The sequence below is a fragment of the Corythoichthys intestinalis genome, chromosome 6 (genome assembly GCF_030265065.1).
Source record: "Corythoichthys intestinalis isolate RoL2023-P3 chromosome 6, ASM3026506v1, whole genome shotgun sequence".
Taxonomy (NCBI): Eukaryota; Metazoa; Chordata; class Actinopteri; order Syngnathiformes; family Syngnathidae; genus Corythoichthys; species Corythoichthys intestinalis.
The window spans coordinates 33,853,260-33,997,438 of record NC_080400.1 but is presented as its reverse complement, the minus strand read 5'-3'; the positions used below and the strand labels follow the sequence as shown (position 1 = coordinate 33,997,438).

The following is a 144,179-nucleotide window of genomic DNA, read 5'->3' as shown; positions in this document are numbered from 1 at the left end:
TTTAAAAATAATAATAAAGCAAATGTGACACACAGAAGGGCTTGCTAAAATTTGTTTAAATATATTGTTCTATGTAAATCAGCCAAGGTAGCCCCCCGCATTTTCACCACACCAAATCTGGCCCCCTTTGCAAAAGGTTTGGACACACCTGTTTAACTGATGATCCGTAGACGAGGCCAGCTTCTTTCACTTGGTTCCAGCTAAATATTAATGATGGTGGAAGAAATAAGCATCTTGAATTTGAAACTGTATGTTGTCGGCGATTAGCCTCGCAATGATCTTAATTGTGGTTGTCAGCCCAAAACCCTCTAAATATACTGTATATTAAATGGATCTTACCAAATATAAAGTGACTACCACATAATCTGTGGTGATCGTTTGGTGCCCAGTTTTCTCGTCGAATTGCAGCAGTCCATCTCTCTCTCCTCTCCGGGTCTCTCGGAATACGGTAGAAGTTCAAGTCTCTCCGTCTATCTTCTCTTTTACGGCAACCAACCGCCACACACGCCTTCGCCATTATGATTATTAATGTTAACGAGCAGAAAACACGCCATAATAGGAGGAATTTACGTAGCGGTAATGCGTAAATACGACGACCTGATGGACAATATGGCGTGGAGGCGTGGTTGTGACGACATGTGAGTGGGGTCTATACCCTAACGCCGATATTAACAACACTGGTAATTAGTCTTATAATTGTTGTAGCATTCTAATAATGAAAAAGGTCCTATAACTTACATCATTTTTTTTGTTTCTACTCTAAAGGGCACTTGTTTCTTGTTATTCAATTAAAAGTAACCAAACAAAGAGCAAAGCACACAAGCAAATACTTTTTGTTACTTGCTAAAGTACAATGGGCCCTTCTGGGGTATTCTTAGGTCTCACATAATATATTGATAACTCACAATGCAATGAATCGAAAAGTACATAACAGACAAATTAACAGTCTAGGATTGTTTCCAATATTGGATACGGATCAACAAGGAACAAGTTGTTCCCTCCCCCATCTGCCTTCATCATTTCCTCAATTCTCCACATTGCTCCCCTAGAACCTTCCTTCATTAAAACTCACTACAGGGTTATGAATGAGCCTGTCTGGCCCACCACGCAGCCTTGAAAAGTCCAGTTGGTTCCTATTACAACCTCTCCTTGAGTGCACGTGTGAGTGTCTGAGAGCAAATTAGTTGTGGTGGGAGGAGAGAGAGAGAGAGAGAGAGAGAGAGAGAGAGAGAGAGAGAGAGAGAGAGAGAGAGAGAGAGAGAGAGAGAGAGACGTAGGGGTGTCATCTGACAGAGGAGTAACAGGTTCTGGTTTATTCCTGGCAGGTGATGAGACCCAGAGTTCAGGTGCTGCCATGGCAGATTGGGTGGAGAGGAGCAGCCGTAAGTAGGTGGACAAGAGCGATGTAACCTTCATTGATAGGTGTCGCTATCACCCTACAGGACCTCCAATTCCTTTTTTTTCCTCATCCCATCTTTTTCTTGCTCTAAACCACTACTCTTGCACTCCTGTTTCTCCTCCATCTTGCACCTCCTCGGTCATTCTTTTTTTTAATTTTTACTACAGCCCTGCTATTTTTCTTTCACCAGCCTTCAAGTTGCTATTTATACACTTATTTATTTATTAATAAATAAGAAAAATGGTTGCCATTTTTTTCTTGACCAAGAGCCAAATATGAAGATAGGATGTTGAGCTGGGCTACAAGCCAGACTTTTTTTTTTTTTTTTTTTTTTTTTTTTTATGAATGTGTATAAATCTTGGGTAGTTACCAACAGGGAGATATACTGTCCCATTGTCTTATTGTGTTGGTGGTTGGGCTACAGGGTGAAAAATTACACTACTTATATCATGCAAATAAAATCCTTTTGGCATATAGTCAGCCTTGATGAAGTATGAAGACGGATTCAGGTTTTAATTAGCATTGCTTTTAATTACCGGTAGTGAAAATAAAGCAATTACAGCCTTAATGCAGGTTATTTGATCATATGCAAATTAGAACATCCCTTTTCTTGCAGAACATAAAACCAACCCCCCTGTTCAAAACAATAACACTAAAACGAACAAAAAAATCGTAAGCAATGGTGAAAAAGCATGATTATGCACATCTAGCCGGGAAATGTGTGTCTTAAATTCACACTAAAAAGGTTGCCCAAAATGTCTGGAAAATAGGCAAAATTCATGAAAAAATTGCACATCTTTTATTCATATTCATTCATTCATAATGTCTGCGTTAGAAGAAAGACTCATGGGGTGTCAATCATTCATCAAGGATTTACGGATAACGTTTAACGTTATTGCTTTGAAAGGGGTCATTTCCCGGGTACCAAGGAAAGGTCAACGCGAGGTAGCAGGAGTATGCTCGAAATAAGTATTTAGTTTGCTCTATAGGGTTCTCTGATTGGTTGTTTTTGCTCTGTTGCAGTTTTTATTTCAGATTAGGGGCACCAAAAAGCAATACTTTTAACCGATCGCCATGTTCTAATCTCAAGTCATAGTTTGTTACTGTATATCAAATATGTCAATAAGTGATTCTTATTTTTTGATCGCAAACTTCCCTTTGTCATAGTAAACTTGCTTTGAAATCCAAGACACTGGAGGTCACTCAGCATCTCAGAATGCATTGTTTTCGATCTTAAAGCTTTACCATTTTTTGCTTTTATTTATTAGTTAGACAATGTGGTTTGAATTGTGTCCACTCATATATCGACCTCCACTGCCAGCCCCACTTTGTATTCCCAGGCCCCAGTAAATCGCCTCACTTACGTCAAGGTTTACTTTCTCATGCCCTCCCAACAACCAGACGGCCACCAACACCCCCTCCACACAAACAGCCTCCCCCTTCTTTCTCCTATCACGAGAGCCTACACTCAGAAATGCAACATATAGCCCCCCAGCCCCTAAAAAACTGCTACACTGTGCAACACATATGCTTCCCATTAAGATTTTTTTTAAGCAGGCCACCTTCTCCTGCTCTTATTCACACACTTTTGTTCCCATACATGTGTGTACAAACACTAGGAATACAAATCAGAGTATTCATGAACACGTGTATTCCCCGGCTGTACCCCTGAACATTCTTTTTAATTATCTCCCACGTAATCAATTTTCCAACATAATGTAACTTAATAGCGTGATGACGGTAAATAAACAGGAAGATTCATTAAAAATTAGAAAAACGAGTATTGGAAGATATTTTATCTTGACTTTTTGTTTTTACTTTTGGGATCTGAATCTGTAGTAGAGCACCCTGAGGACTTGGAAATAAGTGTAGAAGGAGATATTCCACATTTGACCAGTAGAGGTCCTCTAATGACACTTAAGGACTCCAGGAAACAGCACTACTTTTTAAATTTTCTTCAGTAAAAGCAGATATGGTTTAGCACTTAACAGTTTGTGTAAATAATACTAAAACAAAATGAAAGATTCATTGATTTTTGGCCAGTCATGTGTTTTGTTGGTGGTCTGTCCCTGTTCTTTTTCACCTCTTGGTAAATGATGTCAATTGGGTAATGCAGTACACAACTAGAAAGAGTAAATGGAAATACTTGATAATATTTATTATTTAATCATTAAGCCACTGTTAATGCTATATTTTTTTAGGTCACTGCAAAGTTTACTGTGAGATGTTTAATTCAATTACATTGTAGACTTTGTTGTACAAGCAACAGATGCGTGTTATTTTTGTTTATTTTTGCTGAGCTTTGGTGTCATTTGTTAATGCCGAAATACTTGCATGCATCTTCAGATTGTTAGTAATACACAATAGCAACCAGAGATGAAAATGATAGCACGTAAGACTCTGCGGTTAGCTAAGCTGAATACCCCTGAGTTAGAGATTGTTTTTTTTAAACCAACCCGCTTGAAGGTGTGATGTCGGAAAAAGAGAGAGAGAAAAAAAAAAATGTTGCTCTTGCAAAGAGATTAAAAAAAAAAAAAAAAAAAACTCTCATCAAGTGTGCGGTTCAAAAATCAACCAATACTCATCTCAGCCAAATGTTCTGTTTGACAGCTAAAGTAAAGACTTAGAGACAGTTGGAACTTTCTTACCGAAATGGTTATACTGCAAAATTGGCATTGTTTCTTTGATCCAAAGAACTCAACTGATTATTGTATTTAGTACACTGGGCCTAGAGTTATTATTCTACTGCCCAAACAGGCGTTCATTGTTGTAGGTTATTTGTGCCACTGGTAGAGTATCCTGAAAAGTCAACTGGGCCGCACTTTGAAGCTACAGTGGGGCAAATAAGTATTTAGTCAACCACCAATTGTGCAAGTTCTTCTACTTGAAAAGATTAGAGAGGCCTGTAATTGTCAACATTGGTAAACCTCAACCATGAGAGACAGAATGTGGAAAACAAAACAGAAAATCACATTGCTTAAGTTTTAAAGAATTTATTTCCAAATTAGAGTGGAAAATACGTATTTGGTCACCTATAAACAAGCAAGATTTCTGGCTATCAAAGAGGTCTAACTTCTTCTAACGAGGTCTAACAAGGCTCCACTCGTTATCTGTATTAATGGTACCTGTTTTAACTCATTATCGGTATAAAAGACACCTGTCCACAACTGAAGTCAGTCACACTCTAAACTCCACTATGGCCAAGACCAAAGAGCTGTCACCAGCCAACACCAGAGACACCAGAAACAAAATTGTAGACCTGCACCAGGCTGGGAATACTGAATCTGCAATAGGTAAAAATGCTTGGTGCAAAGAAATCAACTGTGGGAGCAATTATTAGAAAATGGAAGACACACAAGACCACTGATAATCTCCCACGATCTGGGGCTCCATGCAAGATCTCACCCCGTGGCGTCAAAATGATAACAAGAATGGTGAGCAAAAATCCCAGAACCACACGGGGGACCTAGTGAATGACTTACAGAGAGCAGGGACCACAGTAACAAAGGCTACTATCAGTAACACAATGCGCCGCACGGGATTCAAATCCTTCACTGCCAGACGTGTCCCCCTGCTGAAGCCAGTACACGTCCAGGCCTGTCTGCGGTTCGCTAGAGAGCATTTGGATGATCCAGAAGAGGACTGGGAGAATGTGTTATGGTCAGATGAAACAAAAAAAGAACTTATTGGCAGAAACTCAGGTTCTCGTGTTTGGAGGACAAAAAATACTAAATTGCATCCGAAGAACACCGTACCCACTGTGAAGCATGGGGGTGGAAACATCATGCTTTTGGGGAATACCCTTTTCCCACGGGTTTTTTGGCCAGTAGGAATACCCCTTTCCCACTGGCCAAAAATCCCGTGTCAACCCACTAACAATCGGCTTTTGGTGGCAGTGGGAAAGGTGCAGCGACCCGCCTCGACCCATGTCAATCAACCTGCCAAGCGACCCGGGTAAAATCACCTCAGCTCTGATCGTCATGCAGTGTGAAAGCAAAACCCCGGGTCAACAGTCAACACCCTAATCTACGTGGTGACGTAGGCTCTTACGTGATGCGTCATAACAACATGCCAGTCGGCTCCCATTCAACACGCCCCACAACCTTAGTTACGTCAATGCTAACAGCAAAGCTAGTAGAAGAAGAAGAATTCAGGTAGCTTATGTTGTCTCAGCACAAGCAGAGTGTTGATCCTTTGCTGCATTTCGACCATTTTGAGGGCAGTAAAAAGCATGAAAACAGAGATCACAAACGGAAAGGAGGCTTCCATAATGCTCTGCATTGTTTACTTCCTTGAAATGAATGAATTCGGTCGCACTTTTCGACGTTGATCTTAGCGTGGTGACGTCACGTAACCTTACGCACGGCTGATGAGGGGTGGGGGGTTAGACGGGTGAAAAAAAAAAAAAAAAAGACACGGCTTTTTTTTTTTGTCAATGGGAAAGGTGCCAAATGCCAATTGCTAGTGGGTTGCATTGGCTTGGAAAAAACGCGCGTTGACCCACTAGTTTCAGTGGGAAAGGGGCATTACAGTGCTGAAGTTGAAAATTCTTGCATCATGCTGTACCAAGTAGTTGGGAGGTTTTTCCATGCATCCCAGCTTTAGCTGCAGAGTAACACTGTAGTACAATGTGTACTTCATGAGTTAGGTCACCTTGTCTTCAGTAAACATACGTATGTTATAATGCCCGTAGCCCAACCATTTCCACTGCAGGTGGTATGCAAGCATATTTTGTACCACTGACCAAATGTTCAGACACCACGGCACATTCTTTTATGCTGACGGGTTATTAAAATAATAGATGAATATGAAAAAAGCTGGATTTAAAAAGTCAGCGGTCGCACTTCTTGTAAAGCTGCAAACTCAAATACTAGTAGTTTGTATTGATAAGGTTGAGCAAAATGGACGGTACCTTTTATCCTGAACTGTGTGCTACATTCAATAGCTGTCAGCATTATATTTTATCTTTATCATTATCAGTTGCATGCCATTGGGAATACAGTACAGGGAAAACTTCATTATTAGAATATTTTTTTAGCATTTACTGCTATTATTGCAAATTTCCGTAAATACTTCTTTATTGAGACATGATATTATGCTAACTGTAATGAGGAAAGTTCCTTTGACACTAAAACATAATAAGTCATAGCCTTAACAATCTTTTTTTGCTAAATATTTACATCAAAAATGACTTTTAATACATTGAAATTGGCTCTTAGACTTGTCATGCGCATCCAAGTCAGGGTGATGAATGCCATCAGAATTGGGAAGGTGGGGATCTAGTTCCCAGGGGACCCATTTTAGGCTGACAAGATCACTATCTGATCTGTGTTTGACAAAGAGGGGAGCTAGACAGAGTAAAGGGGAAAGGAGTGAAAAACTTCTCCCAAGCTTTGACCTCTACCCTGGCTGAAAAGAGCAGCAGATCCAACTGGCCACATGAAGCTGCTCTGCATGGTTCTCACCTCCGCTGTTATTCCACCTCTCCGGTTACAGTTCCAAGCCCCAGAGGGTCTTTAACAGGGGGTCTTTGGGATCACAGGCATGCCTGTTAACAGCGCCGAGGTGAAAGGCCTTCGGTGCACACAAGCCGTGTGTCTTAAAGCCTTTTTGCACCAGCAACAGCCTAGTGTGAAAGGGCCCAGTGGCAATGCATAAAGACGCCGGCACCCATTCGTTAGCTTGATCAAATTTGATTAACGTAACAGCATTTCAGGAAGTAAGCAGTGCGGCTTTTCAATAGCAATTCCATGGGATGCATTTTTTAGGAAAGGTAGGGCTGTGCTCAATTCGAAGGGGAAATACTTCGCTTTTCAAAAATCACATACCGTAATTTAGTTTGTTTGTATTATTATATAGTGTTGCCAATGTCGAAATAGTCTGTCAACCTCTATTAAATATTTCCCACACTAATTGAAGAAAAGCTGATTTTACTTTCCAACACAGCAGTGGTTCCGAAGACAAGCCAAGTCATCAGCGTGGCCAAACATTGTTTACTAACCGGTGTGACGTAGCTGGAGGGAAACTTGTATTCATTCGTACCAGTACACAAAACTTGATACACTGATCACTTTGTGTGTAACGGTTCATGTGGATTTATTCAACCGGCCAGCTGATTGGCCGAGACGTTGAACCTTGCTGCTATTGAAAGGGACCGCTATTGCTCGCCTTCTTGAGCTTGTGACGTCATTAAAAATGGCTCCAAAGCGTCCTACACCTGCTAAATGCTCTAGCGAACCCAAGAAGAAAAGAAAAATGATAGTGCATGAGAAAGTTCAATTATTAGACATGCCTGAACTTGGCCACAGCTATGTGTCTGTTGCACGCCATTACGGACTAAACGAATCAACCGTTCGCTAGATAAAAAAAGCGAAAATCCATAAGACAGCCTCAATGTCGTTTTCCGTGGACACTAAGCGAGTTGTGACCCCTCGCAACACGAGAATTGTAAAAAGGAAAATGGACTAACAATGTGGATATCAGACAGTCGGGAATAGAAGGTGAGTCTCGATACAAACATGATTCGGGTGAAAGCCAAAGCGCTGTATGGTGGCCTCATTCCTGAAGCAGAATTGAATGAAGGTGGCGGTGATGACTATGACGAAGATGAACCACAGCCTAGTACCAGTGCTTCAAGTGAAGAAAATTGTGGTTTTGTTGTCAGCAAGGGCTGGTTCGAAAAATTCAAAAAGAGATTTGGACTTTGCAGCGTTACGTTGTATGGGGAGGCCTCCTCGGCGGACCATGACGCAGCTGTTTGTTACGTCGAGGACCAATTTCCCAAATTAATTGAAGAGGGTGGCTATCTCCCGGAGCAGGTGTTTAACATGGATAAGACTGGCTTTTTTTGGAAGAGGATGCTGTCCAGGACGTTCCTTTTCAAGGAAGACGTGAAGAGGCGAGGCTTTCTTTGCTCAGAAGAAAAAGCAACGGTCACAACTCCCCATCACGATGTACCTTGTGCGCAGGACACCTCCTGCAGAAGCTTGTCAATAAATCATTTTTACCTTCTTCATCTCCATTGTTCTGTAGCTTTTTCTTCATTTATCAAGATCATCAGTGTGGTGAGTACATTTTATTTATCATGTGCATGTTATTGTATATTAATATTGTATTTAAGTTTCAAACTAGTGTACCGTGTACACAAAAATATATATAAAATGTACTATACATAAAAAATATATATATCCTGTACCAAAGCAGCTGAACAGGACAGGTTAAAAAAAGAAAAAAATAAATAAAGAAATTGGGGGTAGCGGGTGGGGGTCGCGGGTTGTGGTAACCACGAAAAATGAGGGATCACATTTTCTACTTGCTGTTAGGGCCTCTGCCCCTCCCTCCTGAAACCTGGCCCACTTTAGGCAGGCGTGCATGAGTTTTTCTGATTACAGGTTGGATGCCAGACGGGTGGAGCGGCCACAGGTGCAGGCTATCACAATCAGCAGCCTTGAAAAAGCCAGTGGACGCCTCACCTCGTCGCCAGATCAACTCGTCTAGTTCCACTGTCAGTTGTATCCCGCCTTACTTACATTTTTGACTACTGTTCTCGGCTCACGATTTTTGCTTCTGTCCCAGGACCTGTTTGTGCACGCCCCTTGTCGGATCTCCACGCCTGATTCCCCCCCACGAGCTTTTCCTGCCTCACGTTGGTCTGGATCTCACCAGCAACGCCCGAACAATAAACAAGACCATTTTTGTTCTCACAGCCTGTCGTCCCGTTGTCTGCTTTGGGATCCTCTCCCATCCACGAACCCTAACAGTTTGATCTGGCCATCATGGATCCCGCGGACAACACAACCAGCTCGCCCCAACCACCCGATTACTACCGCAACCCCAATCACGTCATACAGGAACTCATCAACAAGGTAACGGACATGTCACAGGCACTTTTATCCCTCGAAGCCCGCTTAACACATTCCCAGGCACTCATGACATGCCGAGAGCCTCACGTTCCCGCACCGGCACCTTATGATGGCAACCTCGGTGCGTGTCGCGCCTTCCTGGTACAGTGTAGCCTGATCTTCGAGCAACAACCGCACACATACCACGAAGACAGAGCCAAAATTGCCTACCTGATAGCTTGTTTGCGGGGCGCCGCGCTTGATTGGGCTTCCTCATTATGGGAAAATGACTCGTCCGTGTGTGTTACATACTCCCGTTTCACCGAGGAGATGAGAAAGGTCTTTGACCATCCAGTCCGTGGAAAGGAAGCAGCCAAGCGGCTCATGTCCGCTCGCCAGGGGACTCGGAGCGTCGCCGAGTTCGCGGTAGAATTCCGGACGTTAGCGGCAGAAAGCCGTTTCAATGACGAGGCGCTGCAAGAAGTGTTCATCCGCGCTCTTAATGAGCGCCTTAAAGATGAATTGGCCGCCCGCGATGAACAGTCTTCTTTGGATGGAGTCATCAAACTTTGCATCAAAATTGACGCGCGTTTGCGTGAACGTCAGCGACAGCAGCTCGAACAGCCGACCCCCTTCCTCCTCGCTCAGCCATCTTCCCGCGGCCTGCTCCACTTCCTGCCCAGGCCACACACGTTCCACCCGCGATTTCGCCCCCTACTGTAGACGCCGAGCGAGTACAACTGGGGCGCGCCAGGCTGTCTCAGGAGGAGCGCACACGCAGGTATGACACCCGCCTATGTATTTACTGTGGGAAAAGTGGCCATTTTCTGCGTGGCTGCCCGGTGCGTCCTGGCTCGCCAGTAAAGGCACTCCTGGTAAGCCACATGTCTCACGACTCCTCTAATCGGCTCCAGCTCACCGCTACGCTCTCTTTGAGGGGCCTGTCACGCTCGGTTACTGCCTTAGTTGATTGCGGGTCGGACGAGAACTTTATCGACCACGAGCTCGTGACCCAACTAAGACTGACGACGCACCCGCTCCCTGTGCCCTTGAGGACCACGGCACTTGATGGGAAACTCCTTTTCAGCGTGGATCGGAAAACCGAGCCCATCAAGCTGCTCCTGTCAGGCAACCACCAAGAGGTGAGCACTTTCCTTGTCTTTGTGAGTCCCCGTACACCCTTGGTCCTGGGGTTACCTTGGCTCAAGAAACATAATCCCACCATAGACTGGACCCTCCCCAAGTTAACCTCATGGAGTCCGTTCTGCCACGTTAACTGTCTCAGATCTGCTCTAGTGCCGTCCTGTCCTGCCAAGAAGCTGGAGCAACCCGACCTGTCCACTGTCCCGAAATGCTACCACGATCTCTGGCAGGTTTTTAGTAAGGATCGTGCAATGTCGCTCCCGCCTCATCGCCCTTACGACTGCGCCATCGACCTTCTTCCTGGAGCTGCTCTTCCCAAGGGTCGGCTATTCAACATCTCGCAACCAGAGAGGGAGGCGTTGGAGAAGTACATCTCCGAATCCCTGGCCACAGGCACCATCCGTCCCTCCTCCTCGCCTGTCGGCGCTGGCTTCTTCTTCATAGGCAAGAAGGATGGCGGCCTGCGGCCCTGCATCGACTACCGAGCCCTAAATGACATCACAATAAAAAATAAGTACCCTCTGCCTCTCATGGACTCTGCGTTCACCCCCCTCCACAGTGCAACAGTTTTCACTAAGCTCGATCTGCGCAGCGCATATCATCTCGTCCGCATCAGAGAGGGTGACGAGTGGAAAACCGCATTTAATACGCCCCTGGGGCATTATGAATATTTGGTTATGCCTTTTGGCCTCACAAACGCCCCTGCGGTTTTTCAGCATCTAGTAAACGATGTCTTAGGGGACTTCATTAACCGTTTCGTGGTGGTCTACCTTGATGACATCCTGGTGTTCTCCCACACCCCCACCGAACACGAAGTTCATGTCCGTCAGGTCCTCCAGCGTCTCCTCGAGAACAGGCTCTTCGTGAAAGCCGAGAAATGCGAGTTTCACGTCGACGAGACCGCTTTTCTCGGCTACATCGTTGGCAAGGGCCAGTTGCGCATGGACCCAGCGAAAGTCAAGGCAGTCCTGGAATGGCCACGCCCCTCCGACAGAAAGCAGCTCCAGCGCTTTCTTGGGTTCGCCAACTTCTACAGGAGGTTCATACGTAACTACAGCAGAATTGCGGCCCCTCTCACAGCCCTCACCTCCACCACTACACAGTTCCGTTGGTCTGACAATGCCAGTTCCGCCTTCAGCGACCTCAAGGCCCGCTTCACCTCTGCGCCTATACTGGCTCCTCCTATCCCATCTCTCCAATTCATTGTGGAGGTGGATGCTTCTGAGACCGGCGTGGGTGCCGTGTTGTCACAACGGCGGCCCACTGACGGCAAGGTACACCCATGTGCTTTCTTCTCCCGCAGGCTGTCTCCTGCGGAGCGCAACTACAGCATTGGGGACAGAGAACTCTTGGCAGTTAAGTTAGCTTTGGAAGAATGGCGCCACCATCTGGAGGGAACATCACAGCCTTTCCTTGTCCTAACTGATCACAAGAACCTGGAATACCTGAAGTCAGCCCGGAGACTCAACCCGAGACAAGCCAGGTGGGCCATGTTTTTCTGCCGATTTAACTTCTCAATGTCTTACATCCCAGGTTCAAAAAATACCAAGCCAGACGCCCTGTCCCGGCAGTTCCAGGCCATTGAACCACCTGGGGAGCCAGCGCCCATTCTCCCACAGACCTGCTTCCTAGCCTCGATGGAGTGGGAGATTGAGGGGAAGGTGAAGGAAGCCCTTCGTGACCACCCAGACCCCAGAGAGGGCCATCAATCCGACCTCTTTGTTCCCGAGTCCATGCGTTCCAAGGTACTGGAGTGGGCACACGCGTCCCGCCTATTCTGCCACCCCGGCATCAGAAGGACACTGACCGTACTGCGCCAACGGTTCTGGTGGCCCTCTATGTCAGAGGATACCCGATCTTTTGTCCTTGCCTGTAATGTTTGCGCCCGTAGCAAGACATCGACGAAGCCCAGCTCCGGACTCCTCCACCCCTTACCCATTCCGAGTCGTCCATGGTCACACATTGCCCTGGATTTCGTCACCGGTCTCCCGCCTTCCAGGGGCAACACAGTCATCCTCACCGTGGTTGACCGATTCTCCAAAGCGGCCCATTTCATCCCCCTTCGCAAGATCCCCTCAGCCAAGGAAACTGCAGACCTGCTCACCAACCATGTGCTCCGCCTGCATGGCATTCCGGTAGACATTGTCTCTGACAGAGGGCCGCAGTTCACCTCGCAAGTATGGAAGGCTTTCTGTGCAGCTCTGGGCGTTGGTGTGAGTCTATCTTCAGGGTACCATCCGCAAACCAACGGCCAGTGTGAGCGTACCAACCAGCAGCTCGAAACTGCCCTCCGCTGTACCACCCAGGCCCATCCTAACACCTGGTGCGACCAACTCCCTTGGGTTGAATACGCTCACAACTCCCTGCCGAACGCCTCCTCAGGTATGTCCCCATTCCTTTGTTCCTTGGGCTACCAACCCCCTTTGTTTCCTTCACAAGAGCAAGACATTGCAGTCCCGTCTGTCCAGAGGCACGTGAGTCGTTGCGCCAAAGTCTGGGAGCAGGCACGCTCTGCACTCCTACGTTCCTCCGAAAAGTCCCGTGCCCAGTCGGACCGCCGCCGCACGCCTGCGCCAGTCTATGCGGTAGGCCAGAAGGTGTGGCTGTCGTCCAAGTCCCTGCCGCTGAGGACTGAGTCGAGGAAGCTCTCCCCCCGGTTTATCGGTCCCTATGAGATCGAGAGGGTGGTGAATCCGGCTGCAGTGCGCCTCAAGCTTCCTGCCCATTTCCGTATCCACCCTACCTTCCATGTCTCACAAGTAAAGCCAGTCGCCTTGAGTGCCTTGTCCCCCCCTGTTCAGCCTCCGCCGCCGCCACTGTCGGTCGACGGGGGGCCAGCTTATAGAGTGGAGCGGCTTTTGGACGTCCGCCGCCGTGGCCGTGGGGTCCAATACTTGGTGGACTGGGAGGGCTATGGCCCGGAAGAGCGGTCCTGGGTCCCGGCCCGGTGGGTGTTGTCCCGTGAGCTGATCCGGGATTTCCACCGCACCCATCCCGGTCGTCTTCGTCGGGCGCCAGGTGGCGCCCGTAGGCGGGGGGGTCCTGTTAGGGCCTCTGCCCCTCCCTCCTGAAACCTGGCCCACTTTAGGCAGGCGTGCATGAGTTTTTCTGATTACAGGTTGGATGCCAGACGGGTGGAGCGGCCACAGGTGCAGGCTATCACAATCAGCAGCCTTGAAAAAGCCAGTGGACGCCTCACCTCGTCGCCAGATCAACTCGTCTAGTTCCACTGTCAGTTGTATCCCGCCTTACTTACATTTTTGACTACTGTTCTCGGCTCACGATTTTTGCTTCTGTCCCAGGACCTGTTTGTGCACGCCCCTTGTCGGATCTCCACGCCTGATTCCCCCCCACGAGCTTTTCCTGCCTCACGTTGGTCTGGATCTCACCAGCAACGCCCGAACAATAAACAAGACCATTTTTGTTCTCACAGCCTGTCGTCCCGTTGTCTGCTTTGGGATCCTCTCCCATCCACGAACCCTAACACTTGCAGTGCTTGTTTGTCTTCGTAATGAATCATTTAATAATAGCAAAACTGTATTTGTGAAATAAGTATGGCCTTTAGGGCCAAAACAATTTAAATTGCCACGTTAATTAAATTGAAAACTGACCTGTCGCAACAAGGCTTCCCCATCACTATATGATGGATTACCAAAGATAAAAGTCAGCTTCCATTTAAATATGTGCATACATTGAGACTAAATATTCTGTGTTTGTTCCACACATTGTCCCGACCTGCCAATTTATCTTTTTGACAGTGAGGTGGTGTTCAGCTGGCTGAAATATCCATTATCGCGCCAACCGTCTCATGTAGCATATTTAAACCTGTCAAAATCAGTTCAAATGTGCGAAGTGATGTGTGATCTGTTGCAGGCCTAAACGTCGGGCGCTCTGATTTGTCCAAATTAGACTTGTCATCTTTTATCTGAGGATGCGCTTCTCATGACAACAATTATCTGTTTCTTCTCCCCAGGTGAGATTAGTCCTGGTCACCATTTATATTTGACTCATTGGCGTCACCATCTCATGGTATCAAATTTATAAAGATATAATGGGGGTAGCAAAGACTTAAAATTAGGTTGACTAACACTGGGTATTATTTAATTATAACGTTGTTTCAGATTTTGTACTTAGTAATAAACACTTCACTCTATTAGGGCATGTTGGCAATATTCAATTGGAGGTGTTTGTCCGGGATTTAGCCAATTTATTATTATTGCCAATTGAGAAGTATTCAGATCAGAGTTCTGATGAAGCATTGTAGTAACTGTAACACTCTGCTTTCTGTGTGTTAAGATTTCCTCTAGGAATTCCCTGGCTTTGGTTGTGAGGATGCTTCAGTCAAATTGGGCGGAAGTTTGCAGATTAACAGCCAAAAAGGTTTCTATATGATAGGGATGCACCGTTGACTGCACAAACTTTAAAATATAAGATGATTCATGCTTGCAAACTTCCTTTTGAATCACATGATATTTTACTTGTATTACTAGGTAGTGAATCTGTCATATCTGTATGCCTTCTCAGTTCTTTTTTCATTCCAGCATCTGATTCAGCTGGATGGGCGGGGCCGTTGCAACACACCTGCGGCGCATTTGGAGCGCTCATTATTTAAGGACTCCGGCCACAGTCTGCGAGTGTCGGACTATTGCTTGTTTGCTTACTACTTGCCTTGCTTACCGCCTGTGTGTTCATCGTCAGCCTTCGAGTTTCCCGACGTTCTACGGTCGTATTTTGGTTTGGTCATCTTTACACTAGTGCTCTTTTGGGCTTGGTAGTTAGATTCTTGTACTGTTATATTCATGCATTTTTCACGTGCTCCCTTTGTTGTACTGTATTATTATACTCGCGTTTATTGGCGTGCTCTCTCAGTTTGTTATATCCGCATTTTTCGCGTGCTCCCTTTGTTGTACTTTATTATTACACTCGCGTTTATTGGCGTGCTCTCTCAGTTTGTTAAACCCGCATTTTTGGCGTGCTCCTTTTGTTGTACTTATTAAATACAAACGTTCACTATTTCTGTTTCTTGGTCTGTGATTTGGATCCGCCTCAACGGCTTGCCGCTCACAACAGAATAGTCCGACCATATGGATCCCACAGACTCAGAAAGTATTCGACATGTGCTCGCGGAACACGGGCATATGATCAGCAGGAATGATCAGTCATTGCGTGCATTAGTGAATGTGATCGGCTCGCTAACTACAAGAATTGAGAATATGACGTCACCTGTACAGCCCGTTGACGCTGCCGCGGCGCCCGATCTATCCACCCCGTCTCCAGTGGGCTCGCCCGCAGCTTTTCGGGAGCCGTTGTTGCCACACCCCCATCGTTATGAGGGAGAGGCAGGTGCTTGCCAACTATTTTTGCACCAGTGCTCCCTTGTGTTCGACCAACAACCTCAAACGTTTGCGAGTGATAGATCCCGTGTAGCGTATGCAATGAGCCTCCTTGCCGGTAAAGCTGCAACATGGGCCATGGCGGTAAGCAACTCAAGACCCGCGATCCGTCATTCATTTGAAACTTTTAAGACTGAGCTCGTGAGAGTTTTCGATCATCCGGTTAAAGGCAAAGAGGCAGCCAGCCGCCTGCTGGATTTTTCCCAAGGCGATCTGACCGTAGCGGATTACTCTATTCAGTTTCGCATTTTGGCCGCGGAGTGCGGTTTCGAGGAAGCAGCACTGTGTGGTATTTTTCGGCGCGGGCTGTCTTCGGCGGTTAAAGACGAGTTGGCGGCCCGGGATGACTCATCGAATCTGCAGGAGCTGATTGAGTTGTCCGTAAATTTGGGTCATCGTCTAAAAGAGCGTGAGAGAGAGAGAGCTGCGGAGCATCGGGAACGTCGCGGGTCAACGCCGCAGAGCAGCCCGACGGCGGCCGGTCCGGACGGCTTCATCAAACCACCGTTGGTCTCTACGTCGACACGGAGGCCGGTACCGACGGGGAAGGAGCCTATGCAACTCGGCGGCGGACATCTTTCTGCGGCGGAGCGACGAAGACGGATGATGGCAGGCTTGTGTCTGTTTTGTGGCTTGCTGGGGCACCGTGTCGCCGCTTGTGACGCCGCCCCTTCGCATCGACTGGAATCTTCGTTGCCTGGGGCTCCCCTCGCCCGAGGGGGTACTAGTACGAGGTTCGTACAAGACAGCAATCCCTCAAGTGAGTTGCCTCGGGACGAGTTGAAGGAACAAAGAGACTCCCAAGGTGTGGTGAGACTGCAATTGCCGGGAGAAGTGTCGCACGGTGGGGTTCACTTTAGTTTTACTGCTCTAATTGATTCAGGGGCAGATGACTGTTTTATAGACCAGAGTGTTGTTGACGCGCTTAAATGTCCTTTAATAAGACTCGCTAGGCCCAAAAGGGTTTTAGACCTCAATGGGCGCCCTCTGGCGGACGTGAAGTTTATTACGCCCCCGCTCAAATTAAAGTTGTCCGGGAATCATTTTGAGGCCCGTAGCTTCTGGGTTATGCCGTGCAAATCGGCTCCGGTCGTGCTGGGACTCTCCTGGTTGAAAGTGCATAATCCTAATATTGACTGGGCGAAGACTCAAATAGTTGCTTGGAGTACGTTCTGTTATGCGCACTGTTTACGTTCGGCGTGTCTACTTCCCGGTCAAGAAAGAACTGCTACCGAGCCTGCTAATTTGAAAAATGTTCCCGCCGAGTATCATGATCTCCAGCGTGTATTCAGTAAAGAGCAGGCTGGTACCCTGCCCCCGCACCGTCCTTACGACTGTGCCATTGATCTGCTGCCCAATGCACCGTTGCCCAGTTCGCGATTATACAAGGTCTCTAGACCGGAGCAGGAAGCTATGAGGGAATACATATCCTCTTCCTTGGCTTCGGGCCTTATTCGCCCTTCGTCCTCTCCTTTGGGGGCGGGGTTTTTCTTCATTGGCAAAAAAGATGGGGGACTTAGACCGTGCATCGACTACCGGGGTCTCAACGAGATTACTGTTAAAAATAAATACCCGTTACCGTTGTTGGATTCGGCTTTCGCGCCGCTAAAATCTGCCACCATTTTCACCAAATTAGACTTGCGCAGCGCTTACCACTTGGTCAGGATTCGTGAAGGAGACGAGTGGAAAACCGCATTTAAAACCCCGCTTGGGCATTTTGAATACTTGGTCATGCCTTTCGGTCTGACAAATGCGCCCGCAGTGTTTCAGAGCCTCATTAATGACGTATTGCGGGACATGCTAAATGTGTTCTGTTTTGTTTATTTGGATGACATCTTAATTTTCTCCAGAAGCTTGCAAGAACATCGCCAACATGTCCGGATAGTTCTGCGAAGACTGTTGGAAAACCGGTTGTTTGTTAAGGCCGAGAAGTGTGAGTTTCACCGTGAGTCAATGCAGTTTCTCGGTTTTGTTGTGGAAAAAGGGCAGCTAAGGCCTGATCCAGCAAAAATTCAGGCGGTGGCAGAGTGGCCCACCCCCACCTCACGTAAACAATTACAACGTTTCCTCGGGTTTGCTAACTTTTACAGGCGTTTTATCCGCAATTATAGTATGAGGGCCGAGCCCCTTACCAGGTTGACCTCTAACAAGCGACCATTTGTGTGGTCCTCTGTGGCAGAGGCCGCATTTGTAAGCCTTAAACGAGCGTTCACAAACTCACCTGTCCTTGTTCATGCTGACTCAGATCTCCCTTTTGTGGTCGAGGTTGACGCATCGAGTTCCGGAGTGGGGGCCATCCTTTCCCAGAGGTCTGCAGTCGACCAGAGGCTGCACCCCTGTGCATTCTACTCCCGCCGCCTCAGCCCGGCCGAGGCGAATTATGATGTTGGCAACAGGGAGCTGCTCGCTATAGTCCAGGCATTGCAGGAATGGAGACACTGGTTGGAGGGCACTGAGGTACCGTTCCAGATATACACAGACCATAAGAACTTGGAATACCTTCGTGCAGCCAAGCGCCTCAACTCTCGCCAGGCCCGCTGGGCATTGTTCCTGACCCGTTTCAACTTCCAGATTACCTACCGTCCAGGGTCAAGGAACGGGAAGCCCGATGCGCTGTCAAGGCTCCATGAGGCAGCGGAGGAGGGGTCTTCAGAGGAGTCTATTGTTCCCGAGAATCTGATCGTTGGCGCCCTACGTTGGGAAGTAGAGCGTCTTGTGGAAGAAGCCTTACGAGGGGTTAGGGTACCTGGGGGCTGCCCTGCCGGCAAGTTGTTCGTCCCAGTTGCTCAGCGCGCAGGAGTGCTGAAGTGGGGCCACTCCTCGAAGTTTGCCTGCCACCCGGGTGTGTCCCGCACATTCTTCCTCGTTTCCCAGCGGTTTTGGTGGCCAGGCATGCGCAAGGACGTCACTGACTATGTCTCTGCTTGTTCCGTCTGTGCTCGGGGCAAGCCAGTCCATCGTGCTCCAGCGGGCTTACTCCACCCGTTACCTGTTCCAACTCGCCCCTGGTCACATGTTGCGCTCGATTTCGTCACTGGTCTTCCACGATCCAGGGGTTGTTCGGTCATCTTGACGGTGGTGGACCGGTTTTCCAAGATGGCGCATTTCGTCGCACTTCCCAAGTTGCCTTCAGCCCTGGAGACCGCTGACCTGCTGGTGACACATGTTTTTCGGGCTCATGGGATCCCGTGCGACCTCGTCTCTGATAGAGGGCCCCAGTTTGTCTCACAGGTCTGGGGAGCGTTCTGCAAGGCTTTGGGGGCCACCTCAAGCAAATCTTCGGGTTACCACCCACAATCCAATGGGCAGACGGAACGGGTCAACCAGGAGCTAGAGGCCGCCCTCCGTTGTGTTTGTGAACTGCATCCGGCCTCCTGGTCATCGCACCTCCCATGGGTGGAGTATGCGCGCAACACCCTTGTTTCCTCTGCTACTGGGAGGTCACCTTTCATGACTGCATATGGGTACCAGCCTCCACTGTTTCCTTCCCAAGAAGCCGAAGTCATCGTGCCATCTGTCCAGGTGCACCTGCGGAGGGCCCATAGGGTCTGGAGGGACGCAAGGGCTGCACTAGTCCGCACGGCGGCCCGCAACCGGCAGATAGCTGATCGCCACCGACGGCCCGCTCCAGTCTATCGCCCAGGCCAGATGGTCTGGCTGTCAACGCGGGATTTACACCTGGCTGGGACTTCAAAGAAACTGGGCCCTCGGTTCGTGGGTCCTTTTGCTGTTGATGCTGTGGTGAACCCTGTGACTGTAAGGCTGAAGCTTCCCAGCTCGATGAAGGTTCACCCAGTTTTCCACGTCTCTCTGCTCAAGCCAGTCTCCACCTGTCCCCTGAACCCTCCGCCAGTGCCTCCTCCTGCTCCTCGCGTAATCGACGGTGGGCCGGTGTACACGGTACGTGCCATTCTCGACTCAAGGAGGAGGGGTAGGGGGGTGCAGTACCTGGTCGACTGGGAAGGTTATGGCCCTGAGGAACGCCAATGGGTCCCCCGCTCCTGGATCCTCGATCCGTCGCTGCTGCGGGATTTCCACTCTCGTCATCCCACGAAACCAGGTGGTCCGCCAGGGGGCGTCCGTTGAGGGGGGGGTTCTGTCATATCTGTATGCCTTCTCAGTTCTTTTTTCATTCCAGCATCTGATTCAGCTGGATGGGCGGGGCCGTTGCAACACACCTGCGGCGCATTTGGAGCGCTCATTATTTAAGGACTCCGGCCACAGTCTGCGAGTGTCGGACTATTGCTTGTTTGCTTACTACTTGCCTTGCTTACCGCCTGTGTGTTCATCGTCAGCCTTCGAGTTTCCCGACGTTCTACGGTCGTATTTTGGTTTGGTCATCTTTACACTAGTGCTCTTTTGGGCTTGGTAGTTAGATTCTTGTACTGTTATATTCATGCATTTTTCGCGTGCTCCCTTTGTTGTACTGTATTATTATACTCGCGTTTATTGGCGTGCTCTCTCAGTTTGTTATATCCGCATTTTTCGCGTGCTCCCTTTGTTGTACTTTATTATTACACTCGCGTTTATTGGCGTGCTCTCTCAGTTTGTTAAACCCGCATTTTTGGCGTGCTCCTTTTGTTGTACTTATTAAATACAAACGTTCACTATTTCTGTTTCTTGGTCTGTGATTTGGATCCGCCTCAACGGCTTGCCGCTCACAACAGAATCATTGAGTTTGATGTGGTAACGACAGAGATGCACGGGATTAATTAATAATTATTTTTGTTTTTCCTTTTTCCATGTTTGCGCTTCAGCAACATGAGCCACACACACGCGAAAGGTCGTGGCAACTTGCCCCGGGAAATTGACGATCCCAGTCTTCACAATTAACCATTTACCCGCTGTGGCAGTAGGCCGCTAAAATCTAGCTGAAAGCTTGTAGGTTGGACCGTTACCTGGAGATCACCTTGTATTAAACGTTACAATTTTTTATCAGCAGTTTTGTCAAAATTGGTGCCCCCTGACGTTCTCTTATGTGAGCCTACGCCTACACTGCTCCGATAGTGTCCTTGTAATCTTATTGTTTACCATCACTTCATCCACCTCCAGCGCAACACTGCAGGGGTCTGTTCCTATTTATAATGGGAATAAGAGGGGGGTCTTTTCCTGTCTGCATTGTTGCTTTTTCCCACCTCTTCCTCTTTTCATTGATTGACCTCTTCTCTACTTCCTGTTTATATGATTCACCAGTGGTCATCCTGCGGGTAGTTTTGGTAAAGCATCTCAATAAATGAGAAGGTGGAGCTGCTGCTCTATGAATGTGATGTAGTATGAATAAGATGGGGTTCATCCCCGTGATGTCATTTCCACACAGCACTAAATGATTAACTATCTGGCAATATTTATCACATTATGTATTTTTAAATTACTGTTATATGTTTTTTGTGGCTAAAGAAGAAATGTTACAGGAATCTTTAGATTGTGGATTATTGTTTTTATTAGTCATTTATGATTTAGTTCTTTTAGTACTTCTCTATGTATGAATGTACATCGTACCTAAACAATGTATATTTAATAATGGAAATTAGCATTTATTATTTCTTGACTCATTCTGTAAAAATATCTGTGTTGAAATATAAAATCAAATTAAATGAGCTCATTTCTGAAAGCAAAAGTGCCTTGACTTTGTGTATTTTCATTGTAACCCAGAAAACTTAAGAGAACTTCAACGCACCCACAACCCCCATGCAAACTTTTGCACGGAAAAAAAACCACAAGTTAATTTTCTAAATATTTGCATACTACCAAGTACCTTTTATTCTTGTGCGTGATTGCCAAAAAATCAGTCAATTCTACTTCAAATCATTATGTCCCCTGGGAGACATTTTTATAGTTGAACAGGAACCAGCCCTCCCTTGTGGCTTTAACTCATCTGCACGTGTGGCACACTTTTTTCCATCATAATTTGTCTCTTTCAATTTTCTCCATTATAAGCAGCACATCCAATGACTTCAAACATCTCCAGGCGTCTATGTGATGTTAATAAAAACCAGCACTACATACTTGACTTTACTGTCTTGTGAATTCTAAAGATTTAGGTCCCCACTGAAGTGAAAATTGGAATGATATTACAAGAAAATATGGTTGGTATTTCATAATGTTAGTGTTTCTGTCCCCAAATACTAGTATTATCTGGGTGGCAAAAAGAAACCTTGACAAAATAACTTTTTTGTTCAAGTCTGACCTTATTCAATTGTTTCTTCATGACAATCTGTGTAATGACAATAGAGGCATCCTATTCTATTCTATTCTATTCTATTCTATTCTATTCTATCAAAAGTGAATTTCTCTGTGTAAAATATTTATGAAAATTTAGAAGTAAAATTATAGCATCAAAGTACAGAAAAACTTTTTTAGCAAATATGCCAATATTTTAACATAAATCTCGGCGAACACATCAGTCTGAAAAAAAAAAAAAAAAAACGCCATTTTTTTTTGTTTTTCAACGACACTACTGTACTGAAATTGGGGATGTAAATCAGGTCATACGAAACATTTGATTTGACCCACAAATTTGGATCTGGCTTCTGGTTTAATTTTACAGAATATAGGCCTACTGGCAGGGCCGGCCCAGACCATTTGAGGGCCCTAAGCAAAATAATGCCAAGGGGCCCATATTTTTGTTAAAATGTATTAAAATTGTAACTTTATGTGCATCTTTCTTGATTCTTGGTCTCATAACTATGTACACGACATTGCCAAGCATTACCTTGAATTGTACATTTGGGGAAATCATCATTTTGTGAAGAGGACGGCACTCCACCTCCAATTCAAAGATATTTTTCAATAGCTCCTTTGAATCATCCAAAGTACAAATTATGATTACATGGAATAAAATTCAGCCCAGGAAAAAAATCGTCAACAAAAACGTGTACTGTGGGGAGTGCGCAACTAATTAAGTACATTCACCGTAGGCTGATACATGGCATACTACTTGATAATAACGTCCGATATAAATGAAATGACTACAGTAGGACAGTTAATTTTCTCCAGGGTATTTTGCCGACTATTTTTATACCTGACCACACTTCGTTTAAGGTGCATTTAAGGGCCTCCCGGCTTCTGCGAGGTACGCCTACATTTGTGCAAACTACGCATGCGTAAAAAGGAGAAGCCTCATGTGTTACGTCATCGCCCGTGCAGTTTATCTCTGAAACGGAAACTCATTCCTAGCCCACGGAAAATTTCGAAATTACTACTCCTTCGGGACTGTCATTATTTTCTGATCACTGTTTTTTTCATGATCGCAATTAAACGCATCACACAGGAGCAAGAGTGGAAGGGAGAGCACGCTCTGCTTTTACATGCAGGCGCCGTGTTGTGATTGAAATAAATCTTTATAAAACAACGGAAGCCTGACATAATTACTTGGGAAATTACAATCAATGCTCAATTGCGCTCTCACCACTTGGAAAATAACAAATAGAAGCATATTGTGTGGCACTGAGTATATTTCCTGGAAGCAGCAACCAGGACTGGACTGCTTGTGCATAAAAGTGGCGATCCTGCTAGTGGCAACAGTTTTGACAGGCAGAAATGTCTGGGAGAAAAAACTGATCGTGCGCCTCTTTGCCTGGGGGTACCACGCAGGTCACTTTTCGGGGTTTAATTTTCCTCTACGCATTTTTATATACAGTACTCATGTTCGGTCGGCATTGAGTTGGGAGGGGCCAGTCCCGCAGCTGGCTGATCGGAGACAACTAGGGAGACGAGCTCTGTAAAAAACGCTCATCTCCACCTCATCCGCGATGGGAGGACCCCAAATGGGCACTGAATTGAAGTATATTATTGAAACATAGTTTGAAGGTTCAAGAAAAATGTGTGGAAAAGAAAAGAGCAGGAATGCCAAGTCGTGATCGTCCGCCTTCATTATTTATGATGCTGTCATGCCGCACTAAAAACAGCGACGGCATGACATCCCTTGCTGAGTATCCGAATGTTGTACGGTGACAGCAGTCCATATTAGGCGGCGCGTAGGCGGCAGGTAACATTACCCGCCTACATTAGCCGTCTAACAACTAATCCGGATAATAGGCATACTAGTATAGCCGACATGTGGTATAGTCCAAGTAATTACACGTTTAAGGCCATTATCCGTCCTAGTGTAGGCTGACAGGTGACAACTTGCTCGACTTTACTTGATTCGCTCCGGGACTTCGCCCTGCGGTTAACGGCAATTACCAGTACAGCATATTGACAAGCTCAGCTGACGACAACGTTCAAGTCTGAGTGTCTTGCACAACAACATCACCAACATGCTCGATTACCTTGATACTGTTGTTTATTTTCTTCTCAGATTTTCTTCTTCCTTCGTTTCACTGCTCCAGAAGGATAAATTATCTTTGACATATTTGTGCATCTATTTTCTAAGCAAGTTTGAGCACCAATCATCGCAAAGCAGGTTCAACGTCACTCACCAGAAAGTGGATGTTTGCATTGATAAACGGCAATGCGCGCCACATTATTCACGATGCTCTATTAACAACGTATAAAATGAGTTTGCCAGATTGGGGGCCCCCTAGTGGTGGCCCTAAGCAACTGCATACTGTAGTCTGCCTATCGGCTGGGCTACAGGTTGCCTACAGGTTGAATACCTAATTGGGGGTGATGGACTTTTGTCTGTGTAATGCTTGCAATGCTTTATTTTAGCCTGACCTTGAGCTATATACAAATTACATCTTGTTGGATTGAAAGGTGAATGGTGTCAGCGAGGATCAAATGACTTGATAACATTTGGTTGTTTATCACATTTGATTGACCTTGGTAACTGTAAAACCAAAGATGATGAGTACCTAACATCCTATGGATAAGGATGTACTCATGTTTTGGTACCTCCCTTTTATTTTGTCATCCATTTATTCGTGTACTGCTTATCCTTAAGAGTGCCACGGGGGTGCTGGAGCCTATCCCACCTAACTATGGGAAGGGGGCGGTGTACACTCGGAACTGATTGCCAGCCAATTGCAAGGCACATATAGACAAACAACCATTCACACTCACCATCACACCTATGGGAATTTAGAGTGTTTAATCAGCCCAACATGGATATTTTTGGGATGTGGGGGGGATGCCGGAGTACCTGGAGAAAACCAATGCAGGCACATGGGGAACATGCAAATTCCACAAGGCCGGAGCCCAGGATTGAACCCTTGATCTCAGATCTGTGAGGCAGACGTGCTAACCACTCCCCTGCCGTGCCACCTTATTTTGTCATCTGAACGTCAAAATACTGTGGTAAACCATAAATTATTAGCAGAAATTACATTTAGAGGAATGATTCTGCCTTAATAGGCAAGTTATCATTATCATGCAGCCAAAGTTAAGCACAATGGATGGTAGCAAGGGGTCTAACGCCAACATCATTCTCGTGTGAGGATCCTTGTCCTGACTAAGAATCAGCAGAATTCCATCAGGAAACATCTGGAGGCGGCTGTCTGTGCAAACAGATGTCGGGATGAGATAAGAGCTTTGTGAGTCAGGACTCAGCTTCCCACTTTACTATGATGGGGCTTCAGAATATCCAGGTGGGCTGTAGCCTTGAAGTAAGCAGTCCAAAGGTCCAAATAATCAAACCACAGCTTTTTTCCTCCTCACACTACCATCTGCTTGATTAGATGCTATAACCTGTGCTCCATTGTTCCTGCTTTCATTTTGATCCATTGTCCGCCAGACCCTCCAGAGACCCTCTTTATACAATGGTTTTACCTCTCCAGGTCACCATTTACATCATTTCCTACGATAGTTTCAACACCACTTGGGTAAGAAAAAAGTTCTTCATTGTTTAAAGCAAGCACCCATCGGAATTCAATTGCACAGAAGCATTTAATCACCAAGCCACCAAAAAAGCAGCACTGCCCATGTCATCATCATACAAAAATACTGCTGATGTTTTGCACAAATATACAGTGGGGCAAATAAGTATTTAGTCAACCGCTAATTGTGCAAGTTCTCCCCCTTGAAAATATTAGAGAGGCCTGTAATTGTTAACATGGGTAAACCTCAACCATGAGAGACAGAATGTGGGAAAAAAAAACAGATAATCACATTGTTTGATTTTTAAAGAATTTATTTGCAAATCATGGTGGAAAATAAGTATTTGGTCAATACCAACTGAGATCTGGAGACTGGCAAGGCCACTCCAGGACCTTGAAATGCTTCTTACGAAGCCACTCCTTTGTTGCCCCAGCTGTGTGTTTGGGATGATTGTCATGCTGAAAGACCCAGCCACGTCTCATCTTCCATGCCCTTGCTGATGGAAGGAGATTTTCACTCAAAATCTCTCGATACATGGCCCCATTCATTGTTTCCTTTACACAGATCAGTCGTCCTGGTCCCTTTGCAAAAAACAGCCCCAAAGCATTATTGTTTCCACCCCTGTGCTTCACAGTGGGTATGGTGTTCTTTCTTCGGATGCAATTCAGTATTCTTTCTCCTCCAAACATTAAAACCTGTGTTTCTACAAAAAAGTTCTATTTTGGTTTCATCTGACCATAACACGTTCTCCCAGTCCTCTTCTGGATCATCCAAATGCTCTCTAGCGAACTGCAGAAGGGCCTGGACGTCTACTTTCTTCTGCAGGGGGACACGTCTGGCAGTCTTCCCATCCTGGTGCAGGTCTACAATTTTGTCTCTGGTGTCCTTCGACAGCTCTTTGGTCATGGCTTTAGTAGAGTTTGGAGTGTGACTGACTGAGATGTGGACAGGTGTCTTTTATACCGATAATAAGTTAAAACAGGTGCCATTAATACAGGTAACGAGTGGAGCCTCCTTAGGCCTCATTAGACCTCGTTAGAAGAAGTTACACCTCTTTGACAGCCAGAAATCTTGCTTGTTTGTAGGTGACCAAATACTTATTTTCCACTCTAATTTGGAAATAAATGATTTAAAAATCAAACAATGTGATTTTCTGTTTTTTTTTTCCACATTCTGTCTCTCATGGTTGAGGTTTACCCATGTTGACAATTACAGGCCTCTCTAATCTTTTCAAGTAGTAGAACTTGCCCAATTGGTTGTTGATTAAATACATATTTGCCCGACAGTATGCATGTTTATATATAAACACACACATCAATATATATTTCCCACTGACACGGACCATGTTAACCCAAGCAACATCAGGTGGACTCTATCTGTATTGTGTTCTCTCATGTACTGAGGTAGGCTTGGCAGCATTAAGAGTCTTGCAAAAGGACCTTCGCTGGAAGGTGATGTTGCTCCTGGCTGGGATTCAAACCGACAATCTCCTGTGTATAATTCTGTGTCACTAACCACAGTACCACTCTGCTGATGTCAGGCCTGGGGTGCAGAGCCGTTCCTGACCAATTTGATACCCAAAGCAACATATTGGCTGGTGTGCCCTAGCAACAACAGCTGTTTTCCCCACAAATAGTTAAACACTCACATTCACACTGTACTTTTTCCACTAGCAGTTTGTGTGTGGAAGGTACTGGACTTGGCAAGCTTGGACTTGGTGCTGATGTGGATAAGGTGGCTATAAAAGAATGCCGTGGATGTACAGAGATGGAAGGAAAATATTTTAGAAGAGCATCTACAAAGAGAAAAAATGTGATGTTAAATTATATTAGTCGAATAGCTTTTGATTGTGGAACCAGAATGACATAACAATGATAACGCCTAACTTTAGCAGCCTACTGTACGTGACTTAATCAGGTGTTCGGATCCGGCCACTAACTTTGAAGGGCGGGCGAAGTTGAAAAATAAAAAAAAATAAAAAATCATGAAGCACTGCAACTACACAGGACTATCCAATAATATTGATTTAAATAATATATGATAATAAAAAAAATGAAATTGAATATTTTGTTCAATGAATGGAATCGACATTTTAATGAATTAACAACACATTTGATGGCAACTTTCCTTAAAATGGGAGAGGGAGCAAATTTAACCCACACTAATCAACAGCTGGCTGAATACTTAAAATATTTCTTAAAAATAGGCCTGGTTAATGATACAGTAGTTTTAAGTCAGTAAGTTTTTTTCATCACAACAAACCTCTGTCTTTTTCACCTTTATGCTGCTTTCTAAAATGCTACCCGGAGGGCTTTTGTCTTTTCATGACGTCGTCACTGTAACGTCGCTCAATTGCTGAGGCTAAAAATAACACCTTTAGGTAGCTCACTGGTCTGCATGGGGGTCAGTGAGATTAGCGAAATTGCAGGAAAGAGTGAAACGGGCAGAAGGCACATTAGAAAAAAATATTTCATAATTATTTAAAGACTTATTACTATATGTATTGTTGTTCTTTTTTTTATTGTCTTGTATATATATAGTTTTTTTTAATACTGCTATCGTCAAACATTATTTGAACATTTTCCTAGCTCGCCTTATGGACCGCACGGGTCTGCTGGGGGGAAGGCTGTGGAAAGATGGCCCAGCGACAGTCCTTCATCAAGTTACTGTGCAGAATATTAAGACAATTATTGTAATAATAACTCTTAATAGGGAACTCGTATAAATCATTACTTACCATTGATGCCGATAAAAATCCAATTCATTTTGACTGAGAAGGTTGACAGCAAATTGTAATTACATACTATATATATTACAATAAATATGATGTGAATATTTATTGTTTTCAATGGCAAGCATCGGGTTAAATATACTGTATACTGCATATATATGTACAGTGGGGCAAATAAGTATTTAGTCAACCACTAATTGTGCAAGTGTCCCACTTGAAAATATTAGAGAGGCCTGTAATTGTCAACATGGGTAAACCTCAACGATGAGAGACAGAATGTGGAAAAAAAAAACAGAAAATCACATCGTTTGATTTTTAAAGAATTTATTTGCAAATCAGGGTGGAAAATAAGTATTTGGTCAATACCAAAAGTTCATCTCAATACTTTGTTATGTACCCTTTGTTGGCAATAACGGAGACCAAATGTTTTCTGTAACTTTTCACAAGCTTTTCACACACTGTTGCTGGTATTTTGGCTCATTCCTCCATGCAGATCTCCTCTAGAGCAGTGATGTTTTGAGGCTGTCATTGGGCAACACGGACTTTCAACTCCCTCCACAGATTTTCTATAGGATTGAGATCTGGAGACTGGCTAGGCCACTCTAGGACCTTGAAATGCTTCCTACGAAGCCACTCCTTTGTTGCCCTTGCTGCGTGTTTGGGATCATTGTCATGCTGAAAGACCCAGCCACGTCTCATCTTCCATGCCCTTGCTGATAGAAGGAGATTTTCACTCAAAATCTCTTGATACATGGCCCCATTCATTCTTTCCTTTATACAGATCAGTCGTCCTGGTCCCTTTGCAGAAAAACAGCCCCAAAGCATGATGTTTCCACCCCAATGCTTCACAGTGGGTATGGTGCAATTCAGTATTCTCTTTCCTCCAAACACGAGAACCTGTGTTTCTGCCAAAAAGTTCTATTTTGGTTTCATCTGACCATAACACATTCTCCCAGTCCTCTTCTGGAACATCCAAATGCTCTCTAGAGAACCGCAGACGGGCCTGGACGTGTACTTTCTTCAGCAGGGGGACACATCTGGCAGTGCAGGATTTGAGTCCCTGGCGCTGCATTGTGTTACTGATAGTACACTTTGTTGCTGTGGTCCCAGCTCTCTGTAGGTCACTCAATAGGTCCTCCTGTGTGGTTCTGGGATTTTTGCTCCCCGTCCTTGTTATCATTTTAACGCCACGGGGTGAGGAGGGAGTTGAAAGTCCGTGTTGCCCAACGACAGCCCCAAAACATCACTGCTCTAGAGGAGATCTGCATGGAGGAATTGCCAAAATACCAGCAACAGTGTGTGAAAAGCTTGTGAAGAGTTACAGAAAACGTATGTCCTCCGTTATTGCCAAGAAAGGGTACATAACAAAGTATTGAGATGAACTTTTGGTATTGACCAAATACTTATTTTCCACCATGATTTGCAAATAAATTCTTTAAAAATCAAACAATGTGATTTTTTTTTTTCCACATTCTGTCTCTCATGGTTGAGGTTTACCCATGTTGACAATTACAGGCCTCTCTAATATTTTCAAGTGGGAAAAGTTGCACAATTAGTGGTTGACTAAATACTTATTTGCCCCACTGTATGTATGCATGTATCGTTGAGACCTGGCATCCGCATATGTGGACATCACATTTTGGGTCATGTAGTTTTGAGAACTTAATGGGCTAAAGTTTTTTTTTTTTTAACGACCAAATATGGTCACTTCCCCTGAAAAGGTTAATGCTGTGGTGCTGAAGTATATTTTTTTACAGGAATTATTCTCATATTTTTTTTTCCTGTATTTTTTTCATTGTATATTTGTATCATTCAATCTATCACATACATATCGATATCTGCCGTCATCACTCGAGAGGAAGTGACGTCCGTTTGCGCATGTGCAGTAGCAATCCGTCGCGATCCAGTAGTCCGTCACAATCGAGCAGTGACAAACAGCCATATAGAGTACGAGGCTAGTATGAGCCCTCAGTAGCGCCTTCAGTGATAGAGTAATGTGCCATGGCACTGTAGGGGGAGACTCACTTGGATCACGTGACATAAATAACTTGAGTAACCCTCGTACAATAACTATTGGGCCGCTATAGAATGAGAAAATGCAAAGAGTCAGTTTAGAAGTTACAGCAAAAAAATAGTTTTGTAATGTAATGAATGTAAGAGCGTTATTTCTAATATTGCTGACCACTGCACTGTACACAATGTGCTGGTGCGAAAGACATTTGCCTTTTAGTCTGTTTCCAGATCATAAATAGATTTAATAGTAGTACTTCCTCTTCTTTCTAGCAACATGCACGGTTCGTGAGCCTTTTCAGTCCTTTAAATATCTGATTCAGTGGTTTTGATGAATGTGCAACTATTTAATGTGTCTGTGCGGAAAGACGGGCCTGCGCTTTGAACTGGCATCAGTGTTTTACTGCAGCGTGATAATAGATAGAGACAATGCTTCTTATATACTTTATCATCATGACAGCTGTAGAGACGGCTCGCCTATTGCACGTCTCCTCCTGATAGAACTCTTGTTCTGAAGTGCTGTCTCACCATTCTCCTTCCTGAACCAGCCCTAAACTTAGTGTTGTAAAACTATTCCTTCACCTCCTACTTTACTTGGGTTGTAATCTGTTTCGTACATTTCGTAACTTATTTATTGTTGTTTTTTATTTATTTGGCATGACTTGATTTGTCAAAAGTGGAAGCCTGCGTGGTGCCAGAGTTCACCAACTGAATAACCTAGTGAGGTCTTTTCTATAACAAATCCAACCAATTATTTGTCCTGCTACCTAGCCATGCAATTATATCAGTCTTCTTGTACAACAGACATAGACCAGGGGTTAATTTGAGCCGGATCATACCAGTACATGTTCCAGTATCTCTTGATTGTGGATTCCACGAGTTCCGGAACTTTTTTAGTCCGATCCAGCACCTTTTGTGTGTTAAAATTTAAGATAATATAGGGCCGAGCAATAAAAAAGATAATCTGAGTCGATGATTCCGATAAATTCATCATCTTCATTTGTTACGCTGGCGCCCTACTATGAATAACGACACAAACCACTGCGCTATACAGAATGAAGCACACATTGAATAACACTGGAAACCACCACTCTAAGTCATGGTTGCCCAAACTTTTCATCAAGCGTTTGGGCTGAACAGAAAACAGTCGTTTTAAATTGTAACGCTTGCTAAGTAAAGCTTGGCAGCGAAAATAACACAGGAATCTTGACGCTTTTTACACCCTTATTTTAGTCTTCTTTCCGCCACCCTAATGCAAAACAAACAACAAGACACTGGTGGGCGGCTATGCAGTCCACCAATTGGCGCGTCGCACTGGCGCACCAATAGGAGCCCCGCGTTGACGCATAAATTACCGTGCCGATGACAACCCCGGTGATGCTACAATATAAGAACGTTTTTAAAAAATGTCCATCCATCCATCCTCTTCCACTTGCTCCGGGGTCGGGTCGCGGGGATAAAATAATAAGATGTATAAATACATTTACAGAACATATCACAAAAATTGCATGTTGTTTCCAATGTGCACTTTTGGTAAGCGGTGCTTTCAACTCCGAACCATAGTAAAAGTCAACACCGCGCTTCCTTTCTCTCCCCCATACGCTTACCCACTTCTTCTATGCCAAATTTACAATGCTGGTCACACTGAAACGGGACAGCGGCCCCTTGGAGATGCTGGTTACAATGTTGTTTATAGACCCTACTCACATGACGTCACAACCACGCCCCCGCGCCATATTGTCCATCAACTCGTCACTGTTGATGCATTACCGCTACGTAAATTCCTCCTATTATGGCGTGTTTTTCTGCTCGTTAACATTAATAATCAAAATGGTGAAGGCGTGTGTGGCGGTCGGATGCAATAACAGAGAAGATAGACGGAGAGACTTGAAGTTCTACCGGATTCCGAGAGACCCGGAGAGGAGAGTGACATGGGCTGCTGCAATTCGACGAGAAAACTGGGCTCCAAACGATTACCACAGATTATGTAGTAGTCATTTTATATCTGGTAAGTTGCATTTAATATATATTTAAAGGGTTTTGGGCTGACAACCACAATTAAGATCATTGCTAGTCTAATCGCCGACAACATACACTCAGACGTTGTGAATGAACTACCTGAAAATATATAATTATAAGGGGATAATAAGACAGTTGTCATACAATTAATTTACAATTTCACTATTGAGGTCAAAAGCCAAAAACTAAATTCAACTAGGGACAATCTGGAGTAGTGCTATCGCACTTTATATTATATATGTATGTAGTGAGAGTGCTATCGCTAAACCATATAAACATTAAAAGCCCTGGCTCCATTGACAAATGACATGAAATACATTAGACTTGACAGTGGATGTTAGCAAGAACAAAATATTTTGAATTGAAAATTTCGTAACTCACCTTCCCGAGCACAAGATAGATTCCTGCCGAATTTTCGTGGACGAGGACCTGTTTCACCCAACCAGCAACGAAGTACTTATAAGCCTCCAAGCTCTTAAAGTTTTTTCAAACTTTCGTGAGAATAGGCTGATTTTGTGTGGACAAGATAGTTGTAAATATCAGGGTAGCAGATGTCAGGCTTAGACGGCGAAGACAGCGGGTCGAAAAACATCGATTTAGGCATCAAATATGGATCTGGCGAATGGATAAACTGAAGCTTTTCCACATAACGCCTTTTATGCAACGCATCCAATGAGTTTACAGCGTCAGATAACACCGGGGCTTTCATGAATTGCTCTATAACTTGCACGACTAATTGAAAACAATGAGAATAGGTCTAAAAAATACGGACAATATGGCGGCCGGATACAGCGACACGTCATTTTGTGATGTAGGTGAGTAGGGTCTATAAAAATGTTGTGTCATTTGAAAGAGTCAGAGATTTGTTGATATGCTCAAAAGCTGCACCAACAAGTCAGCACCTGACATAAATTAGAAAAAAAATTAGGATCAAACGGTATTTCAACATGCCTAAAAGACAGACAAACGAGTCAGAAAAGCAACAATGACAACAAGGAATGTTTTGGACAACTAAATATGGTAAGCTAAATAGGCCGCCGTGCCAATTTTTTTTTATGTTTTACAAGTTAGACCTGTTGAGAAATTAATTGCTGACTGTAAGTCCCACCTGTGGTTATGTGGACAATTGCCCGTGCTCTGCAGAGTATAGCCTAAAAATTTTAAATTGTTGTCATAACAAGTGGGCAATTGCACGTTGTTTCAGCACCATTTCTGCTTATATTCCGGGACCTGTGTCCGTCTCGTCAACCCTGCGCTGTCATATGTACTTTGCGTTCCGGGTCCTTATGATTTACAAATTAAGCACTGACATAGACGATACCAAAGTCTGGAAATAAAATAACAATTGTTGTCAAAAAAGTGTTGCCAAATTACTTTGGGAAATTATGGCTGGGGTAAATTAAAGTTGAAGCAAGGAATAGTGCAAATAATGTGTACATGCAGGGGTGAATTCGCACTGAGACATATCTGCAGTGGGACTCCATTAAATCATGTACTAACAATATATTTTTTTGCTTGTATTTGTGTAATTTACAGGCCTTACCATTTTAAAATTCTGTAGTCACGTGGATTCATGTGTCTAACACTGTGCTTTGCCAAAGATTTCGTTAATTGAAGTTAATATTGAGTTTTTATTAGATTATTAGATATGGTTTCTTTTAAAAGGTTTGGAAATATTTGTGACGGCTAATCCTCAACTATGAAATGATTTTGCATACGAGACCAACATATACATTCTATCATTTGAAGAGTACATAATATTATTTGTTCAGAAGAGATTAGGTAAATGTAATCATAAATAGATACAACTCATGTTTTCCCATGGATGAAAAAACGACATTTCTTTTGAGGGGTCCTTAATACTTAAGTGTCATATTTTGCGTTTAAAATGATATTGGTAAATATTTAAGAATAAGCTATTTCAAAATGTAATCATGTTTATTCATTATTTCAATTAAAGCATATTTAAAAATAGTATAGTGATTCAGTGTCATTCAGTAGTGTTTTGTTTTGTTTTTTTTGCATCTAGTTTATGAGAAACTTGAGACAAATTTAACGTGACAGAGATGTTTTGTATTGTCCTTTAGAATGTGATTTTCCTGAAAAGTGTGAAACTTCTTTTTCCGTAAAATATATTGAAGACTTATTACACTTTTGCTGCCGGCAATGACACGCAGTGTGTTTCAGGCGATGGAATCTATTTTATTATCCACCTGCATTCTTATCTGAATTATAAGGATCAGAGCATTTTCATGGGAAGTAATGCCGAGGTGTTCAATTATTTCCAGACCATTTGGCACAAAGCTTTGAGAGCACCTTGCAGATTGTTCTTTTATTCACCTTATCAGCTTTTTTTTTCCCACCCCACACAAATGTTACTTTCATGAGGTGCACTGACTCAATCTTTTTTGGGCAAATACATAAGGAAATCCATCATCTTAATAGTGGTGCAGTATAACACCCAGCTAATAAATTGTACATGCCTCATATTAACAGGAAGTTCAGGTCTAATAGAGTGTATCCTCCAGGCTTCCTGTTAGGTTAACCCATCGGGACTAGGCTATTTCATCCTGCCAGCTTAGTGAAAGACCACCTCTTGGCTTCACACTTCGGAAATTGGATAAAACTATAATGCAGTCAAATAACACTCTGGTGTTCAGATGAACGTAATATGAGTTGTGCTTTATGAATTTAGGGTAGGGCTTTGATTCCTTATTTATTGGGTTCTATTTTCATGTAAAATACAGGTTTGCATTTGTGTGTTCTTGTGCCGGGCGAGTAAGCACGTTAGACTGGGTGTTAATAATTTTGTTGACTTCCTGTTTACAATATCCTTATTTCTACTTAAATAAAACATTCCCTCACTTAACGCCAATACACAGGGTGAATGGAGATCATCGTCGTCTGACAGGCGTCCAAGGGCAATACGCAGGAGAAAAAAGTCAAACCGTGGACCAGGCGAGGAGGCCGACCTTTGCCGATGTACAGACCGATAAAAGTGCCTCTCTGCCGGTTAGATGACAAATAATGGTGGGGGGGAGGTCGGAGAAAAAAATGACAAAGACAAGAACTGGGCATGTGACCAAAACATTTTTACAAAACCACAGCAAATGCACATGTATAGATTAAATAATGCTTTATTTACACACTGTAAGCAGAACACTTTAGAACCAGGAAGTGGCAACCTCTAGGCATCTTTCTTCAGGACTACTTCTGCCAGTGCACAAGCCGAGAAAAGTGCCTCTCGGCCGTCTAGATGACGAACAACAATGCAGGGGATGATGCAGGCTCATGGTGTGACTTGCTGGCATCGCACAGCAACCTATTTGGGAAGCTCTGTGTAATGCAATTGCCTGAATGACAACCAAGTACATTCAAAAGTATATTCTGCCCTGTTAACAACAGTTAAACTTTTATTTGTAAAAGCTATCAAACCATGACACAGTAACTATTAGCTATTGATCCTAAAAGTCATGACCTTTCAGTGATTTATTTACATGTTCGTCGTTCAAACTTACAAGACATAATTTTTTTTTTTTTTTTCGTTGTTCAATGTATACCAAATGTAACACATGCAACAATGTCACAACTATGTGGTGTTCTGTCTCATGATGAAAAACAAGGTGGTTCAATTCTCGCTCTGGCTGATTTTTCATCTCAATCCTTTGTTTCTCTTCTCACATTCAGGAGTTCTTATACTGTACATGCATGCGCACACGTGCACACACACACTGTAAGTCTGTATGGGTGAATGCACATAAATGAGCACCATTAACTTACAGGCTCCTGTATTCTCATTTGCAATGTAAGTCAGTAAAGGCTATTGATGCATAAATCTAGCATGATTCTATGGGAAAAGTATTTTTTTGTCAAACTGACATTTTTGGGTCACTTGTTTTCGTCTTTTATTCGTAAGGTTATTTAAATTATATTTAATTCCGTAACAGATGAAACAATATAGAAAATAAGCAATTTTCAATGCAGCATCCAATTTTCAGCTAAATTTACAGAACTGGAATAAGAGTGATTAAATCTAACTTCATATGACCATGACCTCTTTTCTTTGGGCATGTTTACTTTTTAGTATCTAAAACAATATATTAGGATGAGGATCATGATTTTGAATCAGAAGAGGCTTCCTCCTGGGGTGACGGCCATGCACACCAATTTGATGTAGAGTGTGGAATATGGTCTGAGCACTAATAGGCTGACCCCCCCACCTCTTCAATCTCTGCAGCAATGCTGACAGCACTCCCTGTAATGAGTCACATGACATTTTGGAGGGAAAATGACAAGCATTACTCAATTTGGACATTTAGGGATGTACTTATTTACTACAGAGGGTCCTCACTTTTGTTGCCAGGGGCTTAGATGTGAATTGCTATATTTTGAGTTATTTTGGGGGGGGGAATAAATTAACTATTATATACGCTGCACACAGACTACTTTTCATTGTGTCAAAGTGTCATTTTGTCAGTGTTGTCCTATGAAAAGATATACTTACAGTAAATATCTGCAGAAATGCTAGGGTTGTATTGACTTTTGTGATGCACTGTATGCAGGGGTGAAAGTGGGCCAGAACTGTCAGGAACGCAGTTCCGGTATAAGATTCAGGGCCGGAACGCAGTTCCGGTACAAGATTCAGGGCCGGAATGCTGTTCCGGTAGACAGTGTTTTGATTCCAAAAGTATGACTGTAACTGTCAAAACACGATGTAAAAAATAATAATAATAATGCTAAACTGCCACACATGCATTTAATCTCCAAGAATATAACAATCTACCAACATTAGATTTAAATACACAAGTGTTAACAACAAGCATAATAAAGTGCTTGAGTCGCGTGATATGTTTCCACCGATATTTATTATTTATTTTATTCCACGGATGGGATGGAGGTTTCCCCAGCTGCTGCAGTTATCTGAGTCTAACAATGATGAGTCACATCAATGTGCGAATGCACGCAGCAAACCAAAACGCCTGGACTCATTTATCCGTTCAATTGGCTGCATGTTTTCTGGAAAAAAAAAAAGTTTGTTGAATTGATGTGACAACAAAAGGGCAATGCAACAGAAAATGGATCAAATCTTTAAGAGCAAGGAAAGAGTTGAGCAGGCTTATTAATCATAATTAGTTTTATTTGCTCTGATGGTGAGGTTCAGAACATCTTAGCCGTCAATGTGCACTTTGTTCATTTATGTTAGGCAACTTATTCATTACCTTATGATTTAAAAAAAGTCAATGTTTGCGCGATCTTCAAGATATACTAGTATTCCATTTCACTCTGCATAATATTGGTCATTTGTACTTATTTTTCTGAATGTATGTTACTTATATATTTATTATTAAAAAAACAAAAAAACAAAAAACAAAGCAAAACTAAATGTTTACATTAATTTCAATATTAATAAATATCCTGTTCTTAAGCAGATAAATTGAGGTTTGGCAAAGTATGTGAGGAAATGAGGGTAAATGAAAATTAAGAGATGGAGGTTGGGGTTATTGCTGTTTTTGTTAACTTTTATTTTGCAAATTATTGGAAAAAGACAATTTAAAATAAAAATCAGTTTTTGTATGTGTTATAGAAATAACTGTGCCAAAACAGTTTTCTTTGCATTTCAGTAGTTTTAGGAGGTTTGACACCCCCCCCCCCCAACCCCAGATGAAAATAAAATAAATACATACATTTCTGGCTCAATGGCGACCTTCACGTCGGGGAGTTCCGGCAAGAAATTCTAGCCACTTTCACCCCTGACTATATGTCCCTACCGTCCCCATGCAAACCTACTTCATGCGGTCTGGCAACGCCATCCGGAAGAAGTAGACTTCAGCGTCATGCCTACGACTACCTGCGGTACTTCGTTTACCATTCCGCAGGTGGTGGAAATTGTCAGATTGATTATTATGCTTGCGAAAACCTATGAGGTCGTGAGCGCAGACAGTCTGCCATGGGCGTTGAGAATTAGGGGTAAGCTCTGGAATAGCTATGAAATGCAAGTTACAAGCTTGTGAAACAGTAATATTATTACAGTACTTACTCCTTTATTCCTTATACTGGTTGTTACTGGATAAGTAATATTTTTTACAGTAAGACGTTTCTTGGTAACAAAACTGATCATGATTGGCGATGGAAAGCATAAATATTTGTCAGTTACAGTATAACCTCTCAGTCATTGCCACTTGTGTTTCCAAATTGTGCATTGTGTTTAAAGCTTCCTGGACAAGTTGCGATAGTTGTCTGGTCAGTGACCCTCCTCATGCATACTGCATTTTCGAAGTGTTCTGCTGCTTGCACCTTCTTATCTCCACCATTGCCGCCCCCTCATCCTCATCTACAAACAAGAAGGGGTGACTAAGTGTGCAGAAAATGAAAGTGCTGCTGTTGTCAGTTAGATTGCACACACAGACACACACACACACAAACACACACCCCTGTAAACCCCCTCCACACGGACTCAAGTTATCGGCCCGTTCTTCAGCCTAGGGTTAAGAGGGTCAACTAGAAATTGTTTATTGACGTCGTATGTCAAAAATGTACATACATATTTATGCAATGTTGAAATAACTTTAACAATTGTAAAAACATGATCCAAGATATACACTGGAAGGACCGAATTTTTATAGGATGTTTGAATAGAAAATGATAAGTGGGCTATCAAAGCCACCTCAGAGCTCTGTGACTTATAGAAACTAGATATTATGGTGTCGGAAAGAAACCTCAAATAAGCAAAACAACCACTTTTTAGGAAACTTAAAAACAGCATTGTTGTTGAACCATTAATATTGCAAAATCAGATATATCAAGCCAAATTTGTACATACAGTACACTTCTTATTGGTCAATAATTTGTGAAATGATGTACTTTTATGGGTGGTGACTAGAATTAGCAATGGAGTATGTGAAAGAAAATTAAATGTAACCTAATTTGGATATGGTGTCTGAGGTTTTAGCTTTTTGCAAGTGATATAAACTGTAACGTACCCTGAAAATTGTTAGCAATGTGTTTTGAAAGTTTTTTCATTTTCTTCTGTAATTATTGAAAATAGTCATTTAAGGTGACATAGTAGAATTGTTGTCTTGTTTTGATGAGTTACCACAGGTAAAATAAAAAGACTAGAGAAGCAACATGTCATTTTAGTTGGCGTTCCCTTTAATAATTTCACATAGGCTATAGGTCACACACCGGGCCAAACTATAAAGAAAACTTGATTTATAGTCCGAAAAATACAGTGCTCATTTTGCCAGTCATGTTGTCAGGTACAACTCAAGCCAACATCGCGAGCCAGAAATAGCCGACTATCCTTAAAATCCTCACTGGGAGTCCCATCTTCTTACAGTCATTGATTGCATTGTTATAATAAAAAGCTCACAAAATGCTTGGTGGTTTGCAAGGTAAATTATATGTGTGCATTTTGAAATGTATTTGAACATATGACTCTGTGACCTATTATGACTTTGTGACCTATTACTTAAGAGTGGTCTCCTTTAAGAAAAAGGACATATGTTTTTTGTAGTGGCCAAGCGTTTTCAAAAATATTAGTAATAGTTAAGGGAGGAGTCCTGAATTTCTGCAAGTTGTCCCCCAGCTAAACCAATTTACTTGAACAGCTTTAACTGATATGCCTATAACATCAACATTTGTTTTCCAAGTAGACAGCCACTGTCCTTTTTTTTTAGGTCTTTGTGTTACATTTTATTTTACTTAGTTCTTTTTTTTTCGTCGTCATCCTTCTTCATCTTTAACAAGAGGAGGGAATGGTGAGAACAGAGGGGTGTAGCCTTTCCCAGCCAAAGCTCAGAAGATTGCTTTGGTGCTTTGAGCCCACCTCGGCCCCTTCGTGATGTGGGAAGACGCCTGGGAGAGCGTCCATGTTAAGGCTCCAAATGTAGCACCGCAACATCAGTCAGGCCAGGCCGAGCCCAGCTTGTGAAACACTGCTTGGCCCACTCATGTTTTCTTTGCATGTTGTTTCACCTTGGCTTCAGCTAAACAGCCACACAAGATGAAGGCTGACTCACTGAGGCTGATATGCACTAAGCACTTTTGGCTTATGTGTGGTTTGTCGGGGTGTGATGTGACAAAGAGCATGCTAATATATTAAAACATTCAACTGAACTTGTCTGAAACTTCCTAGTGTTTGTACATTCTTTGGTATTTTTAGTAGTGAATTTGATTGAACAATCCAACACTGGTAGCAAACTAAATATAATTTAATGCATTAGTTAATGCATTTTAAGACAATAACTAATGTTTAAGTAACAGTACAATAATTCATATAATCCCTTATTTAACATTTAGTAATATATTAATTAACATTAGTTAATGCATTACTTAATGCACAACCAGACAGTGACTAATAGTTTGGTAAAATTAAAAATATACTGTATATCGACCTATATAGGGTTTGTTAATTTAAGCATTTATAATCTCTTAGTTAAGGGGCACATGTGCTACACTTTACGATAAGGGTCCAAAACGACTTCAGTAATGGTTAATAAAGGTTAAAGTGGGGGGGCTTAAGCATTTATACATTCTTAATTAAGGGACACATGTGCTACACTTTACAATAAGGGTCCAAAAAACATTCAGTAATGGTTAAGGTTAAGTAATACTTATGAGATACGATCACGTGAAATAATACCATACACTCAAAAAAATGGGGTGTTAAACTGCAATTAAAAAATCATGGAAAGAATTTGCACCTGATAATATTGCTTTCCTTCAGCATTTAGCAATTGTGTCCTTTTAACTTAAAGCACACGTCTAGCCAACATTAGGCACTCATGTTCACCCCAAAATACATGTTGAACCGACATTAAAGAAAAACATAATTTGCACCAGATTAAAATGCTTTCCTTTAACATTTAGGAATTGTGTTCTTCTAACATTAAGCACACATGTTGAGCCAACATAAGGCACAACTAGGGCTGTCAAGTTCATCGCGCTAACGGGCGATGATTAATTTATTAATTAATCACGTTGAAATATTTAACGCATGCACGGAACCACCCACCCACGCATTACCGCAAACAGACTACAATGGCGCCGTTCTACATATATACAGAGCTAAGAGGCAGTGACAAGTGAGTGGAGTGGATACAGGCACTCATTTTGACCGTGCTTTTAATTGCCTTAAGCTTTGACATCTCTTCCACAACAATTATAACTGTTGAGGCAAGCAACGTGGGGAAGAATGACAGGCGTTGATCTTTTTCTTAACACCCTGCATCGTACACAACGCAGAGAAGATATAGTATTTGCAGCCACCTCACACAGTCATGGTTACCCACTTCCCATCATGCATTTGGGCAGAACAGTTTTGTCACTACATTATCATTTACTGAAAGCTCAACAAATACACTACATGGCAATATTTAGTCGCAATATACAAACTCACATTTATCCTTTAATAATCTATCCGTGGATCCCTTTAACAGAAAGAATGTTAATAATGTTAATGCCATCTTGTGGTTTTATTGTTAAAACAAATATAGTACTTATGTACAGTATGTTGAATGTATACATCCGTCTTGTCTTATCTTTCCATTCCAATAACAATTTACAGAAAAATATGGCATATTTTAGAGATGGTTTGAATTGCGATTAATTACGATGAATTTATTTCTAAGCTGTGAATAACTCGATTAAAAATTTCCATTGTTTGACAGCCCTAATTTTAACGTAAATGGCCGTCAATGGCATCAATTTACATATGCCTCAATAGAATCCAACACATTGGCATCAATAGTAGCGACATTCATGATAGTCAATGGCATGGACGTACATACAGTAGCTGTCAGTGGTATTGACTTACTTAGGCGTCAGTTCAATGTCAATGGGCGGTAATGGTAAGTGGTCAAAAATCACAACCACCTATGTTTTCCTGTCATTGAAAATGAAGGGAAAATGCTTGCCATTAAAAATGAATGGAATTCCGGTCATTTTGATATTTAAACGGTGCCGGTCGGTCAAACAGTTTGGAGTTTCCAGTGCGCCGAAAAAATGTGGATAATAAAATTATGAAAGAAAGAAATAATAATAAAGTTGAGGAATTTTACTAGCTGGGCCTGTGCCTTGCAAAGCCCCATCTAATAAAAAAAAAAAAATCACTTTTCACATACAAAATAATAATTAAATGGTGACTGTTATTGGGCCGGCCGGCTCTACCAATGAGGTGTCACTTATTTTTTCAGGGAGTTGGCAACCCTACCTTTAAATCTCGCGTGAAATGACGAGACTATTGCAATTAGTCGGAAAGATACATTAACATTATGTTGCATCAACATGATCTAATCTAGTTACTCATTCATTGTTCATGTTTATGCATGGACTGCATGATTTAATCATGCTCATCTTGGAAACATGATGTGTTCTTGCTGAAAATACACATTGTCTTTTAGTGAACTTTACAACCTACAAGAGTCATTTTTTTGAGTGTGGTTCTGCAAGACACCAAACCAACAAGCTAAAAACATGTACTGATATTTCAAGAGCACACCAAATTGATATTAATGGACATAATTATCTGTAACGTCAAATTTGATATTTTCTACCGCACATCACTATAGTTCTTTTAGTGCTTTCTTTCACAATTATCATGACAACCAGTATCACATAAAGGCCTGCTGCTATCACCCAGTACCACAGTAACATTTGTGAGTGAGATACTAGCAAAGTTAAGTGTCAGGGTGAGTAATCCCTTGGCTGGTCTCTGTGTGTTAAACTGGTCTCAAGCAGGAGGGTCTGTGTTCTGTCAAACCCAAGACAAACACATGCCCGCACTGCAGTTGCACATGCAGTTAAAACAACGTTCCACCACTAACAAGTGTGCAAAATTTCTCTGGAGGAAGAGAAATAAAGAGCATTATTATTATTGCAAGATCTTCGCACGACATCCCCAACTCATTTCTTGGGGGATGAGAATGAGGATTGTTTCACATCTTGTAGCTCTTCTGTCAAAATGTTTTCTTGTATATGAAGTACAGCAAAAAAAAAAAAAAAACATCTGGAGCTCCTCTGAACATACAAAGATAGCTAACGCATGACTGCAAAATGTTTACGTACACATTACTTACAAAAAATACTTTTTTAAAAAAATCTTTTTTAACAGTTCAGTCTCCATTTTTAATCAGGTACAGTGAAACCTCTACAGTTGATTGGCTTACTTTTTTTTATTCTTTAATATTATATCTCGAATGTAGCACTTAACAAGATGAGATCAGATATCAAATGAAAAGTTTGCACATTGTGCAGGACCTCTAGCCTACATACAGTAGTAACTTGTATAACTTTTCAGTATTTTTCTCTTTGATTTTTGGGGCCTTCTATTACCTTGATTTTTAAATTGAAAAAGTTTTAGAAGTATGACCACAACTGCAGAGGTTAGCATTCAACCTAAAACGTTTAAATTTAGTTCTCAATAAGAAAACTTAAAAATGTGCGTAATGTTCTTGACTGTACTGGACAACCAAATTAATGAGGGTCCAACCCTAGTCTTTCAGGGTATTTCACATATGATTTTAGGTTTAGGTTTAATTGGAAACAAATTATTGTAGGCTTATTACGATGCTACGATGTTGGGGCATGGGTCAAGATGAGTTTTTTTGTTGTGGGCTTTTAGTTTGTGAAAGTTAGTTGGTAAGGGTTTTTCTAGTGTAGATGAGGATAGGATTAACACTTGTTTGGTTTTGGGGAAATGGCTCAGAGGTTTAGGTCAGGATTGTTGGTTATAATTCAATGTTAGGTTGGTTTTGATGGCATTAGTGTACAGATTAATGTTTGTAGCAACATTACACAACCAGTAAAAATGTTACTTTTGCAAATCCCACGGGCTAAAATTGGGGTTAGAGTCAGACCTCGATTAAGTGTATTCCATCTATTTTTATACCTATCACATATTTTTTCCCAAATTTCATGTTGAGTACTAAAACATAACATTACATCACTTGAATTACATTTTTTAATTGAATTATTACAATAGACAATGGATTTCCCAAAAGAGGGACCCAATCGGGAGAGGACAAGATCAATTTGTGGGTAACGTCAAGTCAAAGCTGTCTATCTTCAATTGGAATTAAGGGGTTTAATAGTGTGAATGTTGATCTAATGTTCAAAAGGAGACTTTCAGATTGTAGGCCCTGCCACAGAGAATGCTTGACCACTGCTTCTAATAAACCTTACTCTAGGAATCTTTGAAATCAGATAGAAGCAGCAGCCATGGTTAGAATAAGGCAAGGTTAGACACAGAAATTCAAATTACCACAAAAAAAAAATCCACTGTTATTGGTAAGTGATAGTGTAAAACAGTAGCCCCTTGAGAAGAAAAAGATAGTAGCAACAGCCTGATTTTGAGCTTCCTTCCCATTGACCTCTGCCCCTGAACACTATTGGTTTTGTAGCCTTGCTCCTGCTGTGTTTGGTCTGATTTACTGTGCAGCACTGCTGACTCGTCTTCAGGAGTAATCCCGGGTCAGCGTGAGAACATAAATCTGTAGTGTACAAGTCCAAGAGAAGGTTAAGTTTTTCGACGTCAGTGGTTGTGCATTATCTATTTAAAAATTAAGTAAACAATATAAATTGTAATTGTACAGCTTCAACAGTGTGTTTCTGAATGTAGAATAAGCAGATGATAAATTATTGTGGCTTATAATTCATAGCCACCCAACTGTTCTTTGACCATTTAACAAAAAACATATATACACAACTGTAACTTTTCTTGATATGTGAAGCACTCACAAATATTTTTCTCCCACAGGGAATAAAGAGCAACTCCTTCTCTCTTAGTGAAGTAATCTGTGTCAACCTATGTCACTCGGGTAGGTTAAAGTTTGGTGGGAAAGGACAGCAAGACACGGGGTTGTCGTGGAGGCGTGCACAGCATGAATGAGCTATTTCTGTAGCACAAAACACAAAACGGAATAGTTTGTTTTTGGTGCGTGGAGAAACAGGCAATGTAGAGAGGAAGAGGTTGTAAGGGTACGCATGGAGAAGACTGGCTGTCACCAGGGGAGTGGGCACACAAGTGGTTAGGTTAACAAGTGACTCAGTGTCCACATCAACACTCTGGAATAGAGAAGAGGAAGAAGAACAGAAACATATTATCTTATTTAACTTTCGGGTTTTCCTGCTCAAAGAAATTAAGGAAAAGTGCTCTTCAGTTGTTATGCAACTGTGACTCATGTTTAAACCCTATAGTGAACCCAAGCAAGACAGAATACACAGTGACATGCCGAAGATTTACTGTAAACCATTGAACAGCTAACATGGGTGAAAATAAATGAAAATAAACAACTGTCAGCAAAATGGAAGACTTAGCAAAGATTTGAAATTTATTTTTGTGCTATTACAAATCTCGTGTTTTTTTTATTTAATATAACATATATATATATATATTAGTTTTTAATCGAATTAATCACAGCTGAAAAATTAATTACTCGTAATTAATCGGAATTCAAACCATCTCTAAAATATGCCATATTTTTCTGTGAATTATTGTTGGAATGGAAAGATAAGACACGCGACGGACATAAACATTCAACATACTGTACATAAGTACTATATTTGTTTATTATAACAATAAATCCACAAGATGACATTAACATTATTAACTCTTATTAATTCTTTCTGTTAAAGGGATCCACGGATAGAAAGACTTGTCGTTCTTAAAAGATAAATGTGCGTACAAGTTAGTTAGTAATTTTATATTAAGAAAAAGAATGTCTCCTTTGCCGCCCAAATGCATGATGGGAAGTTGGGCAACCATGACTGTCAGTGGTGGTTGCAAATGGTATACATTATGTTCTACGTTGTCTGCAATTCAATGTGTTAAGAAAAATATCGTCTCTCGCTCCGCCCAAATGCATGATGGGAATGTCGGGTAACCACGACTGTTAGTAGTGGCTGCTAAAGCTTAGGCCAATAAAAGGCGCGGTCCAATGAACACCTGTGTCCACCTGCAGTTCTCTGCCGTTTCGCTCTCAATGTGCTAAAACGGCGTCATTGTAAACTGTTTGAGGCAACACATGAACGAGTCATCCCGTGCATGTGTTAATTGGGTCAAATATTTTAATGTGATTAATTAAAAAAATTAATTACCGCGATAGTTTTGACAATATATAAAAATAGACAAATGTATTGGCACCCTCAGCCTAATACTTGGTAGCACAACCTTTAGACAAAATAACTGAACAATTGCTTCCTGTATCCATCAATTAAATTCTTAAAATGTTCTGCTGGAATTTTAACTATTCTTTGGCCAATTGCTCTAGATCTCTGAGATCTGAAGGGAGCGTTCTCCAAATTGCTATGGTCAGAATCTGAAAACACCTGAGAACATCAGCAATTAATACCACATGATTGTTTAAAGAGTGACTCACCAAGTACTCTCTGGAAAGTACTTGCAGAGTTATTTTATGTTGATTTTCACAGGCCACCTCATTATTCATGTGACTACTTAAAGTAATGGAGATTTTTCCAAAAAAGTCTATTAACTGGTCAATCATATTCCTCGTTGAATACTCTATGAGAAAAATACAACATATATGCATCTAAAATAATCCTAAATGATTTTATTAGCAGTTTTAACACCCTTTTTAGCAAGGTTTCTTGGGTATGTTTACATTCCCATAGCAACCAGTCCTGTTATTGTCCTACATCACAAGCGCTGCGTATTCGAGGAGCGAGAATAGGCGTAAGATGCACATTTCGAGCAGAGGACGGCCACCTGTTAAAATGTGTGCGTCCATGAACGAATTTAAGTACATCCATATGAGTCAGTGTAAAGTGCTTAGTTTTTGCCACTTTTATGGCCAAGATGACCGCACGTGCATGCAGCGTGCACTCGCACCCCCCCCCCCCCCCCCCCCACTCCCCCACCTTTGTGTTCATTACACTGCGCGAGTACTCAGAAGGGCCCCCATGTTGCTTGTTGCCTGGGGCCGCCCAGGGACCATTGCTACGCCTCTGGGAGTAGGTTCTTTGCCTAAATGGGGGAAAGAAAGAAAAGGAATTTCTTTAGGGAGAAAATTGCATTTGAATTTTGTATATAAAGACTCATTGTTATACTGGAACATAGAGTTAGAGGTTTGGGAGTTTCCAAATGTCTGAATACTAATTGAATTTAAGGATGCCAAGAACACAAAGGTCAACATTTGATGCCTCAATCTATTCAGTATATTTAAATGCTAATTTTTAATTTAATTTCTATTTTTAGGTTATAGCGTTTTTCTTAGAATTTTACTTTCCTGATATTTAGATCATTTTAATGAAATTAATTGAGCAGGATGATAGAAAAGCATAGAGGGGGGCTTTGGTAGCTCTTCATCGGGGGAATTCCTGTTTTACAGCAGCAAAGTGGATAGTATCAGGCAGCGTGCGAAAATAATAATATCCACTAATCAAAAATGCATGGAGCATTTTTACATCACCCAATGAGACAGCAAAATGAGAGTATACTGTATGCTGTATGTGCAGTACATTTTGTACTACACAGTACAATTCGAAGCATTAGAGTAAAATACTAATAAAATAATCTATCGTAATATTCTGTATTGTACTATATTGTTGGCCATAAAAATCAAAAATTTTAAACTCAAGTATTTAATCAGTATATCAGTATTTAATTGTGCCATGTTTGGACTGCCTCGACAAAATTCTCTACTAACAATGAATTGCATCGCTAAATGAATCATTTTTTATTTTGGTTTCATCACAGACTTAATCATAAGCATATAAGGGAATGATGAACTCTACATGAATGAAATGAAGTATGTATGTAATAAATACAAATCTGCAAAGATACAATAATACATTAATAAATAATGTACTGTAAAAGCACGTTGCTACAGTCCTCTATGCATACATACTACAGTATATGCAAAAGGGAATGTGAACAAAAGCATTTCGGCAAGCTATAGACGTGAATAATGAATAACATAATAACTGTACCCAGTTAGGAATAACAGCACTGATATAAAACAGAAATGTTATCAACAGTAGAGTGACACACCACATGTCAAGTCAAGTTCTTGCCAAACATGCTGTAGCATCACTCTGGTAACACTGTCCAGTGTGGAAGTGATACTTTTTGGTTTGGTCAATGGAGAAAGCGCTGAACACATTCACTTTTGGTGAATCGGAGAAGTGTCTAAGTTCAGGTGGTGGTCATATATACGTTCACAGAATTTACACATCTTTGAATTTATCTTTTAAAATTGAATGAATAAATCTTATAATGTTCAACACCTAAACTGTTCGGTTTCATTTAAGTGAACCTGTGTTGAAACCGCAAACTGTTTGTGATTTGCCCCACCCTAGAAACACACATTCACTAGGGTTGTTCCGATCTTTTTTTTTTTTGCTCCCGATCCGATCCCGATCGTTTTAGTTTGAGTATCTGCCGATCCCGATATTTCCCGATCCGATTGCTTTTTTTTGCTCCCGATTCAATTTCAATCATTCCCGGTAATTTTTCCCGATCATATACATTTTGGCAATGCATTAAGAAAAAAAATGAATAAAACTCGAATATACAGTATAATGTACATTCAACATACAGTACATTAGTACTGTATTTGTTTATTATGACAATTAATCCTCAAGATGGCGTTTACATTATTAACCTTCTTTCTGTGAGATGGATCCACGGATAGAAAGACTTGTGACTTTGTATATTGTGACTAAATATTGCCATCTAGTGTATTTGTAAATGATACTGTGGCCATCCCAAATGCATGATGGAAAGTGGAACCATGACTGTGTGTCGTGCTACCAATTGATATATCTTCTTTGCGTTGGGAAATACCTTAAGGTTTTAAAACAAAGATTACCACCTTGCTTCCCCATATTGCTTCCCATGATATCTCTATTCATAGGGAGAGGGATTGCAAGCCTTTAGCCAATTAAAAAAAGGCTCCAAAGGCTGCCAAAATTCACTCTACTCATTTTGCGCTGCCTTTTATCTCCTTTTATAGGTAAAACGGCGTCATTTCAGATTGAGCGCGACAATGAGTGAGAGGGTCGTGCAGTGCATATATTAAGCGCGTTAAATATTTTAACATGACACATTTTTTAACAAATTAATCTCTGCCGTTATCGGGATATTTTTGATAACCCTACCTTAAGCCTAAACTAAAGACTCTGGATGAGTGTAACATATTATGTCTGTAACGTTAAGTACAATTAGAAAACAATTTATTTAAAATATATATATATATATATATATATATATATATTTTAAAAAAAAGGCATGGCCGATATTTTTTTGCCAATTCCGATACTTTGAAAATGACGTGATCAGACCCGATCGAATGCCGATCGATTGGGACATCTCTACATTCACACATACAGTACAAATCCATACGCGTATACAGCCTCGCAACTAGATTTGACTGTGCAAATGATTATAATGTAAGCCAACATAATCACACAATAAGTGCATTACTAGTTCAGCACTATAGGAAAGGGAATTTTTTTAAAAATCGAGTCAAGCCAAAGCACACCACATAAACTTCGCAGAGATGTTTGCGTAACAGCTTCTCTCATGATAAGATTCTCTCATGGATGATAGATGGTAGGAAGGACCACCACTAAAGCCAGCAGACAATACAAGAGTGTCTTTCTTTAAAATTTCACATTTGAATCATATTTAGTTCATTGGGACACTTTGCAAACATTTAGCACATTACTGCTGGAGCACGATCACTGCTTTTGTCCTTGCAGCAATGACAGTTGGCCATCAATTTTGCACATTTCTGTTTCTGATCACAACGTAATATTAACAGTTGAACACTTTATATTCCTTAGTGACTGCCTTTGCATTTTATATTGGATGGACTGATAGGTTTGTCAACAGGATCAATGAACGGATCCATCTACATTGTAAACTTCAAACTCATTAGACAAACACTTTACTGTGTTGTTTAATGAGTAGGAGTAGGAGCAGAATGTGTTTGAAGTGTTTGCTTTAAACACTTAAGAATTCATCCTGCTGTTTTTGTCTGCATTCACATATTCAATAAACATAAGGGAACCACTTCCTATGGCAGCCACATATGCCGCTACCATTCTTCACTAATGAGGTGGCAGTCAGGTCCATTAATTTGTGGACATCAGTACAGTTCTCATATTTTTGCTCTAAACACCATAAAATTTATGTTATTTATGGTCCCTTTAAAAGTAAGGCCTATCCTGGGATACATATAGTGGTCATTTCTGTACCGTTCACTTGCTTTGGAAGGAATAAAATTCAAAATTAAGCTTAAAGTTTGAAAGCACATCTTGTACATTTAATTTCAAGTTCAGTTTAGTGTCAAAATGATAAAAACTGTGTCAAATCCTAATATACATGGCCCCAACCTATAGACTGGAGGGGAGTGGAACGGGGCAATGATTACGGTGATGAGTGGATGGATTAAAAGATGGAGAAATGGACGGCAGTTTTTCCACTAAATTATAATATTACACGCACACATTAATTATTTGTTATCTAATAAAAGCTAAGACTTGAGAATATTTGTTCTTCTTCAATCTCATTGTGTGTAAGTGCATGTTTTACCCCAGCAGCAGAGAAAGGGTCTTTGACGAACACTGATTGAAAGCAGATGTTGGCCAAAAGGCAAGCAAGAGAAGTAAATGTCTGGGAAAATTCTCAGGGCCAAGCCTTCTTTTTCTAGGTCCTGGCCCAGGCAGCCAATGATGGCTCAGCAAAGGCTTGACTCGAGGGTGAAAGAAGCCCTCCTACTGGATGAAGATGCAGATGTGGGCGTTTGGAGCAGATGCCCTGGGAAAGTTTCTATGTCCCAGTTGATTCTCAGCAGAAGAAAAGCAAGAACATTTCTTGTTCCACTGGAGCATTACCAATGTGTTAAAATTCCCCCTCCCACTTTAGTCCTTCAGTCCTGATTCAAGTGCTTTGAGATCTGTTTGAATGTCAGAGAATCTACTCTCTATACATGAACAATCCAACATTTTACAGTTCAATTGCATCATGATTGGAAATGTAAGTTCACTTACAGAGACATTTAAAACAAATGAAAAGCTTCCATACCTTTGCTATTTTGCACTCTCATCTTGTATTCTACATTTTCAACCCTTCACCTTTTCATTTTCTTTTTTCCTTGCCATCTCTCCTCTCCACTTTCACACTCCAGTTCACCAGTGGCCTCACCTGCAAACAAAGCCCCATTTTAGTCTTTCATTGTGCCAGCCTATTGTCTATTCACAGCAAAGGCACTGCACAAATCAATCATCTTTCTTCATGAAAACTCCACATTAGCCTGTGGAGACACTCCATTTCCGCCACAGAATGCCAGGTCGACTGGTAACTAAGCTCTAGTCAATGTAAATCTCGGGAGGCAGCAGTCACTCATATTTCAGGTGCGATAGCAAGGTGACGGCGCCAGGTCTAAGGGTGGCAGCCAGAGTCAATGGTGTATTAACTCGGGATGCGACAGCGGCAATAAAAATGCAAATTTACTGCCAAAGCAGGGAAGGCCCTGGTCTGCCCTTCATGAGACAGGATAATACAGTCGCTACTCCGGCCAAGACAAAGGGTTCAACATGTCTCAGTTACAATATGTGATGAATGGAATGAAAGGAACACAAGAGAGAATTTTGAATGTGTGTCCAACCTGAAGTCCGTAGCAGTACTTTTTGTAAATTTCTGTGATTTACTTCACTTTACATCTGTGCACTCTCACACCAAGATAGGTCACGTAGCTTTGTTTTTTTTTAAATTTAGAATATCTCTCTCTCTCTCTCTCTCTCTCTCTCTCTCTCTCTATCTATCTATCTATCTATATATATATATATATATATATATATATATATATATATATATATATATATTAGGGCTGTCAAAATTATCGCGTTAACGGGCGTTAATTATTTTTTTTAATTAATCACGTTAAAATATTTGACGCAATTAACGCAGATGCCCCGCTCAGAGAGTTTTAAATGACAGTACACATTGAAACGCTCACTTGTTGTGTTTTATGGAGTTTTGCCGCCCTCTGCTGGCGCTTCGGTGTGACTGATTTTATAGGCATCCATGAGCATTGAGTAAGTAATTATTGACATCAACAATGGCGGGCTACTAGTTTATTTTTTGATTGAAAATTTTACAAATTTTATTAAAACGAAAACATTAAGAGGGGTTTTAATATAAAATTTCTCTAACTTGTACAACATTTTTCTATTAAGAACTACAAGTCTTTCTATCCATGGATCGCTTTAACAGAATGTTAATAATGTTAATGCCGTCTTGTTGATTTATTGTTATAATAAACAAATAGTCCTTATGTACCGTATGTTGAATGTATATATCCATCTTTTGTCTTATCTTTCCATTCCAACAATAATTTACAGAAAAATATGGCATATTTTATAGATGGTTTGAATTCGAGTTAATTGCAGCTTAAAAATTAATTAATCGTAATTAATCGCAATTAATCGCAATTCAAACCATCTAAAAAATATGCCATATTTTTCTGTAAATTATACATATATTCTGTAAAATAAATTGTTGGAATGGAAAGATAAGACACAAGAGGGATATATACATTCAAAATACGGTACATAAGGACTGTAGTGGGCATTTCACTCTACTGTCATTTAAATCTGTCTATGCTGTCCTCACTCAGAAGCGTCTACTTTTTCCAAAGCTAGACAGCTAGTGAACAACGCCTTAATAATCAGACTTCTTCCTTTTTCATCTGATTTATTAATAAAATGGCCTCAAACCATTGTCCTCTTTAGACCGTCGTAAAACTACAAAAAAAAGTACACAAGCATTGCATTAGCAACAACGTTAGCTTAGCACGCTATACAGGTTCACTAAACATAAACAAAAAGCGTCTCATACAAAAAATATATCATTTCGCTTACTAACATAATATGCACATTCTTTAAAACAACCATACTTACGGACATATCTTGTCCAAGGATCATATAAGCACAACATTACAACATGGGCGTTAGCCCGAGACGTCGTGCAGCCATATTGAACTGTCAGTGTCAAGAAAACAATAAACCATGTCGCAAAGCGACCCCAAGAGTTCGCTGTTGGACAGCGCAAAAAGCCTTGCTGTAAAACTTACCAAAAGGCAGAATACTGTCTGAGCGGGACATGTGCGTTAATTGCGTCTAATATTTTAACGTGATTAATTTAAAAAATTAAATATATATATATATATATATATATATATATATATATATATATATATATATATATATATATATATATATATATATATATATATATATATATATATTTATATATATCAGAGGTTGCGCTAGACTTTTTCGTTGTCTGTCATTTTGACTGACAGGGTCATAAAAATCCGGTCATAATCTATTTTTACCCGTCACTTAAATTTTTAATATGATGATAATGACATTGTGGTGACCCTTTGTTTGGCATAATTCACCTTCCGTACTTGTGTGTCCATTTGGCCGAGCGCGTTACCAGTGTAGGTTCAAGCGCCTACACCGGCTACGACAGTCACGTGACAGAGACACTTAAGAGCTGCGCGCGGTCCCCTCACTATCCACTCGCTCTCGCTATATGATTGGCCGAAGAGTCGAAATGCTCTCCCGTGAAATGCCTGTTTAAAAATGTTCCCGTTGTTACTTCTTGCGTTCGCTTATAAGTGCCCATTTAAAAAGGAAAAGCGATGGATGATACTACACACAGAGCGTATTATTAACAAATGTTAAAGTTGTATAATCATATAGCGAGAATAAGAAACGTCACTGAGGCCCCAGTAGGTAGGTAGCCTACCATATGTAGCATATGGAACAATGAAATTAACAGTTCACCTGCTGTGGCCTGAACGTAGTCTTACACTTTCCTCCTGGTGCGCATGGACTTGAATCGCGTGCCCGCTTGTGCAGGCCCTGTTTTTTCACCTGTTTTATCAACACCATCGTCGTTTTGGGGCTTTTTGAAGAAACTTCGGACACCCAGTTGCCTTGACATTTTTTCAGAGTCAGGCCAACGACGTCATGCATCAAGAGAGACAATAGCTAATTAATCTGCTCACTCGCCACCTTGTGGTCTGGGGTGTGAATTGCAACCGGTCAAAATGACGGATGGACTTCAGTTTTTTCCGTCACCGTTTTAAAAAATCGGTCAACGACGGAAAATATTCAGTTAACGCGACCCCTGATATATATACAGTGCCTTGCAAAAGTATTCGGCCCCCTTGAATCTTGCAACCTTTCGCCACATTTCAGGCTTCAAACATAAAGATATGAAATTTAATTTTTTTGTCAAGAATCAACAACAAGTGGGACACAATCGTGAAGTGGAACAACATTTATTGGATAATTTAAACTTTTTTAACAAATAAAAAACTGAAAAGTGGGGCGTGCATTATTCGGCCCCTTTACTTTCATTGCAGCAAACTCACTCCAGAAGTTCAGTGAGGATCTCTGAATGATCCAATGTTGTCCTAAATGACCGATGATGATAAATAGAATCCACCTGTGTGTAATCAAGTCTCCGTATAAATGCACCTGCTCTGTGATAGTCTCAGGGTTCTGTTTAAAGTGCAGAGAGCATTATGAAAACCAAGGAACACACCAGGCAGGTCCGAGATACTGTTGTGGAGAAGTTTAAAGCCGGATTTGGATACAAAAAGATTTCCCAAGCTTTAAACATCTCAAGGAGCACTGTGCAAGCCATCATATTGAAATGGAAGGAGCATCAGACCACTACAAATCTACAATGACCCGGCCGTCCTTCCAAACTTTCTTCTCAAACAAGGAGAAAACTGATCAGAGATGCAGCCAAGAGGCCCATGATCACTCTGGAAGAACTGCAGAGATCTACAGCTGAGGTGGGAGAGTCTGTCCATTGGACAACAATCAGTCGTACACTGCACAGATCTGGCCTTTATGGAAGAGTGGCAAGAAGAAAGCCATTTCTCAAAGATATCTATAAAAAGTCTCGTTTAAAGTTTGCCACAAGCCACCTGGGAGACACACCAAACATGTGGAAGAAGGTGCTCTGGTCAAATGAAACCAAAATTGAACTTTTTGGCCACAATGCAAAACGATATGTTTGGCGTAAAAGCAACACAGCTCATCACCCTGAACACACCATCCCCACTGTCAAACATGGTGGTGGCAGCATCATGGTTTGGGCCTGCTTATCTTCAGCAGGGACAGGGAAGATGGTTAAAATTGACGGGAAGATGGATGCAGCCAAATACAGGAACATTCTGGAAGAAAACCTGTTGGTATCTGCACAAGACCTGAGACTGGGACGGAGATTTATCTTCCAACAGGACAATGATCCAAAACATAAAGCCAAATCTACAATGGAATGGTTCAAAAATAAACGTATCCAGGTGTTAGAATGGCCAAGTCAAAGTCCAGACCTGAATCCAATCGAGAATCTGTGGAAAGAGCTGAAGACTGCTGTTCACAAACACTCTCCATCCAACCTCACTGAGCTCGAGCTGTTTTGCAAGGAAGAATGGGCAAGAATGTCAGTCTTTCGATGTGCAAAACTGATAGAAACATACCCCAAGCGACTTGCAGCTGTAATTGGAGCAAAAGGTGGCGCTACAAAGTATTAACGCAAGGGGGCCGAATAATATTGCACGCCCCACTTTTCAGTTTTTTATTTGTTAAAAAAGTTTAAATTATCCAATAAATTATTGTGTCCCACTTGTTGTTGATTCTTGACAAAAAATTAAAATTTAATATCTTTATGTTTGAAGCCTGAAATGTGGCGAAAGGTTGCAAGGTTCAAGGGGGCCGAATACTTTTGCAAAATATATGAAATATTTTTTACGCATCGTAGTGACTAAGTAACTTAACAGTTGTCGACATGAACGTAAATTTATAGCATATTTGATTAATTCTGAGATAGCGGGTGGCTATAGACCACACTCACATGACGTCACAACCACGCCTCTGCACCATATTGTCCGTCAGGTCGTCGTGTTTACGCATTACCGCTACGTAAATTCCTCCTATTATGGCGTGTTTTTCTGCTCGTTAACATTAATAATCATGATGGTGAAGGCGTGTGTGGCGGTTGGTTGTAGTAACAGAGAATATAGACAGAGAGACTTGAAATTCTACCGTATTCCGAGAGACCCGGAGAGGAGAGCGAGATGGACTGCTGCAATTCAACGAGAAAACGGCACCAAACGATCACCAAAGATTATGTAGTAGTCATTTTATATCTGGTAAGATGCATTTAATATATATTTAGAGGGTTTTGGGCTGACAACCACGATTAAGATCATTGCGAGGCTAATCGCCGACAACATACAGTTTCAAATTGAAGATGCTTATTTCTTCCACCATCATTACATTTTGAATAATATTTAGCTGGTACCAAGTGAAAGAAGCTGGCCTCGTCTACGGATCATCAGTTAAACAGGTGTGTCCAAACCTTTTGCAAAGGGGGCCAGATTTGGTGTGGTAAAAATGCGGGGGCTACCTTGGCTGATTTACATAGAACAATATTCATTCATTCATTCATTTTCCATGCCGCTTTTCCTCACGAGGGTCGCGGAGGTGCTGGAGCCTATCCCAGCTAACTCGGGGCAGTAGGCAGGGGACACCCTGAACTGGTTGCCAGCCAATTGCAGGGCACAAGGAGACATACAACCATTCACGCACACACTCATACCTACGGGCAATTTAGAGTGTTCAATCAGCCTACCATGCATGTTTTTGGGATGTGGGAGGAAACCGGAGTTCCCGGAGGAAACCCACGCAGGCACGGGGAGAACATGCAAACTCCACACAGGAAGGCTGAAGCCCGGGATTGAACCCTTGATCTTAGAACTGTGAGGCAGACGTGCTAACCACTCAGCCACCGTGCCGCCATAGAACAATATATTTAAACAAATTTTAGCAAGCCCTTCTGTGTGTCACATTTGCTTTATTATTTTTTTGAATTCATAATTTCAACAGTCTCGTCTTTGTGGCGTTCTTTTTCGACACTCGGGCTCTTGCGAAATACTGCTGCTGTGAAATTAAACTAGCTTCAAGTTGCTATAATTTCTCGCTGCGTATCTTCCCTGTAATGTTGTCGTACATGTCAGCGTGTCTTGTTTGGTAATATCATTATCGCGTCACATCGAACTCTTTGAAAACAGCGACTGTCTCTTTGCAAATGAGGTAGACACAGTTGTTGCGTGTTTTATTGAAGAGATAGTCCAATATCCACCTTTCCTTGAAGCGTCGGCCATCGCAGTCAACTTTTTTTTTTTAATTGATTGTCGCCATTTTAGAAAATTGGAAGTAAAGGGTCACACGGGGTAATGTTGCTTAGAGTGCTGCTCTTAAAGTTTTTCAAACTTTCGTGAGAATAGGCTGATTTTGTGTGGACAAGATAGTTGTCGCTATCAGGGTAGCAGATGTCAGGCAGAGAGGGCGAAGACAGCGGGTTGAAAAATATCGATTTAGGCATCAAATATGGATCTGGCAAATGGATAGACTGAAGCTTTTCCACGTAACGCCTTTTATGCAACGCATCCAATGAGTTTACAGCGTCTGAAAGCACCGGGGCTTCCATGAATTGCACTATAAATTGCGCGACAAATTGAAACCATTGAGAATACGGATAAACAATGACGGACAATATGGTGGCCGGATACAGTGACACGTCATTCTGTGATGTTGGTGAGTAGGGTCTATACCGTTAACCTCTGCCACTCAGGCTGATGGCTCAGAGGACTCTAGCTGAGCACTGACAAGTAAGTAAAAATGAATGAACATCCTATATTTTGACTGATATTACAGCAAAAGGCATTTCCCAGAAATATTGAATTCATCCCTATTGCGTCATTCTGCTACGAATTTATATAATTAATATTAATCGCTATCCTGGTGGCACGGTGGCAGAGTGGTTAGCACGTCCGCCTCACAGTTCTGAGATCAAGAGTTCACTCCCGGGCTCCGCCCTTCCTGCATGGAGATTGCATGTTCTCCTTGTGCCTGCGTGGGTTTTCTCAGGGTACTCTGGTTTCCCCTCACATCCCAAAAACATGCATGGTAGGCTGAACGAACACTCTAAATTGTTCCTAGGTATGAGGGTGTGCGCGAATAGTTGTTCATCTCCTTGTGCCCTGCGATTGGTTGGCAACCGATTCAGGGTCGACCCCGCCTACTGCCCATTGTTAGCTGGGATTGGCTGCAGCACCCTCATGAGGATAAGCAGCTCGGAAAATGAATGGATGAATGTTATCCTGTTTTGGGCCAACAACTTCAATTGTAATGGTTTCAATCATAATAAAGAAAAAGTCTACATATATAAACCAGGGTATTGTCATGTCTCAAAAAATACATTCAAATAACAACGAGCGCAAGTTTATTTCGTGTCAGTACCTTTTACCTTTTCAGTAACCCTTTAACACAATTATCTCGAGAATGCATGTTGTAGTTTTAAATTCTAATGGAACTGAAGTAAAATCAAGAACAAGTTGGTGTTTCTGGAGTTTCAGCAGTACGGTAAGTAACATGTGAAATATTTCATCTCAATCAACCTGAAACTCTAAAAAATCCATGAGAACGGTCACATTGGAGAAGACACATTAACCCCACTCAGAAAAAATGACATCAACATGAGCATGTGTCCTAAGGCTAGTGTTTCTAAATTAGGCATTCTTGGCCATTGAGGACACACTGATTATATTTCACTGCTTTTCTACGTAATGGAATGTATTCCATGGCCCTTTGTGCGTCATAGTGATTTCATTCTTTCAAAGAGATCTCCATGGAAGACAGAGATATATTTAGTTTTGACCACATCTGTTCGAAGTTCAGAAGCTTTTTAGAATCTTCAGTAAAGATACAAGAAGATAGGAATTAACTTTTTGTTTAATGTCAGATTGAGGTAAAATAATAATAATAATAATAATAATAAAGTATGCTTTTATTGTGCTTTAGGTTCATCTATACACTACAACAGTTTAGCTGATTTAAATTGCAGACAAGACGATTGTGGGGCAGCTTTGAGATATTTTTATACCTGAAGTATGATTCAGGGATGGAACTTAAGGGGGGTTCTGGGGGTGCGACCTTACCCGGGCCTGGGCCTCTATGGGGCCCGGTTTGTGGGCGTGGTTGGGTGAGGGGAAGGTCAAACACAAAGGTAAGATGATGTGCGGAGCTGTAATATATTGTCGTGTTTAAGTGCCCACCGCTTGGCCGGTGAACTGGAGGGGTCCGCAAAAAAAAAAAAAAATTCCAACTGGAACCAACCCCCCCCCCACCCCCACCCTTCCCACATACACACTGGATGATCGTCTTGAGGGGCCTGCAAAAGTGTGGAGGGGCCCGCAAAGAATTGCCCACTAGCATCTCCCCACCCCTCGTTGGACGGTCCACTCAAAGAGCCGTTTATGCTCATCGAGCGCTGTTCACATTTGTTCCGCCACTATCCACCCCCCCCCCCCCCCCAAAAAAAAAAATCATATCGACCAATCTCGATTCCTTTCATATTTTTTTAGCTCGTTTATTATGTTGTTGGAGACTAATAAACCAATCGAAAACCACATTGGAGTCCTTATGAGGGAATGTTCAAAATGGACTTATGAAAAAAAGGGACATTTAATATTTTACAAAAATCTTAAACCAGACACAAAACGCATGTGGTGGGGATCGTTGAATGGTCAACCACTAATGGTATAACCAATCTTGTTAGGTGAGGATTTCGTAGCTTGGAAAGAAATGTTTCTAACTTTTCAGTGACGCTACAGCTATTTTTCAGGGTTACTATGAAAGCAAGTCCTTTGATTAGATTCTTATTAAGCATCAGTGTTGGGCACGTTACTTTAAAAAAGTAATTAGTCATAGTTACTCACTACTTCTTCCAAAAAGAAACTGAGTTAGTAACTGAATTACTCTATTGTAAAAGTAACTAGTGACCAGGGAAAGAAACTATTTCCGTTACTTTAAAAAGACGTTGTTGTATGTCAAAGAATTTGAAATTTTCTGAGCAGTATTCGAGTCACTTGAATAGAGAAGAACAGACAGGTAGTTGTGTTATAGAACCTTGTAATATTTATTGCACCTCACCAGCAACAGATTTATCCTACACTTGAAGTGCAACAAAAAAAGGCAGATTTGAAGTGCTTACCATAGATGTCGACAAAAGCTTTGCACCGGGACATAAATTACACTTTACATGCACGTTCTTTCCTTTAATTTCAACCAACTTGAAATAGTGTTTATATATCCATCTCGTAAAGGACAAATTTTCCTCTGAATGCTCTGCCATCATATCCCTCTGCATCTGTTTTGCGTGTGTGTGTGTTTGCCACACGCGCTGTTCCGGTTTGGGTGTGAAAACACCGGCTCTGAAGTTTATTTTTTATTTATTTATTTTTTTATACAAACCTTATTAACAACAAATACACATATACAAACATAGGGCGAGACAATTCACATATAAACAGCTGGCTCCGAAGTACGTGCGCTATTAGGCTTGAGCGTTCTACGTCACAGAATGGGGAATCACGTGAGATTTGACAACAACGCAGCCATATTGGAAGCAGGTCTGGCTCGCGGGACATTAAACTTTTAACTTGCCAGTTCAATAAACAGACAAACTCGTTACTAAGGTGAAGAACAGATATGTGATCAAACTTAAGGATGTGAAAAATGTTGACCCTTACGAGCAAGCCGAAGACAAATGGAGTAAAGATGTCGACGGGCTTCCACAATTACGCAAAATGGACATTCTGATGTATTTATTGTTTGGTGTATGTTACTAAACTCATCAGCGATTCCAAAATTACAAATTGCTACAAAGCTACGAACAGTTTTGCTGCGGATGGGTGCAGGACCTGCACATTATGACTGTATCGAACGGCAACTCCATCGTCTTGCAAAGGTAGGCTATGTGTGTTTACTATTTTCATTGCCATGAACCTGAACGCACCCCAAGTCTTGGATGACAAACAGAGCAGAGTAGACTTGCTATGGCTGGTAGTTTCTTCAATTCATTCAAAGTAAGTAATGCACCGCTTTTGACCGCCAGTAACGGTAACGGCGTTATTCCCAACACTGTTCAGCACTATGAAGCAATGTCATGTAATCAATAAGGTTTTTTAATATAGGTCTAATTCTAGAACTTGTAAATCAAAATCAGAGAAAGTGGATAAGTGTGGAGTAATCCGTTTCATGTGAAGAAATAATATGCTAGGATTCGGCATGGTCTACCAGGCCGCTTACTGAAAGTGTAATCTTCATATGGAAGTACATGTGACTGTTATTGTTTATAGCCACTTAATTAAGGCCTGATCTAAGGCAATGTTGCTGCGTGCATGTCTGGAACACAATGTTAGTGAGCCTCAAAATTTAGAAGTCCTGAACACTGCTGTCATGCTTGATAAAAAAAATATATATATGACTAATTCAATGACATGCAGAATTTGCAAAGTTGCAATCATCATTTGTAAATCAGTGTCCATTCATTCTTTGCACTCCCACACACCCAGCATGTCCAATTATACATATTACATGATGGAAATTTCTAGTATTTCAAGCATAGATGATTGAATCACAGTTCTTGCTTCGCATAACAATGTTAAGACTGCATGTGGGAGACAGATACAACACGCTGAGACCCCTTAAAACAAATATTTAGGTTTGAGGTCTGAGAAATGTGATGCTGTAAGCTAGCGACGACAGGGCAGCAATACTTTCTTGTCAGGTTGCAGAAATCATCTTTAAAACTGCTGTGTGTGAAAATTTTCTCTCGTTTCTGCACAGACTTCCTCTTTGTGTGCTGAAAACACCTTTTAAATCACCTAGATTAGGGCACAAAAGTGGAGCGTGTGTGTGGTTGTGTGCATGATGGGGGTGGGGGGACCGAGAACCAGCATAGTGTCAATGGGTTTGCGTGTGAAATACATAAGTGCGAGTGGTCGTATGAGTTGTTGGGATTCTCTTCGTTCATGTCTGGTGAAGATCATGCAACGGGAGAACAACCACCTGGGCAATTACACCCACCATGATTTCTCTTCTCGAAAAAGGGGCTGTTAAAATGTTTCTTAAAATACCAAAAGTGACCACATTTCCATTATTAATTTTAAATGGATTTGGAATCCAAGCTCACAGAGAAAGAAGTTTTGATCATTCTCAGTGTCTACTGTCCATCAACTTTTATATTTTGATGAATTGTACATTCTTAATATTATTATTATTATTATTATTATTATTATTATTATTATTATTGATTCTTAATATTATATTCCACATACACAAAGTAACCATTTCTCTCAAATATTGCCAACAAATCTTTCTAAATCTGTGATTCAGATTCAGAGATTTATTTGTCATTGACACCAGCTCTCACAAGACGACACCAGTAGACAGCGAAATTCCATTCGATGAGTGAGCATCGGTCCGCTGCAAAAGGTCCGCGCCGCCAAGTCTTCAAAAATTACAGAGCAAGTTATAAGTAGACCCACATATATCATACAACATAGCAGGGATATGACACAACGCACAGGTCACGTGCAGGGATTTTTTTGTATGGAAAAAAAAGGAGAACTACCAGTCATGGCTGGAGGAAGGGGGGCAGGGGCAGTGATAGTAAGAAAAAGAAAAAGGCGGTGGCGGACTGTAGGGGGCGAGGTTGTATGTGAGTGTGTGCATACAAAAGTGTATCAGTATTTGTACGTGTCTAGACAAAATAACAGTCGCCAGGCCCTGCGACCGGCCTTGGGAAGAGATCAAGGGCAAGAGATAGGGCCATTTGCGCAGCTCTGTCCAGGAGAAGGGAGGGGTGGCATAAGGGTGTTCGGGAAAGGAAAATTATAAGCGAATTAAGCCAAATAAGTAATTTAATATGTCCAAATACGGTTGGTCTTCAGTCAAATTCGCGCTCCTCATGGCGTAGGCGAGACCTCAGGTACCTTAAGTCATTGCCAATAGTCGCAGTCTGGCTCGACAGTTCAGTCACCTGCCCCGACAGTTCCGTCACCTGACGCGAGGTAGCATCCACTTTTCTCCATCCTTCCTCAGACCGAAAAATGAGTCCACAGAGCCAGTTCTCGATCCGAGTGAGCACTTTTCCTTTGCCGAGATGATCCATACCATCACACAGTTGTACCATATCAAGATGCTGATTAGACAGCATGGTTATCGCACAGGTGTGCCTTAGACTGGCCACAATAAAAGGCCTCTCTGAAATGTTAATTTGTATCACAAGACACAATACCACCGATTACTCACATCACAGAGGGAGCATGCAAATGGCATGCTAACTGCAGGAATGTCCACCAGAGCTGTTGCTCATGTATGTCCATTTCTCTTCCCAGAGGCGATAAAGAAAATTTGGCAGTACATCCAACCACCCTCACAACTGCAGACCATGTGTAACAACACAAGCCCAAACCCTCCGCACCGAGCATGTTCACCTCCAAGATTGTTTGAGACCGCCAGCCATTCAGACAGCTGCTGAAACAATCAGTTTGCATAACCAAAATATTTCTGCACACACAGTCACAAGCCATCACAGGGAAGCTTAACTGTATGCTCCTCATCCTCACTAGGGTCTCAACCTGACTCCAGTTCGTAGTTGTAACCGACTTGAGTGGGCAAATGCTCTCATTCTGTGGAATATTGTACATTACAGAGGTGTTAATTTGCATTGCATTCATCCCGATTGCCACTTTTTAGGGTAGATGGCCGACAGTGTGTGTAGCGTCGTGTGGGTGAATGGTCATCTGGTGGCAATGTTGTGGATTGCTTGGCCCATATGGGCTGGGGTTACAGAACGGGAAAGTGTGTGTTATCGACAAAGAACAGTGTATTTTAATGTAATTTTTGTTTTTAGTGCACAGATACCGTGACGAGATCCAGAGTCTCATTGTTGTTCAACACATCCAAGAACATCATCTCATATTTCACTATAACAATGTACCACCCCATGTTGTAAGGATCTGTACACAATTCCTGGTAGCTGAAAAATTCCAGTTCTTGCATGGGCAGTACACTCACCAGTAGGGATGTCCCCGATCCAATCATGTGATCGGAAATTGAGCCAATTGGGCCATTTTTCAGAGGATCGGCATCAGGTGAAAAGGATCGGGTTTTTAATTTAAAATGAAATATGTGTATGTACATATATATATATATATATATATATATATATATATATATACATATATATATATATATATATATATATATATATATATATACATACATATATACACTCACCGGCCACTTTATTAGCTACACCTGTCCAACTGCTCGTCCAACACTTAATTTCCAATCAGCCAATCACATGGTGGCAACTCAGTGCATTTAGGCATGTAGACATGGTTTAAGACAATCTCCTGCAGTTCAAACCAAGCATCAGTATGGGGAAGAAAGGTGATTTGAGTGACTTTGAACGTGGCATGGTTGTTGGTGCCAGAAGGGCTGGTCTGAGTATTTCAGAAACTGCTGATCTACTGGGATTTTCACGCACAATCATCACACCATAGGGTTTACAGAGAATGGTCCGAAAAAAAAAAAATATCCAGTGAGCGGCAGTTCTGTGGGCGGAAATGCCTTGTTGATGCCAGAGGTCAGAGGAGAATGGCCAGACTGGTTCGAGCTGATAGAAAGGCAACAGTGACTCAAATAACCACCCGTTACAACCAAGGTAGGAAGAAGAGCATCTCTTAACGCACAGTACGTCGAACTTTGAGGCAGATGGGCTACAGCAGCAGAAGACCACGCCGGGTGCCACTCCTTTCAGCTAAGAACAGGAAACTGAGGCTATAATTTGCACAAGCTCATCGAAATTGGACAATAGAAGATTGGCAAAACGTTTCCTGGTCTGATGAGTCTCAATTTCTGCCGCGACATTCGGATTGGTAGGGTCAGAATTTGGCGTCAATAACATGAAAGCATGGATCCATCCTGCCTTGTATCAACGGTTCAGGCTGGTGGTGGTGGTGTAATGGTGTGAGGAATATTTTCTTGGCACTCTTTGGGCCCCTTGGTACCAATTGAGCATCGTTGGAACGCCACAGCCTACCTGAGTATTGTTGCTGACCATGTCGATCCCTTTATGACCACAATGTACCCAACTTCTGATGGCTACTTTCAGCAGGATAATGCGCCATGTCATAAAGCTGGAATCATCTCATACTGGTTTGTAGAACATGACAATGAGTTCACTGTACTCAAATGGCCTCCACAGTCACCAGATCTCAATCCAATAGAGAATCTTTGGGATGTGGTGGAACGGGAGATTCGCATCATGGATGTGCAGCCGACAAATCTGCACCAACTCTGTGATCCCATCATGTCAATATGGACCAAACTCTCTGAGGAATGCTTCCAGCACCTTGTTGAATCTATGCCACGAAGAATTGAGGCAGTTCTGAAGGCAAAAGGGGGTTCAACCCGTTACTAGCATGGTGTATCTAATAAAGTGGCCGGTGAGTGTATATATATTTAGATATGCGTATGCGGCATGGTGGTTAGCACATCCGCCTCACAGTTTTGAGATCAAGGGTTCAATCCTGGGCTCTGTCCTTCCTGTATGGAGTTTGAATGTTCTATCCATAGGTATAAGTGTGTACATAAATGGTTGTTTGTCTCATTGTGCTCTGCAATTGGCTGGCAAGGCAACCAATTCAGAATGTAGCCTGTCTGCTGCCCGCAGTTACCTGGGATGGTGTCTGTAAGTAAGTCACAGATATCAACCGCATAACTATCGCTTAATTGTACTTTTTTTTTTTTTTTACTGTCACATTTTCCCTGATGTGTTGGATGATAAATAATCGATCCAAACAAAGAAAAATTGAAAAAAAAAAAAAAAAAAAAAAAACCATATATGTCGTTACCCAACGACAGCCCCAAAACATCACTGCTCTAGAGGAGATCTGCATGGAGGAATGGGCCAAAATACCAGCAAAAGTGTGTGAAAAGCTTGTGAAGAGTTACAGAAAACGTTTGGCCTCCGTTATTGCCAACAAAGGGTACAAAACAAAGTATTGAGATGAACTTTTGGTATTGACCAAATACTTATTTTCCACCATGATTTGCAAATACATTCTTTAAAAATCAAACAATGTGATTTTCTGGGTTGCTTTTCCACATTCTGTCTCTCATGGTTGAGGTTTACCCATGTTGACAATTACAGGCCTCTCTAATATTTTCAAGTGGGAGAACTTGCACAATTAGTGGTTGACTAAATACTTATTTGCCCCACTGTATATGAAAAAGAAAATCTCAACCATTCCTTGATGTCTGCGATTTCTGCATCGCGACCCTTCTCATATTACCATGTTTCAACCATAAACCCCCCCAAAAATCCAGCTGTGGCCATTCACAGCTGTGTCTTGACACTCGGTGATACATGCTACATGGAGTTTTGGGATCGAAATCAGGTAAGTACGCGACAATATCTCGTTAAAATCATGGTGTGTTTAATTGTGCTCTTTCATGCTCTCACCTCCAGTTAGGGGTTTGCTGTTAAAAAAAATAAAAAAATAAATGCCCTCCTGTTAAAATTTTTTCTTCCCACAGAAAATTGAGATTTTAAGTTTTCCAATGATGTATCACACATGCATATCGGACAGTTTTGAAATTTGGCCAGATTGGGGGTCTCAGAGCGGAACTCCAAGTCACCTGAGTGTTTTCTGCCATACATATTTTTAAAGGGGTTATAAGTAACAAAATAATCCAGAAAAACAATGGCATTGCCAAAAGAAACAAAAATACGTTTTATACTCTGCAACATTCCTGGAAAAAGCGGAAGAGGAAGTACTGTAACATGTTTGGAACGTTTGTTCCAAAAAAAAAAAAAAAAAAGTGTTTTATACTCCGCAACATACCAGGAAAAAGCTGAAGAGGAAGTACTGTAACATGTTTGGAACTTTTGTTAAAAAAAAAAAAAAAAAAAAAAAATCTATCTAATCGGGACAGGTGAATTAGACTCGAGTGCAAAAATATGCGATCGGGACTTCCCTACTCACCAGACATGTCAAACATCGAGCATTGTTTGAGAATCTCAAATTGAGATGCTCTGGATCGGCACACACAACAGCGTGTTCCAGTTCCTGTTGATACGAGCAACTTCGCACTGCCATTGAAGAGGAGTGGACCAACATTCCACAGTCCGCAATCGACAACATGACTAACTACGCGAAGGAGATGTGTTGAACTGCATGAGGAAAATGGTGGTTACACCAGATACTGTACTTGACGGTTTTTTCCCCCCAGTCTCCAGAGCCTCCCAATAAAACAACTGCAAATTTAAGAGTGGCCATTTATTGTGGCCGGTCTAAGGCACATCGGTGATGTGGGATGGATTATCTCAACAAAGGAGAAGTGCTCACTATCACATATTTAGACAGATTTGTCAACAATATTTGAGAGAAATGATCATTTTGTATATGTGGAAAATGTTTTAGATGAGTTAATCTCATAAAAAATGGGAACGAAAACAAGAGCGACAACAAAATGACAACACATTAAATTGTGTGGTAATTCTGATGGGTGGTGCACATTCTGGGGTAAATTTACTAAATTTGCTAGGGAGGGGAATCTATTCACATGAAAACAATCCACTTCCATACAACGTTTCTCTTACAACAACTTGATACACATGCATTAAATGCATTGTGCAACAAGGAAAGATATGTGTAACTTTCCCTTATGTCACAATAGGTTTCTGCATTACTATCACATTCATCCAAACACACAAAACCAAACAATATTTTTTTCACATATATTTTATAACATTTTTAAAGTACATTAAGTACATTTTAGAAATAGAGGCTACAAAACCTTTCCAGCAGAAATCATTGATGGGCCAGCATCAGCCTTTTTCTCTAACAGACAAATCTATTTAAAAAAAAAAAAAAAAATCGCTACATTGTTCAATCCTGTGCTACCTTTTTATCCCAGATGCACCAGATGTCTGCAAATCCTTTTTATAGAAAATATAAATTATTTTAAAAAAATTCAAATGTTTGTGAACTAAATACAATAAAAAATCTCATAACAAAAATACGATAAAACATACAAAAAAGTTAAAAAAAAAAAAAAAAAAAAAACAATGCTTCTGAGTCATTTAAGAGGGGAATATGCACATGTCACAAATAAAGGACAGGCATTTACCAGCTAATGTTTTCCAAATACATTACAGTAGATCTGTGACTGTATAAAATGTTTTAAAATATTTAAAATTTCAACAGATTTACTCAGCAGAATAAACTTTAAAATGAACTGAAGTTTGAAAGGAATGAAACAGTCTATGCTAAAGTTCCTCTTCAAAATAAGAGCTGTTACAAAAATTGTTTTAAGCACGTAGGAAAACAAAACAAAAAAGACAACAGTGTAATTGATGTGAGTTCAGGATCAAATCGAATTGTTGGTGTACGTTCATGAGTCAGTGCTATAGATAATCATAGCTGGACAAACATATTCCCAATGACAATGAAACACAAATTGAAACAATCAGTGGGAGACCCCTATAAGCTAAATACACGAGTCATTGTGCTAAAGCCAGGTGTGCCGTTCCATTCTTAAAATTGTGAGTGAACCACAGTCCCTGCTTTCCTACCTTTAGGGTCTGTGCACAAAGCACTGTGTCCAAAGACCTCACAAGCTTTTTGGTTATTATTCCGGCTTTGTCGCTTGCTTATTTGCGTAATCCGGAACTCAGTGATGCATTATGAAACACAATCTGTACAAATAGACATCTCCAAAGCTATTTTCATCAATATGAGTAACATTCAGCTACTGTAAACAATAACATTGTATTTATAAGATGATGCTCAACTTTGGCATTTCCCATAAAGCCAGTGTACAGCCCATTTGTCAGTCTCATCTGGAACCAGTGAATCTTTATGCACCAACATACAATATTGAAATAAAGCGCTCCCTCTACAACTTCAAATCCTTTACATTCTTTCTCAAACTATGTACTTACTTGAGCGTGTTTTCATGAGAATTTAATAGAATTTCCAACAAAATGATGCATTAGTAGCCAGTAAACATATATATATATATATATATATATATATATATATATATATATATATATAGTGACAACTTATCATTTATTGTCTTTATTGACAAACTGACTGCTTACCAGTGTATGTGCTTGCTCAATGATTTTTTTGGTAGCCCACAAGAAACCATTTTGGAAACTTTTGTGTCCAAGTCTGAAAAAGGCTTACTTACATAATAAAAATAATTTGTCCCCAAATGTTTTATTTCATTTATGGAGTATGCTGAACGTTTAGTACAATTTCTAACTAAATTCTCACAAAAACACTTTGAATTCTTTCACTTTCTTTCCCTTCAACACATTAAACTTTCCTTTCTCTTTTTGCTAAACTAAGCACTAAATTCTGCATCTGCCTTCATTAATTAAGAAACTTCTTACCTCAACTACACTTATGACTTGTGACTTTGAAGAGCCTACCCCAACACTGCTGAAAAAAGCAGCAAAAAACAACCATAGAATTCCTCACAATGATTGTCTACCATTTGCTAATACTGCTGGTATATGCAAAGAAAAATAAAACCCCCTCAACAATTTCAGTCAATGTGTCTCAGACAAGAAAGTATGTAAAGAAAGAGTTTCATAAGCAACGGCTACTTTCAGTCGTCTCTCACACCCTCTTGGTATGAGTGATCTCGCACAATCCAATCCCAACAGCACACTTCTCCTTAAGGCTTCTACAGCTATACTTTTATAGTTCCAAAGTTTTACCTTCATTGTTTATACATTTTACAACCTACATGCCTGCTGCTGGGGTTGCATGGGCCGCTATCAGTATCAGCAAAATAATACTCATCATCTTGACACTTTTTGGTCCAAGCTGAAAAATCAATAACAATTCTGTCTTGGTCCTCTTGTCTTGAGCTCCACCAGCACAGTGGAAACGACATATTCAAAAATACTAGCATAATATAGCATGTTGCACACGCACACCTTCAAATGCAACAGGATATGAATACAGGCTTTTGGCTTTTTGTCCTCTTTTAAAATCCCATCTGTGAGCGCTAAGATGAGAAAACAAGTTAGTCATTGAAAACATTCCCCCCCTCCCCCTAAATAAAGGTTCGTTAAGACCACTTAATGAGTGCCAGTCCATGTGGCTTCATTGTTTTTGTTTTTTGATGACTTTTACTCGTCCGTGTCCGGCTTTACGTCCAACATGGCGTGCAGCTCCTCAGGAGTGTAGCCCAGCAAGCTTTTTAAGTCACAAACAAAGCGGTACACATAGCGCTTCCCCGATGTCTTGTGGATGATGTTTTTATCATAGTAGTAGCGCAGGCCACGGCTAAGCTTCTCATAGTTCATCTTGGGCTTGTTTTTCCTCTTTCCCCACCTGCGAGCAACCTAAAGTGCCAAGGGAGTAAAGAAAGAATGGTCAGGATTTGCAAGTTAGATAAATAATTCCGCTACATGTATTGTAGTCAGAGCAATCATCAAAGAATGCAATCTGGAATGACGTAATCTTATATTGTGCTACGAGCATTAGGATTAACATTACATCATGAAAGCTGCTACTGAAAGAAACTGGAACTGAAATTAAATCAATGAAAGAGTTGGCATATTCAAATAAGAACAAGTTGTACGCTAAGTATGATTATAATTAGTTGCATAAATTGATTTCCCCCCAATTCTTTCCATTGGCGCAATATGAAATGCACTACAAAAATGTTTTTATATTAATGGGGTACAAGTGTTTTTCATACTTTACTGGAATTGTGCCTCACTACAACGTTTTCATCAAAGACTAGTGTACCTCTGATTAAAGTGCTGTGGAGTCACTTTCAATTAATATTAAATGGTAAACAATTGTAATAAAACATTATTCAATTAAAAAAAATCAATAATACAATTTCAACTGGTAAATAATCACATCTACGTATATAGTTAAGTGTGCGCAATGCATGCATCACAGGTCCGCTGTTTGACAGATGTAATTATGCAGCCAAATGTGTGCTTCATACATGAATGGTCCAGGTAATAAGAAAGATTAGGGATGTGTTAAATGACCCGTATTGTCACCACATTGGTCAATGTGAAATATTGTGTTCTGCTATGTACTCTGCAGAATGACAAAAACTCTTGCATTCGTTTGTTAATCTTCAACAGCAACAGTCAATATAAAAATAATCCGATTTGTACAGAAATTCAAATTCATATCCTCACAGCTATAATAGGAACAAAGACTACTCAAGTAAGTGAACATCAATCCTTGTGGCAACGGTTTATCTTTTTTTTTTATCTTTAGCAAATATAACATAACAAGAATATGAAAATTGAAAATCAATTGAGTGGTGCTTTTAGAAGCAATACTAATTTTGCCATGTCTTGCCATGATTCAGGCCAATATTGTACTGTACATGTTTTACAATTACAGTCATGGGACCAAACAAATTTTCTTACAGCAAAAAGAGCATTTGTTCATGTGGTTAACTACTTAGGACCTCCCAGTGTGTGCGTTAGTGACCAATGGAGGTCGCAACCTCTCACCTCATCTGGGTCGGAAAGCTTGAACTCCCAGCCGTCGCCTGTCCAGCTGATGAAGGACTGGCAAGACTTATCGGTCAGCAGCTCCAGGAGAAACTGCCACAGCTGGATAGGACCCGTGCCTGGAGACCACATGAAAAACACATGGTGTACAGTTTTTGAAAGACTGGTTAGATAAAATGTGGTGTCACTAGAGAGCCCCTTCAGTAACCCTTACTCCCTGAAATTCTTCGTTTTCTACAGCAACATTGAGAAAGGAATTTCTCGCAATTAATGGCTGCGTCTTACATGTGTCAACAATCTCTCCTGTATTTAGCAAATATCTGAAATGGCGCAAGTTACAAGATGTAAGATTTTTTTTAAGAAAAACAAACAAGCCCGGACACATTTTTCAAAAACATACAAACTATTTCATTATTACACAACTATCTTTGATTAATAGTCACTGACAAAGTAGACAAGTCACATTAAACCCGTATTAAAAGGTCGAGTACATTGTATCCCTTGCATGTGTGAGCGTTAAAATATTCATATGGGTCAGAAGACTATTAAACCTTCTAAAGCAGCCTGAATACAAAGGGAGGAAACCAATGTTCACTGTGTATTCACACCCCAGTTCTAACTTGAAATTAAGAGTACTTTTCTTTAAGAGTTCCACATGTATGAAATCACTGATTAAAATGTTCCGAATGCACTTTTGTGAGGTTAAAATCTTGTGTAAGATAAGGTAAGGTAATAATCTGTTTAGGCTGATATTTTACACTGTAAAAACAGGAATGAAAGAAGAACAAAAACAGTTGAAAAAAAGACTAGTTTCATATGTGCTCGATTGACTGCAGCACACTTTGATGTTGTGGCAGCCTTTCAGCATATGCCCAAACCCACCTGCTGCTGAGGCGTGGGTGTTGAAATTACAACTGCTTTTTGCAGCACAACGCCCCATCAAAAAAGCCCCTTCAAAAAAAAAAAAAAAAGAAAAGGTAGTGAAAGCCACCTCCAAATGCATATATAAACTCAAGCAAAAGTGTTCGGGGAAATAAAGTGTGTGGGTTACACTTTTTGAACATGCAGCTTGTGTTTAAGAGCAGTAAGAATGCATACGGTGGTAACACTGCCTCTCTTTCACAACTTTGACTCACATTCCAATGTCTGCCACTAAAACAGTAAGGCCCTTCAGCAGCAACGGCCACTTGTGCATAAAACGCAGACTACATTTTTATGAAAAGAAAAATGTTTCCAAAAATATACTACAATGTACAATAAGTGTACAGTGGGGCCTCACATTAGCAACACTCTCCCAGTACTGTATGTGACCCACCCAAATGGAAAATTGGATCCATGAAAATATAAAACGGCAAAAAGGGGCACTTATAACTACACTGAAGGACTAACAAGTGAATAAAAGTTATAATACAGTGGCACATCTACATACGAATTGAATTCATTCCAGGACCTGGTTTGCAAGTCGGAATGGTAATATGTTGAGCGGGATTTCCCCATAAGAATACTTTATAATTCATTTCATTCGTTCCACAACCCAAAAGCCTACGCCAATTCCTTAATAAATACTGCAAGTACAATTACAAATAGCAATTACACATGGCAAAACATATGATAGATACAAATCGGAATAATAATAATAATAATAATAATGATAATTAACGACTCAGTTTCTGATGTGGTAGTTGTGTTTTGCATGCTGTTCCTGTACACACCGTGTGACTGATGCAGAATGAGAGAGGTGCGGTAGAGTTTATACTTTTACTCTTCATGTTCTGTTGTTGTTGGTGTCTGCTACGTCGGAAAGTAGCCGTGTTGTGTTGCACATGTTCTGAAATGAATGATTAAAACCTGACGAAGCTGGTGAGTTCCTTGCTGAAGTTACAATAACTACATTTTTCCTCGAGATTGTAGATATATTCCGACCGGATCGTCGAGCCAGTTTACTGACGCGCATAACACGCTCATATTTTTTTAACACTTCCTTCTTAAGTTCAATAGTAAGAGCCACTTTTTCCCTTTTTCCACACCTGCACTAACTTTCTTAGGGCCCATGTAAAATCGCTCACAAGAAAATCCACCGTGCATCCGTCTTGCGGCAAACAATGAAATTGCGATGCTGTCATAAATCGTCTTATTTTGAACATGTTGTCATATGTCAAGATAAATGACGAGTCAAATTTTACATCAGATGTCGATGCATTCATATAATCATATGTCGAGTTACCACAGTATTGATTACATTTTTCATTTGCTTAGCTTTGTGTTCAGTTTCACGTTTCCTTTCAATTAATGAAATGTTATTTGTGTAACCCTACAGTTAAAAACATTACAGTTAAACAAAGTGGAAACCGTTGCCAAAACCAATATTTTAAATGCAATTACAACAAAGGTTCTAAATATTTTGTTTTTGCAACCATAACAAAATTGCTATATGAAAAGTTGGTGTACAATTGTGTAAACTTATGAGAATGATATCAGACTAAATATTTCACAATGATGCAAGGCTAAAACATTTCAGTGCATAGGTCTATTCAAATGTTGGTAAGTCAGAGGAAACCAAAAACATGTTGACAAATTATGTTCCGTGTCATTCCCACAGTAGATTGTCACATATGTCAGCACTTTGATAAGAAATTGAGTGTAACGAAAAGCCTGTGTGAGGTTGTGTTTTACCACCCACACAAAAACATGTGCAAAACTGTGTTAGATTGCGGGCTCAGTATCAAAATAAAGCTGAACAATGCTCCCTTTTGACATATGAATATGAAGATTATACAATTGAGAAAAATGTTTTCTCGGATACGATACCATAATGCTGCATGTTGGACATGTGGCTGTCAGTTGGGAAAAATTGATTTGAATGGCATATCACATCACAGGAAGTTTGAGGATTTACATTAACTGCCTCTGTAAATGCCACAAGAGATGAAGTGATAATTTGACTCTGGATCGTTGTGTGCAATGACAGACATAATTTCAGCTTCAGAAGCGTTGCTACGACGACCTGCCAAATCTAGGTTGAGATGTGGGCTACAGATTGTAAAGAGGCAGATTAAAGTGAATAAAAGAGAAAAACCCAAAAGCAATATGGGCAAAGAAAATTATGGAACAGTCAAAACATATTTTGCTTCTCGCATATGCATGAATTAGGTTACTTATATTTTGTGAAATGTGTCTGAATTGTTTCAGATCATCGTATGATGTGACAATATGTGTAGCTTTGGACAAAGCTTTCTTTTTGACCAAAAAAAAAAAAAAAGTGAAATGTACTCTTACAAAAGACGATTATTTCAAAGCCATTAACGTAATGGCAGCAATTCATGGCGATGGATGTCCAATCCACTTTGACACTAGAAATGATCACTAACCATCAGCGCACTGAAAAATGCTGTCCATTCCAGTCAATGGCAGCCAATGAGTTAAATATTAAGCAAGTAATAATGACTTTTGCAAACCCCCAACAATTTAGAAATGAAGCAAAAAAGTATTTTAAACAGCTTCATTTTTAATTCAGCCCATACACCAGTTTTTTAAAGGCAACATGACTCCCCGTTTGACGGGGTTTATCTGGGTCTCCTAACAGGTGCACTGCGATCTTAATGTTGCTAGTGGGAATATAATACAGCTGTGTTTATCTTTTTAAACGATTTCCTGCTAAACTGCTCACCTGTGTATCCTGCCAGTGCTGCTGCTGGAATGACGGGTTTGTCTTTGCTGAGGTCCGAACGTTCCCTCACATAGTCTTTAAAAGTGCCTTTGGGCTTGTGGCCGTGTAAAGCTGTTGGGTAATCCTCTGAGTCGAAGCTGTCATACGAAGGTACCCGCTGTAGACTGCTGAAAGATGACTGGCTGCTCCAGGACTGCGTCAAACGGTCGCAGCTTTCAAAGCTCTCGATACTTTCAAAAGAGTCCTGTCCACCCAGCTTACCTGCACAAAAATGGGAAACTCATAAGTATTTCCCTTTAGAAACCTAAAAATCCTGACTGATTTAAGCTATTGAAATCCTGACTGATTTAAGCTATTTAGTGTTTCGGTTCATATTTGTGTTTTAATTGTAAAGGATCCCAAAATATTGGCAGTGGACTATGATTGGGACATCTGTCTCAGTGTTGCACGGCTGTAAGGTTGGTAAGGAGTCACTGCAGCTAATATTGAATGCTCAATAAATTCGGCGTAGTTACAATTAAACTTAATGATGACATGAGAAATAGAATCTGTTCACTATTTTGACTTGTTGGTGTTCAAATAAAATGGATGGAAATGATCTGACATTTTTAATTGAATCCTTGGCTTTTTCCACACTTTTTGTGGAACCAGTGCACCCAAACCACTGGTGTAAGAAGTATTGATCAGCAATGTCAGTAGGAGTGGGAACCTCTTGGTACCTCACGATACGAGTTGCGATACAAAGCTCACGATAACGATGATCTGACGATATGGCGATTTGACGTTTATCGATACATTGGTCAGGAAATCATTCTAGGATATTCTACAAACAACTAATAAACAGAAAAACAAGCTTCTGCTGTGAATTGGAATGAATTTATCATAACGGACGTCCAATGCTGCCACCCTCCCACTTCAAACGGATTGAACGTCTATGGCTGGTAGTGGCAGCGAATACCAGGCAATGAGGTAATTTTGGGCCATTTAAGCTTATTTACCCATTTTTTAGTTCCGTCCTGTAGATTTTGGGGTATTTTATGGGTCTATTACTGTTTATTTTGAGTTACAGAACAGGAAAGGACCTGGGAATCACCCAAATGAATAGGCAGTGACTCAAACTCAACAGAAAATGACCTGTAAATGCCCTGAAAATCGAACAGAATGACTGTGAATGCTCTGATTTCGAATGAACGAACGTTCAGTCTAAATGGATTGGGCGTCGAGCCCCGTCAATGCAGCCTTAGAGTTAACTGAGACACTATTATGGTGGAAGATTTTGGTAGCAAGTTGTTGGTTGCTTTTTATTTTATTTTTTAAGACATTGACACCTTTTCAAAACGATATCTCCATTCTTGGCAGGAGCATATTGATAACCTTTTGGGATAAAAAGTATCACAATATATCACCATTTCGATATTTTGCCACACCCTTAAATGTCAGCATGGGCCAGATATAGGCAAACCCACAAAAACATTGTGAAAAGTGTTTTCACCTTAATACATCATGAAATAGTCATAGACCTTGGATAATGAACCAATGGCAACACCTTTTCTCCTCCAAATTTGTACAGTAGTCTTTTCTATGGTATAACTGCTGCAAATACAATTTCACTGTCATTCGGACAGTGAAATTCTTCCTTTCTTTGGCGAGTCAAATTAAAAAATAATGCAAGATGATGCCGATACTTCCGACTGACCAACCTGGAGCCACATGTGATACTTTTCTGCAAGAGCAGAGTGTGGGGAATACAAAGTAGCATGTACAGTGTGGGATGCACAGTGATTGGAGATCATACAATGTACCGGGTGGGGAAACTTTATACAGCCAACGAGGCACAAATTTGTATGTGGAAGCTGAATGAACAATCGAAGCTTGACCAGAAACAAATGCTTTCATCATTGCTAATTGCAGATGCTGTTTCGGAGGAAGTCAGAATTGAAAAGGCAAAAAAAAAAAAAAAACTAAACCAATCCTTAAAAAGATTATAAATCAGACATCTCGCTAACTGCAAATTCCAGCTGTTAGTGGAACTTTTTTGTTTTAATAACTGAGAAAAACATGATTATGAGTAAAGTCTCCTTTGACACCAAAAAATCCAAAGCACCAACATGTACATTCTCAAACAGTATTTTATCAAGTTTAATTTAATTAAGATTTGGGTTAATATATTTTTTTTTCTTTTAGGATTTTTTAATAATAGAAGATCCAAAACGCAAATATGAACTGATACAGGAAAATGGTCTGTCAATGACAGAAAGAAATTTTTGGGATCGCGTGTAATAATTTTCATCACTCATGGTGTATATTGGGACCTTTGCCTGACTTCAGGCGGAATGGGTTCAGTTTTGACTAAGCAGCGATGTGAATGTGAGTAAAAATGTTTGCCTGTCTATATATGATTTGTGCCCTGTGACTACCATAATTTCCCAAATATAATGCACACTTTTTTTCCCCAAAATCAACTTGTAAAATCATGGTGCGCATTATACATGGGTACAGGGATGGAGACAAAAAAATAAATATATATATATACAGTGCCTTGCAAAAGTATTCGGCCCCCTTGAATCTTGCAACCTTTCGCCACATTTCAGGCTTCAAACATAAAGATATGAAATTTAATTTTTTTGTCAAGAATCAACAACAAGTGGGACACAATCGTGAAGTGGAACAACATTTATTGGATAATTTAAACTTTTTTAACAAATAAAAAACTGAAAAGTGGGGCGTGCAATATTATTCGGCCCCTTTACTTTCAGTGCAGCAAACTCACTCCAGAAGTTCAGTGAGGATCTCTGAATGATCCAGTGTTGTCCTAAATGACCGATGATGATAAATAGAATCCACCTATGTGTAATCAAGTCTCCGTATAAATGCACCTGCTCTGTGATAGTCTCAGGGTTCTGTTTAAAGTGCAGAGAGCATTATGAAAACCAAGGAACACACCAGGCAGGTCTGAGATACTGTTGTGGAGAAGTTTAAAGCCGGATTTGGATACAAAAAGATTTCCCAAGCTTTAAACATCTCAAGGAGCACTGTGCAAGCCATCATATTGAAATGGAAGGAGCATCAGACCACTGCAAATCTACCAAGACCCGGCCGTCCATTCCAAACTTTCTTCTCAAACAAGGAGAAAACTGATCAGAGATGCAGCCAAGAGGCCCATGATCACTCTGAATGAACTGCAGAGATCTACAGCTGAGGTGGGAGAGCCTGTCCATAGGACAACAATCAGTTGTACACTGCACAAATCTGGCCTTTATGGAAGAGTGGCAAGAAGAAAGCCATTTCTCAAAGATATCCATAAAATGTATCGTTTAAAGTTTGCCACAAGCCACCTGGGAGACACACCAAACATGTGGAAGAAGGTGCTCTGGTCAGATGAAACCAAAATTGAACTTTTTGGCCACAATGCAAAACGATATGTTTGGTGCAACACAGCTCATCACCCTGAACACACCATCCCCACTGTCAAACATGGTGGTGGCAGCATCATGGTTTGGGCCTCCTTTTCTTCAGCAGGGACAGGGAAGATGGTTAAAATTGACAGGAAGATGGATGCAGCCAAATACAGGAACATTCTGGAAGAAAACCTGTTGGTATCTGCACAAGACCCGAGACTGGGACGGAGATTTATCTTCCAACAGGACAATGATCTAAAACATAAAGCCAAATCTACAATGGAATGGTTCAAAAATAAACGTATCCAGGTGTTAGAATGGCCAAGTCAAAGTCCAGACCTGAATCCAATCGAGAATCTGTGGAAAGAGCTGAAGACTGCTGTTCACAAACACTCTCCATCCAACCTCACTGAGCTCGAGCTGTTTTGCAAGGAAGAATGGGCAAGAATGTCAGTCTCTCGATGTGCAAAACTGATAGAAACATACCCCAAGCGACTTGCAGCTGTAATTGGAGCAAAAGGTGGCGCTACAAAGTATTAACGCAAGGGGGCCGAATAATATTGCACGCCCCACTTTTCAGTTTTTTATTTGTTAAAAATGTTTAAATTATCCAATAAGTTTTGTTCCACTTCATGATTGTGTCCCACTTGTTGTGGATTCTTGACAAAAAATTAAAATTTTATATCTTTATGTTTGAAGCCTGAAATGTGGCGAAAGGTTGCAAGGTTCAAGGGGGCCGAATACTTTTGCAAGGCACTGTATATATATATATATATATATATATATATATATATATATATATATACATATACATACAGTGGGGAGAACAAGTATTTGATACACTGCCAGTGGGTTTTCCCATTGACCTCTGACTATTATCAGTTTATGGTAACGTTTTTAACTACCAATGTGCTATGCTTGTGCTGTGTTTCACCAGTCAGTAAAAAGACATTTCTGTATCTGTACACGAGCTCTGTTTTCTTGTATTCTTCTATTTATTGGTGGTAAAATTAGGGTGCGCGTTATACACGGGTACAATATTGTTCCCTAGATTTTACAAGTAAATTTGGGGTGCGCGTTATACACGGGTGCGCCTTATATTCGGGAAATTACGGTAACTTGCCCCCACTTCAAGGTGCAGTCTGCTTTTTGCCCAAAGTCAGCTGGGATAGGCTCCATGAGAACCTTTTAACCCTGAACAGGATCAGCAGTTTTGAAAATAAATTCATCAATACAGAATACACATTTATTTATCTATCCTAATTTTAATTTTTAAATACGGGTAATGGGGTTTCGCAGTGTATCATTTTGACAAAAGTAATGGTGATTTCCCTCGACCAAGAAAAGTGTGAAAAGCAGAATTGCCAAGACCACTGCTTTTGTGGAATCAGCACTCTGACATTAATTCAGGCAGCGATAACATCGGTCATATATATCTGGTCATAACATAGCTACTTCAGAGATAAAAATGGCTAGATCAGACTGGCTGTAGTGACATGGATGAGAAAATATTTGGCTACAGTCTTCAAGACATCTAACATTAAAGTTTGATTACCGGTACATCGAAATTATGTAATACAGTGGGGCAAATAAGTATTTAGTCAACCACTAATTGTGCAAGTTCTCCCACTTGAAAATATTAGAGAGGCCTGTAATTGTCAACATGGTAACCCTCAACCATGAGAGACAATGTGGAAGAAAAAAAAAAACAGAAAATCACATTGTTTGATTTTTAAAGAATTTATTTGCAAATCATGGTGGAAAATAAGTATTTGCTCAATACCAAAAGTTCATCTCAATACTTTGTTTTGTACCCTTTGTTGGCAATAACGGACGCCAAACGTTTTCTATAACTCTTCACAAGCTTTTCACACACTGCTGTTGGTATTTTGGCCCATTCCTCCATGCAGATCTCCTCTAGAGCAGTGATGTTTTGGGACTGTCGTTGGGCAACACGGACTTTCAACTCCCTCCACAGATTTTCTATGGGGTTGTGATCTGGAGACTGGCTAGGCCACTCCAGGACCTTGAAATGCTTCTTATGAAGCCACTCCTTTGTTGCCCTGGCTGTGTGTTTACGACCATTGTCATGCTGAAAGACCCAGCCACGACTCATCTTCATTGCCCTTGCTGATGGAAGGAGATTTTCAAAATCTCTCGATCCATGACCTCATTCATTCTTTCCTTTAAACAGATCAGTCGCCCTGGTCCCTTTGCAGAAAAACAGCCCCAAAGCATGATGTTTCCACCCCCATGCTTCACAGTGGGTATGGTGCTCTTCGGATGCAATTCAGTATTCTTTCTCCTCCAAACACGAGAACCTGTGTTTCTACCAAAAAGTTCTATTTTGGTTTCATCTGACCATAATACATTCTCTCAGTCCTCTTATGGATCATCCAAATGCTCTGTAGCGAACCGCAGACGGGCCTGGACATGTACTTTCTTCAGCAGGGGGAGATGTCTGGAAGTGCAGGATTTGAGTCCCTGGTGGCGGTTTGTGTTACTGATAGTAGCCTTTGTTACTGTGGTCCCAGCTCTCTGGAGGTCATTCACTAGGTCCCCCCGTGTGGTTCTGGGATTTTTGCTCACCGTTCTTGTTATCATTTTGACGCCACGGGGTGAGATCTTGCATGGAGCCCCAGATCGAGGGAGATTATCAGCAGTCTTGTATGTCTTCCATTTTCTAATAATTGCTCCCACAGTTGATTTCTTTACACCGAGCGTTTTGCCTATTGCAGATTCAGTCTTCCCAGCCTGGTGCAGGTTTACAATTTTGTCTCTGGTGTCCTTCGACAGCTCTTTGGTCTTGGCCATAGTGGAGTTTGAAGTGTGACTGACTGAGATGTGGACAGGTGTCTTTTATACCGATAATGAGTTAAAACAGGTGTCATTAATACAGGTAACGAGTGGAGCCTCATTAGACCTCGTTAGAAGAACTTAGCCCTCTTTGACAGCCAGATATCTATCTTGTTTGTAGGTGACCAAATACTTATTTTCCACTCTAATTTGGAAATAAATTCTTTAAAAATCAAACAATGTGATTTTCTGTTTTTTTTGTGTTTTTTTTTTTTTCCACATTCTGTATCTCATGGTTGAGGTTTACCTATGTTGACAATTACAGGCCTCTCTAATCTTTTCAAGTAGGAGAACTTGCACAATTGGTGGTTGACTAAATACTTATTTGCCCCACTGTATATATTGTACAATTTGCTAAATTTCCCATGAGATGGTTATATCAATGTGTGCCACCACTTATGAAGTGTGAGTACATTAATGCATTTTGTCCACTTTCAAAACACCGGGACCTATACAATACATTAAAAACAGCATATTATGCCAAATCTTTTGCCTGCACGATTCTATCTTGAAATGGATTTTTTTTAGGTCAACACGTTTACCCAGAAAAGAAAAACAACATTTCCATTTCAGTTAATACACATTTTTGCCTAAAATGCTTGGATTTTAACATTTCGGCCAGATACCCTATCTCAAAAACTATAGCCAATTGACACTTTTGAAGTAATTCTTTTTTAATGACACAAATTTAGTAAAGCCTTTTATCCAGGAAGCATTTTGCTTGTAGACCAGTGTAACACGCATAGAAAAAACAAAACAAAAAAAACACTGGTATGCCTCACAAAAAACTCGCGCACAATATACAACATTTACAGTGTAGTATATAGCAAAAGTGGAATATGGATACTACAAATCTCTACATACGAAACTGAACTTCAATCTCCCAGTTCATGCCAGGTTTGGTGTGTGAGTTCCCTCACCTCTGCTCAGACGTCCCACACACATGTTGTCAGGGGATACCACTTCCTGTTTGACAGAGAAGTAGTCGACCTGCAGTGGGTTCAGGGGCGTGTCCCGAAGGATGACAGTGGGGTATTCGCTCTCGTACTTCAGTGTCAGTAATTCTTCTGAGCTGATAGGATGAAGCGTCTGGTAGGACTCTGTGATGAAGCTGGGCTCAGAGTATTCAGAGGGGGGAACGCACTGGGCATGCTCAACGCCATAGCCTGCAGAAGGGAGAGAGAAGAGAGAAAGCAGAGCAGGAAATAAGAGCAAAACAGTGGAATGGGATCAATCTTTTAAACAAGCAGAGAGATCATTCCTCATGTGAACGCTATAACAACTGTGGCAGATGACACTGCCAAGCCTGCACTGATAAGCAATTGAGGAAAATCACAAGATCAAATAAAAACATTCACAAATGTGAACTTTTAAGACAGCTGCCAACATCTTTGCTTTGTTGTCATTCAAAATGAGTGGGATTCTTGTGTTTACAACCACAATTGTCATCAAGTTTGGATGTTTTCTTGAACATAAATACGAACAGAATCTTTAGATTCTATTTTCTGGAGAGTTAAAACCATGCTCAATCTGTTTGGAAACTATGGCCTCAATGCTGTCTAGTGTCACAAAGGTGAAGAGTAAACAGAAAGGTGTATGGTAGTGTAAAACATGGTATTGGCAATGTCCTCATATGGGGCTACATGAATGCCGCTGGTGTTGGGGACCTTCATTACCTTAATTGATGAAACCACGAAATTAGAGATGTACAAATTCTTGGCAGTCATTAAAATTTCCAACATGATACAAAAAGAACAGGGTCAGAGTGATTCAGTAGCCAAGTAAGTCTCCTGTCAGAAACGTGTTCATCCAATGTCTGGAAGACTTGATGATGTCCTTAGAAGTCATGGATGACATATGAAATGGTAGGTATGCCAGCTTCTGTCAACCAATCTTCATTAAACTGTTAATTTTGTGTTGTAGGTTCTATCATCACCCTAAATTTCATTTCATAGTACGAGTCAAGAAAGCATTGTTTAAAACAAGCTATGCTGAAATTTTAAAAAATGTTCTTGTTTTAAAAGAGATGTTGATTTAAATCTTACTTTCCAAAGAGGTGTACTCAATTATGATATAACAAGACAATGTCCCTCTCACCCCTCGAGGGCTGGCATCTGTGTCATCCTTAAAATCGGGCCCTCGACTATAGGCCTGAGAGCTTGAGGGTTCTGCGCAGTACTTTAGCTGTTCCTAGGGTTGCATTCTTCTGAACTGAGGCTTCAGATACTGTTCCTGGGATCTGCTGGAGTTATTTTCACAGTCTGGGGGTTACTGCCCAGAGGGCTTTCCCACTACCAGTGGAACCACGCTAGCCTTCAGCTTCCACATCCGCTCCTTTCAGCTGTTGATTCTTCACCTTCTTGTGTTCCTTCTTCCTGATGTTGGCATTTGCTGGTATTGCCACATCTATCACCATCACTTGCTTATATTATATAATACTAGTATACACACACACACACACTGTATATATTGCAAAGCCCTGATCTGAGTTCCTTCAAAAAGTTATGCAATTCAACGGAAATACTACTCGATACGACAAAATGTATGTAAACTTTTAACCCCGAAGAAAATAATATACAATTGTGTAGGAAATTAGGTCTCTCAATAATTATGTCATTTAACGAAACTATTTCATTAATTCTTAGAAACTAGCAAGGTTTAGTCCGATTTGACTTCGGTGAGACAAAAAAAATGAATGTGTTTTTGCACAGTGTATGTAAACTTAAACTGTATGTGTCTGTGCGCGTTTATATGGCTCTTGCTAGCAAATTCAAAGAGGAAATAAATCACTAATTCATTAACATACAACCAGAGCAAAACCTATACTGTATCGCTTTGCATCAATGACAATTTAAAATAGAAAAATGTTTTTACTCCAAGGTTTGAATTTCCTAGCCTATTTTAAGATGCACTCCTATAATATTACAACATGACTGAAATTGAGTGTGGCAAGTACTTACTGACAAAGTAGTCTGAGGTATAACGGGATTCCTGGAAGTTGGAGGTCAGTCCGTTGTTGGTGTAATGCTTTGTATCTTCTTCATGAAAAATAGATAAAGAATCAGTTGCTGAGCGTCAGTGACCTCGGCATTGATTTTATGTATCACGTAACTGCATGCTTCATTCTGAAATATTAATGACCTCAGCGAACTTGTGCCTTCCTGTTTGGCTTTTGTTACTATGCAAATATCGACAAAATGAACACAAAGATCAAATCTCTTGTGTGGGTTTTTAACGTCCTACACTTTCACACCATCAATCTTATTACCCATGTGTGGGAAAATGGCTATCTTACCTTTTTGAAGCATTTCTAAATGTTCCCAAAGGATGTCACCCACAAAGTCGGGTGCTAAGTCCAGGAAGCGCTCTTTGCCCATGGCACAAAGGCTGCCGCCATTCATGCAAAATCTGTCAAAATCCACATTCTTCAGGCTGAACTCATTCACAGTCCAAGTTAGCCATGCTGCAACATGGTTTTCTGTCCACTGTCTGGGATCTAGAGAGTATCACAGAAATGGTGATTGGTACTAACATTTCTATCACGTTTGACTCCTGCATAATTTAACATGAGTGCAGCATTTGATACAAACATTTATTAACAATAAGGATGGCTGCATTTTTTAGGTTAAGTTTTCTGTGTATGATACTATTTATAGAAATGCGCTCCATCCAAATGACCATAATACGTCATTTTAAATAAAACAGCGAGGCAATAGTAGATGTAAACAAGCAGCAGCTAATGAAAGCATGCCTGTACCAATCCACGAACAAATATAAAGTCATGCTGTTACCTAACAACAGGAACAGGCTCTGCAGTTTGCCTCAATTAGGAAGGTATCATAATTACTTTACTGTCTACATTCTCAGGATGCTGCATTCAGCCTGAAATTAAACATACACACATCTTTTGCATATCTTGTTATCTACTGAAGAATCCAATGTTCTGTGAGCAGCACATTGTGTCTCAGGTATTGCACTGAGGACACATTAAAACTAAACTAAATTGCTGACAAGCTAGGGCTGCACGATTTTGTGCCCAAAAAATCCAATTGTGTTTTCTCTGACAAATGCTATTGCGATTCGATTTGCGATTTTGATTGACAGTTTTAAAACCAGAAGCATGAATAAAAGTAGCAATTACTTTTAAAATAGTCTAGCATAAATGATGTGGACAAATATGAGAATACGTGGTGGGTTATGGCTTCAGTGTGACAGGAAGGCCACTTTGGTATGTGGCACTTTGTAGCCCTGCACCACACAGTCGCTCAGGTACATTAAAAAGGTGTACTTTTATTACACATTTTCAGAACATGCCTGCAACATAGTGCAAGAGGACAAATGGTGAAATCTTGTTTGGACTCAGCCATTGGTTATTTCTCATTCCTCTCGCTTCTGTATAAAAATGACTATGCAATCCAAGTATAACGTTAATAGATTACCATATTCTTCAAACTATAAATCGTGCTTTTTTTTCCCCTCTCCATAGTTTTGACAGGGGTGTGACTTTTACTCCAGAGCTACTTTTATGTGAAATTATTAAAGGGACGTCCCGACACGAATGACATGTTAGTTCTATATCGCCACATTGTTTAAGTTGCCCTCAAAATGTTGTATATTATTAAATAAATTGCCCCCATATAAATGCGATTTATACTTTAGTGCTACTTTTAGGATTTTTTTTTTCTGTCTGCCGACTGCTCAAACCACGACCCGCTCAAGTGCCAACTTTCTGTTTGTAATCTATGTAGATCAATATGACAAGGGCTGTGTCCACAAGTTAAGTGAGTGTTACTTGGTCAAGTTTGCTTCCTATGTCTTCACAACTCATCTATCATCCCAGTGTGCCGTTGTGAGCACGTACACGGGGTCAGAAACATCTTCCTCTCCTCCACATTTCTGGCTATTACTCGCTCCCATTTGAGCACTTGGTAAATCACCTGTCGCAGACGTCATTGAAGTCTGTGGTACTCTCGTCTACATCCAGAAGTAATGCTAGAAATTCAGTGGGCCTTTGGCAGAATTATAGCTGACTGGAACACACCTAGTATGGGCAATGAGCAATGATTGTTACTTGTCACCAAGTAAGGCTAGAAATTGAGTGGGCCCTTGTTGGAATTGTATCCGACTGTAACACACAGCTATTGTCGACCACTGCCAGTAACGCTGCATTGCTGCTCGTGGCTGGATGTATCTCTCACCCTGCGTTACATGACAAAGCCTAAATACCAAACGACATAAACATGCGAAGCTTACTTTCTTGGGGGATCATGGGCTATAACTTGTCAGCCTAGCCTGATGCTTAAGGAAAACAATGAAGTTGCAATTGCGCTGCAACTGTACCACAATGAAGTACAGCTGTGCTGTGTAATGCATTTAGGAGCCAGTGCAGTCGAGCCTAATTTGTTTCCCTATGATCATTTCTGATTGGCCAGCAAAGCGAGGAAATCAAGGGTCGATGCTGATTGGCTACTATTTTTTTCACTCAAACAGCTCAAATGTGGTGAAGATAAATAATGCTTTAAAAACTTAATATAAAAATTGGTTTTGTGAGGTTAAGATTATCACAGCAGTAAAAACCTCAATGTTGATGTAATATAAGTAAATCGTTCAGCTCTAGGACAAGCAAGCTCTACCTTTGGGGATACCCAGTCGCTGTTGTTCTTTGGTGAAGCCACTGAACGTAGCCTTTAGAGCTTGTGACATCATCTCTTTACTTCCAGGAGTTAGTAGGGGAACATCTCCACACTCCGGATCTGCCAAATCACAAATAACATGCGTTAACATACGTTTGATAATACCCAGAAAAAAGTGCTAAATAAACAAAATGAAAAGATTAGATGATACATATATGGAATAGTGTTATCTACATCTACTCTAATAATTATTTATGCACATAATGGAACAGTTACACAGTACGATACATACATTGGAAACATATATTCCTGACTAACAAATAATAAAAAAAAAAATCAAGGTCTTAAAAAATATTTAAAATTTGGTACAGGCAGCTACAACTGCTGTGCAAGCACCATGAAGTTGAATTGACAGTTGAGGCCATTCACACCATTGTGCAGCCAAACCCGTCAGACCTCTTGCGCAGTGTGCTACCAATTTTATTAATGGCTGATCGCTTGTCTACTTATTTTAATGTAGGCACTTCACAGATGAAAGCTATTCCAAATAATGAACTTATGCTTCCAAAGGCTCTGGATGATGCTTACAGCCTTTATTATCTAAATGTGCGCAATAGACTATGTAAACATTCATGTACATTCAGGGAAATACAAAGGAGGGAGGGAGCTTCTTCTAAAAATGTCCACTCAGTCGCCTTTATTCTTGCCTATGTCTGTAGCAAATTGCTTCCTACTTAACTGTCACTTTAACATTTTATGGTTTAATATGAGTGATAAAGTACAACGTCTTGTATGTGATTATTGCTTCTGTTTTTGTTGTCCCCTAAAAAAAGACCAGGTGTTGCACTTGTTCTGTTGCAGCAATGGACAAGGGTCGATCACCATGTCCAACTGCAGTTCGGTGCAATTGAAAAGTTCAGTCAGTTCCGATCCTGTCGCAAAGTGTGAGGCAGGCCTATAGTGTACAGTCAATAACTTATCAGAAAAATAAATCTTTATTGACCAAGTGTTTAAGTAAGAGCCAATGTCGTATAACATCAAACAAACCTTTATAACAAGAGTATATCTAAGACATAACAGAGAAGTGAAAATAACCCATTTAGCCAGGACAGACAGGAGTGCAAAGGTGATGTGCATTTGGCCAACAATATAAAGTGACCTAAAGTGCAGTACTGTGGTGTAGCACAACTGGTGCAGTAGTTACTTAATATACTGTAAGTGACAGTAGTATGAAATACTGATCAAAGCAATACAAAGTGAGAGCAGGATAGTATATTGATAAACCGTTGTTATTTGATGTGCTGTACATATGCAGACTCAAAGGAGATATGTGGGAAAAAAAAAAATGGGCAGATTGGGAGAATGTTATGAACTCCCGTTTTGAGCGCAGCACATATTGAAGAGGAAACCAATCAAATAAAATTTGAATAAAACATTGTTTGGGTAGAGCACACAGTGCTATGAAAGACTTATGCTCCACATGTCTGGTGAACGAAAATAATTCCACCTCGTCTTCTGCTCCTAAAAAAACATAAGATGTTTATTTGGCATTTCTCCAAAGGCTACTTTCTAGAGCACATACCATCACATACGCGCCTGGTACCCATCAGTGGCAGCATGACCCCTTCTTAGCCCTCCTACAATGTAGCCCTGACACAGTGGACCTACTGTCGCCAGACCAAGCATGGGGTTAAACCCTGAGAAGGGTCAGGGGTCAAAAGATGAGGTGATGATGTCATATAGGCTGCGGCGAGAGTAAGCCAAGTTGGGGGGTGATCTCTCTTGAGGGTCTCAGACAGACACTGCGCACACTGTTCTCCATTTACAGCCAGTGGGCACTCAGTGGGGAACAGAACATCCTTTGATGCCTTTAAACATTGCCTGATGACTCACGCTCATCTAATTAGATTGAGTAGATTTAAGAAGTGTGAGATATAAAGAACAACATGGGATATGCTATAAAAAGGACGATGGATACAACCACGAGGCCGCCAAGATTACTAGGCTAGGCTTAAAAAAAAGTGTAGTTACTGACTTTAGTAATAAGTTCAATTGGTTTACGAAATAGGGCAGCTCTAGTGCTGCTGGGACTTTTGTGTACAGTGCTTGGTAAAATTATTATTGCCACTGACTAATAAAAATCTCGTATCCAGCAGTTTTTGAGTGTGTGTGTGTTTTCATCTTGGTGTTTCTATTTTTATTAAAAAAAAAAAAAAAAAAAAAAAAAACATATATATAGCAACATAAGAAAATTAAGACGACTTCATTTGACAGGTTATTTGCTTATTTTTAGGTTTGTCGATGCTAACCGTGGAGATGTTTTAGTGCTGTCCTAATGCTTGTAGCGGCAATGACATATTATTCCTCTTGTTTGAGTCACCGTTTGAAGAAGGCCTAGCAAGAAGGCAAATTGGTAATAGGACAAAAAAAAAAAAAACATAAAATCTACTGGGCTAGTGGTTTATCTGCCAATATTGCACACTAATGCACTTCATGCCCGCCATTTCCAATCACTGACATCTTGGCCTAGTCTGGAATTCATAGCAGCTTTCACTCCTTTTGTCCTTTTGCCTTCATAAAATCACTTACACTTTAAGAAAAAAACCTTACATGTTCCTAACCTCTGTGTTTCGATAAGAAAAGAAGTAATAGTTTTAACTCCACTATGCATGTGATTTAGTAGTACATAGGGATGGGAATTGATAGGATTTTTACGATTCCGATTCCATTATCGATATTGCTTAACAATTCGATTCTTTATCGATTCTCTTATTGATTCTAATTTGGGGAAAAAGAAGAACAAACGTTTTGATTGGCATCGAGTTTGTTTAATCAGAAGTCACAACCTTACAAACTCACAACGAGATCAAAAGAGGCCCAAAGCCTCAATGGTAACTGTGGCAATAAGTGGCAAATACACAAGAATGTGTAACATTTTACTGAAACATTTATCTAATAGAAATGAAAAATATTGGTATATATTGGCAGATAGGTTTTTGTTCTGCCTTTGGCAATATGTGTTAAAGCAGGGGTCCCCAAACGTTTTCCTGTGAGGGCCACATAACTTTTCCCTTCTCTGATGAGGGTCCGGGGTCAGTTTGTAACAGAAAAAGTGTGACGATTGCAGAAGTGCATAAATGTAAAAAATTATTGTTTTTCAGAAAGCCACAATCAAATAACCCTTTCTGGACTCTTTATAATAATAATAATAATAATAATTAATAATAAAAACACTATTAATTAAATAAATAATAACCAAATAACCCTCTCTGAATTCTTCAAGGAAAAGGCCAGAAAATAAATAATACGATTGAGAAAAAAAAAAATTCAAAATGGCCGGACCAAATGTGGAGGCGGCCCGTATTTGGGCCGCGGGCCGCAGTTTGGGGACTGTGGGTTAACGTGTATTATTTTACCATTACATTGAATTGCATGCCTTTTAGTTTTTGTGGCGCTTACACGCTAAAGTGGGGGCGCCCTTGCGCTTCCTCACTTGAAGAAGAACGCGCTCACGTGAAGAAGAGCGCGCTTACACCCAAAGAAGAAATGCCGCATCCAAGTGAGTGGGCGAGTTAGTGAGAGAGGGAAACACTTCTACGAGCCAGCGTTCTTTGTTAATGTTAATATCTACAGAGGCAACGCCTGTATGTATCATCTTTTGTGTTGTTGTTGTTGTGTTTCCACTCGCGATCGGACACTTAAATCCAGTTGTGTAGTGGTTTGAACAATGTGCTAATGCTAGCGAACGAATGCTAACCATACTGTTATTAGCAGCTCATCATCACTGATTTACGTTGATGCAAACCTGTTTGTTATTGGGGACGAAATTGATTTGTTTCATTTCTATTCTTAGTTTCACTCTTCAAGTGATGGTTGAATAAAGTCAGCAAATATCCACCTTGCAATGACTGCAAGTCGCTTTGTTGTAATTTTTCCTCGTGAAGTGAAGACACACTTTCGAGCGTTTGAACCTACGTGCTGTCATTGTTATGTTTATGGCTGCAATGCTCGTGCTTACCCGTCGTAACCTTTCATTTTCACACGCTTTCCTGGTGAAGTGTAGTCAAACTTTGGAGCGAGTGGTTCTTGGCGCCATGCTAGTTTGATGCGTCTGGACAACAAGACACGTCACGACGCAATACGCGTCTTTAGGAATCGTTAAAGGGATCGTTAAGGCTTTTTCATTGTGATGTCGAGGCCTCGAAACACTCGGAACCGGTTCCGAATTGGAATCGGATTTCGATTCCCATCCCTAGTAGTACAGTCGTACCTCGACGTACAATCGCTTCGACACACGATCTTGTCACCATCCAACGTAAAATTTGACTCGCTATTTGTTAAGTCCGACGAAATGCTCGAAATACGACGATTTATGACAGCGCCGCAATTTCATTGTTTTCCCGCAAGATGCACATACGGCGGATTTTCTTGTAAGAGAAATCAACATGGGTTCCAAGAATGTTAAAGCAGGTGGTGAAAAAAGAAAAAAAGGTGAGGTTTTCCAATGGAAAAATATGAGCATGGGGTGCGCTTCCGTGAACTGCTTGACAATAGTCCTCAGACCTCCGTTTGCCAGTCTTTATAAGTAAAGGTGACAACCATCGCCAAAGAGATCGCAAGCTTTGTCAGGTTTTTAATCATTTATTTCAGAACTTGTACAAAAAAAAAAAAAAGAACTCGCCAACAGCCGCAACAATCGGACGTTAAATGTGAAAGAAATACTCTCACAACTGCACTCTCTCACTCTGCTGTCAGCCCCGCGTTGCATTCAGGTACACCACACAAAATTCGACTGCTACATTAGAACCCGATTTGTTACATTATTACAGGTATTATTATTATTACTATTATTATATATTATTCCGATTTTTATTAATACTGTATTTGTTTTGCTCTTTGTAATTGCTATTTGCCATTGTAAAAGCAGTATTTGTGTGGGTTTTTAAGCTGTGGAACGAATTAATGGAATTATAATGTATTCTTATAGGAAAATCCTGTTCGACATATGACCATTTCGACTTACAAACAAGGTCCTGGAATGAATTAACTTCGTATGTAGAGGTACCACTGTATCTTGAAAAAGCATCACTGTGAAATGGCAAACTGGTGATCTAAATTGTAAATTTCAATATAAAATATAATTTGATACCAATTAAATTAACATTGGTGTTGTGGGGAATTATAAGATGACACACACCTTTCCTATCCTATATTTCCATTTGAGAACAAACTGTAATCGAAAGAAAACTACATATGCAGCCTCAGAATACAAAAACATGTTTTTTTAAAAGGACTATGATACACATTTTGCAAGCTGAGATGGCGCTCAGTCTTTGATGTAAAGGCCACAGCAAAATGTGGCCTTTTATTTAAACTAGATCGAGTTGAGTTAAGTCTGAATTTGAGCCTCTCCGTCCTCATTTGCCATTAAATACTTCTTGAACCCACTTTAACACAAAATTCTCCATCAAACACATGCAACACTAAGAGCTGCCAATAAAAACTGTGTGATGAGAGAAATATGGGCTATAGTAAAGGCAAACAACAAACTGCAATGAAAGGGATTGTTTTTATTTGCATAATCCCTTATTAGCTCCAATGTAAATAATGACAAAAGTAAAGGCAGTAATGACATTAGTAACAACTGGGGATTTTATGCCGTCCTCAAAAGTCCTTAAGATGAATTCAGACCAGAAATGTTCAAATATGCAGTTCTATAAAGTAAGCCTGTCGCAATATGCAATAATTCCATTTATCCCACTGTAAATGAAAATGAAGGTGGTAATTTACCCGCTACGATTAATTGTGTCACGTGTGTGTGTACGTGCGTGCGTGCGCGCGCGCGTGCAGCAGATGTGCGGCGGACGTGCTGTTAAAAGTTAGGCTTCATTGTTACCAACAGCGCAATGTGCTGTGACGAGGATCCACTCTGTTTTATTGACTTCTGCGTATGTTCGTTTTATAAATTTGAGTTTGCGTGACTATCATTCAATGGGGGAGGTGGGGCCGAGTGCATTGTCGGGCGTACAACAATGAGCGAGCAGAGTGTGGAAGACTAAATTGGACGGAAAATCCTGATTTCCAAGCCAAACACCACAGCTCCGGTGTGGGAATATTTTGATTTAAACCAAATGAAAATGGCGAGTAAGGATGGGAATTGATACGATTTTTACGATTCCGATTCCCTAATCGATATTGCTCAACGATTCAATTCTTTATCGATTCTCTTATCGATTTTAATTTGGGGAAAAAGAAGAACAAACGTTTTGAATGGCATCGAGTTTGTTTAATCAGAAGTCACATCCTTACAAACTCACAACGAGGTCAAAAGAGGCCCAAGGTCTCAATGTTAACTGTGGAAATAAGTGGCAAATACACAAGAATGTGTAACATTTTACTGAAACATCTTTCTTATAGAAATAAAAAAAAATAGGTGTATATTGGCATATAGGTTGTTGTTCTGCCTTTGGCAATATGCGGTACATGTAATAGTACTGAACCGTTTTGGTACATGGTGCTCGGTTCAGAACAGAGCCGTACCGAACGAGTTTCTGACGTAATATAACTCTTACTTTTCGAGGCTGTGAGTCGATCGGGTTACAGTTTCTTTGTTGAAGTATTTACTCCGTCTTCTCTACTATAATGAGGACCAACACGGTAGGACAGTATAACCCAGAAACGTCAACGGCGCGACAAGGTGGCCGCCGCAAGAACGCAGTGAAACGCTGGCGTTCGAGTCAATCAGCCAATGCACACCAGTCGCAGTGCGGCCGCGTGTTAGATGTGCCCCAGAAGCGGCTCAACGCGACGCACGCAAAAAGAACAGCAGAGTTTATTATTGGACGTGAGACGCGGCCCTCCTGCGTCAATACTACTATCAGTAGCTCGGATCGGGCCGGAAGTCACTCGTGTAAAAATACGGTGGATCTGGTCAATTTTCAAACTAATATACAATCGTAACCCACTTTTTGAGTCCATCAGATCTCTTGAGTGGTAGATCGGGGCACAGCTGACTTGTCTTTGTTGATTTACTGCAGTCTTCTCTGCTATAATAATAACCAACACGGCCCCGTGTTCAATACAAAACCCTCCTACCACAACAAAACAAGTAGAAACTAATATTCACATAAGAACTAACATTATACAACATAAAATGTACAATATAAATGAATACTACATCACATTTGTAAAATATAAACACATAATAAAATAAATAATAGCCCATTTAAATAAAATACATTGAAATGAGCTAAAACACCTGTAATTAAATAATAAGAATAATCGAAAGATCCTGCTTACACAATTAAATTTATTAATTTCTGTGTGGCGCTTCAAATTGAGAAAATCCACCAATAAAGCTTTTGAAAACCGTTCATAAGAAAAAAAAAAGGTTTCATTGAGGCATTGCATTTGTAAAATACATGTTAAAATCTTTGTCATTGGGATTGCTTTTCTCTTTTTTCCTCTTTCTTTTAGAAAGAAAGCTAACCAATACGCGGGGTCTGAAAGGCAAATTGTTGTTGGATTATCTTTAAATACCCGCTACTTTTTGAGCAGAATTCTAGCTTTGTATAGGCTAATGTTCCTATTGTTGAAAGCACAAAAATGTGTAATAAACAACTTGCACATTTATATTTTGCATTTTGTTTTCTTACTGTACCGAAAACGAACAGAACCGTGACCTCAAAACAGAGGTACATACCGAACTGAGATTTTTGTGTACCGTTACACCCCTAATTATAATAATTATTAACATTATATTGAAATGCATGTAGAGGTTAGATTTTGTGCCCGAACCCGAACCCGACCCGACCCGACGGGCCCACAATTTAAGCATTCACGTTCGGGTCAGGTCGGGTCGGGCCGCCATGCCGGACTAATAAATTATTTAAAAAAAAAAAAAAAAAAATGGAGAGCAAGCACTCTGTATTGCGCTTTTGCTTGTGCGTGTGCACGAACGCCGTGGCGCCGGCCGCTTATCCTTCTTGTCCTCCCTCTCTACCGTTTGCGCACGGCCGAGGCGCCCCCCTCTCCTGTTCCCTCTCCTTGTCAGAGAAGCGCGTCCATGTGAGAACAATATCCCACACACTCAGAAATATGTTTAACAAACTTTCCCAGCGTTATTTCGTTGTGTGAATGCTTTGATAATTCTCAAAAAAATGTGTAGATTATTTAAACATTAAGAAAACTTGCGTTTTTTTCTGCCAACTCGAAGAAATGAAAATAAATTGCTGCTGCTGCGTTTTTTCCGCGTCACTCAAAAAAAAAAAAAACAAAAAAAAAAAAAAAATGGAGAGCAGTCTCTCTGTATTGCGCTTTTGCTTGTGCGTGTGCACGAACGCCGTGGCGCCGGCCGCTTTTCCTTCTTGTCTTCCCCCTCTACCGTTTGCGCACGGCCGAGGCGCCCCCCTCTCCTGTTCCCTCTCCTTGTCAGAGAGGCGCGTCCATGTGAGAACAATATCCCACACACTCAGAAATATGTTTAACAAACTTTCCCAGCGTTATTTCGTTGTGTGAATGCTTTGATAATTCTAAAAAAAATATGTAGATTATTTAAACATTAAGAAAGTTTGCGTTTTTTTTCTGCCAACTCGAAGAAATGAAAATAAATTGCTGCTGCTGCGTTTTTTCCGCGTCACTCAAAAAAAAAAAAAAAAAAAAAAAAATCGGGTTTTTCGGGCTCGGGCCTGCAAATCTAGTTAAGTGATCGAGCTCGGGCCGGGTCAGGCCTCAATACCAGCGGGCCGTGTCGGGTCGGGCTGGATTTTTTAGGCCCGAACTAGGCTCTAAATGCATGCCTTTTAGTTTTTAGTGTGCTTTCACGCTCAAGTGGGGGTGCCCTTGCGCTTCCTCACGCGAAGAAGAATGCGCTCACGTGAAGAAGAGCGCTCTTACACGTGAAGAAGAAGTGCAGCTACAAAGCATCCAAGCGAGTGAGCGAGTTAGTGAGAGAGGGAAACACTGCTACGAGCCTACGTTCTTTGTTAATGTTTGTAAAATATCTACAGAGGCAACGCCTGTATGTATCATCTTTTGTGTTGGTGTTGTTGTTGTTGTGTGTTTCCACTCGCGATCAGACACTTTAAAACTAGTTGTGTAGTGGTTTAACCCTTGAGAGTCGAAGGATGCGCCGGCGCGTCCTCAGCGCACGTCGTCTTTGAAGCGCCCTCACGTTTTAATTACGTCACCCACATGCCGTTGGTTGGTCTCGTTTTAAAGTGCGGAAGTTGCGGTTTACTCTCGTTAGTATTTGAAGTCAATCGACCAACTAAAACGTGAGATATTGTCATTTAAGTTTGATAGTTTTATTGTCCTCTCAAAAAAACATTAAAACGCTGCATGGATCATTTGTTTATGTCTATATTTCGATCATTTCTTGTCCTTTTTCAAAACGGAAGCTCCATGAAAAAAACACAAATCAAACGAACCCTTTCGAAGTCACAGTGGAAGCACAAAATGCGTTTTTTTTTTTTTTTTTTTTAATAAATAAAACTGCCATGCGAGGTTCCACCGAACGAGAAGGAGGAGTGTTCTGAAGCAGCGAGGTGGCGAGCGACGGCCGTTTGGATCAAGCAGCGACTTTGTGTGACTTTGAGAATGAACGGAAAACTAAATTTAGCGCAAGCAATTGTGCTTTTTGATCAACTTGAAGAGGATGGTCTAAATTCGTCATCATCGTCTTCTTCGGAAGAGTCCTTGAGTGAAGATAGTGACGGATTGAACACGTGGGTGACGCCATCGACGAGCAGAGGTAAGCCAACTCACTTTATTTTTTTAATGCTGAAAAAGTTTCTTTTGAAAGTTTCTTTTGATATTGCAAGACAAAGTTAATTTTGATGCAATATAAGTGTGTGTTTGTGTATATAATAATAAAATGTGCATATCAGATCAAAGTCGTACGTGCACTGTGTGTATCCCAGGCAGGAATTTATAATTTGTGTTCTTCTTTCTATATGAAGATTAGGGATGTAGCACATATTCATCAGCTATGGTATTGCTATGGTATTCTTTCTATTGTCATACATATAGATTTCCAATATTATTTATTGCTGTATATATTTCTATTTTATACTTTATTATTTTCATAAATACTGACTTTTTTTTCATGTACATTTATAGTGACAATGAAAAATCTACATTCACTGCCCGAATGGAAAGAGGACGAGGGAGAAGGGGTCATCACGGAAGAGCGATGAGATGTCAGCGGAGGAGAGGCTGGAGAAGTCAGCGCGGCAGAAGCCGATCACCACTGGCTCAGCCTGCACCTGTGCCATGGAGCACAGAGCAAGACACAGACACTGCCCCACAGTGCAGCCGGTTCACACCCCGGAGACCACCAGGACCTCAGGTGAATCGTGAACATGCATACACCCCAAAAGAACTTTTTGACCTGTTCTTCACCTCATCGACAATGATGAATATGTGCAAACACACAAACCAGTATGGCAGAGTCCGAAAAGAGATTGGGAAAAAGTTTGTGTGGACAGACACTACAGCGGAGGAGCTTGAAAAATTTATTGGACTCCTCTTGTACATGTCTTTGGTTTCACTTCCAACTGTGCAAGATTATTGGAAGGCAAGGAATTCCAGGACGAAACAGCTTTTCGGAGTGGCATGCCTCAAAAAAATTTAACTTGTTTATTGTAAATATTTTTGAAAATACTTTTTTTTCCAATGCTATATATTTTTTTCCCCCACAATCAGTCTTCTCAATTTGTGTATATAAATGTGTGTTCAAGAAGCTTCATTGTGTGTCCATAGTTTTCATCAGGTGATGGGCCGCAATACCTAAACTCATAAAGAGATGGCCTCTAAACACTTTTTGTGTTAGATGGTATATATTTTTCACTGTTCGTCACTGTTTGGTCTGCTGTATATAACCTGTTTTGTTAGGCTACGTTCATACTACAGGTCTTAATGCACAAATCCGATTTTATCATGTTTTTCCGAATCGAGTGAGGCATTAACTTGACGGTCTAAACGGGACAAGTTGCATTGAAGTGGACCATTTCAAATCCAATCTGGGTCACTTTCGTATGTGGTTTAAATTCTATCTGGGCCACAATTTTCCAGAACGTTGCGGCGGTCTGAACCGGTAAGTCTCCCAAATTGGAATTAATGCAGCAATTACATCATCAAAGAGCAGGAGAGACTGTGCGCTACGGTAGCTGTGCAGCTGTCCGTTAGCGCCTAGCTCGCCTTGAACACGGCTTTTGGGGAAGGGTCGGGCTTGGCAACAGTCATAAAAAAAAAATAAAAATGGGTTGAGGATAAGCCTGAAAATGATCAGTTTTCTCTCTGCTCTACTGGTATATGAGCAATATTTCAACATTGCTTACACGGCCGAGAGTCGGGACAAACTGCCCGTACGTGTGTGTGACATGACCGGACAGTGCGGGCATGCTATCGATCCATATAAACTTTGAAAATAAGCCTAAATGGGGATTATTTATGTCTGTTATTTGTGTCCTCTTTTTGGAAATCAAAATATGATCGCCCTGGAATGACGAATAGACGAATAACAGCCAGCATGTGTAGTATATGTGTTTTTTTTTTTTTTTATGCTCCTGCGCATGCGGGTCTTCTTGCTCAGCGCGTGTCGGACTGCGAATTAGTGTGCATGCGTAATACTTGAACGGTATCAATGGACAAAGGCAGTCTAAACGGGCACGCCAAAAAAACAGATATGACAAAAAATCAGATTTGTGCATTAAGACCTGCAGTATGAAACTAGCCTAACATTTACTGGGTTGCGTCCTGCATACTTCTACTTAATTAATCTATTTTTCTCTGTTGTTATTGAAGTGCAATTGTTTGTGCTACGACAACTTTATGCCTCTCTGCCTAAATGCTTAAGTTATTGAAGTGAATTTTTATTTTTTTCTTCAAAAAGACATTATTCTGCGTTTCTGTGCAGTATTGATATTGTTTTCTTTTACTTAAAAGAGGCATGGTCTATTGTTTTTAGTTGTGATTTCTTAAAAAGTATTTTTGAATTTAAGAGTAGACGTTTATTGCGTTTCAATGGGTTAACTTAATATTACTTTGTATTATTAATATATACTGTATTGTTACTGTGATATTATAAAATGGTTAAGAAAAAATTGGGGGGGGGGGGGGGGCGAATAATATCACATATCGCAATAATTTATGAGAGAATTTATCGCCCACTAAAATTTGTTATCGCGACAGGCCTACCATAAAGTTTGGGAAATTGGCATGTGCTGCAAAATTAAAGTAAAAGCTAACCAATTAAGTTCTGACAGTAGATGTTCAGGGCGCTGCTGTTATTCAGTCAGAAAATCTTTTTAAAACACTTTTAATTTATTCTTATCAATGTTAGGATGACATTTTCCTCCTCAGTGTACACTTCATGGACTTGTGATGACAAAATTGAGCTAGATGACGAAATAAATACTTCTAGTAAGCCATATTTGTAATGTTACACTTTGATGGAGTTCATCACTATTTGACAAAGGTTGCCACTTGCCAGTCATTTAAAGGAAACAATTGTTTTCTACATGTGTACTAGATTTGTTAAACCTTTTTGAATTGTACTTAAGACAGGTGTGCCATTTCAACTAGAACATATTCCATGCTCAAGGACTAATGATAATAGCACAATCATCTCCGAGTATGATCCATGTGAAACCTATCTGCAGCAGAGACCTAATGTGTAGCATGCATCCATTAGTGAAAGAGGCAAAGCTAGCATCATTCGAGGCAGTATGATGCCCTGATAGGATTTCAAAGCCTGCAAGTCCCATTAGAGACACAATGGTCAAATAAGTTCAAGCATCCATAAGTCATCACTTTCCACATTAGGCAGTGTGGTTCTGTCCACTTAGCCTACAAAATGTAGGCGTGGCTCTGTCGGGATGCAGGGTGGAAAATACTTTGGTGAACATATAGAATGGTCTTCATTTTTTTATGTCAACTATTCGGAGAAGTGAGTCAGTTGTTTAGGCATTGATTAACTCTCGACTCTTGTCAGTATATGAATAATGGGCAGGCTGCTGACTGTGCGGTTTTCCCTGAGAGAATCTCACAAATAAGCTCTACACCTTTTCCAACCAAGCCCTATTGCAACAACAGATAGAGGACCTAGTTGATAAACTAAAATATATACAGACATCCACCCATGGACTAAATTAGACAAAGCACAAAAGAGTGGGCATAAAATTGAGGGGGGGAGGGGGTTCTTCAGTATTTGGGTCTGCAAAAGGCACGCGCAGGGCAGGGTTGAAAAAGACAGAAAAGTGCATCCTGGGGAGGTGGGTGCTTCAGGACCGCTAAGTATGGTGGATGAGTCACCACCCTGTAATTTGATCTCATGAACGGGAGGTCTTTCAATGCTCTCTCACTTTTCCGTGTTTATGGTGTGACATCACAGAGGGAGCAGTGCCATCTCCCAGCCTTTGCTGAAGACTCACTTCATTCATGAAGCCAAACTGCAGCCTCTGCTTTTGTGATGTAATGACAGAAACATTGCATGAAAGCAAACCCCAAACAATGGGCCAATATGTTTTTCATCATACAACTGAGCTATAATTAGCAATGCAGAGTTTATTCAGAGAATGGCTGCAATTTGGTCAGAAGAGCAGATTTTGGTCGGGGAAAAAAAGGATAAATGGTGCAAAAAGCCAACCTTTGCTTCTTTATGCTCTTCTTTGGTCTTCAAAACACTGTTAAAGAGTCGGTTTCCCCTGGCTAAGTGTTCACTTCCTGTGGGCATTAGGGAGAGTTGTGGGTTCAAGTAACGGTCAAATACTTAAGATCAACCACTAAGGTGTTTCTGAATATACAACATGAATATAATTCTAGTGGATATAGGAAAAAAAGGAAGAGATGCCTTATTGTAATGCCAAAGTCCTACAATTGGCTCATTAAGGCATGTGCATCTACCCACAGTCGAACGGAGGTGACAGTTGTATCTGGAATAATCTTTTGATGGAGATCCTAGCAGGACCCTTGGTCTAAGACCATGATCTCATACAACCCACAGACATGAAGGGGGGCTATTCAGCACCACAGAGTGATTAAGTGCCGACTTGGGGCAGCAATGGAGCAAGAAGAGGAGGGTAGTGTGGCAGTCTGGTTCTGAGAGAGCTGTTTGTTCAAACAGCTGTTTAGATTTCCATCAGTTTCAAAGACCAGGAATAGAAGCACTAAGGCCAGACTGCCCCTAACGCTGGACAGTTTTGGCTATATCTGATATACCATCCCTCTTGCACAGACCATGATGCTGAAACAGTACTTTTATTCTTAGACTGCAACCACTGGATTTGGCTGTCTTGTTGAAACACACAAGCCTGTGGTGATGTACAGAGGCTGTGCAGCAAGAGGCCACTCCTGCTGACATCTGTCTTTGGCAATGAAACTGGAGTTGTTCCGAATCATCACCACTGCAGACATGCCGGCTACAGAAGTAGACAATAAGGGAGACTAATACAGTACGGCTGCCATACTGTCCTTGTACTTCCTCTACAACAGTACCTCAAATCATGTTATGGTGCTGCAGTGCTACCGTTTCTGTTATTCACTGTCCTTAGCCTAAGAGATGCTAAAACATTTTCACCAATAGTTTCATTGAACCAACGTGAGATCGTAAATCAAAGAATAAGTATCGCCCCTAATATTTGCACAAATGTTTCAAAAGTTCAAAATTATTTTTTTAAACATATATGAGCATATTCCTTATTTGTTTTCCAAAGTATTTTGTTGTCTAACAATTGTAATAGGTGATGAGCAGAGAGAGAGCAAAGAGTGTCACATTATAATTACCAGCGTCGCTCTAGTGAGTTCAATATTTAAAATCCTCCAGAGGCATATTCTTTTACAATAAGCAGGAAAAAAAAACATCAAGTGTTCTACTGTAGAATGCAGGTGGTTCAAGTCCAGGCTCCTTCCCTGTTGTAAACAAACAGGGGATGCTCTGGGGGAACTGTTTGGGCATTAAACCAAACAGATGACACATCTGACAAACAGTTTATTCTGCAAGTTGCATTTTCCACAAAACACGGTCATTTTTCCCTTCAAGCTGATAAATGCCGCAACCAGGTTAATTATATAAATGTGTATTATTTGGGGCAGCCACATCATTCCCCCCCCCCCCCCCCCCCCCCCCCCCCCAAAGTTAATGGACCAGTGGATTAAAATGTAACATTCAAGAAAATAGACTATATTTTTGCATTATTTGATAGACTGAAAAATTACTTTAATTGCATTAAACATTATGTATGCATCAAAAGGGGTTGTTCAAAAAACTTGCTGTCTAAACTAGATCTTACCATGTAAGCTGTGAGTAGTTGAGCTACAGGCCTGTTCTACAGCCACAACCCTTCAGCCATCAAGTAAAATGCTATAAATACACAACAGTAAGTTATTGAGGATAGAGTTAAGAACATTTAAATACAGATTCTCCCACCATTAAAACAATTAATGGATTCAACAAATGGTGTAAAAACAATTCAATCAAATGCCAGTTACCAGTTGAAACCAAAATGGCACCCCTCTTAACCTGTGTATGTTTGTGCATGTCTTGATTAAACTCAGGCCCTATTTGTAGTGGTGGGAAAGTATGCATGTGCAGAAGGCAAGCTATGAGCCACAGATGGACAGTTGATAAATAAATGCCTCCCCCATGTTGTAGTGTTTTCATCTTGCATGCCTAACATTCCGCCTCTGTTTTACAATCACTAATGTATATCACCGAGCTTTCTTATCTCCCCTAAAGTGACCAAAAATGACTTGTGGCTAAGTGGCAAACGAGCTTTCGCATCAGATGATTAGCAACTCTTCTATTTTAAGCTTGGTTGAAGACTGTGAATATTAAAAACATTAAAATATCAGGCAACTTTTCTCAATGTGCTGGTTTTAAAATTTAAAAAAGTAGTTTTCTTGAAACCAAACAGCTAAGCTAATAAAAGTTACAAAAAACAAGTCTGGCAGATTAGTGGAAAATTACAACTCAGTGTTTTGCAATCTGACATGGGTTTGATTTGAATTTTTCATTTAAGATCAAATCTGCTTCTTGTTGTCTCTCTGAGTCATCCCATCACAGCGTGTGTGTGTTAGGGAGAATGGTTCAACATTAGCGTCACACTATCAGTGTGACTGGTCATGATGAAAACAAATGACCACGTCTTGTAAAATTGTTGTCTGTTGAGTCACAAAATGACTACCTGACCGTACAATTATGCATTAAACACACAAGGATTTGTGTGAAGGCAGAGGTGTTTCTCTTAGGGCAGAAATTATTCTGAAATGATGATTATAGCGCAGTAGCCTTTAGATTCATTTGGAGATACAGTATGTGAACATACAGCTAAACAAATATTCCAATGCCACTTTAACCCAATTCATCTTATGTGTACAATGACCTCGCGAAGTGGTGAAGGTTGTTTCAGTTCTTCAAAAAGAATTCTGTTTACACACTTACAAAACGTCAGGTATTGACTTAATATGGATACCACGCCATCAGTTGGTGATGGCACTTCATAAAAGACAACTACCGGTAAGCATATCTAAGGCGATTTCTCTTGAAATTGTGTTTTCGTCATAGATATCTAATATATCAGTAAAGAATTTGGTCAGTAATAGTACGCAATTAGACAAAAAGGTCGCATGTACTTTGTTGGAGAAGTTTTAGAAGTAGGAATGTCCCGATTGAATATTTTTGCACGCGAGTCCGAGGAACCAGATTTTGAGAATCTGCACATACTGCGTCTCGATCAGAGACAAAACGAAAGTATTGGTAAAAAAAAATAAAATTAAAAAATGTCATTTTAAACAAGTTACTGTCCCACTGAATTATTTCTAAACAAGAATAACTTATAAAAATGCTTTCTTTATTAAATGCTTCATTGAGTGAGTCCAGTCATATCCATTCATGCTGCTGAGAAAGCCTCACTTACACAATGAGTTGCCAGAGCACACTTCCGCTAGTGTTTAACAAGCTCAATCAGCTCATAGTTTCGGCACATTTCAAGGTAGCGCTCCCAAGCTTCTCTGGCAAGATCAAAGCTTCAAAGCTGTCACTCACTGTTACCTTTAACAAGCAGCTGCTTAGTAAACTAGTAAAGCAGCTGGAGGAAGATTGAGAGGCTGTGCGAGCATGATGCAGAGAAACAAACAATTTTTTTGAATTAAAAATCAAACCTGATCCTTTTCACCCAATTCCGATCCTCTGAAAAATTGGCGAGATTGGCCCGATTTCCGATCACTTGATCGGATCGGGACATCTCTAGATATTAGCTACATCAGCAAAATGAAATTGCCATGTCTTTAACCTTTTTAAGTGAGGGCTTAACTCTTGACCCACATGATTGTCATCTTTATTAATGTCAACACTGTCTTAGAATAAATAAATAAAACTTTCCATTTACTGACCTTCTTGGCTCTGGGAAGAATATTTTCGTCCTACTTCGTAATACCGACCTAAACCAGGCGTACTAAAATAACTAAACCAGACAGTGCCACCTATACAACACATTTTTCTTTATCAGGTACTGTTTGCTTCTGCACACATAGACAATTACAGTATTTAAACTGTGCATTGAAATACACTTTATAATTCTTTATGATCAAAAACCTGTTTCATTAATACTAATATATACAATCCACGTGCTACCAGTAACATGGTATTTGGTAAATGGTGTTATATAACGCTTTTCCACCATTCAAGGCGCTCAAAGCGCTTTACACTATCTCGCCATCCAACTACTGGTGACGCAGCACCAGGAGCAACGTGGGGTTCAGTATCTTGCTCAAGGACTCCAAAAACAATGAATAGTCACACGAACTGTCAAGACACTAATTTGAGATCCACTGTTATTATTTTTATGCATTCGAGATCCACTGTTATTATTTTTATGCATTCATTGTGTTTTTGAATGTATTTATTTATTATTCTGTAATCTGTATGTTTCAGTTTTTATTTATTTCATTTATTTTATTCATCATTGACCGAATAAGTTAATGATTTAGGATCTGTAGTTTCAAATATTGATCTTGAAAAGTGCTTTCAAGAGCATTGCAAAATATTTAAAACTAATAATTCAGAAGAACAAATTAAAAAGTCAAGATTTAAAAAAAAAATCGAGATTTGACAATAAGTAAAACTAATTTGATATTTTTTTCAGATAGCTTGGTCAGTATACAGCTGCAAGAAAAAGTATATACACCAGTAAATAAATATATGAAGTACAGGATTTCTGCTTAAATTGGTCACAAAATACGCTCTGATCTACTTAATCGAAGATTTTCCTACATAGTTCACAGCAGGCAATGCCTCTAGAGAACAGCAAATTCACAACTTTTGAGTGTTTTATAGGGCAGCTTCAATCAACACATCCTGTCTAATCACATTGATTAAACCCAAAGTTGGCTGATTCCTGGCTCCAATTAGCTTTTGTAGAATCAGCTTAGGTTTTCACATACTGTACTTTGTCTACCCTGCATTTTGACTGTTTACATATTATGTCGAATACAATTGTGATCTTTCAGGTTTTTATTGTGAGCAAGGTTAAGAAGAGGGTATTTGTCGAGTGATGTGACTTAGATGAAGATCAGAACATATTTTATGACTAACGTAAGCAGAAATCCATGTAAATCCCAAAAGGTTCACATACTTTTTCTTGCAACTGATTGTCATCTGTGTTGGGCAAAAGCTACCGGTTCTGTTGGGGTGCTGAGGTACAGCTGATGTCAAGTTTCGTGAGACAAGGGTTAAAAACAAGGAATTCTATGTGAGACAAAGTGCTGACTACCAGAGGTGGATAGTAACACGTGATGTTACATTTACTCCGTTACATTTACTTGAGTAAGTTTTTGAGAAAAAATTACTTTTGAGAGTAGCTTTACCACGTCATACTTTTTACTAAGGATGTCCCGATTGCATATTTTTGCACCCAAGTCACCTGATTTTGAGAATCTGCCGGTACCGAGTCCTGATCCAATCTCGAAAAAAAAGTGATGTTCGGGAAAAAAAAAAACAAATGTCACTTTAAAATTGTTACTGTCCCACTGAATTATTTTTAAACAAGAACAATTGAAAAAATGTTTGTCTGTATGAAATGTTTCATTGAGTGAGTCCACTCAAATCCACTCACGCTGCTGAGAAAGCCTCACACTCCTGCTTGTGTTTAACAAGCTCAACGTGCTCATAAATTTGGCACTCCCAACCTTCTGTGGCAAGATCAAAGCTTCAAAGGGGTCACTCATCGTTAACATTAAAAAGCATCTACTTGGTGACCAAGAAAAGCAGCAGGGTGAGTTAGATGCTGTGCGAGCATGTTGCAGCGAAATAAATATATATTTTTAATTAAAAACCCAAATCTGATCCTTTTCACCCGATTCTGATCTCCTTAAAAAATGGCACGATCGGCACGATTTTCGATCACATGATCGGATCGGGTCATCTCTACTTTGTACTTTTCCTCGAGTAGATTTGTGAGGACGAAACGCTACTCTTACTTACTTACTACTTAGGGCTACACTAGAGCTGTTACATTTTTCCTCTTTATTCTTTATTTCAACTTTATTTTTGAGATGCCGACAGTGGCTCTACCAGTTTCCCTGATGAGAAACCAACCGTAATCGCAACTATAATCACATGACGTAACAGATACAGTCACATAACCAGATGCAGGTTTTCAGTCGTAAATCATATGATCACGCTGGCCTGTTCAATCACGTGGTGTCTTTAAAGCGGCGTAAAAATTGTACTATTTGATACAGTCAACATTACTCGCAAGCGCGGATTTGTTTGAACGTTTTTCCAGTTTTTATTTGGCAGCGGTTTATTTGACTCCGATAGACTGCATTTCAATTAATGGAAGGAAAAGTTTTTTCTTCACGAGAGGGCACGCTTGCTCTTTGGATGAGTATTGTTTAAGTTTTCTAGTTTGATTTTTGTTCATTTTTTTGGAGCTAATATGGTCATGTATTAGGTTATAACCCAGTATAATAATGATAACAGTTCATATAGATCAGGGGTGGGCAAACCGGTCCTCAAGGGCCGTAGCCTGGTCTTTGTTCCAACTGATCCAGCACAGACAGTTTAACCAATGAGGTTTCTGCTGAAACAAAAAGCACCTGACTGCGATCAACAGATTGCACTTGCAAGACACCAGATTGGTGAAAAGGTTTCCTCTTGATGGGTTGGAACAGAAACCCGGACCCACAGCGGCCCTTTGAGGAATAGCTTGCTCACCCCTGATATAGATGATGCGCTGAGAAAAAATATACCAACTGTTTAAAAAAAAAAAAAAATCACACTGAAAGCATAACTCACAAAGTTACTCATTACTTGAGTGTTTTTTTACCACATACTTTTTTACATGTACTTGAGTACATTTTTCGGATGAATACTTTTACTTGAGGAATATTATTTTGAAGAAACGCGACTCTGATTTGAGGAAAATGTTTGGTTACTTTACCCACCTCTGCTGACTACAACCTACATGATAGTGATGAAATGTAAAATTGAAGGACTTAGAAGGACACTTAGAAGGGGAAAAGCCAATTGAGTGGGTGAGTGTGTAAACCACTGGAAATAAAATAGAAAAGCTAGTTTTATTTCATGTGTCAAGGTACATACAGTATTTTCTCTTCATGCTCATGCTTCATTTGTGTAACGTGAAAGTAAATAGAGGTTGTCTAGAGAGACATCTCATCTGAACTTTTTAGGCTTTGATAAACGCTCAAAACTGTTAGTTGGCCACACCTTGCACCGTCTACGGCTCTTTCAACCCACGCAACGCCTTCATCTGCCTCAAACCATATGCTTGCTGTTTAGCAGAATGTTGGCGTAACACGCCTTGCTTTATGAGTTAGTTTTATAAGCAATGATTAAGGCTTGGAGTTGCTTGGGAACTTTAAGATATGACATACTCAGTTTAATTATTACACATTTATAATGATGCCAGGCTGGATAATAAAGCAATGAAGGAAATGTCAACTTGATGTCACACAACAGTACCGCTACATTTTAAAGAAAGGTGGGTCAACCCTACAGGTGGGAATCTTTGGGCTACGATTCAATTATAAATCAATTATTGACGGACCCCCACCCCCAGCAATTATCTGGATTTAATGTATCGTATATTAGTTACAAAAATTGTACAAAAATCCTCTCAGGCTTAAATAAACGACTATTTCAGTATCAAGTTAACAGTTCAAAACAGTAAATAAAATACTCAAGTCCCCATTCTGTATCAGCAGCTTTAAACTACATTCAATTAATTTAATGTTGTGAACCAACCGTTAAAGTTGTTAAAATTGTTTCCGTTATTCTATAACTTTCCTTTTGTCTACTTTCGACATGTGAAAGTTTTAAGACTGTTTTAATGATAGATTTAAGTCAAGATTTTGCCCATTTAGGAGTATTTTAGATAAAAAGTTAATTAGGTTCGCTTTGAAGGTTCATTTACAACAATCTTCCAGGGAAGTCTACTGCTTTAAGATGGCGGCCATTTATTAACGCTGGCAAGTCTGTTCATGTTGCATCTAGTTTTCTATACATGTGCTGCTAACGCCGCCGAGTCTGTCATTTCGCATATAGTTCTTTATACATGTGATATCTACCCCTAACAGTACTTGGACGTAGTTTATAGCGGCTGTCGACAGCAGTCAGGTATTATAGCAGCATGAATTGAGCCAGAGCCGTGAGTTGAGCACTGTCATTACCCGGGTACTAACAAGCATGATGTTTACTCTCGGTCCTTTCCTCATTGCATCCCGAAGACCACGCTGACTGTGTTTTAGTTCTGCTTTACTTGACATATTTCAATAATTGGGATTTGGATGTTTGTGAATCGTTCTCGAATCTTCCATGGCCGAATTGCGAATAATCTAAGAATCGGAAATTGCACGCCTCTAGTAAACACATTTGCAAATTGTATGAATGCACTTAAAAATATATACTGGACTGTCTCAGAAAATTAGAATACACAATATTCTAATTTTTTGAGACAGTCCTGTGTATATATACAGGACTGTCTCAGGAAATTAGAATACACAATATTCTAATTTCCTGAGACAGTCAGGAAATTAGAATATTGTGTATTCTAGCATTTGTTGAGAAGAAGTTATAATAGGGCAAAACAGGTACTAACATCTCAAGGTTATGAATGACTGCAACATTCAGTTCAGAAAGTATTTTTCCAATAATGCAAATGCCTTTAAATGACTGGAAAGGCTTTGATTCCGTGACTAATATACATATGTTTTAATGAAAATATGAGCTAATAAAAACAAAATTAAAATGATGGGCCTATTTGCATCGTCTAAATTCATTGACGATTAACTGAAGAAAAAATTCCAGGCACCCGTGAGCACAATCTAACATTTGCTTATATTACACAGGCAGCACATTGTAAAAAGTGCTGACACCAAAGAAAGTTTGAGTCTTGTGCAACACCTTATTCTGGCGAATCTCTACGGTCCCTACCAAAGAGGGTACAACCTCCTGGTTTTATGTTAGTGCGTCACGAATGAAGAAACGGACGTCTTATGAGGGCTATCAAGACTATTCTGCAGGCATGCCATTTACAACAGTGTTTTGATCAGATAAAAGTTTACAGTCTCAACTCCCTCTCCTCTATCCCACCATGCATGACGAATTATCATGAGGAACATTCCTGTTCGTCGCTAAACCCCGACCGTAAAGTCTAACCTAAAGAGCAAGAAAATGCAACTGACAAACACAGCAAATGATTGCCAACTATTTCAAATATTACGTTGGAGTAAAGAAAATGAAGAGATCCCAAGTGTTCCCTTTTAACACAACCCAAACATCCTAACCTAACAGTATGTTATGACTGCATAGGAATTTCTCAATCTGAATTACCTAGTGTACGATTTGTATGAGACCTCTTGAAACCGCGGTCCACTAAAGACATCAAGCAAGTTTTCAACTCAATTAACATCGTAGGCTGAAATCAGGAATATATGGCCTGCGAGCCATATCTATCCACAGTGTTTGATTGGCCCATTAAGGATTTATGAAGACACAATGCAAAATGTGTTTTAATTTTGAAAAGGGTAATATTATTATGAAGGGCAAGTGTATGGACAGTGCTAGCAAGCAAGAACCATGACTTCCCTGCAATTTTGCCAAATTAGCATTTTTTTTGTTATAAACTTTCAGACAGCCTCAGTTACATGTTTTGCACACACACAAAATATACACTGATCCTACAAGCAGGCAGACAACAATAAAAATTAGGGATGTACCAAAAGCAAAAATCTTGGCCTAAACCAGATATTGCAAACACTTGCCCGAAACCGAAGCACAACCGCCACAGATGGAGTTAGTATGATGGGAGCGAGTTTTTTTTTTTTTTATGTTTCAGAGAGTTTCTTATACTCGTCATAGTGTTTGAAAGATAAGTGGCTGATGAAACCTGACGTGGAAAAAATCCTCGGCGTTGTGCCCCCTCGAGACACTTAAGCAGAACACATTTTAAAGGCTGCTATCCGAACATATTTCTTTGATACTTCAAAATACTTCCAAACCACGGACATGTTGGCTGTGAGCCAGGAGTGTTTGCAAGACAGCATCAGCCAGTGTGTTGCTTCTCGCCGAGTTTTGAGTACGTCATCACAAGATCACTATTCTTTACACTACTCGGAGGTAAACCTCAGTCTTCAAAACATTTTACCTGATATAATTTTACCCATTTTCAGCCAATAGTTTCCAGCGGCAAATTTTCGGTCACATCTCTAATAGAAAAGGAGTTTTTATAATTACAAATATACAATTTTTTTTCTTATACTCGTGTAGGATTCAATTGGCTAAAATATAATAAGACTGTCAGTATGGATAATGTTTGTACTCAGAGGTCACTGTAAACCATTTCAAAATCTGTGCTGTATTAGACCTCCACGCTTGTAATTGTGCGTCGCAAGAAATTGATTACATGAACATTGACGAGAAGTAAAAACTGTTGAGTGGAATGTTGGCCGTCATTGGACACAACCTGAACCCTGGAAGTTTTGAGTTACCTCTCCTAGTGCTCAGCAAACATGGCTAAACTGAACTATAATACTTGCCACATAAAAAAATTAAAATATATTACAGCATAGTGGCCGACAAACCATTTACGTTATTAGCTAATTATTTAGCTTAGCGCTATGGCTTTTAGAGATTGACCGATTATCGGCACCGATATTTGGAAATTTGACATATATCCTGGCCGATATCAAAAAATCCATTTAAAACTGGGTTATATATTTGTTATTTCTGGTTGTATATTTTATGTGAACATTTTTCAGAGAGGTATTTATTTAACCTTTTTAACTTTATAACTTTATTTAACTTTATAAGAGATGTTTCTGAGCCTAGGAAATTCAGGCACCTCTGGAGCTATTATTTTCTCCTTGTGTGAATCAATAAACATTCTTTATGCATTTCAGAAAAGTTCAGTGTTTTCATTATTAAACATTTTTACGTCAATTTTTACTTTTACTTCAAGTGAATATCTACTCTAAAAATCTGTTATCGGCCCCTCTACAAACTAACAATCGGTATCGGTCCTGAAAAACTCATATCGGTCGATCTCTAATGGCTATATATAGCATGTGTTTGCAGGTGTTGTGGAAAACCAGGTCTCCAAAGAACATGCCCATTTGGCCATCGAAAATGTGAATGTCTTAAGTTATAAACTCAACTGACAAGGATTTGACAAGGCAGCTGTTTGTCTTGATCAATCCATTATGTTTTTGCTGTTTTATTTTATTTTCATTTTGATTTTAAATGCTATATGTGCACAAGAGGATGCATTCAGTCACGTATTGAGAAAACATGAATTGGGTTTGCAATTTGCACTGTACTGTTTTAACGTCATCATCATCTGCCAGGTAATTTAGGAAGATGCATCTGTGTGTTTCAATGCACTGTGCAGGAACCGACAATAAGATCACAGTTAACTTATTAAGTAGGGCGCAACTTTCCATGATGCACACCAACAAAACGCTGCTTTTAGGAAATGCACCTAAACTGCAGACATGTTGGGTTAAAAACCACAGCTAAGTGCAAAAAAATCTAAACATCTAAAAATAAACACATACACACACACGGAAAACGATTAAAACCCACAAAGCTCAAGACTCAGCTGACAACAGTTGTGGTCTCCCCCTTGATGAGCCCTGGATTGCCCCTGGAGTAAGCCAAGAGTTCCAAGCAAGCAGGGTCAGCAGAGAGGCAACCTCAACAGTGCAGATTCATCACCTCAGCCTGCCTCAAAAAGCCAAACAGTGAAGAGATGAAGGGGGCTACTTAAAGGAGGAGGAGGAGGAGGAGGAGGAGGAAGGGGGGGGGGGGGGGGCTGGACCAGGGAGTAGGTGATGGAGGAGATGGTCGAGCCTCCCATGCTGACAGCAGCCTTGGCGGGGTCAAGGATGAGTGTTAAATTGGGAGATAAACATGGAGATAGATTGGGATCAAAGCGAGAGCGAAACACACACTAAAAGTAAAAGCAAGTTGGCGACTGAGGATACTTAAGTCAATTCGTACTTGTGTACAAATGTACGTGCTAACTTTTCCCACTGTTGCATTCTTGTCACAGCATGATTCATTCCACGCAGGCTACTTTTGATTGCATCACCGTCAAAGACGCTGGCGTGATTGCATTTTTCTCAAGCGTAGTCCCACATTGAGCAACCGTGACGCTGAAATATGAACGTCATGTACTTGAGCGCGAAACTAATAAATGATGTACCGACAGCAGCCGCGTGGCTAAAAACATAGACCATCAACACAAAAAGACTTTAACAGCTCAACTCACCGTCCATTTTCTCAGCCTTTATGATTGTCAACGTTGGCTTCATATCGACAGCTGCCGTCATGATCATTAGAGCCGCTTTCAATCGAGGCACTCCGATCACTCAATATTGAGAAGGGAGGCTGGCGCGCTCCGGTCCCTTTGACTTTAACCTTTTTTTAAGTCTCTAAAACTCAACTAAAAATCTGATTTCTGTCACTACCGAACTCTACTTTCTTTCTGACTATGCCTCTCCCGGCACACAGCCTGTCCACACTCCTTTTTTCCTCGTTCTTTCTCACACACTCACGCACACACTCACTCCTTCCGCCCCAACCCTGGCGAGGGGCGTTGCATTGACAGAGCGACGACAGCTGAAATGGGCGGTGCTTAGCGGCGTTGATTCGAGATTGGAAGGGTAAAACAAAGAGGAGGGTGCAATGGCGTGCCAGTTGATTCACAATTCAATTACGAGCGCACCACACAAGCACACACGCACTTGTATGACACACACGCACACAAACATTCATTCACGCACACGCTTTGCGTGAGTACAGTCCCCCAAACCATTAAAAACGTCATTACACACAAGTTTACACGTTCCCGAAAGTGATGATACAGATCTTTCATAGGGAAAACAGCAGTCCTGCTGTGTGAAGTGTTAAGTAGCTTTCCATTACAAGAAAGCACTGAAATTCTTGGGTAATCTTAACAGTAACGTTTATATAGATCCTTTTTATTGACATATTCCAAATTGGTCCATGTTTTAGTTCAAAATCATTATAATCATAAAAGCATGGTGAGTCTTGTCGCTAAGGTTAGATTACCATAAAACAGGTTTTATAATTAGTCAAAACATTTTCTTTTTTCCTAAACCTGTTGGTAGAAAGCCTACAATTCTGCATGCATCACATTCAAATGTGGTTATGTACTCTATAAAGACAACACAGCATAAATCAAATCTAAATGCGTGGTACGCAAAAAAATTATTAAATCACATTTTGGGATAGGCTCCAGCACCTCCGCGACCATCGGGGTGTGGAAAATGAATGAATGAATGAATGAATGAATGAATGAATGAATGAATTTTGTACACAGCCTACCAAGATTTTTCAACTCTGAAGTATAAATCTTTCTCTTATCGGAAAAAAAACGAAATAATTTGTTATACCTTAGAATTAGTTATACTAAAAAAATTGGGGGAAAACAGAAAAAGTATGTTTGTATGCAGTACTGACCAATATACAAATTATCATAAGAGATATAAAATTTTCTCTAGCTTGAATTTAAAAGGATAATTTTGAATACTGTACTTAATCAAACATTTTGAGCACCGAAAAATTCATTTTCAGACAATGACTGGCTAAAGATGACGTTATCTGTATCATTACTTCTTTCACAGTACAGTACATATAACATTTTCAATTACTTTGTCAAAGTTAACGATGATTGACAGGGGTGTAACTTTGATCTTGCCAGAGAAGTTTGGTAGCACTATCATCAAAGGCGCACATGTGTATATCATCGTTTAGCTTGTTAAACACCAGCGGTAGTGTGCTGTGGTAACTCATTGTGTAAGTGAGAGGCTGTTCTCAGCAGCATGAGCATTAAAGCGTGAGAGGATTTGAGTAGACTCGCTCAATGAAACATTTGATAAAGACAAGCATTTTTCTGCGTTATTGTTCTTTTAAAAAGTTAAGCTAAAATATAGCACGTCATCGCTACAGCTAGAGATCGACATTCATGGTAGAGTCGATGCTGCTGACAATGAAAACTGCATGTCTTTACACAGTGAAATAACGGCATAGAGAATATTGTTGCCTACTTGACATAAGGCGTGTCTGTCTGAGAGAGCTGGCTCTAACATCAAAGGCATAGATGTGTCAATCATCATTTAGCTTGTTAAACACTAGGGGCAGTTTACATGATGACTCTACGAGAAGACGAAAAATTTCAAATTTGCATTTATATGGTTCCGTCTCCATTCGAACAATGTCGCAATTCCGCATGAAAATGATGTAATATTCATGCCAGGCCCTACGGGGCAGTGCTGATTTACAAGGCGACAGCGAATGATGCTCTTTGACCTCCTCAGCCTGGAAGACAACATGCCCGCCCACTCCAAGAAATGGCATTTTCTTTTGTTCGAAAAGGCACAAAGATGGAAACATTCAACATATTTAAATTTAAAAATATTATTAAAACAGTAAATTAAAGCCGACGTTCCGCCATTAGCTGTTTTTAATATTTAATAGCACTGCTGTGCACGCCCAATGTGATGTGTACGAGTGCTGACATTATCGGCGCGGGTCCCGCGCGGCAGGAGCTTTTGATATGCCCCCCTCAAGCCCCCGCAATCGAATTCTTCCACTTTGGAGGCAGGATTCAGAATTTTTCGTCTTCGCCGACACCATATGCACGCGAGGCATTTCTGCTACTCAGTCATTGCGTCTTCGTGTCGCAGAGTCGCCATGTAAAGTGCCCCCTAGAGGTAGTGTGCTGCAGCTACTCATTGTGTAAGTGAGAGGCTGTTTTCAGCAGCGTGAGCGTCAAAGCGTGAGTGGATTTGAATGGACTCACTCAATGAAGTATTTAAAAAAGACAAGCATGTTTCTACCTTATTCTTGTTAAAAATAATTTACATTATGAAGAAGCCATGGTGCGACAGTTATACGCTTAAAACTTTTTTTTAACAACACTGTTTTTTTAGGTATCGGATCGGGACTCGGTATAGGCGGATTCTCAAAATCAGGTAACGCTGACTCGAGTGCAAAAATATGCGATCGGGACATCCAAAATGTATATATGTTTGAAAATGGTGATTTAAAAAAGTGGCCCCTGTCTTCATCAGAAGTCTTGAACCCTCATAAACACTGATTACTTCCTTTTAACGTTGTAGCAGTAAATGAGAAAAACATTTTCAGCTCAGCTAACAAATGGGAAGAAATGAAATACAGTACTTTGATACAGTTGGTTGTTCTTATGAGGAAAACTGAGGACATTTTAAAATATGTGACAAGTATACACTACTGGCAGAAACAGCAGAAACAGAAAATGTGACTGCTGCAAGTTTTTCCAAAGAGATTAGTCATACTAAGATTTATACGAATCGAAGTATGGCCTCCTCCACCATGAATAATCGATCAAAATCCATTTGCACAAGACAACGATTGTAGAGTCATTTCTCAAGTTTTTTTAAACTCGCCCTCGCCCCCTCTCTCTTATCTACAAAAATGAAAAATTCAAACATGCATGCCTTCCTGATTATCGAATTAAAGCCTCTTTCTCCACCAAATAAATGAATAAATAAATAAATAAATACACAAATAAATAAATAAATAAGATAAACAATCTGCTCTGAGTAAACCACTAGGATTTGGAGAGACCTTTGGCAACTGAAAGTTTAAAGAATAAACAATTCCCTTCTATGCTTTGTGCAAAAATTTGTCTCTAGAAACATGAGATGGTATAGTAAGAACATATTCCCAGTTTTTCCCGTAATAAAAACATCTTTAAATCCACCCAATATGTAAACAACCCTTTGGTACATTTTTTCTGAAGGCTGATGACTACCAATAGGACACTACAAGCAATGCATGTGTGCTTTTCTAAATGGAATGGTGTGGATGGAGACTAAGGAGCCGAGAATATTGATCATGTATGGATTTTCAAACCAGTGCTACTTCACCGGTTCCATTAGCTGGCCTGGGTCAGGTTTCACTGTCCTGATAGGAGCCTTGTTTGGGAAGAGTGCTGTTGGATGGGTTCTGTGGTGTGGGGCGCTGCCTCACCAAGGGGGTGAAGTGGAGGAGAATGGATAGGGAGCGGGGGGGTTGAGGGGGAGACACAGTTCCTCCTACCTCATCGTAGTCAGTCTTTTTGAGTGTAAATCTTTGTTTCTATCAATGAACTCCCTCGTATCTGTTTTAAAAGGACATCTCATGTCCTTTTGTGCCTTGGGATGTCAATTAGTGTTTTTATAGTGGTCCTCACTATTAAATTGGTTAATGCAACCCAAAACCCGCCTTGCTTTATTTGTCTCTACAGCAGCATACATTTATAACAGCGACAACATAATATAGAACTGAAAGGTTATTGCATCACAGAACGTGTTGGTTTTCGGTCAGTTTAATGTGATGAAAAAAATGAAGTGTTTCAAAATGAACAAGTTTTGATTCCCTTTTTCATGCATGGTACCAGTGGCGACTGCTCTCAGACCGCATGGTGTTAAAAAGAATTTAAAAAATAAGTGTTCAAATGTATATTGTTGTTTGTACATGTCATTGACTAAATATGCACTACAACGCGCTCAACTTTTGTTCAGAATTAGCTTATTACTGGTTATGATGCAGCTTGCGTTTCAATCATTCGCGCAGCTTCACAGTCCTTTAAACAGTGCAAAGTCTCCAGAATTTAAAGTACATTGTTCCACTAAAGCTAAACGAGACTATTCATTGGCTAAAGGCTGGGTTTATCCCACCCATCGGAAGCTCTGCATCTCTTGGGGTCTATTGGCAGGGCTTGACCGGCCTAGACTTCAAACTTTATGTATGATGATTAGATGATCTGTCTGAGGCGGAATCACTTTTTAATTGACAGCAAAATGAGCAAATCGGCGATATTGTGGTGTAAATGTCCATGGTAGCATCATTCTGTTGTTCTGAGTTGAACTGGAGACTTTCCTAATCATCCTAGAGACGCCTTGTCTTTTTAAAACGATGAGTGAAAAATCAAGCTTCTATTCCTTTTTTTTAGCTGCTTGGAGGAGACTGACTACTATCGCTCTGCACTTTCTGTCCCTACTGAGCAGCGGGTGCCGCTGAGCCCCTCCATCACAAAGCACTCACAGGCGGACACACTTTCGAGCTTTCCCTCATTGAAAGACCAGCATCCACCACTGCATGGTTGCATTGCCATCGGTAGATTTTTAAATGGTCTCATGATCGGATGACATGAAATAAAGGATGAGATATACCACAGGTATTACAATAAAGAACCCAATGTCAACAACACAACAAAGAATTCAAAGTAAGATTTATTTTCTTTGCAAATTTAATGGTGGCGTTGCAGTGTGTCACCTTACTCTTATGTCATATTAAAGTGGCACTAATGTGATTTTTTAACTATTATTGTTATTTTATATAACATTGTTTGCCATTTTACTAGGTTTGCACAATAATTTGCAGTGAAAGTGTCAAGAATGTCATTTTCATGCTATTTTAGTTGGTCCTTTTTCAGCTCTTCAGCAGAAGTGCGGCTTATAGTGGCAGAGATGGAGGTCACGGGGAAAAATGTGACAAAGACAGGAACTGGTCGTGTGACAAAAGCATTGTACTAAACCACAGCAAATGCATATGTGTACATTTGAATACTGCATTACACTGTATACATGGAATGCCTCAAGTAAGAATTAGGAAGCGGACACCTTCAGACATCTTTACTCAGTGCTCAGCACTCCCAATATTTGTGGGCGTGGAGGAAGAAAGACGAGGGCAGGTACATGTATAATAAGACACAAATTTGAAAACCTAACTTTTGCAAAACAAATTTACTTGCGAAAGCAATTACAGTCAAATTAAAAAAAACACACAAGTACCACTTCAAACAGGACACACACCCATTTTGTCCTATATTGTGCATGAAACACTTCAAAATATTGGAAAATTACTTTAGTGTCTCTTTATGCCTTGTTTTGACCAAGCGGTGCCATTCAGGACTGATTAAATCGGTTGACTACACACCCAAACTGGGTTATTAAGCAAGACTGTTTTAATGTTGTGACAATTAAATGAAGACACAAAGTGCTGTCATTTTCTTGTTGTTTTCTTCACCCGTTAGTCACATTTATTAAGAACAGTAGTGTAAGATAAAGACTGCAATTAAGGGTTTGGCAATCTTTACTCATTTTGACAATAATGCCCTGCCTATTTTTTTTTAGTTGTTTTTCAGTATGTTCACACATATTCATGAAATCTGATCAACTTCAGACATTCAGGGTCATTGTCAGCTGTGGCAACAATGTCAAACATCACACTACACGAGGTTGGAAAACAACCATTGTGAGATGATAAAGTGTCATTTCCTGCTTTGACAAAGGGATTGTAAATTGCTGTACATTAAAAATAACCTCAAAGAGGCAATGAGTTATCGTGTCTTAATGTTTAAGGCAGTAGCCACATTTTTTGACAGTTGACTGACGTTGCAGCACAGCACATCTAGCTGATGCAGCAGTTTCTCTGCCACATCTGTTTCTCCAGTACGTCTATAATCTTCAAATAGAGCACCTGTGCTTTTTTCCCCTCCTAGATTTTACTGAAATGTTATTCAATTTGGGCAATGCATACACCTGCCAACTGAATGTTTTCCTGTCAGAGTCAGAAGAGTCCTGTCTGCCTGATTTGGGTTGTTTTTTTCGAGTAGAGGTGCTCGATGAATATTTTTGTCTGCATTCAGAAGTATCAAATGTGAAACCATCGCTCCTACCAAATAAAATCAATGTGTAGAACATGCTTGACAATGTTCGCTCTGTGTGAATAGTCATTTAGCATGCAATCAATCAGTCACTCTTTCTCAGGCATCCCAACACAGACACAGATGGGTAATAGACACACGCACACACATGCAGGGCTCAGACAGTGTAACAGTAAAACAGTAGGATCTTTGTGGCTGCTGTCTAGTGGCACTGTGGCAGCTCTAACACTGGTCCATGCTGTCTGAAGGTGCCACAGGCTTGATGCCCCCTCCTGCTGAGATCTAAGGCTTAGCTGACTGATTCACAGCAAAAGTTAAAGTGGGTTTATTTGAATGGGCGTGTGTGACTTTCCAGTGGTGTTTAATGCACTTGTGTGCCTTTTTCCCTTGTGCCTCAGCATTCCACAGTCTGCTCAGGTTGCGTGTGTGCAGTATAAGTGCACTGGGAAAGTAGAAGAGCCCCCCTGAATAAAGGCTTTTCTGATCAATTAGCTTCGCTAAAAAGGACATCTCTTCCTCCATTAGCGGCACCACGTGCCCCCCATCACTCCATTGTGCAGATAATTCAATTATCCCCACCCCCCTCTGAGTCTTTTTGCCTCCCAGACCTCCCTCTCTCTGTCTTGCCCTCCCTCTCTTTCCACCAAGCCCATAATGTTACAGACATGCTCTCAGATAAAGCTCTGCTGGAGCAGCTCTAATTTGGTTCACATTGAATGAATGATGGTTGCACATTGGAAGGAGTAGACAAGAGGGAGAGAGCAACTCCAGTTTTTTTTTTTTTTTTGGATTGTTTTTAATTCTTTTCTTATAACATCACACTACCCAAAACTACATTTTAATGTACATTTCTTTTAATTGCCATCGTACAAAAAAGTGTTCTGATTATGAGGTTAATTTTTTTTTTCAAAACACTTAATTGCTCAAAAATACTAAACCAGATCGACAAAAGCTCAATTTGATAATTTTCCTCGCAGAATTATGATTTCATCCCCACATTTTCATAAATATTCCACTTAATTCAATTTGTGAGATTGTTTTTTCCATGTAAAATAATTACTTTGTCTTACAGTAGCATTACATTACATTTTTTAAGACTGCTACAAGGGAGGGCTCAGTTGCTTTGTTCTTCTTCTTGAAGGAGGGCAACTATATAATAACTATCATTTTTATCATTTACTATATTTTTATTTGTTGAGTGATGAGAGTAAAGTTTTCTTAGTATATTTTGGATTTGTATCCTCAGATCCCGATTTTATTATTATTATTTTTTTTTTGTCTGACGGCTCATTAATTAATTGCAGACTTATTGTTGCCGGTAAGAGTTAGCCTGTGAAGGGCAAGCACGCTCCTCAGGTGTTCTTATAATGTCTCAAAATACAAACTTTTATTCTCACACTCTCAATGTTTGTTTCATAGAAAATCTCTACTTTGACCTCATTAAATTATGACTTTTTCTTGGAGCAGTCTGATTCTAATCTCATAAAACACCTTATTTACAATATCTTGTCAAATTCATGTCACGAACAGTTTTTTTTTTTTTTTCCCATAAATTGTCTACTTTTCAAATTAAAACTCTCTGACATCATTTTAATTTATTCCATAATATTATTTTAAGCTAATCTAGGCTTTACTTAAAAGTGCGTTAATTCACCTCAAACTGAGAAGAATCACAGCTGCTTACTTGGATTGTTTATTTTGGGTAACAATGCCTTATTGCATATTTTCAACTGTATTCATGCCCATCAAATAATAATCACAATAAGACATTTTATTATAAAGCGCCTTTTAAGACACCTAAAGGACAATTTACAACCCAATTTACAAGAGATACAAATAAGGGCGGCCCTGGCGCAGTTGGTAGCTTGAGTTGTCCTGGGACCGAAGGGTCAGCGGTTTGATTCCGGGCTATGACTGCCCACTGTCGAAGTGCCCTTGGGCAAGGCACTGAACCCCAATGGGTTGGCAGTGCCTTGCATGGCTGCAGCACAATTGGTGTGTGAATGTGTGCGTGAAAGGGTAAATGTGTGCTAATGTAAAGCGCTTTGGGCATTGTAACAATGTAGATAAAGCGCTATATACTGTAAGTACTCTCCATTTACCATAAAGGAGACAAAAGCACACAGTTGAAAGGTAAAAGCTGAGTAAATCAAAGTAACAGGAAATAAATCATAACACAAAACAAAAGAAGATCAAGTATGAAATGTGAAAAAAATGGCATTGGTCAAACCAAAATTTATGTGTAGAACATTGAACACCTAATCAATCAGTCACTCATTCTCAGGCCCAGATGTTTAAAGGGCACGCATCCACGCAGGGTGCAGAACAGTGAAACACAAAAACAGTAGGATCTTTGTGAATGCTATCCAGTAGCTCAGTGGCAGCTCTATCAGCCGATTGATGGTGCCACAGTATCACTTTATGGGAAAGATCTATAAGGTCATATACTGTATTTAATAATAGGGAGTTACTGGGGAACTACCTTGCCAAATATGATCATAACAGTCATCGTCAGCAAGTCTTTTTGTACTGCATGTTTCTTTTGCAGTGTTAAATTAGTCATTGTCTTATCATGAGGAACTGAGAAACGTGTACTTTGTAGAAAACTAACACGCAGAACTCAAGGAATAGGAAGTTTGAACTGTTGACATTTGGCTATTGCTTTGGATGAAAGTGCTCTCTAAAATACTAAATTCAAATGTTGACCTCTGAACCTGACTACACGACCAGTACACTTTTTTTGTGCAAATTTACCAATTGTCAATATGCTGATTTATCTCTGCATTAAAGTCATTATTAGACTTCTTAATGAAATGTCTCCATTTTGAACTTCCACCAAAATTAACACAACAAACATGTCTTAATTTGAAGGATTATTGAGCCCATACCAGAAAGGACAAAAATGCACAAGAGGGTAAAATAGTTGAATCATCCTTCTATAATAGTGTAAGGATACAACTGTTACGTATACTTATGTTTTTTTTTTTTTAAATGTATTCTCATATATTGTATTCATTCATTCATTTTCCAAGCCGCTTTTCCTCACGAGGGTCGCGGAGGTGCTGGAGCCTATCCCAGCTAACTACGGGCAGTAGGCAGGGTAAACCCTGAACTGGTTGCCAGCCTTATTGTCATTAATTATCATTAAATAATTACTATCATCTTGTAAAATCATCATCAGTATTTTGGGGTTAAAAATACTTTACCCAAAGTTACAGTTTCTCATGAAATAACATTACCCTTCACCTTCATTTCTGTAAGATATGTTTTTTTGTCTTGAAAAAAAAAAACAAAAAAACTCCCATACATGTTCTTCTTATGCAAAGTTTGCTAAGCAGTTGAACGATGCACAATGACACCATCTATAGCAACTTCTTGTTTTAGTTCTTTTTGAGCTGGTCCGTGGGTTGAGTGTGACTATTCTCACCATCCTTTGCCTCTGCTTATCTGTAGTTTTTCTTGGCCTGCCACTGCGGGCCTTAACTGGAACTGCGCTTGGGGTCTTTTACTTTCTCACAATGTTCCTCCACGTGAAAACTGACAGCTGCAATTCCTGAGCTAACTTTTTGTATCCTTTCTCTAAACCTTAATGTTGAACAATCTTCGTTTTCAGGTGATTTAAGTGTTGTTTTGAGGCTCTCATGATGCCACGCTTCAGAAAAAATGCAAAGTAGAGAAACACTTGCAAATTACCACCTTAAATACTCTCATTATTGGCTTCATTGTTGTATGTAGGTCAAGGAAAGAGAAGCTTACCAGACAAAATTTGTGTTCCAATCACTAGTGCTAAGGTATTCAAATAAAAAACAACAAGTTTGCCCAAATTTGTGCACCTGGATCCCTTTTATACGAACTCTGTTATTATTGAACGTTATTTTATCAAGGTTTTATTCTTTTATGACAGCTCTGAGGTGATTTGCCATGACAAGTAGAGAAAGTTATTATAATTATTATTATTATTATTTATTTTATTTTTTTTAAATAGGACGTTCACTAATTTCCTCTGTCTATATCAATTTAATTGTAAAATAGCCGTGTTCTGTACTTTAATACTGATATTCATGTATTTTAAGACATTTATTATGATCACTGTCTCTATCTATGTACATGCATAGGCTGTGCGGCTTGTGTGGCCAAGTCCGATGATAAGTGTTAAAAAAAAATCCAGCATATCTTAATTTAACCTAGTGCAGAAATAGCAAGACACCTTATTGTTAATGGCTCTCACCTACCAGTTGACTTGATTCAAACTTTGCGGATTATGTCGTAACCACCCCTATCCCAAAACTGTTGAATATAGTATAATGAGATCATTGTGAAATGGTAATGCAATAAATTGAAATACTTAAGTGTGGGTTCTGCAGCATATATGATGTACTTCACCTCAGTATGTTTCATATACAGTAAATTCAGTACAAATTCATTGGCGTCCTTCACGATCATGTACTCTTAGGACTAATAATTATACTCTAAGGAACATTGCACAATATGTACTACAAGTATGCTACCAAGCTGTAAAATGTAACGATCTAACATATAATTGAGGGTACAAGCAATTGCACCCCTCCAGGTACAGTAATGTGCCAAATACAGTAAGTCTACATCATGTTACGTGTATTAACTGACTGAACACCTGTGACCTCTGACCAGTGATAATCTGGAAGCACAATAACTATGCAGCACATTCCTCCACAGTTGTCTGTGGCTTTTCCGTGTTTGGACTCTTGTTTTGTTTTATTGTTGAAGGGGGAAGTGTGCACTGGCCTGATTAGCATCACTGTTTCCTCCTTTCCCATAACCCCCCTTGGAACCCCGCGGGTCCCGTGTTTACTTGAAGAAATAAAAAATCTGCCTGCACCCTTGTGGACGTGCCCTGCAAAGCCCCCCCAGTCTTCCCCTGTGATGCTACATTCATCACCCCCGCCCCTCCTAGCCCACTCGAATCTTGTTCTCCCACTGCGAGCGTTGATCCCGTTCCTCTGACTTTCCTTCTTATCTGTCCACTCTGCTCAACCTCCATCCCGCCCACTCACTTCCATGTGAAACCTCACCCACTACCCTGCACTTTCCCAAACCAGCAGCTCCCACCCTCCTGCCCACCCTTCTAAATGTCCAGCTGTCAAATCACATCAAATAAAACACAGGCCAATGGTCCCTGAGTGCCATATCACAGCTGTGTAGACTAAATGGAAGGACATGTTTAATTGGACCAACAATGGTGCAAAAGGGTTAATGTGTGTGCGTGTGTGATTGTCCATATACGTATATGAGTGCCTTACTGAATGGAGGGATGCTGTAATGTTATATTCACCAGAGTGCCTAGCGGGAATTTAATGAATGAATCTGCACCTACATTAAATCCAACGCAGGATGGTCTTGAGAACGCAGCATCAGAACTGCGCATGTTGGAATACGGGGCAACACGGAAACATGCAGAGTGGGAATTCTTACATAGAAGCAGCAGTGTCAGTTTGATTGTATTACGGGGCTGGGTCAGTGTAAACATGACCGTGGCATGGCTGCAGGCTGTCAAGAAGCACAGTGTGTGACATCAGGCTCTTTGCCAAAAATGAGATGGTCCCCTTACGTCCAACATCTGCTCTCCACTCATTCTCATACAATCAACATGTCACTTTCACAGCTCCCCATTTATATTTCACAGAGGGAAAAAAATCACCATGTGAGGAATGTTTGAAATGTTTTGTACTTTACTTTAATTTAGTTTTATTTCACTTTCAGAATTTTTTCTCACTAGTGTTGTCCCGATCCGATACAGCTATTTTTGGATAAGCAAACAGCATTGAATTTGGTCACAATATTGCATCTGATCAAGTATTCACACGTTTTCAGCACATCAAGCTTTTCGGCTGCTTTAAATAAAACCACAAGGCAAACATGTCTGCTCCATGGGACTACGCACTTCTTTTTATTTATTTATTTATTTATTTATCTATTTATTTATTTACTTATTTTTACCTGTGCTGTTCAGCGGCTTGACATGGAGAATGGAGATCTGAGTGTCTGATTGATCTGAACAGTTTTAATGTATCACATAGGAGTATGATATAGATCCATTGTGATCATTCAACATACCACATTTATTAGGAGAAAGCAGCGAAACAAGAAGGGGTTATGGGGAACAAAGGAAAAGAGGGAGAGAAAGACAGAAAAAGCACAAACAACAACAAGAAATACATTAATCACCTACTCTGACCAACTATGAATATGTTGGAGATATCGTTAGCTAGTTGTATTTTCGGTTGACACAATGTGGGGGGCCTGATAACCAAGGAAAGTGGGGGGGAGGGGTCTGAGAGATAAGTGATTTGAAGGGGTGAAGTGGAAGTGAACCTGACTCATCAATGTGGTCTAGAACCCAGTATTTGTGTAAATCCCTTGCGAGTGTGAGTACGTTGGCAACCTATTCTATGCTGTCTCTTCGCTAATCCTGACACCGAGGTTTCCTACTTGAGTGTGTCTTATTTCACCTAGTCATACATGAGTCCCATCTAACATCTGATAGTCCCGCACACGAATGGAGATGCTGCATGGGTGCCACCCCAGGGCCCCGACTTTTCTCCAGCCCATCCGGGGGGGGGGGGGGGCGAGCCAGCGCAGCCCATCCTTCCTCCCGCAGCCCAGCAATGGGGCCATCGCCACCCTCCAGGGATCCAGGATGGTCCCCCGGGCCACCCGCGGCCCCATCAACCATATGCGACGATCAGGAGGATGAGGAGCGTGTCGTGCAGCACCGCCCAAGCGTGGCCGGAGAAGGGGACACCGAGAGAGGCGGACTGGATTGCTCAGCTGCGGCCATGAGGTCGAGACGTGCGACGTGGAATGCCACCCAGTCGGGGCTGTAGACGAGGGCGACAGGTGCTGCGGTCGGAGTTGCCTGGCTGGGGATGAGGGCGACTGGCAAAATGAACCAAGACGACCGGCTGCAGCAGGAGCGAGGGAAAGTAGGCGTAGGCGGGATACACCCTGAATTGGTTGCCAGCCAATCGCAGGGCACATTGAGACATACGACCATTCACGCACACACTCATACCCACAGACAATTTAGAGTGTTTAATCAACCTACCACGTATGTTATTGGGATAAGGGAGGAAAACGGAGTCAACTTTATGATTGTAAAATGAATTTTAATTATGGTTATAATATCATAATAATTTTAGCAATTTTAAAAAATCTGGGCAAAATATCATCTGATCCTTCTGTTATGCTGCTGTGTAACATCAGGCAACAAAATGTTTGAATGATGTTATTTGTTTTTATAAAAATTCAGACAAATTTCATTTTGTATTATAACTACTCAATTTCTGTTGCTGAAAAATACTATTCTATAGTGTTTTCTGGTTACAGAGCTCCTCAAATTGCAATGGACATGTTAAAGGATTTAGGACCAGGATTAGAACTCCCCAAAATAAAAAATAAAGGTCAGTACTGGGCCTATTTTTTTCCATTTAGCAATGTTCATGTCAATGCTCAAGTGCTGGGAGCAATGAAGTGAGGGCTGCAAAGGAGTGTGTCTCTGGCAACAAACAACATAAAATCCCTTCAAATGACTCGCTCACATGCACACTAACACTCACACAATGTCCACGCACACACTTGCACTTCTCAAGAGACCAAGCCAAAGGCTTGGGAAAAAGATATCCGCCCTTCACCCCGGTCCACACCGCCCCCAACCCCGCCCCGCCCCGTAAATCGCCCTCCCTTCTGCAAGCTTCTTACCCTCGGCAACTGGCCAAGGGAGGTGACAGGAGAAAGTAGCCGAGATGCTCTACACTAGCATTTTGGTGTGTGTTCTAGGCTGGTGACATCAATCAGGCTTGAGGATGAGAGAGTCAAGTGCATTCGAAAGAATATTCCAGTTTCAATCAAAACTCCCATGACAAGGAAGGAGAAAAGCTGGAACAAACAAACAAGAAAAAAGCTAGGGGGAGATTGGTGGCGGGGTTATCTAGGAAAGGCATTGCATTGTGGTTTAACACCACTAACAAACACAGGCAGAACAACTCAGAGTGTACACGTGGCACTGGTTAAAAAAAAAAAAAAAAAAAAAAGAATGAAGGAAGAGAAAAAATTTCAAATGTAGGTCAGAATTGCAAATACTGTAAAACAAGTCATTTGTTTGCTTCCACTAATTTTTTCACAATGGGCTATTATGAAAATTGCACCCATTTCGGGGTAACGAAGAACAGATGTGTGTTTTGCCTTGGAAAAAAGATGGAAATCAAATCTTTTTTGGGGAATTGGTTGCATGAAATTAAAAAAGGGTTTCAATTTAAAAAGATTGAGAAGAACACTCAGTCAACTCCTGATGAGATTCCCTAATTATTAGACAGTACAGTGAAGAAACAAAATTGTAATTCCAGGAGTTAGCGTCATACCCTCCTGACTACCAGGGAAAAAAATGTTGTCCAATCACATTTATTTTGAAATCCCCCAATCTATGTGAAGTAATTGGAATACTGCAAAAGAAATTTTGAAATTTTTACTTTTGTTTTTAAGCTTTGATGTGTCCTCTACTGTGGACATTGGAACCCAATACAGGGGAAACAGAATTTAATTGTCAAAAAGTTAGTCCAACAGAAAATATCAAAAAGTCAACTTGACTAAGGGTTCAACATAAACATAACTTTCCAAAATATCCTTTCTTTTGTTTCATTTTTGCTTCTATTGCGTTTATTTGGTAGGATACTTCACAAGCAATTCCCTTTCTTGGTAACACAAAGGAAAATCTTGCATTTGGAGCACATAACAGACTGTATGTTTTACTGTTGAAGCCAGATCGGCGACACCATGATGCATGTATTTCATCCACCATCTCTGGAAGATGCACAGCACTATAGTGTCTCAGAGTTGCATTTGTCTGTGGTTTTCATTTTTGACATGGGGGAGTGTAGTCATCTTCACTGTCACCTGCTGGACGTCCTGCTTGGGCTCGAGCAATTAATTCTTCTCCAAGGAGCAGTTTGAAGTCAAGGAACTTCTGTGTTATTTCCCCAGACACTGGCAGTCACTCTTATACTGAAGCCATGAGTTGGCAATTGCCAGGTCAAAAAAGTGGAAAATGGCACGCTCTCTCCATTTTCTAGTGCGAGAGGCCATCCTGTGAAAACTCAACATTCGATTGACCAAGTCCACACAATCCATGTTGGTGTTGTACTCATCAATTGCCAGTGGCCTTGACACTTGGAATTTTTTTTTCTATTTCATGGACCATCTTCTGCGTGTGTCCTGAGGTTCAATCCCAAAAGCAGATGATACCATGACCACTGGCTTGTTGTCCAACCATTTTATGACGGCAAGTTCAGGTGTGCTTTGTCTCACAACCATCTCTGGTGACCCTCTTTCTTTCTTTTTGAAGAGCTCATCCCCTCTGATGTTGCAGTCTTTTGGAACCCTGTTATTCATGAGGGATCCAGTCGCCATCAGTCCTTTTGTCATCAGGGTGTCAAGGAAGCTGATTGTTGTAAAGTACCTGTCAAAGAACAGGTGGGTGTCTTGGGGAACAGACTATGTCAATTGAAGAACAGCTTGTTCCCCAATGCTCTTTCCTCCTGTAACTGTGAAGGTTGTCTTTCCTTGTTAGACCACAAAATCCAAAACTAAACCAGTTGGTGCACCCAAGACAAATATTTACCTTCAGTCTACTTGGGTTTGGTTTGCCCGGTACATTCTGGCACACTGGGCATCGATCAGTGAAAGGAACCATTTGCTTGTCACAATTTTCCTGTTCTTGGCAGACTCAGACGTCCTTGCCTTACTTTGGTCAAGAGGGCCCTGATTCTCCACATGAGATCACTTGTTTTTTCTTCATCTGAAACATCAAGGTCGTTGACAAGCTTGATGAAGTTTCTCAATTTGTAAAACTGATTTCTGGTCTGCCCTGCTTGAATTTTCTTCTTCCTCTATTTCTGCCTCAAATAGTAATTTCTTGATCACCTTCATTAGATAACTCAATGTCTGAGTTTCCCTCAACAATCCGCAGTAAATTCTCTCTGCTTCTGAGAATGACCTTTCTTGTCATTTGGGCAAGAGCAAAATGGACGAAATAACTTCAAATGTCTGATATAGAGGACATTTTTTAAACACTCGAATACTCTGCTAAAATGCATTTAAAATAACTCAACACTTAAGTGTGTTCTTAAGTGTCTTATAAACAAAACGCCAACAGCATTTCAAGACGAAATGTGTTTGATAAAAAGTATTAAACACTTACTTTTCCTCTTCCCATATAACGTGCTTGCATTGACGGAAGCCATTTTCTTCCATGGTAAAGTAAAGGTTAACAAAACCCCACCCCTACACATTTGGTCTCATTGGAAAGCTCTGAATGTCCTCTATAGAGCACGAAAGGAATTCAATTGGATGCAGTGGGTCAGAGATATTTAGGTTTATAGATGTCCTGTACAGAGGACAAATTTGAACTGCTGGTAGTCAGGAGGATATATAGTGGAAAAAAAATATATTTTCACAAGAATGGTTATGTAATTTCCAGAGGAAAAAAAAAGGTTTACACGACAAAAGTTTAAAATTGTTTCAAAATTTTACCAAAAATGTATAGAGTAAATGATAACAATGAGATTAAATAATTTGCTTGGTCCCTGTCGATGCTATGATTTGTTTGTAATTTTCACAAAAACATAGTAATAAAAAAAACAAAAAAACAAGTCTAGTCCTACATTTACAAGACATAAATTATAATGTTAGAAAAAATAGCAATTTTATATGTCATAAGTCATAGTTTTATGGGAATTTAGTTTTAATATTAAGACAGGGGTGCCGATTATGTCGATGTCAACGGTAATTTATTTATGTATTTATTTTAATTAAATGTACATAGTTAATTATGTTGTGTGAGCAACATATGATGTTGATTTTATATATGTATATATGTTTTTTAACAACCCAACTGTTAAGGTAGATCGCAGGAGGTCGTCTCCTTGAAAAGTAGATCTTGGAGCAAAAAACAATGAGCACCCCTGTATTAAGACATCAAAGTCACAATTTGTCAAAAATTTGTCATACTTTTTACATTGTTACTGTAGCCCAAAATGAGTTTCTTCCAAGTTGTACAACACAAATTCATATTTGAAGGATTTCATAGCTTCACGATGCAACTCTCCCTTTTCCTCTGCAAAGCTCAAACTATAATTAATGAGGCCTTAGGCACGCCCCACCTTTCATAAAAGTTTTTGAAAAATCAATTTAGCTTTTGCACAACGCTGCTAATAAAAACCAAACAAGCTCATTTGTGGAGGTAACTTTAGCAGATTTGTACGATTATATCTTCAGAAAGAAAACAAAACTATATTTGACAAAGATATTAAATTTAAATAGTGGGATTGTACGTAGTGTTTAGCCTCTCATGTGATGATGATGTGTATTCTTGATGGAGCAAGAAATCTCAATTTGAAAAGCTTGCAGCCATGGCTTTGAATCTTGATTTTGTTTTAATTCAATGTCTTGAAAGGTTTTTGATGGCTTCATGACCAATGAACATTGCTTGTAGACCATGTGAAACCACATGCATCACATTAAACGATGATCGTGATTTATTTATGAAGATGATCGAGATTGCTTTTCTTTGGCTTTGATTTCCAGCAGCGCTGCATGTGCTGTTATAGTTTCCCTAACATAAACCAGATGCTTTTGGGTTACATTTAATTCTGTTTGTTTCTTTTTTTGTGTGTCGTTGTTTTGCCAAAACATCAAACAATGTTATTATTCCAAAAGAGTCCTTTAAATGCCATGTTGTTTTAGTGATAATTAACAAACCAGTCTATTATGTCAGTCACATATTAGGATGCATTCTTTTTTTCTGTTTGTGCCTGACATATATAGATACCAATGTTAATTTTGAATAAGACCTGGGTAATTATTTCCAACCGATGGCCATGTGAAAGCTCCTTAAAGTGATCAAGGGCCAGACATATAATAACGTGAACTGTTTTGAATATTTACAGTATTTTCTTACCGTGTACATTATGTATTACTGCTACCTGCTACTATCATCGGTAATTTTATGTCACAATGCTCCCCTCATTTCCTCTAATAATGCAATATACAGGTGAGGCATCAATATAAAAACATTGTTATGGAACACAAGACTAAAGTACAGCATACTTGATAGTATTATTTCCCCGCATGTATTTCATTAAATATCAATCAATTTTCTCCACGTCATTAGGGTTGCAAGTGATCTACTGACTTAGGACAAAAGGGTGGCCCAGGCCAACATTTGCACCTGAGACCTTATAACTGGGAGTCAGACCTGCTAATCACAAGGATTGTGTTACTTATTTGCTTTAAAATGGCATCTTTAAATGACCAAATAAGATTAATCCTAAAAATATACTGGGTGCCATTGCGGATGGGGCATATTACCCTACATATCTTACATGTTTTGATTTTTGTTTTTTTACACAGGTGATGGTTATCAATAAAAGTGTAACGTGTGGGGCCAGTCGAAACTAAGGTGAATTTGAATTGTGCACCTAATGTTGTAGCTAATTTTAAGTTCCGCGCAATTTGCTTTAAACTCAGTTAGGCATTAATTCGCTCATGACCGCTTCTTACCTGTGGGACACATGTCATGTCCATTAGGGACCTCCTGAAGGGGAACATCATGAGCGTAGAGTGACTGGGAAGGGTAGTACTGCTGCTGGGGTTGGACTGAAGCAAGGAGATGCAATTGCAGACCCATGGCAGCCCCTGTACTCTGTCTCTGGGTGCAAACAAGACACAGGGAAATCATAAATTGTGTTTTGTGGCTAAGTTTATCTCCACTGTGTTGCTTATGGAGCTTATCACAGAAATATATGAGGCTGCACTGAAGGGAAGTCAAGATTTGACAGGGGAGTAGGCGAGATATGACATTCTTTGTGGATATAGAAGATAGCGAACGATTGCCACTTGACCATTTTTAGCATATCTAAGGCTGCGATTGTCAACAAACAAAAAGCCTCAATAGATATTGTTGTAGCTTCTGTTGGAAAGCAATGAGAACAAGGGGAACAATTTTTCCCACAATATTGAATAGAATTTTTTTTTTATATTATTCACAAAAAAGCAAGTCGCTGAAAGTTGTCAAACAGTTTTTAATATATTATCTGAATATGCTAAACAAGGGCAACTCACACAGGGGTGCACAAAAATTTTAAGTACCACTTTACCATAAACTTTATGGACTGAATTTCTTGGTGCAGTTGAGGTGTGGAGGGGGTCAGGTTTGGTCGCCTCAGTATTAAATGTCTCTGCTTTAGGTTCAATGAGCAGCGATCCTCAATTCTATCTCGAGATGGAATAATAAGCCTCCAAATCTTGGGAAATTAGCTGTAGTTGCCTCTCTGGAAAGAGATTGTGGGAAAGAGATTCTTCCCCAAGTGGGACAGTTCAATTATCTTATAATCTTGTTCACACATGAGGGAAGAATGGAGCGAAGAATCAACAAGGTGATATGCGCAGCATCAGTAATAGTGATGCCGGCCCCACATCAGTCTGTTGTAGCAAAGAAGGAGCTGAGAATAAAGGCAAGGCTCTGAATTTAAAGTTTTATATGCGCACCTTCTTCATGGTCAACAGAGATAGAAACAAAGATCAGATAATTAACCTCCAACAAATAAGATATAAAGTACGTCCCAAGGCAAAACATCACTATTCTGTACAATGAAGCCTACAACAAGACAGGCTGTCAGAATGACTGTCAAGCAGATAATCGTAACCTGTACAAGCTCAACAGCATTTATCAGTAGCTGGCCAGTTTTATGGATGGCTACCAGAGTGGTGGGTGCGTGACTGGGTGGATTATTAAACCCTTTTTATTTTTAAGTGGGATGAGCCGAGCTCCTAGGGGTGTGGTCAGCGAGTAGGCAAAGTTAGAATCCAAGAAGACCCCACACAATGTTGGTTGGAATTGAGAGAGAAGTGGCGATAACACAATGGGGCTTATTTTCGTAAACTGTGTTCCACGGTTTTTGGCTCAAAATGTGACATACTGAGCATGTGTCATTCTGCTTCTATCTTTTAATATTATGTATTATCATGTTTGCGACTGACTCATTCTGGATAGAATCTTGTAGTGCTTGGCATTTCAAATTTTTAAAATTATGTAGTGGAAGCACGTTTACGTTATCTGGCATGACAATCTGGGAAGATTCTTATGTAATCTTTCATGTTATCACATTTTAATGCCCACAAAATTGTATAGTTTAAGGCCACCCCTCGTGTCTTTGCTGATGAATAATAATTTTTATAATTAAAATAATTCCGTAAGAGGACACACATTAATTATTTTATGTTTTAACTACTTTTTTTCTCCATTACAAGCAACTTGGCCATTATAAAGATCCCTTGAGAACATTTTGACCACCATTGGTCGAAAGAGATAAGTTATGAATTGGAATTAAATGAAATATCAATAAGAATAATTTATACTGACTGTTTGTCAAGCTATTGAAGGACACTCACAAAACAAACATGATGTCTGCTTATGATTCTCATTCATTCAAACAAGTTTCTGCTGTGTTCACCTTCTGACCAGGTCTGCCCTCGTATGCAAGCGCTTCGTTTCCAAACGCGAGCTTCACCACCTGAGCCAATTAAGACCTGTGGTGCTGTAACCTTCCATGTTTTCTATCAGGCAAGTGTGGGGTTCCCATTAGCATATAACCTCAGTCTCTTATCCTAATGCGCTGAAGCTCTGCATACTAATGGAGGCATTTGTGTTTCTGCTCCTTGGCCTGGAGCCTTTGAATGTTCACCTGCCAGGAATCCCAATGTTCCCTGCTACTCCTGGCTCTGTATTATTTGGAAATAACTGCATCCAGATCACTGAGAGGATGGCTCTGCAGCAAAAGTTCATGTCGGTAGATAGTAATTGTGCGATGGCAATGAAGAATATCTCTGACAAAATCATGAAGTACAGAATGCGTAAGGGTTCTTAATGATACTATATCATATCATAGCATATCAAATCATATCATATCACATCAAACCAAACTCCTCATTGAGCTAACATGTATGCAAAACTCTGCTACATGCCTTTTCATCCGTACTCGCCAAAGGGATCACGTAAGCCCTGTTCTCTGCAACCTGCACTGGCTTCCCATTACACGCAGGATACAGTTTAAAATCACTGAATAACATGGCCCCTCCTTACCTCACAGACCTTCTCTGTCCCCGCCACTCATATAATGGAAACATCCTTGCACTGCCCCAACAAGTAACACACCGAACTTGGGGGTACGGAGCCTTCTCCGTTGCTGCCCCCTTCCTTTTGAACTCACTCCCTAAACCCATTGGCACCTGTTCACACCTTCCTACATTAAAATAAATAAATTAAAAAAATTAAAAAATAAAAAACACTAAAAACTTAGTTTTATAAACTAGCTTTTAAATTAGTAATTGTTTTTGTTTATTTTTTTTCCTACTTATGTTGCTTGCTGCTTTTCTTTGTTTTAACTGTGAAGCGTCTTTAAGCATCTGCAAAAGTGCTCACTAAATAAAATTTATTAATGATATTTTTCACATAGCTCAATGGTAGAGTAGTTGTCTCCAACCCAGAGCTATGGGCTCGATAACGTCCTGGTGACCATGTCGAAGTATCGTTTAGCAAAGTGTCAAAGTGGTTTGAGAGCCTTGAAGGTAAAAAACACGCTACATGAGTGAATGCTCATTTACCAACACTAGAAAGGCAAAATAATTATGGAATGGAAAGTTGAAAACACACACATCAGTTCACATTCTAGCATATAATCTCCTTACACTCACAGCTGGCTGTGTGGTAGGTAGTCAAAGGTAATTTATGAGAGGGGAGAATGAGGTTAGGGGTCTTACCATTGCGGCCAGACGGTCACAGGGGTGAAGGGCCGGATAGGAAGAAACTGGATCCATGTAGTAACTCATCATGGACGCTGCGGACAGCATAGGTTGGGCCTGTTGAAGGGATCAACACAGCAACACATGAAGCAGTGCAAGGCGAGCCATCAATCACGTACTGTTTACACTGTTAGTGCTGTGTGTGTATGTGGGGGCGTGTGCGTGGGTTTGGGGTGGGGGGGAGCAACTGTAAAAGATAAGAGAGGGAAGTAAAAGGAGACAAGGGACTTCAGCTATTTTCCCGCTTTTGATGAAAAAAAAAAAAAAAATCTACTCATAGGTAGTATTATAGCTTGAATAAAATTGGATCGATTCCCTTTCAATGGCTTATTCAGGAGAGACAAGCCAAAGGTGTAATCCACATTTCCCCCCAAGTCCAGTGGAAAAGGCCCAAACTATGAGCCTGAATGGATAAAGCAGTATACAAGGAGCTCATCTCATCTATGCGTTAACATTGTTTTGAAAATGGGAAACATGTCCTTCTCTTCTACATTTGCCGTAAGACATAGTATACATTAATCTTCTATACCGCCTAACCTTACCAGGGTTGCGTGTGTGCTGGAACCTATTCCATCTGACCTTGGTGGAGGGGCAGGGGCAGCAACTTGGTCACAAGTCAATTGATGTGTAATCTTCAATGAAACTAACTGGCATTTTTTAATAATGTAAAACACACACATGCACAGGGCCTACATGCAAACTCCCTGCAGAACGACTGAACCAATGGTTCGTAACCCCAACCTCAGGGAAGTGATGTGGTAGCCATTAGGTCACTGTGTCACCAACACCAGAACAAACACCGTTAATATGAATTTAATGTGTGATCATACTGTATACATGGTAGTGTCTCCATCCATCAGAAACTGGCTACCTGGATTGGCACTGAAGAAAACTGCATGCCGTTTTTGCCCATGCTATTTAAAGAAGTCCAGGTTTAACGCTGGTGTAATATAATAATGCTTCATTAATGCTGTTTAATATTGAGAATTCACCATGAAAAATTGTTTGCAGGTGTTCATTCTGTGTTATTGTAACTTAATACTCTCTATGAATTTATTATTTATGAAATTTTCGAAAGTGCAAAAATATTTTAAAAGTGAAACATTTCAAGAGGAACAAAGCAGCTTTTTGTCTTTTGTTTTATTATGCATTTTAGAGTCACAATAAACGCTTATAAAAGTGTTCTCCTCATGTGCCCTCAGGTTTTGTTACAATCAGTCTCAGACTTCCACTAATTGCTTTCCCTTAGAGTGACGTTTACATTATACTAGTGTGTTAATACTGCAGATAAAGTGTAGTGCAATGCCACCAACAAGTGAGGTGTACTACATACTACAAGCATGCTGTGATTTTTTTTGGATAGCTAAACAAATGATAGGGACTGAAAACACAAGTTTCCATTCTAAAAATTTAAAATGATTGTAATGAATGAAGTTGTCAAATAAAAGGTGTCTATTTCAGCTGTCTCAGTGACACATACAGAATTAGTGCTTGACCTTATTAGGGTCACAGATAACGAGAGCTCTGGACTGGTGATCAGCCAATTGCATGCATTTTAGCCATTTTTAAAATCTAAAATTGTATTTTCTGGTCACTGTTCTGTCCACCAGTTGTACATGCACCCATAGATCTGTGAATCCCAAGGTACACAAACCACAATTTAAGCTCACATTCATACCTTTATTTTATTTTATTTATTTATTGTTTACATGGGGACAGCACGCAAAGTCCACACTCAAGAAATTGGAACCAAAACGCCTGATATAGCGGATTTTATTTATGGTTACACTTGACAACTTAATCAAACTATACCATGAAGGTAATGATAGCAATTTAATAATTGATGTATATATAACACCATCTCTCATGTTGCAGCAGTACATTCGAATGACTTTCGTACTGGCAGTTCCAAACCAGTGACAATGTGCATGGGAGTGTAAATAATTGTCTCTTTCTCTACTGCATGAGCACTGTGATTGCTGGCAGCCAGGTTGTAGACCTCCTTTTGCATGAAGTCAGCTGGGATAGGCAACAACATAAGTGGTGTTGAAAATGGATGGATGGACGGATGGACGGACGGACGGAATTTACAAATTATGAATAAACTGTATGTGCCATAATGTGCTGGAAACTGATTAATATTTTTCAGTTGGAACTCCAACATTATTCCAAACAGAGTGCTCATAAAAGTAGGCTACAAGTATTCCCATCACTCCAGTCTCTCTAAAATCCTTTTTAGAACAGCTTCTCAATTGAGGCTTCCTCCCCTCCCACTCAATTCATTTTCATTTGTTATACTGCTACTTGCACCAGCACCAAATACCAGAGTTGAAAAAGATTTGGAACACGTGGCTTAACTTTATCATTTGGGGGAGAGTAAAAAGCACATTGCCACATGTTCTTTGACAGCGGCTGGCACATTGAGGGATGATGAGACAGCGCTAGACACTTACAAATGTTTAACAGGATCATTTGCGTCAAGAATAATGTGCAGATAACGTTTGGTTTTTAGTTGCATGACGCTGATGAAATGCGGTAATAGGAGAGACAAGTTTAAAAAAAAAAAATGCCTTTGAGATAAATGCGCAGCTCCTAACAAGTTAAATGCCGAAAAGAGAAGCAAATACTTTTACCCTAAACTGTGTTTAAATTTTATTAAACGCTGACGTGACTGGCCACTGACTAGCAGATCAAGTATAAACAAATAAAATAAAATAAAAACACGAAATATGGCAAAAGAAAATTGACAAGAAACTTTAAACAGAACACTCTCAGAGATTAATCAAACCTGAAAACAATAACAATTGCGTGCCTTTTCACTGGTTTCAATTACGAATAGCAAAAGCTTACCGAATGTGTTGAGGGAAGTTTGAAAGCTGAAGACTTCAGTGAATTGAGAGATGCTCTACCTGCTCCGAGCGAGTCCCGGCGGGAAAGGAACAGGAATATTATAGACACATGTAGTCCCTCCCTCGATCATAACGGTGATCCTCTCCAAATCCCTTTTCCCCTTTTGGAGTGGATTCATGCACCTCACACGCAGCAGCTGCTTTCGTGCGCACAGGTGGAAACTTGCAAGTGTCTCATGGTCAGTAAGATGGAAGATAACTCCACTGGTTTCTCCTTTATTGCAATAGGCAATAACGTGACTAACCACAAAATTAAGTACAGTACACTTGTCAAATCTAAGAGCATCACAAAAGCGGCGTATTAGTGTAGTTAGCGTACCATTGTACTGCATGATTGCATCAAATGAGACCTGATCATTGTTAACTATATAGTGCAGCCAAATGAGGTAATCCGATATTAAAAACACTGTGACCCTGAAACTATACTGCAAAGTCACAATGGTATACATATTGTCAAGTTAATATGTCTATGATGCATACCTGTCAACCCGAGGCCGTTGGAAATCTTACAAATAGTGACGTAAGCCCAAGGGCGTAGATTTGCATTGGGACGGTAGGGACATGACACTACCAACGTTTCAGGATGCTCAAATTGTCCCCACCAACTTCAAAGCAACCTTATTGGCATTATATTATGAGTTCAGTTAAATTGGTAATTTAGATTGTCTTTCCATATGTTGTATGGATAGAATTTATGGAGGACCAGGAGTGCATGTTCAGGCTGACATTTATCCCCTTTTCACTTGCTGAATGTGCCAGTCATGTGATGACATGACCCCCCCACACACACACACACACACACGCACTCACAGCCCCGACAGAAATACAACATGTCGACAACATGCCGCCTCCTCCGCCCCCCTTCGAAGACGAGGGAATTTTATTTCAGCCAGCAGCAGCAGCAGCAGGAACCACTGTAAGTAATCTAAAAAGACGTCAATGTTGTGGAGGTGAGGAACACACCACTAATTTTGCTACTGAAAGTCCGACCTGCATCAGAGTTAACATAACATTAAACTGTATGAAATTGCTAACCTGCAAAACTTTAGTAGGAAGTTACTTAGAGAGAAGTGTCCTTTAGTATGTATTCTACTGTTAACGTTAAACTGTGAGAAATGTAGTGAACTGAGAATCACCCCTTTCTCCCAAATTTTCATTTTTATTTTATTTATATGGTCTTCAAGCAGCCCAAAGGAGCTTTCATTTTTTTTTGTTAAGTTCGGTTGTGTTTGTAGACAAAAGCAGTAGTGTTTTACCTGAAGGAAGGTTCTTTTCTTATTTATTTTTGGTATTCCCTAACTAAGAGGTTTTTTTCAGTTGTATTTAATTTCTTTATTTAGACAGACAATGTTGAGTGGTATTAAGACAATTGTTTATTTTTTGCATTCCTTTAGAGAATATTGTGACTGTTAATATAAATTAAATTCTGTTCAAATATGTTATAATAATTTGCCAAATTAAAAAAAAAAAAAGATCCAGGCATTTATTCTGGATGTTTTTAAAATGTTTCTTCAGCAGTTTTTGAAAACAAAGGTTTGAATCGAACAATGTATAACTAGAACTAATACATATGAAAGTTAGTATAAGTCAATACAGCTTTATTTTTCATTGATCATTTAGCCTATCAATTAATTAGCTTCACATTCGTGAGAAATGTAGCCCACATATGTTTGGTCTTATTAATGTCTGTCCCCAGCAAAAACTGTACATGCAGGTAATGCTGTTATATCGTCCCTACCAATGTTGAGACCAAACCTACGCCCTTGCGTAAGCCCTTACAAATTGGTGACTAACCTTACAACGTTGTATTTGGCGTGAAATATGAAACAAAAATAAAACTAAATTTTTAAAATAACATGAATTTATTGGTAATATTGTAACATATAACCTCGTGCAATCAAATAATAATCAATATCTTCAGCTACATCATTATTACTAAAATTTAATAATGACTTTTGTTATAATTGTAAGTAGCACTTTTGGTAATTTCTATCATGTCTTGATGGTAGCACTTCATCGCAAGTCAGCTCTCAATTCAGTTTGACTTGAAGGTAGTTCGTTAACTATAAATTACAAATTAAAAAGGTCAATTGCTAAAATTAATTTAATTTACTGATTCAATCTTTGAATCAGGGAACATTTATTTTGCTAATTCTGAGAAGTGATCAGCAATAGTTACGGGCAAATTGTGTTCGGCAACAAATTGACTGATTAAAATCTCCGCTTTTATCACTTTTCATTCTGCAGACTTCATCTTTATGGACAGTGTTGTTAATCTTACTTTTAAAAAGTAATTAATTACAGTTACAAATTACTTATCCCAAAAAGTAATTGAGTTAGTAACTCAGTTACCTGAATGTAAGAGCAATAATTTACTTGGCAAAGTAACTGGTGTTACCTTTCATGTTTTTTTGTTTTTGTTTTTTGTTTTTTTAAAAACAAACAAACAAAAAAAACATAGTAACCTTTGCTATGTGTGGAAGTCATTTAATGTTGTGAATCAATTGTTAAAGTTGTTAAAATTGCTCCTTTTTTGCATTAGTTCCCTTCTGTCTACTTTCGACATGTGAAAGTTTTAAAACGGTTTCATCATTTAAAGATATATTCAAGTCAAGATTTTGCTGATTTAGGAGTATTTTAGATAAAAAAGTTACTGAGGTTCGCTAGCAAGGTTCACTACAGCAAAGCCTTTCTGAGAAGTCTACTGCTTTCAGATGGCAGCTGTTTACTAACGCCGCCGAGTCTGTCATTTTGCATGTAGTTCTATATGCGTGTGATATCTAGGCATAGATTGTGCTACAACGTCACAACAAACACTTTTCTCTCTCCGTGTCTCTGATTTTTCTCGCTTCATTCAACCAACGTAATAATGTATAGTAACGCACATTGTCTCGTTGCCGAAACGGTGACAAAATCCAAACAGAGAAAAAAAAAATGTAATGCACGGAAAACATACGGATTTTGAACGTACGGCGTACACATTTAAAAATCAGTGCTCACTCGTACAAATTACGCCGAAACCGTACAACTTGACAGGTATGATGATAGTGTACCGGTATTATTGGCAAACAGTGGCGTGGATTGGTAGACATAAGGTGAAGCTGGAGCACTTGCCCTTGCCCTCTTAACAGCGCAACCAAACTTACAATTGCAATGATAGTTAAAACATGGAAAATTCTTGAAAATCAATATAAATATATGTTTCCAGCACTGGTCATGCAGATATTATATCTCTATCAATCAGGTCAAACCTTGTGATCATATACAACAGGGGTCCTCATTTAGGAGACCGCGAACCACGGCACATCTCTCTGCGGACCCAGAGCAAATGGCACTTTTCAAAAAAAAAAAGAAAAGAAAAAAAAACTTTTTTTTAAAATATATATTATTTGTATGAAATGCAGATCTATTGCTAAATTCTGTTTCATTTTTAGTTAAAAATTAGTTATCTTCTATTTTCCCACTTCTGTTGTCATCTCTATGACAACGATGTGCTGATTGGCTGAAAGAGCCTACATGGATAGGCTGATTGGCTAAGAGAGTGTGCATGGATGTGCTGATTGGCCGAGAGAGCCTGCATGCTGCTAGCTAGAGTGGACGGACGCAGCAGTGTGTAACACGAGTCGCACTTTGCAATCTGTTTGTTTACATGCCACCAGTGAAAGACCGAATCTAACAAAATGTCATGCTCAAAGTTGACTAAGAGAAGAAAAGCGGACAACGAAAATTGCCGTTTCAATCAGGGATGGACTGACAAATATGCGTCCATTTTACCAACTGCAAGTACCAAACCTGTGTGCTTAATATGCTTAAAGACAATTGTGCTGTTAAAAGTGAAAATGTGACACACCATTGTGTTAAAGAGCAATTCTCTTTTGAGGAGAAGTTTCCTCCTAAATAAGAATTGAGAAGGCAAGAAATTAACAGATTGAAGCAGTCATATCAAGAGTCAAGCAAAGTTATTGTTAAATCTATGACACAACAACAAATTGCAAAGGAGTGCTCACTCAGAGTGTCGTGAGTGTTGGCCAAACATAAGAAGCCGTTCTCTGATGGAGAAATAATAAAAGAGTGCATGACTGAAGGGATGGGAGCAATGTTTGAATGATAAGAAAAGGAGGAAATGACAACAAAAATCAAACAAATCTCACTCCCAGATTCATCAACCACAAGACGCACTGAAGTACTGGCTGATGATCTGTCTAAACAGCTTTGTGACCCCCAAATGCCATTTCTCTCATTGAGCAGTGTTTTACAGTTAAAGTTACTGTCAATAATTGTCAATGACAGAGCTTGTCATTTATGTTCTAGACATGTGAACATGTACTGTACTATACTAGCACATGTTTTCGTTTTGTCCAGCAGTGTTTTACTGTTACGAAATGTACTGTCAATAGTTGTTGTTTGCACCTTAATGACAGGCCTTGTCAATTATTTAGTGTACATGCGTAAACATTGTACCTGAATGTTTTTTTTTTTTTCTATTTTTATTTTAAGTCAAGAAAATCTTTTGTCAATGTAGTTTTATTTAATCAAAATGTACATTGTATTTTTGTTTGATCAAAAGAAAACCACATTTACCACCTTCGACCTGCCTTGTACTTGACCGACATTAATAAATGGACCCATGCTTGTATGAAAAAAACAATTGTGGACCTTCAAGATTGGTATTTGAGGGCCCCTGATATTCAGTAATTAACAAACACGACATTTCCATTTGAGTCCACTAATGAAACCTTTACTTCATCTGCCTTGGATTTCTTGCTTACTTTGCTTTCACTCTTCAACCTCCTGCACTTTTCCTGGTCATGTTGACTACAATTGCATAGCAAATGTTAATATTGTTGAAAAGTATCTTGTAGCGCTTTTGGCAATGGAAAAGTGTCACAGTGCCATTTTGAGCCACACACGTTAGATACAGTGGAAAGACAGTAGTATGATGAGGCTATAGTTATAATGTATGTTTAAACTGTGTTTATGATGATCCAGCTCCTCCTGTTTCATTTAAATTGAAAACAATTTCAGGGTGTTTATTTGAATATTTATATTACCCAGTCTCTGACTTGAAAATTGGATAAAGCAAGAAGTCAGCACATGAAGATTGTGGTTCTTATATTTTCTGTTTTCTGTTAAAGCCTAACACTTCTGCATGTCAAGCAACAGAGAACAATATATTTACTGTTGCTGTCTTGAATCATGATATAGGTATCATATCATCCTCCACATGAAACCTGCTGACCCCTACAGCACATGAACGTTGAGCATTCTCCTGCGAAATGAGAAGTTTGCTTCAGCACATCTTGGAGCCACCTGCTTAGCCTTGATAGTGGCACCAGATAATGGAGAAGGTTTATCTCACTATTTGCTTATTTTTCACTTTATTAGTTTATTTATTTACTAGCTTTAAGTGGTTCAGATATAGAGAAGATTTCGCCTCTCTCGCGCTCCTTCTGAACACTTGTGAACCATCTGAAACACCTTGTGCTTCCATGATAATTCTGTGACCTATGGTTCAGCATTTGTTTGAATTAGAAAGTGCACGCTTCAAACCTCCTGACAGCCTCTACTCTTAAACAGTAAATCTTCAACTGCAAGGATGAGGAGATGAGTGTGTGTCTGGAAGTGTGTGGCTGAAGTAAGGGGGAGGGAGTCAAGGCCATAGTGAAGTATCACAGGTGTTCCGGCTGCTTTTTCTAAGACAGGGGTGGGCAATTAATTCCACAAAGGGCCGCAGTTGGTGCGGGTTTTTGTTCATACCCATCATGAGGACAGCCTTTCACCAATCTGCTTTCTTACAAGTGCAATCAGTTGATTG

At 40.2% G+C, this 144,179-nt stretch overlaps 1 protein-coding gene across 2 annotated transcripts; it reads right to left on the bottom strand.

Annotated features, from left to right (window-relative positions):
• Positions 1-68,004: 68,004 nt before the first annotated feature.
• Positions 68,005-135,512, bottom strand: ets1 (v-ets avian erythroblastosis virus E26 oncogene homolog 1). 2 transcript variants are annotated; one of them, XM_057839380.1, is made up of 9 exons: positions 135,414-135,512; positions 132,156-132,303; positions 87,328-87,447; positions 84,990-85,190; positions 84,655-84,732; positions 82,615-82,860; positions 75,441-75,701; positions 71,774-71,892; positions 68,005-70,630 (listed from the first exon to the last, which is right to left on the bottom strand). In XM_057839380.1, the coding sequence occupies exons 1-9, from the start codon at positions 135,501-135,503 to the stop codon at positions 70,415-70,417; spliced, it is 1,479 nt and encodes a 492-aa protein (XP_057695363.1). In that variant the 5' UTR covers positions 135,504-135,512; the 3' UTR covers positions 68,005-70,414. The 2 variants fall into 2 exon arrangements, with proteins under 2 accessions (XP_057695363.1, XP_057695365.1); XM_057839382.1 differs by lacking the exons at positions 132,156-132,303; positions 135,414-135,512 and adding an exon at positions 113,118-113,433 and having other exon boundaries at positions 68,007-70,630.
• Positions 135,513-144,179: the final 8,667 nt, after the last annotated feature.

What these genes read in the sequence shown, in the direction of transcription:
- ets1 (XM_057839380.1), bottom strand. Translation starts at nt 135,503, where the DNA reads ATGCTGTCCGCAGCGTCCATGATGAGTTACTACATGGATCCAGTTTCT. An exon ending in GTGACCGTCTGGCCGCAATG is followed by an intron (nt 132,304 to 135,413) that starts GTAAGACCCCTA and finishes GTTTGCACCCAG; the next exon opens with AGACAGAGTACAGGGGCTGC. An exon ending in TGTGGGACGTCTGAGCAGAG is followed by an intron (nt 75,702 to 82,614) that starts GTGAGGGAACTC and finishes ATTTTTGTGCAG; the next exon opens with GTAAGCTGGGTGGACAGGAC.